This window comes from Carcharhinus amblyrhynchos, chromosome 18, assembly GCF_965287045.1.
Source record: "Carcharhinus amblyrhynchos chromosome 18, sCarAmb.v2.hapA, whole genome shotgun sequence".
Taxonomy (NCBI): Eukaryota; Metazoa; Chordata; class Chondrichthyes; order Carcharhiniformes; family Carcharhinidae; genus Carcharhinus; species Carcharhinus amblyrhynchos.
This window is the reverse complement of record NC_137341.1, coordinates 44,398,413-44,523,382: the sequence shown is the minus strand read 5'-3', so window position 1 is coordinate 44,523,382 and position 124,970 is coordinate 44,398,413. Positions and strand designations below refer to the sequence as shown.

General features: G+C 43.5%; 4 protein-coding genes across 4 annotated transcripts; 3 read left to right on the top strand and 1 right to left on the bottom strand.

The window, feature by feature from the left end:
* Positions 1-8,477: 8,477 nt before the first annotated feature.
* Positions 8,478-23,789, top strand: LOC145354698 (alpha-N-acetylgalactosaminidase-like). The gene is made up of 7 exons (XM_080206142.1): positions 8,478-8,644; positions 10,626-10,800; positions 13,625-13,802; positions 17,776-17,867; positions 19,778-19,939; positions 21,601-21,798; positions 23,520-23,789. Exons 1-7 carry the CDS (start codon positions 8,478-8,480, stop codon positions 23,787-23,789), a joined length of 1,242 nt encoding a protein of 413 aa, XP_080062268.1.
* Positions 23,790-34,899: 11,110 nt separating this feature from the next.
* Positions 34,900-67,852, top strand: LOC145354736 (structure-specific endonuclease subunit EME2-like). The gene is made up of 8 exons (XM_080206188.1): positions 34,900-35,299; positions 37,715-37,863; positions 40,100-40,192; positions 51,194-51,318; positions 55,194-55,311; positions 59,710-59,825; positions 61,576-61,765; positions 66,811-67,852. Exons 1-8 carry the CDS (start codon positions 34,900-34,902, stop codon positions 66,979-66,981), a joined length of 1,362 nt encoding a protein of 453 aa, XP_080062314.1. The 3' UTR covers positions 66,982-67,852.
* A 13,990-nt stretch (positions 67,853-81,842) lies between these two features.
* LOC145355083 (SPRY domain-containing SOCS box protein 3-like) lies at positions 81,843-104,407 on the bottom strand. Its single transcript, XM_080206929.1, has 7 exons — positions 104,346-104,407; positions 95,656-95,801; positions 92,128-92,302; positions 90,020-90,207; positions 87,578-87,680; positions 86,433-86,558; positions 81,843-83,006 (listed from the first exon to the last, which is right to left on the bottom strand). Exons 2-7 carry the CDS (start codon positions 95,785-95,787, stop codon positions 82,660-82,662), a joined length of 1,071 nt encoding a protein of 356 aa, XP_080063055.1. The 5' UTR covers positions 95,788-95,801; positions 104,346-104,407; the 3' UTR covers positions 81,843-82,659.
* Positions 104,408-104,755: 348 nt separating this feature from the next.
* Positions 104,756-119,740, top strand: nubp2 (nucleotide binding protein 2 (MinD homolog, E. coli)). The gene is made up of 7 exons (XM_080206141.1): positions 104,756-104,821; positions 110,812-110,924; positions 112,418-112,616; positions 114,653-114,807; positions 116,558-116,668; positions 117,449-117,518; positions 119,389-119,740. Exons 1-7 carry the CDS (start codon positions 104,788-104,790, stop codon positions 119,541-119,543), a joined length of 837 nt encoding a protein of 278 aa, XP_080062267.1. The 5' UTR covers positions 104,756-104,787; the 3' UTR covers positions 119,544-119,740.
* The last annotated feature ends 5,230 nt before the right edge of the window (positions 119,741-124,970 follow it).

Genomic DNA, 124,970 nt, shown 5'->3' with positions numbered 1-124,970 from the left:
AGCCTGACATCAGTGGTAGGGAAATTATTGGAGAGGATTCTTTGAGAAAGGATTTACTCGCACTTGGAAATAAGTGGATGCATTAGTGGGAGGCAACATGGTTTTGTGGAGGAGGGTGTCTCACTAACTTGATCGAGTTTTTCGAGGAAGTGATGAAGATGATTGATAAGGGTAGGGCAGTGGATGTTGCCTACATGGACTTCAGTAAGGCCTTTGACAAGGTCCCTCATGGCAGACTGGTACAGAGGGTGAAATTGCATGGGATCAGAGGTGAGCTGGCAAGATGGATATAGAACTGGCTTGGTCAAAGAAGACAGAGGGTAGCAGTGGAAGAGTATGTTTCTAAATGGACGGCTGCAACCGATGCTGTTCCTTAGGGATCAACGACAGGACCTTTGCTGTTTGTAATAAATGATTTGGGGAAAAATGTAACTCGTTTCATTAGTAAGTTTGCGAATGACACAAAGGTTAGTGGATTTGTGGATAGCGATGAGGATTGTCAAAGGATACAGCAGGATATTGATTGGTTGGACACGTGGGCGGAAAGATGGCAGATGGAGATTAATCCAGATAAACGTGAGGTAACGCACTCTGGAAGGTCTAATACAAATTGGAAATGTACAGCAAATGGCAGAACCCTTAAGAGTATTGATAAGTAGAGGGATCGGGGTGTATAGTACACAGGTCACTGAAAGTGCAATGCAGGTGGAGAAGGTAGTCAAGAAGGCAGACGGCATGCTTGCCTCCATTGGCCAGGGTATTGACTTTAAAAATTGGCAAGTCTTGTTGCAGCTTTATAGAACCTTAGCTAGACCACACTTGGAATATAGTGTTCAATTCTGTTTGCCACACTACTAGGAGGATGTGGAGGATTTGGAGAGGGTACAGAAAAGATTTATCAGGAAGGCACTATCTATGAAGAGAGGTTGGAGAAACCTTGTTTGTTTTCGCTGGAGCAATGGAGGTTGAGGGGCGACCTGATAGAAGTCTGCAAGATATGAGGGACATGGACAGAGTGGGTAGTCAGAAGCTTTTTCCCAGGGTGGAAGAGTCAATTGCTAGGGGGCACAGGTTTAAGGTGTGAGGGGCAAGGTTTAAAGGAGATATATGAGGCAAGTATTTTTATACAGAGGTGGCGGGCACCTGGAACTCACTGCCGGAGGAGGTAGTGGAAGTGGATATGATAGTGACATTTAAGGGGTGTCTGGACAAATACATGAATGGGATGGGAATGAAGGGATATGGTCCCCAGAAGGATGGGGGCTTGAGTTCAGATTGGCAGCATGGTTGGTACAGGCTTGGAGGGTTGAAAGGTATGTTCCTGTGTTGTAATTTGCTTTGGCACTCACCTGGGGAAGGAGCAGCACTCTGAAAGCTCGTGATTCTAAGTAAACCTGTTGGACTTTATCCTGGTGTTGAGAAACTTCTTACTGTGCCCACTCCAGTCCAACGCTGGCATCTCCACATCATAATTTTACTTTGTTCTTTGATTCTAAACTGCCCTTGGGCAACTAGGGATGGGCAATAAATGCTGTCCATGTCCCAAAAAGAATTGAAGACATCACACTCAAGATCACTCCAGGAATCCAGATATTACACTTTGTATAAACATCAACAAATTTCACTGAACAATTTATACAAAAGTCAAAAGAGAATAAACTCGAATACTTTGGTTTTTTTTAATAACCTTGCGATAATCTCAAGAGGTAGCTAAAATAACAAGAAGAGCAAAGCAATGCCAATGTGAAAAACTTTCCAACACTAACAGGCTTCTAATTAACCCCAACATTTATTTAAATCACTTCCCTAAGGGATGTGCCAGTGCAAAGGGATATCAATTTATAATAAATTAGCTGAACACAATTAAACACAATACAATCTCGTCCAAACAATGGCACCAAGGGAACTTCGACAAAAAACAAGTTTTAATGGGATTCATAAGGAGCTATCATCGCATATTAACAGCAGAAAAACAGGTCCACCCTGGTGTTCGTGGTCCACATGATCTTCCTCCCACTCTTCTTCATGTAACTTCATCAATATCCAATGTGCTCCTTTCGCCCTTGTGTGTTATCTGGCCCCCTCGTCAATGATCAATGTTGGCTCACAAAATAACTAATCTTGTGGCTATTTAAAAAAATTCTTTCATGGGGTTGGAGGAGGGGGAGGAACATTTATTGAGAATGGCAGTTTCATTTTATTTATTTTATATTTACCGCCCTTACTGTCCAAAAGTCATGCTGGTTAGGTGCATTGGCCACGCTAAATTCTCCCTCACTGTACCTGAACAGTGTGGCAGCTAGGGAATTTTCACAGTAACTTCACTGCAGTGTTAATGTAAGCCTACTTAGAATGGGCAGAAGCAGGCCATTTGGCCCATCAAGTTTGTACCGATTCTCTGACGGAGCATCTTACCCAGGCCCTATCCCCGTAACCCCACATATTTACCTCGCCAGTCCCCTTAACCTATACATCTTGGGACACTAAGGGGCAATTTAGCGTGGCCAATCCTTGTGGCTAATAAATAAACTCTTGCTTAGTTCTGACCTCCTTTGCTTGTGGCTACATCTGCTCTTTTGAACCATTTCATTGTTTTGAAGTTCTCCATCAAGTTGCCCATTTCAATTCTTCCTGATGGGGAGAACTTCCCAGTTCTGATACATTATAGTCAATCTTTCTTGTACGTTCTCCAGTGCCTTCTATATTCTTGGTATCTCGTATGGATATCAGACTTGTGCACATATTGGTTCAAGTGTGGTTCAAGCACGGCTGTTTTGTTATTTGTTTATGGGGAGGGTTCACCGCTGGCAAGGCTTGCATTTGTTGCCCATCCCTAATTGCCCTTGTAACCCGTGATTCTCTGATAGGCCAAATACCTTTTCACCCATCTATTGCTGAGATCACCTCTCATTCTTCTGAACTCCAAAGTGTGTAGACCTTATTGATTCAGCCCCTCATTGTAGGACAAGCCTCTTACCCCAGGGACCAAGCGTGTGAACTTTCATTGCACTGCCTCCAATACAAATATATCCCTACTTAAATACGGAGACCAAGCTTACAATTAGTATTCTGGATGTGGTCTCACCTCCCTGTACAATAGTAGCATGTCTTCCTTATTCTTGTACAGTCGTAGAGGTCTACAGCATGGAAACAGGCCTATCGGCAGCCCTTTTCATTTTTAGCGACTAAGCTAGTCTCAATTGCCTGTGTTTGGCCCATATTGAGGCCCATTATATCCCTCAATGAGCATCTTACTCATGTAACAGTCTAAATGCTTTTGAAAAGACAAAATTGTACCCCCCTCTACTACTACCTTTGGAAGCTTGTTCCAGACACTCACCACCCTCTGTGTGAAAATATTGCCCCTCTGGACCATTTTGTATCCCTCCCCTCTCACCTTAAAGCTATTGTACTCCAAATCCTTTAATTTCAAATAAAGACCAACATGTCATTTGCCTTCATAATTGCTTGCTGTACCTGCATACCAGCTTACCGAATTCCTCGAATGAGCACGGCCAAGAGTCTCTGAACATCAACATTTACAAGTTATATGCCCTTACAGAATACTTTCTTTTTCTATTCTTATGACCAATGTGAATATGTTCACACGTCCTCACGTTCTACTCCATCTGCCATCTTGTTGCCACCATAATCAAGGACCCCACGCACCCTGGACATTTTGGCTTCCACCTTCTTCCATCGGGAAAAAGATACGAAAGTCTGAGATCACGTAGCAACCAACTCAAGAACAGCTCCTTTCCTGCTGCCATCAGACTTTTGAATGGATCTCCCTCATATTAAGTTGATCTTTCTCTACACCCTACGTTCTGCACTCTCTCCTTTCCTTCTCTGTGAATGGTATGCTTTGTCTGTATAGTGCGCAAGAAACAATACTTTTCACAGTATACATGTGACAATAATAAATCAAATCAAAATCTTTCTGCGTTGATTTGCTGCAAATTGTTCCTTTAGTGACAGTACAAATGACTTAAATTCCAAACCCAATGCGTCTTTTGCCCAAGGAGGGAGAGACGGTGATGTAGCAGTAATTTCACTGGGCAAATTATCCAATGGCCTAGGCACTGTGTTCAAATCCAACACACGGCAGTTGGTGGAATTTGAATTCAATTGATAAATCTGGAATCTGGTGACCATGACAACCATCACTGATTGTTGTAAACACCCATGTGGCTCACTGATTCTGACCTGCATGTGACTCCAGACCCACAGCGATGTGGGTGACTTAACTGCCCTCAGTCCGAGGGCAAGCGGGGATGGGCAATGTCCTGTGAAAGAAGAAAGGAAAGACAAAGAACAACCTACAAAACCGGAAGACTGAATTAAAACAGAAATAATGCTGGAAGTACTCGGCAGCATCTGTGGAGCGGAGGGAGCATCACCACTCGAATTGACTCTTGTTTCTCTCCAGAGGAGAAGTGAATGCAGTCATTCCCCTATTTCGCCAATACAGATGGGAGCTGGTGTTAAGTGAGCAGCATCCTACCCTCCCCCTCCCCCTGCAATCCCACCACCCCCACCCCTGACATCACACAACATCACCAGGTGACCCCAGGTGAGTGTCACCAGTAGATACCGTTCACCAGATCATTCCCCTCCTCGCAAATTCACCAGGCCATGAATCACAGATTGTAATGAAGGAGGCGGGTTAAACATTTGGGCAGGATTATTACTGAGATCCATGTGTTTTAACAGCCAGTTCACTGCTGTTGTTTCTGTGCACCGAAGGGCAAAATGATTGTGATCCAGCCTGACTAGCGTCAACTCACCGTTCACAAATTGGACGGCTGATTTGGATGCAATATTTTGGATCTGGTGCAGGCTGTGTCTGCGATTCTACAAAGCATTAAAATTGTGAACGTGAATTTAAATGTTCTCCTTTTCTCCTGTCGCTAGGCAGAAGGTGAGATTTACCTTACACCAGGTAGTGGCAGGTAGGTGTTCATTTATTTTTTATTCATTCGTGAGTCATGGGCATTGTTGGCTGGCTAGCATTTATTGCCCATCCCTAGTTGCCCAAGGGCAGTTAAGAGTCAACCACATTGCCATGGCTCTGGAGTCACATGTAGGCCAGACCAAGTAAGGATGGCAGATTTCCTTCCCTAAAGGACATTAATGAACCAGATGTGTTTTCTGACAATTGACAATGGTTACACGGTCATCAGTAGATTCTTAATTCCGGATATTTTGAATTGAATTTAAATTCCACCATTTGCCGTGGTGGGATTCGAACCTGGGTCCCCAGACCATTAGCTGAGTTTCTGGATTCATAGTCCTGCGATAATACCACTAGGCCATCACCCTCTGATGTGAACTTATTCTGTAATATAACCAAAACATGTGTCTTGCGGGGTCTCTTTGGGAATGCGGAAATCTTTACCTGAGAATATTATTAGTGTAAACAAGTTTTGGTTCAGCCAATTTACAATCTGCCTAAAGAAGTAAACCAAAACCAAAACTGACATCAATTGAGCAGAAATATGTTTGCACAGTTTCTCAAATTGCAAAGAGGGAATACACAGGCAGGCAAAGCAATGCAGTTATTGTTTAAGCTTTGCCTTTATCATAAAGGAAATTAAATAAAATTTCCACTCATGATATCACAATGAGAAAGTGACATCATAAACAAGTTTCCTGCTGCTTTCTGAGTCCCTTCTTCAGGTTAAGCTAAAGTGAGTTGTATAAAGTTTCTGATAAATTTATTTATTAGCGTCACAAATAGGCTTATATTAACATTGCAATGAAGTTACCGTGAAAGCCCCCCAGTCGCCACACTCCGGCACCTGTTCAGGTACACTGAGAGAGAATTTAGCACAGCCAATGCACCTAACCAGCACGCCTTTTGGACGGTAGGAAGAAACTGGAGCACCCAGAGGAAATCCACGCAGATATGGAGAGAATGTGCAGACTCCACACAGACAATGACTCAATCAGGGAGCTCATACTCCAAGAGGTCCACCTCATGACACAGCACAGTGGTTAGCACTGTGGCATCGCAGCACCAGCAATTTGTGTTCAATTCCGGCCTCGGGTCACTGTCAGTGTGGAGTCTGCACGTTCTCCCCATCTCTGAGTGGGTTTCCTCTGGGTGTTCCAGTTTCTTCCCAAAGTTCAAAGATGTGCAGGTTAGGTGGATTGGCTATGTTAAATTGACCCTAGTGTCAGGGGAATCAGCAGGGTAAATATGTGGATTCACGGGAATAGGGCTTAGGTGGGACTATGATTGGTACAAACTCGATGGGTCGAATGGTCTCCTTATGCACTGTAGGGATTCTATGATACTATGGGCCTAGCTGAGGTCATTACACACACCAAAGGAACTGGATAAAGAAACTTGTTATATTTCTAACCTCTCCACGCAAAATATTGATACTGACAGATCTAGTTTCAAATAAAGAGGACATTACATAAGAACATAAGAAATAGGAGCAGGAGTAGGCCATCTAGCCCTTTGAGCCTGCCCCGCCATTCAATAAGATCATGGCTGATCTGTCGTGGCTCAGTTCCACATTCCCGCCCTCTCCCCATAACCCTTAATCCCCTCTCTTATCAAAAACCCATCAACCCGCGTCTTAAAAATATTTAGCGAGGCAGCCTCCACCATTTCAACGGGCAGAGGATTCCAGAGATTCACCACCCTTTGAGTGAAGAAGTTCCTTCTCAACTCCATTCTAAACCGCCCCCCCTTTATCTTGAGGCTGTGCCCCCTAGTCCTACTGTCCTTTCTGAGCGGGAAGAGTCTCTCCACCTCTATCCTATCCATCCCATTCATCATCTTATACGTCTCAATGAGATCTCCCCTCATTCTTCTAAACTCTAACAAGTACAAGCCTAGTTTATTCAGCCTCTCCTCATAGCTCAACCCCCTCAACTTCGGTATCAGCCTAGTAAACCTCCTCTGCACTCCCTCCAAGGCCAAAATATCCTTGCGTAAGTGCGGCGACCAAAACTGCACACAGTACTCCAGCTAATCACTTTGCAATCCAAGTGCAACCAAGTCTAAAACTAGTTTGGGGGTTAAATGGAGAAAATAGATTTTTTTACCTGGCCGGAGTGGGGGCTGGCTAAATTCTATATTTTTCCATGGCATGTGGGCATCACTAGGTAGGCCAGCATTTATTTCCCATCCCTGAAGGCATTCCACATTGCTCTGGAGTCACATGTAGGCCACACTGGGTAAGGGTGGCAGATTCTCTTCTGTAACGGGCATTGGTGAACCAGAGAGGTTGTTGCGACAATTGACCATGGCTTTCACAGTCACCAGTAGACTTTTAAATTCAGATTTTATATCGAGTTCCAATTTCACCATCAGCCATGGTGGAATTTGAATCAGAGCGTTCCCCTGGGTTGCTGGATTACAAGTCCAGCAACAATACCACTACACTACTGCCTCCCCTTGACTAATGTAAAGATTAAAAGAGCTTGGAGTCCATTCGCCCCCAGTTATCAGTTGAAATGAAGCCATCATAGTGCCACGCAAAGCATTTTGGTCAAGGCAAATGCTGCAGTCTACATTTTGGGTTGTAATCTCATGATAAATATTTCTTTGCTTGTTGCTTCTAAGGATTGTGATCAAATTGGACCAGAGCGCAAGCATCTCAGGAACTTGGACAGGGAACACGACGCTGGCTAGTTGGAGGTTTGTTGCACTCTTTGCCCATAGGTTAATCTCTGTAGTATTGTTAATACTATTATTGAAGCCTCAGGAAGGTTTCTAAGTGACCAACATTTGACCTAATCAGCCAGGAAATTTTGAATTGCGGTGAGGAATACAATATGTGCTCTGGTGTGCAGGAGACAAAAATAATCTCATTAAAGATTTTTACATCTCCTATAACTGGAGCAACTTGTTATTTGGTGGGATCGAGAAGGTGGGTAAGGATTCTGTGCTTTGAGGACATGTGAGTTTTTTTTGATAGACTTGGAAGGACATGAGAAACAATAAAAATCAAAAGACCTATGTTTAAAAGCCATGATGAGGAGATGCCAGCGTTGGACTGGGGTAGGCACAATAAGAAGTCTCACAACACCAGGTTAAAGTCCAGTAGGTTTATTTGGAATCACGAACTTTTGGAGCGCTGCGCCTTCAACAGGTGAGTGAAGGAAAGGAGAGGGTGAAGAATTAGACTCATCCGATGAAGGAGCAGAGCTCCAAAAGCTCATGATTCCAAATAAACCCGTTGGACTTTAACCTTGTGTTGTGAGATTTCTTATTGTAAATAAATGAAGAAGCATTGAAGAAAAATAGGCTAGATTTCAGGTTTGCACGAACCATTAGAAGTTTGGAGTACACCTTTAGTTATACATTTCAGAAAGTTGTTTGCAGTGACTTATCTAGACTTATGTTCTTTTCATAATCATAGGCTCAGATTTAATAACTAAGCCAATATAACTGTCTATTAAAGCATGCTAAAAGTGATGTGGCTAAAAAGTCATTTTCTTCCACAGCAAGTTTCTTAATGCATTGCAGAGCACTTTCTCTCTTCATAACCTTCCTACCCACTCTAGCTGGACCATGCCAGTCCCTGGATAATGGTTTGGCGAGAACTCCCCCAATGGGCTGGATAGCATGGGAACGTTTCAGATGTATCACAGACTGCAACCAGTACCCTGACAACTGCATTAGGTATGTATTTTACATATCACCTAGATATCAGTAAACTCTGTGACTTCTTTTGTTATCTTATTATTTTTTTCTAGTTTTTCTCCTATTTTAAGCCATTCCACCCTCCATCTAATCATTTGGATTATCCATTCACGAGTCGTAGGTGTTGCTGGCTGACCAGCACTTTTTTTGCCCATCTCTAGTTGTTTGAGGGAAGTTGAGAGTCAACCACATTGCTGTGGCTCTGAAGTCACATGTAGGCTAGACCAGGTAGGGACGGCAGATTTCCTTCCCTAAAGGACATTAGTGAACAAGATGGGTTTTTCCGACAATGGTTTCGTGGTCATCAGTAGATTCTTAATTCCAGATTTTTTTTACTGAATTCAAATTCCACCACCTGCCATGGCGGGATTCGAACCTGGGTCCCCCGACCGTTAGCTGAATTTCTGTGTTAATAGTCTAGCGATAATACCACTAGGCTATTGTCTCCCCGTATCACCAGTTCTCCAATTAACTTCTTCCTCTGTCTTGCTTCAGACTGTAAAAAGGGCTTTTAAAGCAAAAATAATCTTCTTCCCCTCATTCGGGGCAGAACTCTCCAGTCCTGTTCGCCACAGAAATTGTAGAGGGCGGGACGCGGCATTGTGGGGTCAACCCACAGCACGCGGACTGCAGCGATTCAAGAAGACAGCTCACCACCACCTTCTCAAGGGCAGCTAGGGGCGGGCAATAAATGCTAGCCAGCTATGTCCGACGCATGAATTTTAAAAAAATCATTTACACTACTGTTCTACAAATGTTGAACCATGTCCAGTTCCAACGCTCTCCAACTAACTTCCTGGTACATATGGTGGGTGGGATTTTATGAGGATGATTCTCAGTGTCCAGCCAGCATGGAAACGGGAAAGTTCCTGATTGTTTTTGTGGGCAGGTTTTCACACCCAATCTTATGCACTTAGTCATTGAAAAAATTATATAGACTGTTTCTGGTTGCTGCAGGCCACAGTAAGGAGTCTCACAGCACCAGGTTAAAGCCCAACAGGTTTATTTGGTAGTAAACACCACTAGCTTTCAGAACGCTGTTCCTTCGTCAGGTGAGTGGAGAGTTCTGATCACAAACAGGGCATATAAAGGCACACACAGTTTACAGAATACAGCATTCTATAAACCGTGTGTGCCTTTATATGCCCTGCTTGTGATCAAAACTCTCCACTCACCTGATGAAGGAACAGCGTTCCCAGAGCTAGTGGCGTTTATTGCTAAATAAACCTGTTGAACTTTACTCCCTCTTTTCTGCAGGGAGGCAACTCAATTCATATTTGGCCAGAATTCTCCAACCTCATCCTGGGATTCTCCAGTTCCGCTGCAGTGAATGGAGATTTGGCTGTGCGCTAAATTCTCTGTTTGCACTTGCAGTGGCAGTGGGACCTGAATGGTCAGAGAATTTGACCATCGTCTCAAATGAGTGGTACGATAGCAGAGTGTGGTTAGCTCACAGCGCCAGGGACCTGAGTTCGATTCCTGTCTGTGTGGAGTTTGCACCTTCTCCCCGTGTCTGCGTGGGTTTCCTTTGGGTACTCTGGTATCCTTCCACACTCCAAAGATGTGTGAGTTAGGTGCTTTGGCCGTGACAAATTGCCCCTTGGTGCCCTGGAATGCATAGATCAGTGGGGTAAATACGTGGGATTACGGGTATAGGGTCTGGGTGGGATTGTTGGTGCAGACTCGATGGGCCGAATGGCCTCCTTCTGCACAGTAGGGATTCTATGATACAGTATAAACCTGGAGAAGACCTCTACTTGAAATCTGGGCTAACGCAAGAGAATCCCTGAGACATTGTTTCATGTCATCAGCACACGCGCACTGGGATTTAGTTTATTAAGCAGCTTAGTAATGTTTCCTGATATTTGAGTACATAGTTAATAGTAAATAACTAAAAATGCCAACGGTAAATGAACCAATTTGATGGAGAAATCATCTTCTTGGCTTTTCACCGTGACAGCGAAGGCTTGTTTAGGGCAATGGCAGACAAGCTAGTAGAGGATGGTTGGAAGGATCTGGGATACCAGTATGTAAACATTGATGACTGTTGGTCAGCAATGATGAGAGACGCGAATGGGAAGATTCAACCAGACCCAGATCGATTCCCAAATGGCATTAAAGCACTGGCTGATTATGTGAGTAACACTTTCAAATTTCAGATGGACATCATTTGCACATGATAGGAATTATCACACAACCTGACAATTTCTATGACCTTGATACCTGATGTGACACGCACGCAGCATCGACTCAATGGATAGGTGGGCCAAATAACTGCAAGTTTAATGGGTTTGCAGCAACTGATTGCGTAATGCATTGAAATGGTGTTCACCAAGACCAGTGACCTGACAAATAGCTGAGAGGGCTGTTTCCATCTTGTTTATGGAGGGGCAAAAAAAGAGGAGAAATTTGAACCTGGGCCATTGGGAACTCTTGCCATGTCAGGAATTATTGTAACAAGGGGGGAAGTTTTCCTGAGCGGCAACTTCACAGAATCAGCAATTTTGTACAGTGCACGGGGAGGCCATTCAGCCCATCATGTCTATACTGGCTGTCCAAGTGAGCATGAAGGCTTAGTGCCATTCCCCTGCCTTTTCCCTATACCCCTGCACATTGTTTCTATTCAAATAATCATCTCATGCCCTCTTGAATGCCTCAATTGAACCTGCCTCCATCGCATTTCCAGTCAGTGCATTCCAGACCCAAATGTGTGAAAATGTTTTCTCTCATTTTACATTTTTTTTTGCAAATCGCTTTAAATCTGTGCCCTCTCATGCTTGATCCTTTCACGAGTGGGTATGGTTTCTCCCGATCTGCTTTGCCCAGTCCCCTCCTGATTTTGGACATCTCTATCAAATCTCCTCTTAGCCTTATCCTCTCAAAGGGGAACAGTCCTACCCTCTCCGATCTAACCTTATAACTGACCGTAACGGCTTAAATCAGGCAATTGTAGTGGGTCTGTTCGAATATGAACTCCCTGATTAAGGATCAAATTAATGGGCCAATCAGGGAGCCTCTTGCTTTGTACTTAACTAGGTGTGTCAGTTCCTCTGGAACACCGAGTGTAGACGGCTAACTAGTAGCACTACGTATGCTGCTGTCAGACTTGTGAATAAAGGGACTTTGGTGAAGGGACTTCTGCCTCAGAGGACTTATTACATTGCCATTCCTCTTTCCTGGAACCAATCTTGTAAATTTCATAGAATCATAGAATCCTACTGTGCACAAAGAGGCCATTTGGCCCACTGAGTTTGACAAGTCAATTGGCCCCAACCCCCATTTTGGGGATTTTAGTCAATTTCTTTCATTCAGGACCCAGTATCTTGTTCCTTTTAGACATTTGTAATTGTGATTTCAATATTGTAGTAGTATGGGGTCTTAGCAATACAACATAGTAAAGGCATTAAAATGCATGATAAACAGAAAACTGTTGTATTTCCATTACAGTCAATTGAAATCTATTAAAAGACAAAAATGTACTTTAATTGATAGAAATTTTGAGTATATCATGAATATAATTATGGGTATATGCCTCGATTTGTTTTTTTAAACATATTATTGTTGGGGTTAGTTTTAATTGGTTCAGATATTTCAGTCAGCGGTGAAGGAACACAGCTATCCCTGACTTGGAAAAATAAGTGCCCACAAATGTTTAACGGGCTTTAGAACATAGCTTTTCCCGATTCCAATGTTACTTGGTGCCACAAATAGCGGAGCTGTGGCATGGACAACAGGGAAGATTGCAGGCAGGCTGATGAACCAATCACATGGCAGAATTCTCACAGACAGCACAGTTGAAAGTAAAAAGCACAGAGTATAAATTAAATTGTCATCCTTGTACAGAAAGAGAGAGACAATAAAATGGAACATATACATGAGATTAAGAGAAAAGATGGAATATCATCAATTTTTTTAAAAAAGCATTTAAAAAATATCAGGCTACTTTTAATATTTTTCAAAGGGAATGGGACTCCACACTTACGAAATTTGTTTTCAGGGCCAGAGATGTTGATCAGGAGTAAGTGCATTGTTAGAAGCAGTTATTCCTGATTGAACCAGGCTCAAGATTTTCATTAGATTTTACAAGGAAATTAATGCCAACAAACTTGGGACTCAAAATCAAATCAGTGCTTCTGTGTCGATTGAATCTGTGAAGGCTGCAACAGCACACTCTGTGTGGGGATAGAATGTTAGTAACAACATTGTGTGGGTTTCCACATTTGCCCATATGTGGATTCCTGGAGCAGACAGCGGGTGATGGCTGTTTCGCTATGATTACAGCTTCAAATTCCAGCCATTTCTTCTGTTTTCCTTCTGACAGCATTGTAAGATGCTGAGATTTATCCATTCATTCCACAAGATATTTGAAACAAACATCATTGTGAACGTGTACTTATTTGGGAAACATTCAGGACGAAAATAAGGAGCCTGTTATAAAATTGAATTTGTTTGCCATAGTGAGAATGATTTTTAAACCTATATTGATAGGAGGTCACACGGCAGCACGGTGGTTACACCGCTGCCTCACAGCGCCAGGGACCTGGGTTCAATTCTGGCCTCGGGTCAGTGTGGAGTTCACACTTTCTCCCCATGTCTGTGTAGGATTCCTCTGGGTGCTCCGGTTTCCTCCAACAGTCCAAACATGTACAGGTTAGGTCGATTGGCAATGCTAAATTGGCCCTAACATCAGGGAGATTAGCAGGGTAAATTTGTGGGTTTGTGGGAGTAGGGCCAGGGTGGGATTCTGTTTGGGGTGGGCTCGATGCGCCGAATGTCCTCCTTTTACACTGTAGGGTTTCTATGGTTCTATATTATACTGCCACTGAAGTGGCGACTGAAGTATGTAGAAATCTTCTAACTATGAATATGCAAATGGGACTCTACACAGTGACGTGTTTACTCATGCTTTGTCTTGACAGTTCCAACTACTTACGTCTTGACCTGCATTGTTTATGCTAGGTTCATTCCAAAGGGCTGAAGCTGGGGATTTATGGGGACCTTGGTATTGCGACGTGTGGTGGGTTTCCCGGTACCACATTGGAGAATGTTGACACTGACGCCAAGACATTTGCAGAGTGGGAAATCGACATGTTGAAGTTTGATGGCTGCAATTCCAACTCCACTGAGAAAGCAATAGGTACACCCTCTCTCAAGATTGTGTAATAGTAACGCGGCACTTAATTGATCTTGTTGCACACATGGAAAACGCCCGGATAGAGACTATTGAATACAACATTTATCCTTGGGCATGAACAGAACTAATTAATTCACTGGTTCATTGTAGCATGGCGTGGTGCCTCCCAGCACCCGGGACTTGGGTTCGATTCCTGGCTTGGGTGACTGTCTGTGTGGAGTTTGCATGTTCTCCCCATGTCTGCGTGGGTTTCCTCCGGGTGCTCCAGTTTCCTCCCACAGTCTGAAAGACGTGCTGGTTAGGTGCATTGGCCATGCTAAATTTTCCCTCAGTGTACCCGAACAGGCATCGGAGTATGTCGACCAAGGGATTTTCACAGTAACTTCAGTGTTAATGTAAGCTTACTAAATGTAAGCTGACAAATAAATAAACTTTAAACTTTAAACTCAGGGACAGGAGTGAAGCTACTCCCCCATTCGATAAGATCATAGGAACATAGGCCAGGAGTAGTCCATTCAGCCCCTCCAGTCTTGGGGAGATGATGGTATGGTGGTATTATCACTAGACTATTAACCCAGAAAGTCAACTAATGTTCTGGAGACCCAGATTTGAATCCCGCCACAGCAGATGGTGGAATTTGAATTCAATAAAAATATCTGGAATTAAGAATCTACTGATTCCCATGAAACCATTGTCCATTGTTGGAAAAACCCATCTGGTTCCCTTTAGGGAACGAAATCTGCCGTCCTTACTTAGTCTGCCCTCTACATGTGACTCCAGAGCCACAGCAGTGTGGTTGACTCTCAACTGCACTTGGGCAACTAGGGATGGGCAATAAATGCAGGCCAGCCAGCCACGTCCATGTCCCACAAATGAATTCAAAATAAATCTTCACCATTTATCACTCACTGGGGTGGATTTAATGTCATTGGAAATCTATTGACCCTGGCGTTGAGCATTGGCTCGGTCAAAGAAGACAAAGAGTAGCATTGGAATGGTGCGTTTCTGAATGGAGAGCTGTTACAAGTGGCGTTCCTCAGGGATCAGTGCTGGGACATTTGCTGTTTGTAACATATATAAATGATTTGGAGGAAATATAACTGGATTGATTAGCAAGTTTGCGGACGACACAAAGGTTGGTGGATTTGTGGATAGCGATGAGAAACATCAGAGGATACAGTAGGATATAGATCAGTTGGAGACTTGGGCAGAGAGATGGCAGATGGAGCTTAATCCGGATAAATGTGAGGTAATGCATTTCGGAAGGTCTAATACAGATAGGAAATATACAGTAAATGGCAGAATCCTTAAGAGTACTGATAGGCAAAAGGATCTGGGTGTACAGGTACACAGGTCACTGAAAGTGGAAATGCAGGTGGAGAAGGTAGCTAAGAGGGCATACGGCATGCTTGCCTTCATCGGCTGAGGTATTGAGTTTAAAAATTGGCAAGTCATGTTGCAGCTTTATAGAACCTTAGTTAGGCCGCACTTGGAATTTAGTGTTCAGTTCTGGTTGCCACGCTACCAGAAGGATGTGGGGGCTTTGGAGAGGGTACAGAAAAGATTTACCAGGATGTTGCCTGGTATGGAGGGCATTAGCTATGAGGAGAGGTTGAAGAAACTTGGTTTGTTCTCACTGGAGCGACGGAGGTTGAGGGGTGACCTAATAGAAGTCTACAAGATTATGAGGGGCATGGACAAAGTGGATAGCCAGAAGCTTTTTCCCAGGGTGGAAGAGTTATTTACTAATGGGCACAGGTTTAAGGTGCGAGAGGCAAGCTTTAAAGGAGGTGTACGAGGTAGATTTTTTACACTGAGAGTAGGGGGTACCTGGAACTCGTTGCTGGGCAGAGATAGTGGAAGTGGATACAGTCGTAACTTTTAAGGGCACCTTGACATGTAAGTGTTTAGGATGAGGATAGAGGGATATGGTCCCGAGAAGGATAGGGGATTTTAGTTAGGTCGGGTAGCATGGTCAGTGCAGGCTTGGAGCGCCGAAGGGCCTTTTCCTGTGCTGTAATTTTCTTTGTTCTTTATTCTTTGTCATGAACTGAGCCCCTACAGCTCTTTGGAATAGAGAACTCCAAAGATTCACCACCTTCAGTCTATAGAAATCCCTCCTCATTTGATTCCTAAATCTCTTATTTGAAACTGTGACCCCTGGTTCTAGACTGCTCCCCCCAGCCAGGGAAAACATCCTTGCATCAACCTTGTCATACACTGTAAGAATCTTGTACACTTCATTTTCTTAAACTCCAGAGAATACTAATACATGGTTGATCTGATTGTGGTCTCAGTTCCATTTCCCTCTCTGTCTCCATAACCCTTAATTCCCTTGTTGACTAAAAATCCAGGATTTTAACAGTACAAATTTCATTCTCAAAGTTATAGAAAAAAAACACAATTTTCTAATTATCCTGTCAGTATAAATCAATATTCCAATTTATTATTGTATCAATTTTGTCTTATTTGGAACTTTTTTTAATTCATTCACGGGACATGGGCATCGATGCCTGGCCAGCATTTATTGCCCATCCCTAGTTGCCCGAGGGCAGTTGAGAGTCACCCACATTGCTGTGGCTCTGGAGTCACATGTAGGCCAGACCAGGTAAGGACAGCAGATTTCCTTCCCTGACGGATATTAGTGAACTAGACGGATTTTTCCAACAATTGATAATGGTTTCATGGTCATCAGTATGTTCTTAATTCTAGATTTTTTTTATCAAATTCAAATTTCACCATTTGCCTTGGTGGGATTTGAACCCAGGTCCCCAGAACATGAGCTGAATTTTTGGATTAATAGTCTAGCATTAACACTACTGGGCCACTGCCTAAAATTTGAATTCCTTTCTCTTTGAAGTTTCCCCACCTTCTGAAAACCAGTGTCATAGAGAATCCCCCCCAGCGATTCAGTGGTTTGAAAATGTAATTCGCATGGCGATGTGGACCAGCTCCCATTTCCGTGAAGGTAGTGGTGGTCAGACAGATCGTGGTGTTTGTTGGACCTGGAGGTTTAGCTTGTTAGACCCAGGGGAAATGTTCCAGCTTCTCCTGACCCACAAACTGTGCTATATCCAGCGCTTCTCCATGTTTTTTTTTACCTACTGGGTTTTCCAAGACCAAAGAAGCCCAAACAACAATAATGATAAGTAGAAACCTTATTAAAATGGAACCTCCTTAAGAATTTTCACTGACCAATGTGGATCCTGGGTTAACTGCCCCCTCTCATCCCCAATGAAATTGAAAGAACAAAGAATACAGAACAGTACAGCACAGGAACAGGCCGTTCGGCTTTCCGAGCTTGTGCTAATCATGTTGTCCTATCTTGACTAACCACCTGTATCCCTCTATTACCCATCTGTTCATTTGTCTATCCAGATAAGTCTTAACTGTTGGTAACGTGTCTGCCTCAACCATTAGGGTGGCACGCTGGCACAGTGGTTAGCACTGCTGCCTCACAGCACCAGTGACCGGGTTCAATTCTGGCCTTGGGTGACTGTCTATACGGAGATTGCACATTCTCCCTGTATCTGCATGGATGGTGCTCCAGTTTCCTCCCACAGCCCAAGGATGTGTGGGTTTGGTTGATTGGCCATGCTAAATTGCTCCTAGTATCAGAAGAATCAGTGGGATAAATATGTGGGATTGCGGGAATGGATGGTGCAGATTTGATGAGCTGAATTGCTTTCTCTGCATTGTAGGATTCTATGATTCTATTATCCATGCTAAATTGCCTCTTAGTGTCCAAAGATGTATGGGTTAGGTGGATTGGCAATGCCACATGTGTGGGGTTATGGGGATAGGGTGGGTAAGATGTTCTTTCAGAGATTTGGTGCAGATCGGCTAGACCAGATAGCCTCTTTCTGCAGTGCAGGGAGTCTATTATAATATGCCATTGAATGTTCCCTACCTGAAACCTGCTACACGTTGATTATCTTCCACTTGTCAGTTCTAATGTCAGTGTTCTGTTCCCTAGGCTATCCAAAGATGAGCCATGCTCTCAACGCCACAGGGAGGCCAATCATGTATTCTTGCAGCTGGCCAGCTTATGAAGGTCTACCACCCAAGGTGGGAAAAAGGAGCCTTTCGTTTCCATTTTAACAACATTAAGAATTCATTCTGTATTTGTGGCTGTGTGAGTGTAACGGTTCGGTGTTAATGATCCACTTTGCCGGTAGATTGGCAACACCCCAATGCAGCATAAATGGGTTACTGATGATAAAATTAAAACACAAAAATTCCACGTGTCGAAGGAGCCTGAAAACAGGAGAGTTTCAGACCCGTTTTATCGGCGAGAGAGAAAAATAATCAAAGCTTATGATGCTTAGAAAAAAAATGAGGCGAAGTGTGATTCTTGTCAGTAGGGAGTCTATGTGTGCCGGAAGGCTGGCTAGGGTGTGCAATTGCAATTTGCCCTGATCGTGCAGTGTTTTGTCACGCAGAACACACAGCACACTGGGAGAGTGCCACTCCCCCGTTCCCCCTGGACATCGCACCCCCTCCATTCCTATGATCACCACACTCGATCATGTCCAGCCCCCTCCCAGACAATCGCCAACCCGAGTTCCCCCAATCCCTGTCGATTGCCGGCCCTGTTCACCACCCCCCCCACTCCAGTCGATTGCTGCCCGGCGATCCCCAATGCAGAATGTGCAGCCCCCAGCACTGCCTCCACTTCAGGCGCTGCCCCTCCCCTTAGGCCCCTCCCTTGGCATTGCCTGATGGCTGGTGGGCACTGCCAGGTTACAAAACTGGCAGTGCCATGGTGCCTGGTTGATGGTGCCAGGTTCCCAGGATGGCATTGCTAGAGTGCCAAGCTGGCACGACCAAAAGGGCCCTATCCGCAATCAGGTTTGTTGTCTTCTTTGCTGATTTTCTTCTGTCTTCTGTTGGTATCTTTATGATTGAAATGAGGTTTCTTTTAAGACATGAATGTGGCTGTTACACCATTGGAAAAAGTTGCTATCTACATTTCTCTGTTAGGTTGTGAACTGTAGCAGAGGCCATTGCTGGCAGAGGCAGTTGTTATCTGGCAGCTTGCAGGTGGGATTTGTTGCTTATATTCCCCTGTTGGCATATCAAAACCATCACAATAGATTTAGTTTACAGGTTATCAAAACATCAAATTCAAATCTGATAGGCTGCTGCTATTCAAATGCTGATTTGAAATCTGTTGGTTAAAATTCAAGAACCACCTGTCATCCTGGCACCAATTACTGCCTAGCGTAGCGATATAATGTTTCATTCTGTGCTCTCTGTGTACTGCACACCTGCTTCTCTTTTAACTCTCTAAGCACAGCAAGAATACAAGCTTTTTTAGACAGACAGTGCAATGCTTTCTGCTCCCAGCAGTTTTACACTTATTTTATAATTTTATAAACACTAACTTCACAATACCACACTTAGAGAAGGAAAGGAGAGAGTGCAGAATGCAGTGTTACAGTCATAGCTAGGGTGTAGAGGAAGGTCAACTTAATGCGTGGTTGATCCATTCAAAGGTCTAATGGAAGCAGGGAAGAGGCTATTGGTACATGCCCTCAGCTGGTGTGTGTTTTACCATATTAAAAACACAATATAAATTCCATTATTATTAGAAGGCAAGTAGGGTAGCACTGCTGCCTCAAAGCTCCAGGGACCTGGGTTTGATTCCAGCTTGGGTCACTGTCTGTGTAGAGTTTACACATTCTCCCCGTGTCTGTATGGGTTTCCTCCGGGTGCTCTGGTTTCCTCCCACAGTCTAAAGATGTGCAGATTAGATGGATTGGCTATGCTAAATTGCCCTTCTGTGTCCCAGGGTGTGTAGGTTAGAAGGATTAGTGGGGTAAACATGTGGGGTTACGGGGATTGGTGGCATTGTTGTCAGTGCAGACTCGCTGGGTCGAATGGCCTCTTCTGCACTGCAGTGTTTCTATATTGAATTCCTTTGCCTTGCTACCCACCATTGTGCGAAAATAAAATTCTCCTCTACATTCCTTTAGGTGAATTACACGCTAGTTGGGGAATTTTGTAACCTTTGGAGAAATTATAAAGACGTTGATGATTCCTGGAGTACCGTGCTAACAATTATAAATTGGTTCGGAGACAACCAGAAGATGTTACAGCCGGCTGCAGGCCCAGGACACTGGAACGATCCAGATATGGTACAAGTTATGTTTATTCTGCAACAATTTGAACTTTGGTCAACTATAAAAACACACTCACTCCTCTCATTGTACCAAAGAAGAGAAATCGCAGCGCAGTATTGAGCAAGTGGGAAACTGGAGAGAGTTTGGGGATGTGTGCTCTGTGATGCATGTTTATAGCATGTTGGGTTTGGGATGCGGCCTGCACCTTTTGGAGTAGAGGTCAGTTGACCCCTGGACCATTAGCTCTGCACAATGTGAGACTCTGGTGCACAGTCTTAGACCTGAGTCTAACCCCCAGGATGTTGATAGGAGGAGGAATTCAGTGACGGTAACCCCCAGGATTTTGGTAGAGGGGAGGGAATTCAGCGATGGTAACCCACAAATTGTTGGCAGGAGGAGGGGGGGACAGAATTCAGTGACGGTAACCCCCAGGATGTTGAGGGAGGGGGGAGGAAATTCAGTGATGGTCACCCCAGGATGCTGAGAGTGCGGGGGAGGGAATTCAGTGACGGTAACACCCAGGATGTTGAGGGAGGGAATTCAGTGATGGTAACCCCACGATATTGAGGGTGGAGGGGAGGGAATTCAGTGATGATAACCCCCAGGATGTTGAGGGAGGGGGGGAGGGAATTCAGTGATGGTAACCCCCAGGATGCTGAGAGTGCGGGGGAGGGAATTCAGTGATGGTAACCCCCAGGATGTTGGCAGTGAGGGGGGAGGGAATTCAGTGACGGTAACCCCCAGGATGTTGAGGGAGGGGGGGAGGGAATTCAGTGACGGTAACCCCCAGGATGTTGAGGGAGGGGGGGAGGGAATTCAGTGACGGTAACCCCCAGGATGTTGAGGGAGGGGGGGAGGGAATTCAGTGATGGTCACCCCCAGGATGTCCGCAGGGGGAGGGAATTCAGTGACGGTAACCCCCAGGATGTCCGCAGGGGGAGGGAATTCAGTGATGGTAACCCCCAGGATGTCCGCAGGGGGAGGGAATTCAGTGATGGTAACCCCCAGGATGTTGATGGTGGTGGGATGCATGAATGAGTGCATACCTTCAACGAACAGCTCCCAGTTTTGAAATATTCAATGGGTAAAAGCAAATTACTGCGGATACTGGAATCTGAAACTAAAAGAGAAAACGCTGGAAAATCTCAGCAGGTCTGGCAGCATCTGTAAGGAGAGAAAAGGGCTGACATTTCGGGTCCAGATGACCCTTTGTCAAAGCTGGAGATGCTGAGATTTCCCAGCATTTCCCTTTTGGTTTGAAGTATTCACGGCTACCTTGTGATTCTTTGTGTCCCTTAGTCCATGGGGGCCTACATAATATGGTCAAAACCAAATTATTATAAATAACAAAGAACAACACAGCACGGGAAACAGGCCCTTCGGCCCAACGAGCCCGTGCCGCCATTTTAACATTGTGGGTGCCCTCCTCTACCTATGACCTTTGTCTACAACTATCGGGGAAGATTGAAGGGAGACTAATTTAGGGATAATTTGTTACACCAATCAGCCTAAGAGCATGTTTTTGGGGTGTGGGAGGAAACCCATGAAGAATATTAATGCAAACTTCCTATGCTTTGAGAAGAAAAATGTATTCCCATATGAATTCAAAAAGAAAAGATTTAGTGTCAGGAATTTCAAAGTCTCTAAATGGCCTTTTGCTGTGTTATTGTTTGCAGCTAATCGTTGGTGACTTTGGCCTGAATCATGACCAGTCCAAATCACAGTTAGCTCTCTGGGCAATGTTAGCAGCTCCTTTGTTCATGTCCAACGATCTTCGTACAATCTCTGACGAAGCCAAGACTCTTCTTCAGAACAAGTTGCTTATTCATATAGACCAGGACCATCTAGGGCTGCAGGGCGAAAGGATTGAGAAGGTATCCATGGTCATGTTTTAGTACACGTACTGAGTATCAGTGAGAAAAGGTGGTGGGGAAGTGAAAATTAAAGATACTCTTGTTTCCAGCCACCTTCTACAAATGGTTACCTGTCATTCCTCAATATCTTTGTTCCAGACTCTCATATCATGGGTGACACAATGGCTCAGCACTGCTGCCTCACAGCGCCAGGTACCTGGGTTTGATTCCAGCCTCAGGTCACTGTCTGTGTGGAATCTGCGTGCTCTCCCCGTGTCTGTGTGGGTTTCCTCCAGGTTCTCCAGTTTCCTCCCACAATCCCAGAGTTGTGCAAGTTGGGTGGCTCACCCCAGAGTAAATTTCCCCTTAGTGTCCCGAGATGTGTAGGCTATAATAAAATTCCTACAGCGCCGAAGCAGGCCATTCAGCCCATCAAGCCTGCAATAATTCTTCGAAAGAGTATCTTACCCCAGTCCCTATCCCCGTAACCCCACATATTTACCCCACTAATCCATCTAACCTAAACATCTTGGGACACCAAGGGGCAATTTTGCATGGCTGATCCACCTAACCTGCACATCTGAGGGCTCAGTGGGGTAGGTATGTGGAGTTACAGGCTCAGATGCTGTATTGGCCTGGGTAAGATATTCTGTTGGAGAATCAGTGCAGGCTCAGTGGGCCGAATTGTTTCCTTCTGCATTGTAGAGGTTCTATGATTTTACATATTACCAAGAATTCCGCAGATTCACTACCCTCTGTGAGAAGAAATTTCTCCTCATCTCTGTCTTAAATGGGTGATCCCTTACCCTGCTCCATTTTCCAGCCCATTCCCTATCTCTCTTAATTCCCTGAGAGATTCAAAATGCATCTTTCCCAGCCTCAAATGTGTTACATGATGGAATGAACATCTACAACGCAGTGGGATGGAGAACTGCAAAGATTGTCAGAAAGTACTTGTGGATGGCATGGTAGCACAGTGGTTAACACTGCTGCCTCACAGCGCCAGGGACCTGGGTTTGATTCCCAGCTTGGGTCACTGTCTGTGTGGAGTTTGCACATTCTCCCTGTGTCTGCATGAGGTTCCTCCGGGTACTCCAGTTTCCTCCCACCGTCGGAAAGATGTGCTGGTCAGATGCACTGGCCATGCTAAATTCTCCCTCAGTGTATCCAATCAGGCACCAGAGTGTGGCGACTCGGGGATTTTCACAGTAACTTCATTGCAGCGTTAGTGTAAGTCTGCTTGTGACACTCATAAATAAACTTTAAACTTAAAAACTTCAACTTGATGCCTCCTTTCCCAGGTTCGGTCGGCTAAAGCTGAGGCACAGTGTGACTCTAAAAAATATATTTATTAGTCGCAAGTAAGGCTTACATTAACACTGCAATAAAATGACTATGAAATTCGCCTAGTCAATACACTCTGGCACCTGTCTGGGTCAATCCAGACAGTGGGAGGAAACTGGAGCGCCCAAAGGAAACCCACACAGACACAGGGAGAAGGTGCAAACTCCACATAGAGAGTAACCCAAGCCAGGAATCAAACCCAGGTCCCTGACGTTGTGAGGCAGCAGTGCTAACCACTGTGCCACCATGCCAGCCATGAGTACTTTCTGGAGGCAAATACTTTCTGATAATCTTTGCAATTTGCAGAAGTGGGGTTGCCTGTTTTTATTTCCTTGATTTAGCCCCTGTATACGCTATTAAGGTGAAGGTTGACCTCTGTCCTTTACTCTTGTTTGTAGGATCGCGATTTCCAAATCTGGAAGAGGAACCTGACTGACGGACAGTTTGCCATCGCCTATCTCTGCACAGCTACTGATGGCAATGTTCGGACCTTCAAACTGAGCCTGCCTACTCTCTTTATTGTGGACTGCTCTCTTGGTTATTTCATCTATGATGTGTTTGGAATGAGGCTCATTAGGTCTCTTATTTCAAATGAGACCTACATTTTTCAAGTCAATCCAACAGGAGTTGCCCTTTTCTTTGTCCGACCAAAGTGCAAGTTTTTTTGATGTTAATATATTTATATGTCCGTTATAAATCTGAAGGAAAGCATTTGTTGTGTAGCTCAGTGAAACTCTTAAATATGTGATATGTTAGTGCTATAATGTTCATGAGTTCATAAGGTATAGGAGCAGAATTAGGCCATTCGGCCCATTGAGTTCATTCGATCATGGCTGATATGCTCCTCATCCCCATTTTCCTGCCTTCTCCCCTTAACCCTCCAACCCATTACCAATTAAAAATCTGTCTAACTCCTCCTTAAATTTACTCACTGTCCCAGCATCTTTGGGGTAGCGAATTCCACAGATTCACAACCCTTTGGGAGAAGTAGTTTCTCCTCAACTCTGTTTTAAATTTGCTACTCCTTACCCAAGACTCTCATCCTAGCATGCCCCAAAGGAGGAAACATCTGCTCCACATCTACTTTATCCATACCTTTTATCATCTTGTATACCTCAATTTGATCTCCCCTCATTCTTCTAAATTCCAGAGAGTATTGGCCTAAACTGTTCAATCTCTCTTTATGTAAGGTAATAATTCAATATTTAGAATACTCCACTATTTAGCACGTTTTGGACTTACAATGCAACATGATTCTCGAGCTTTCTTGTTTTCTGACTTTCTATAGCACAAATGTAGGAATGTCGGAGGAGGCCATTTGGCCCTTTGAGCTGGCTCCACCATACAGACTGTTCCTGCGTGATCATCTACCTCTTACGCCACTTTTCCCCACCACCCCCAGAAACCTTGACGTCATTAGCATCCAGGAATCCATCGGTTTCTCAACGACTGAGCCTTTGCGATAGCGGATGCCAAAGATTCGCCACCCTCTGAGTGAAGAAATAGGGTGAACTCTGAACGAACAAAGCATCCATTTGGGAGGGATGAAGTGGCAGCGAGTGTTGTGAAAGAAAAATGAAGCTCTGGAAAATGAAATAGGTGTATGTGCCCACTAGACGGCTAATAAATTTTGCTTGATAGGTTAGATTGGGCCCAAATGCTCACCAAACATCCAGTAAGTCTAGACTGAAAGATCCATGCTTATTGTATTTGTTCTGTTGAATCAACTTCCACAAAATCAGTAACTGGAGAAGATTTTGTTGAAGCCAGATACTATTTCATTGATATTTTACCGGAAGCGCCATTTTTGAAGACTCCATTTCCATTTCTGATCTCAACATTTGACAGATAAAAGATAGACTTACTTTACTTGCCACATCAGCTACCCTTCGGTTAATGAAAACATGAAACTGATGACAAAAGTAACGCAGAACCAAAAAATCCCGTTATATTCACTATGATTATCTAAAGAAAGGATTGGTGACAATTTGTTCCAAAATTGTGTTAGAGCAGAAACATGGGCAATATTTTAACTTGAAATTCTTAAGAATAATCGTAATGCTTCTTTAACTTTGACTGTACTTGCAAATGTTCGTTTTAAGCCACTTTTTGCACGTTTAATATTCTATTTGTTTTACTCCAGTTCCACACATTTATTACGAGTGACCGATAAAAGAACTTGCCAATGTTATTTTAGTTGCCAGGTGGTGACAATACATAACTTTGCTTGTTACATGTAGATTACACTGAATGGAATCATGTACATGTACAAGTCTCTTGTAAAGCCAAGCTATGAGAGATAAACATTTTCAAAGTTGATCCAAATTTGACTTGGATGTCGCCCGAAATTATCACGTTAAAATCAAACTGTTCCAAATACCTAAAAACCTAGAAATACCTAGAAATACCTAGAAATCTAGCATGAGGGGGCATGGCTTTAAATTAAGGGGTGGTAGTTATAGGACGGATGTCAGGGGTAGGTTCTTTATCCAGAGGGTGGTGAGGGATTGGAATGCCCTGCCTGCTGCAGTTGTAAATGCGCCTAGTTTGGGGGCGTTTAAGAGATCCGTGGATAGGTTTATGGACGAGAAGGGATTGGTTTAGGTTAGTGGGTCATTGTTTTGTAACTGGTCGGCGCAACATCGTGGGCCGAAGGGCCTGTTCTACGCTGTAATGTTCTATGTTCTATGTTCTAACACCTAAACATTTTTTGTCCTCTGTTTCCCTCCAAGCTTTAATCTCCAAGATCAAATGCCCAAAATACACAGAGGAATCATTGTTCTGAATTAACTGGGGTGACAAATCATGGAACTCTCTTCCTAACTGCACTGTAGGTGTATCCAAAGCAAAGAGACTATCACGGCCTAAGAAGATGGATCACTACCTGTCCAACTACCCTGACCCCAAGTACAGGGCCCAGCCCCTGAACCCGGACCCCAAGGACAGACCACAGGCCCTGTACCCTGACACCGAGTATAGACCCCAGTCCATGGATCACTACCACCTTCTTAAGGCTAGTTGGGAATAGGCAACAAATGCTGGTCTATTCAGTGATGCACATCCCTTGAATGAATTTAAGAAGTTAGTTATCAATTTTGCCTATCTTTAAAAATGTCTTTTTATTCCTTCATGGGGTGTGAGTGTCACTGGCTGCGTCAGCATTTACGAGTCAGCCACGTTGCTGTGGCTCTGGGGTCACATGTAGGCCAGACCAGGTAAGGACGGCAGATTTCCTTCCCAAAAGGACATTTGTAAACCAGGTGGGTTTTCCTGACAATCGATTCATGGTTATCATTACACTTTTAACTCTAGATTTTTATTGAATTCAAATTTCACCATCTGCCGTGGTGGGATTCGAACCCGACTCTCGAGATCGTTACCCTGGATATCTATGAATCCAGCACCAATACCACTACACCACATCCTTCCCACTGTTAGTAAGAATGCAACAAGTGTTCTTGAGTATTAGCCGTATTTTCTAAATGAATTCCATTGCACAACATGATGTGGAGATGTTGGCGTTGGACCAGGGTGGGCACAGTAAGAAGTCTCACAATACCAGGTTAAAGTCCAACAGGTTTATTTGGAATCACAAGCTTTTGGAGCACTGTTCTTTCGTCAGGTGAGTGGAGAGGTAAATTTCACAAACATGGCATATATAGACAAAGTCACAATTGCAAGATTCCAACCATTATCTTACGATTGTGTCTTTGCCTCTATATGCCGTTTTTGTGAAACCTACCTCTCCCCTCACTTGCTGAAGGAGCAGTGCTCCGAAAGCCCGTGATTCCAAATAAACCTGTTAGACTTTAACCTGATGTTGTGAGACTGTTTTTTGAGCAACAGTGTGGTAAGGATATGATGTTAATACCAGGTCAAGGCAGCTGTTGTGAGCTTTTATTGGGGATAATACATTCTGTCAATTTTATCAAATCCCTTCTGGGAGAGTCTAGGACCAGAGGGCAGAGTCTCAGAGTTAAGGGGCTGCCCATTTAAGATCAGTGCTCGAATTCCCTGGCCACCCTGTGGCATTTTTCCTGACAGTGCCAGTGACTTGGCTTTAGCTGGCAGTGGGTTCATTGTGGTTCCATTGCTGTCAATGGCATTTCCCATTGAATCCACCCCATGCCACTGGGAAATCTCGGAGTGCGCCGTTGATGGGAATATCTGAGTGGCACGAAGCGCCGAAAGATTGCACTCACACATGAGGAGGAATTTCTTCTCTCCGAGGATGGTGAATGGCAGAGCGGACTCGATGGGCCGAATGGCCTACTTTTGCTCATACTTTTTATGGTCTTATCCCCGTGATCTCCACCAGCCTTACAGCTTCCTGAGATTTCCGCACTCGGCTAATTGTGCCGGATGAAATATTCCAGATTTTTCATTTCTCCACTGACTGTGGCTGAGTCTTCAGCTGTCAAAGTCCCAGATGCTGGAATTCCATATCGTTCACCGGCATCCCCGCCTCTCTTTGCTCATAGAATCATAGAATCCATACAATGCAGAAAGAGGCCATTCGGCCCATCGAGCATGGACTGGCAGCAATCCGACCCAGGCCCTTACCTATTTACCCTGCTAGTCCCCCTGACACTAAGGAACAATTTAGCACGGCCAATCCACCTAACCAGCGCATCTTTCGGACTGTTGGAGGAAACTGGAGCACCCGCAGGAAACCCACGATGACACGGGGTGAATATGCAGACTCCGCACAGACAGTGACCCAAGGTTGAAATTGAACCCGGGTCCCTGGCGTTGTGAAGCAGCAGCGCTAACCACTGCGCCACTGTCTGCCCCAAAACCGACATCTGGACACTGGCGTACATGGAAGTAGCAAGACTGCATTTCCCTGACCAGGAACTGAACAGAGAAAAAAGAAAAAAGTACAATACAGGATGGGCCAGAACTTCGATTCTGGGGGACAGAGGGTTAATATCGATTGTGGAGCAGACAGGGTTAATATCAATACTGAGAGAGAGGGGGGTTAACATCGATTCTGCGGCAGAGAGGGTTAACATTGATTCTGGGGGAGAGAGGGTTAACATTGACTCTGGGGGAGAGAGGGTTAACATTGATTCTGGGGGAGAGAGAGGGTTAACATTGATTCTGGGGGAGAGAGGGTTAACATTGATTCTGGGGCAAAGAGGGTTAACATTGATTCTGGGACAGAGAGGGTTAACGTTGATTCTGGGGGAGAGAGAGGGTTAACATTGATTCTGGGGGAGAGAGGTTTAACATTGATTCTGGGGGAGAGAGAGGGTTAACATCGATTCTGGGGCAGAGAGGGTTAACATTGATTCTGGGGGAGAGAGGGTTAACATTGATTCTAGGGGAGAGAGGTTTAACATTGATTCTGGGGGAGAGAGAGGGTTAACATCGATTCTGGGGGAGAGAGGGTTAACATTGATTCTGGGGGAGAGAGGGTTAACATTGATTCTGGGGGAGAGAGGGTTAACATTGATTCTGGGGGAGAGAGATTTAACATTGATTCTGGGGGAGAGAGGTTTAACATTGATTCTGGGGGAGAGAGAGGGTTAACATCGATTCTGGGGCAGAGAGGGTTAACATTGATTCTGGGGGGGAGGGGATTAACATTGATTCTGGGGGAGAGAGGGTTAACATTGATTCTGGGGGAGAGAGGGCTAACATTGATTCTGGGGGAGAGAGGGTTAACATTGATTCTGGGGGAGAGAGGGCTAACATTGATTCTGGGGGAGAGAGGGTTAACATTGATTCTGGGGGAGAGAGGGTTAACATTGATTCTGGGGCAGAGAGGGTTAACATTGATTCTGGGGGAGAGAGGGTTAACATTGATTCTGGGGGAGAGAGAGGGTTAACATTGATTCTGGGGCAGAGAGAGGGTTAACATTGATTCTGGGGCAGAGAGAGGGTTAACATTGATTTTGGGGCAGAGAGAGGGTTAACATTGATTCTGGGGCAGAGAGAGGGTTAACATTGATTCTGGGGCAGAGAGAGGGTTAACATTGATTCTGGGGCAGAGAGAGGGTTAACATCGATTCTGGGGCAGAGAGGGTTAACATCGATTCTGGGGGAGAGAGAGGGTTAACATTGATTCTGGGGGGCAGAGAGGGTTAACATTGATTCTGGGGGAGAGAGGGTTAGCATTAATTCTGGGAGAGAGAGGGTTAACATTGATTCTGGGGCAGAGAGGGTTAACATTGATTCTGGGGCAGAGAGGGTTAACATTGATTCTGGGGCAGAGAGAGGGTTAATATTGATTCTGGGGGAGAGAGGGTTAACATTGATTCTGGGGGAGAGAGGGTTAACATTGATTCTGGGGGAGAGAGAGGGTTAACATTGATTCTGGGGCAGAGAGAGGGTTAACATTGATTCTGGGGCAGAGAGAGGGTTAACATTGATTCTGGGGCAGAGAGAGGGTTAACATTGATTCTGGGGCAGAGAGAGGGTTAACATTGATTCTGGGGCAGAGAGAGGGTTAACATTGATTCTGGGGCAGAGAGAGGGTTAACATTGATTCTGGGGCAGAGAGAGGGTTAACATTGATTCTGGGGCAGAGAGAGGGTTAACATTGATTGTGGGGCAGAGAGGGTTAACATCGATTCTGGGGCAGAGAGAGGGTTAACATTGATTCTGGGGGCAGAGAGGGTTAACATTGATTCTGGGGGAGAGAGGGTTAGCATTAATTCTGGGAGAGAGAGGGTTAACATTGATTCTGGGGGAGAGAGGGTTAGCATTAATTCTGGGAGAGAGAGGGTTAACATTGATTCTGGGGCAGAGAGGGTTAACATCGATTCTGGGGCAGAGAGAGGGTTAACATCGATTCTGGGGCAGAGAGAGGGTTAACATTGATTCTGGGGCAGAGAGGGTTAACATCGATTCTGGGGCAGAGAGAGGGTTAACATTGATTCTGGGGCAGAGAGGGTTAGCATTAATTCTGGGGCAGAGAGGGTTAACATTGATTCTGGGGCAGAGAGGGTTAACATTGATTCTGGGGCAGAGAGAGGGTTAACATTGATTCTGGGGCAGAGAGAGGGTTAACATTGATTCTGGGGCAGAGAGGGTTAACATCGATTCTGGGGCAGAGAGAGGGTTAACATTGATTCTGGGGCAGAGAGAGGGTTAACATTGATTCTGGGGCAGAGAGGGTTAACATCGATTCTGGGGCAGAGAGGGTTAGCACTAATTCTGGGGCAGAGAGGGTTAACATTGATTCTGGGGCAGAGAGGGTTAACATTGATTCTGGGGCAGAGAGAGGGTTAACATTGATTCTGGGGCAGAGAGAGGGTTAACATTGATTCTGGGGCAGAGAGGGTTAACATTGATTCTGGGGCAGAGAGAGGGTTAACATTGATTCTGGGGGAGAGAGGGTTAACATTGATTCTGGGGGAGAGAGGTTTAACATTGATTCTGGGGGAGAGAGGTTTAACATTGATTCTGGGGGAGAGAGAGGGTTAACATCGATTCTGGGGCAGAGAGGGTTAACATTGATTCTGGGGGAGAGAGGGCTAACATTGATTCTGGGGGAGAGAGGGCTAACATTGATTCTGGGGGAGAGAGGGTTAACATTGATTCTGGGGGAGAGGGTTAACATTGATTCTGGGGGAGAGATAGGGTTAACATTGATTCTGGGGCAGAGAGGGTTAACATTGATTCTGGGGCAGAGAGAGGGTTAACATCGATTCTGGGGGAGAGAGGGTTAACATTGATTCTGGGGGAGAGAGGGTTTACATTGATTCTGGGGCAGAGAGGGTTAACATTGATTCTGGGGCAGAGAGAGGGTTAACATCGATTCTGGGGGAGAGAGAGGGTTAACATCGATTCTGGGGGAGAGAGGGTTAACATTGATTCTGGGGCAGAGAGAGGGTTAACATTGATTCTGGGGATAAGAGGGTTAACATTGATTCTGGGGGAGAGAGGGTTAGAACATAGAACATAGAACATTACAGTGCAGAACAGGCCCTTCGGCCCACGATGTTGCGCCGACCAGCTTTTAAAAAAAACAACACTAACCCACTAATCTAAACCAATCCCATTTCGTCCATAAACCTATCCACAGATCTCTTAAACGCCCCCAAACTAGGCGCATTTACAACTGCAGCTGGCAGGGCATTCCAGTCCCTCACCACCCTCTGGGTAAAGAACCTACCCCTGACATCAGTCCTATAACTACCCCCCCTTAATTTAAAGCCGTGCCCCCTCGTGCTAGCTTTCTCCATCCTGGGAAAAAGGCTATCACTATCCACCCTGTCTAAACCTCTAATCATCTTATATGTTTCAATAAGGTCCCCTCTTAGCCGCCTTCTTTCCAGTGAAAACAACCCCAAATCTCTCAGTCTCTCCTCATAGGATCTCCCCTCCATACCAGGCAACATCCTGGTAAACCTCCTCTGCACCCTCTCCAAAGCCTCTACATCCTTCCTGTAATGTGGGGACCAGAACTGCACACAATACTCCAAGTGCAGCCGCACCAGAGTTGTGTACAGTTGCATCATGACGCTGCGACTCCTAAATTCAATCCCCCTACCAATAAACGCCAAGACACTGTATGCCTTCTTAACAACCTTATCTACTTGATTCCCAACTTTCAGGGATCTATGTACACATACACCTAGATCCCTCTGCTCCTCCACACTATTCAAAGTCCTCCCGTTAGCCCTATACTCAACACATCTGTTATTCCTACCGAAATGAATTACCTCACACTTCTCCACATTAAACTCCATCCGCCACCTCGCGGCCCAGCTCTGCAACCTTTCTAAGTCACCCTGCAAACTATGACACCCTTCCTCACAATCTACCACACCTCCGACTTTGGTGTCATCAGCAAACTTACTAATCCACCCAACTATACCCTCATCCAGATCATTAATAAAAATTACAAACAGCAGTGGCCCCAAAACAGATCCCTGAGGCACACCACTCGTAACCGAACTCCATGATGAATATTTACCATCAACCACCACCCTCTGTCTCCTATCTGCTAGCCAATTCCTGATCCAATTACCTAGATCACCCCCAATACCATACATCTGCATTTTCTGCAGAAGCCTACCATGGTGAACCTTATCAAACGCCTTACTAAAATCCATATACTGATTAACACTGATAACACTGATTCTGGGGGAGAGAGAGTTAACATCGATTCTGGGGCACAGAGAGGGTTAATATTGATTCTGGGGGAGAGAGGGTTAACATTGATTCTGGGGGAGAGAGAGGGTTAACATCGATTCTGGGGGAGAGAGGGTTAACATTGATTCTGGGGCAGAGAGGGTTAACATTGATTCTGGGGCAGAGAGAGGGTTAACATTGATTCTGGGGCAGAGAGAGGGTTAACATTGATTTTGGGGCAGAGAGAGGGTTAACATTGATTCTGGGGCAGAGAGAGGGTTAACATTGATTCTGGGGCAGAGAGAGGGTTAACATTGATTCTGGGGCAGAGAGAGGGTTAACCTTGATTCTGGGACAGAGAGAGGGTTAACATTGATTCTGGGGCAGAGAGGGTTAACATTGATTCTGGGGGCAGAGAGGGTTAACATTGATTCTGGGGGAGAGAGGGTTAGCATTAATTCTGGGAGAGAGAGGGTTAACATTGATTCTGGGGGAAAGAGGGTTAGCATTAATTCTGGGAGAGAGAGGGTTAACATTGATTCTGGGGCAGAGAGGGTTAACATTGATTCTGGGGCAGAGAGAGGGTTAACATTGATTCTGGGGCAGAGAGGGTTAACATTGATTCTGGGGCAGAGAGAGGGTTAACATTGATTCTGGGGCAGAGAGAGGGTTAACATTGATTCTGGGGCAGAGAGGGTTAACATTGATTCTGGGGCAGAGAGAGGGTTAACATTGATTCTGGGGCAGAGAGGGTTAACATCAATTCTGGGGTAGAGAGAGGGTTAACATTGATTCTGGGGGCAAGAGGGTTAGCATTAATTCTGGGAGAGGGTTAACATCGATTCTGGGGGAGAGAGGGTTAATATCGATTCTGAGTGGGGGGTTATAATTTGAGACAGTCTCAGCCTTTCCCCTCACTCTCCCACTCTCCAGTGAAGGGAGTGTCAGGGGGAGGGGAGGGCGTGCGCGGGGGAGAGGCTAGTTTGGCTGATGATTGGGTGTGAACTTGCTCAGATATCTGGTGGTTTTGTAGATGTTTTGGGATGGGGAGACTCCCTTTGTGTCTCTTGGGGGGGGGGGGATCCCCATGTGTCTGGAGGGGAGTGATCTCTGTGTGTCTGGGGGAGAGGGATGTCTGTTTGACTTGGGGGAGGGAGATGTCTCTGGGGAGGAGGCTGTCCATGTGTCAGGGGAGGGGGATGTCTGTGCATCTGTTGGAGAGGGGGCTGTCTGTGCATCTGTTGGGGAGGGGGCTGTCTGTGCGTCTGTTGGAGAGGGGGCTGTCTGTGCATCTGTTGGGGAGGGGGCTGTCTGTGCATCTGTTGGGGAGGGGGCTGTCTGTGTGTCTGTTGGGGAGGGGGCTGTCTGTGTGTCTGTTGGGGAGGGGGCTGTCTGTGTGTCTGTTGGGGAGGGGGCTGTCTGTGTGTCTGTTGGGGAGGGGGCTGTCTGTGTGTCTGTTGGGGAGGGGGCTGTCTGTGTGTCTGTTGGGGAGGGGGCTGTCTGTGTGTCGGAGGGAGAGGGCAGGGGGATGTCTGTTTGTCTTGGAGGGGGGGCGGCTGTCTATGTATCTGGGGAAGGCGGTGCCTACCTGTGTGTCTGGGGGAAGGGGGCAAGGGAGAGTCTGGGTTTCTGGGGGAAAGGGGGCTGTCTGGGGGGAGGGGGCTGTATGGTGGGGGAAGGAGAATGTCTGGGGGGGAGGGGGCTATCTGTGTGTTTGGGGGAGGAGGGGGATCTGGGAGGAGGGGGCTGCGTGGGGGGGGGTGGTAGGGGACTGTCTGTGTGTCAGGGGGCGGGGGGGTGTGTCTGTCTGTCTGAGGGGGGAGGGGGCGATCTGTGTGTCGGGGGGAGGGTGCTGTGCAGTGGGGGAGGGGAATATCTGGGGGGGAGAGGGGGCTGTGCGGTGGGGGGAGGGGAATGGCTGAGGGGAGGGGGCTGTCTGTGTGTTTGGGGGAGGAGGGGGCTCTGGGGAAGGAGGGGGCTGTCTGTGTGTTTGGGGGAGGAGGGGGCTCTGGTGGAGGAGGGGGCTGTCTGTGGGAGGAGGGGAATGTCTGGGGGGGGGTAGGGGGTAGGGGGCTATCTGTGTGTTTGGTGGAGGAGGGGGCTCTGGGGGAGGAGGAGGAGGGGGCTGTCTTGGGGGGGGAGGGGAGTGTCTGGGGGGGGGTAGGGGGCTATCTGTGTGTTTGGTGGAGGAGGGGGCTCCGGGGAAGGAGGAGGGGGCTGTCTGGGGGGGGGGGGGTGGAGGGGAATGTACGGGGGGGGAGGGGGCTGTCTGTATGTCCTGGGGGGGGGGAGGGGGCCTGTCTGGTGGAGGAGGGGGCTCTGGGGAAGGGGGCTGTCTGGGGTGAGGGTGGTGGGGGAGGGGAAGGGGGCCTGTCTGGGCATTTCATTGTGTGTGAATTTCACAGCAGCAAGAGGGACAGACACAACAACGGGAGCATTGGGCCAGCGAGCTGCTGGGCTGCTTTTGGGAGAGGGGATTTAACCAGGGGAGAGGTTTGGTTGGGCTGTTTTTAATTTTTTTTATTTTATATATATATTTTTTTGCAGCATCTTTTCTTGGGCTGGAGCTGTGTGGGGCCAGGCTGCCTGCTTGAGGTGGGGGGGGGGGGCAGAGAGAGTGGAGGGGGGGGGGTGGTTCGGGTCCAGACAGACAGACAGACAGACACAGACAGAGGGAGGCAGAGGCGGATCATGTACCCGGGGTTCGCCTCCTTCTGCTGGGGGCCCCTGGCCGCGCTGCAGAGGCCGCTGAGCGAGTGGGAGCTGTACCCCGGCGCCCCCGGGCCGGCGGCAGCCCCGGAGAGCGGCCCCGGGGAGGGGACATCGGGCGCCGGCAGCTGCGGCCGGAGCCGAGCCCCTCCGCCCGCTTACCCGGGGACGGCGGCCGGCTGCAGCCCCGGTCCCGGTCCCGGCCCCAGCCCGGAGGAGATGCGGGCGGCCAAGTGGGGCTCGGAGATCCTGCAGCGGGAGAGGGAGGCTGCCAGGGAGAGCGAGATGCTGGAGAAACACAACCGCAGGGCAGCCGATGCCGCTGTCAAATACATCCGTCCCGAGGAGTGTCTGAAATATATGAGAGTGTGTGTGGATCCAGGTGAGGCTACAGCAGCAACTGCCCCTCTCCAACACTGTGCCCATCATCATTTCACCTTTACAAAGATACTGGAATCTGAAACAGGGAATGCTGGAAAATCTCAGCAGGTCTGACAGCATCTGTGGAGAGAGAATAGAGCCAGTGAGTTGTGTCTAGATGACCCCTCATCAGGTTGTGTTCTTGCAAGAATAGAGCCAACCTCTTTGAGTCTAGATGACCCCTCATCAGGTTGTGTTCTTGCAAGAATAGAGCCAACCTCTTTGAGTCTAGATGACCCCTCATCAGATTGTGTTCTTGCAATGTTCCCGGGTTTCTTTTCTTACACGGTACGTGCAATATCAACTCTGATTTGACTTGTTATTGTCGCGTGTACTGGCGTACGCTGCAAAAGTATTCTCCCTCCCCGCAGCACTGCCAGGAGACATCAGCGGGGCTGGCTTAGTGGGCGGAACGGTGGTTTGCACTGCCCACCCCACCAGGGACCCAGGTTCGATCCCAGCCTTGGGTCACCGTCTGTGTGGAGTTAGTCCGTTCTATCTGTCTCTGCGTGGGTTTCCTCCGGGTGCTCTGATTTCCTCCCACGGTCCAAAAATGAGCAGGTTCGGTGGATTGGCCGTGCTAAGTTCTCCTCAATGTCCCAAGATGTGCAGGTTGGATGGATGAGTGTCATACAACTGTGTTTCAACATGTATCACTTGTTCCTTAATAAAGGAGGACAGAAAATGTTGGATAGTCTAAGCAGCAGAAACAGGTGGATTGTTCAGACTCGAAACGTTAACTCTTGTTTCTCTCTCTGCAGATGCTACCAGACCTGATCAAATCCAGCATTTGTTTCATTATATTTCAGATTTCCAGCAGTGTCTTACTTTTAATTGTAATCTGTGTTCCCCCAACCCCCTCCCCAGTTGCTGTGAAGTTGTAATCAGCATCCTCTCAAAATTATTCAAAATGCATCTGGGCAGAGGGATCTGGGTGTCTATGTTCATGAATCGCAGAAAGTGAGTATGCAGGTGCAGCATGTAATAAAAAAGGCAAATGGGATGTTGGCATTTATTGCAAAAGAATTGGAGTGTAAAAGTGTTGTTGCAATTGCATACGGTGTTGGTGAGATCACATCTGGAATATTGTGTACAGATTTTATTTGATTTATTATTGTCACATATATTACGATGCAGTGAGAAGTATTGTTTCTCACATGCTAAGCAGACAAAACATACCGCACGTAGGGAAGGAAAGGAGAGACTGCAGAATGTAGAGTTACAATCATAGTTAGAATGTAGAGACAGTTCAACTTAGTGGCAGCAGGGATGAAGCCGTTCTTGAGTCGGTTGGTACGTGATCACAGACTTTTGTATCTTTTTCCCCATGGAAGAAGGTGGAAGAGAGAATGTCTGGGGTGTGTTGGGTCCATGATTATGCTGGCTGCTCTTCCGAGGCAATGAACAGGAGATTGGTTTGAGTGATGGACTGAGCTTCATTTACGACACTTTGTAGTTACTTGCGGTCTTGGGCACAGCAGGAACCATGCCAAGCTACGATACAACCAGAAAGAGTGTTTTCTGTGGTGCACCTGTTGATGAGAGTTTAGCAGACGTGCCAAATTTCTGTACTCTTCTGAGAAAGTAGAGACGTTGATGGGCTTTCCTAACCATGGTGTTGGCACGGGGGGAGCAGGACAGGTCTCCTTATCTGAGGACGGATGTGGTGGCATTGGAGAAGGTTCACCGGATTGATTCCGGGAATGAACGGGTTGACACCTGAGGAGAGATTAAACAGTCTGGGCTTGTACTTGCTGGAGTTTAGAAGGCTCCGATTGAAGTATATAAAATTTTAAAAGGGTTTGATAAAGTAAATGTTTCCTCTTATGGGGCAATCTCGAACAAGAGGTCACAGGTATAGGTTGAGAGGCGGTAGGTTTAAAACTGAGATGAGGAGGAACTACTTCTCACAGAGGGTGGTGAATTTATGGAACTCGCTGCCCCATAGCGCGGTGGATTCTGAATCATTGAATGGTTTCAAGAAGGAGATAGATACATTTCTAATGAAAACAGTGAGAAGGGGATATGGGGAACAGGTGGGGTGGTGGATTTGAGACAGGAAGAGATCAGCCATAATCTGATTGAATGGCGGAGCAGGATCTAAGGGCTGAGTTTGTCAACTTCTGTTCCTTATTCCTATATTCCTCTCCCAGGGCTGAGCTAACTGGAGGGATATCATCCCTACAGCAGCACAGGATCGATGGATGTGGGAAATAGAGAGTGAGGACAAAGATAAACATGCTGGATATAAGTTAAAGGTTGCACTTGTTAATCATAAGTGATTGCGAAAGTACAAGTGAGTTTGCCTGACATTCCAACATGTTTGCCTTATAAATGTCAGCTGGTTTTTGTCTTATTCTCTCCCCCCTTATCCCAGCTATCCTGGAAGATACAGGTGGATACATCCTGCTTGATGTTCTGAATTCGTTGGGATCAGAATACAGTATCGAACCTCAGTCAGTCCCTTCCACCATCACCTGGAGAAGAGAATTTCCTGAAGTCATGCTTGCTGACTTGTCTGAAGAGGTGAGTCCAGAGCCGTGCTTGACCCTTCAACACCTCTCTTTCAGAAACATGTCCCAACTCCCAAGGGTGCCGCGGCTGTCACTTATGACTTGATTTAATTTGATTTGATTTATTATTGTCACATGTATTAGCGTACAGTGAAAAGTATTGTTTCTTGTGTGCTCTACAGACAGAGCATACTGTTCATAGAGAAGGAAACAAGACAGTGCAAAATGTAGTGTTACAGTCATAGCTAGGGTATAGAGAAAGATCAACTTAATGCAAGGTAGGTCCATTCAAATGTCTAAGGCAGCAGGGAAGAAGCTGTTCTTGAGTCGGTTGGTACGTGACCTCAGACTTTTCCCAACGGAAGAAGGTGGAAGAGAGAATGTCACTTTTGCTACACTGCGATAGCGGATGGGCACAGTAGCGCAGTGGTTAGCACTGCTGCCTCACAGCACCAGGACCCAGGTTTGATTCCAGCTTTGAGTGACTGTGTGGAGTCTGCATGTTCTCCCCAAGTCTGTGTGGGTCTCCTCTGGATGCTCCAGTTTCCTCCCACACTCCAAAGATGTACAGGTATAATAGGGTGACCTGAATTGCACACATTATTTCAAGTGTGGCCTTATCAATGTCTTGTACAACTTCAGCAAGACATCTCAACTCCTGTATTCAATGTTCTGACCAATGAAACCAAGCAAGCTGAATGCCTTTTTCACCACTTTGTCCACCTGTGACTCCATTTTCAAGGAGCTATGAACTTGTACCCCAAGATTTCTTTGTTCTGGAACTCTCCCCAACGCCCTACCATTAACTGAGACAGTCCTGCCCTGGTTCAATCTACCAAAATGCATCACCTCGCATTTATCTAAATTAAACTCCATCTGCCATTCGTCAGCCCACTGGCCCAACTGATTAAGATCCCATTACAATCTGAGATCCTTCACTGTCCACTATGCCAACAATCTTGGTGTCATCTGCATAGAGGTAGACTTTATCCATGTTTCTGAGACTATTAACTTTTTACATTATAAAGTGTAATTCTGAATGTTCCTTGGTTTAATTACTGAGTGATCCTGGGAAGATTTTCGTCCAAATTGGTATGTTGAAATAATAATGGATGTCTGGCTGAATTGTGCCAGGTATATAACAATAGACAGATTAATTAAAGAATGGATGTTTTTTGAAGGCTTTTAAAGAACAAAGAACAGCACAGCACAGGAAACAGGCCCTACAAGCCCGCACTGCCCATTTTAACACTCAGTGAGTGCCTTATTCAAGTCTTTCGTCGATCGTCGACGATTTTTGTCTACCTCTAGTGGAACTCCACAATACAGGGGGTGCAAATTTAGGGAATTATATGTACGCCAGATTAAGGGAGCTCCAATTCAGGGACAATTTATTGACACCAATCAACCTAAAAAGCACGTTTTTGGGATATGGGAGGAAGCACCCGGAGAAAACCCACGCAAGCACGGGGAGAATGTGCAAACTCCCACAGACATTGATCCAAGCCGGAGATCCGACCCGGGTCCCTGTAACTGTACAGCAGACAGTGATAGTCACTGAGCTGACATGTTGTCCGTCAATTGGTCCAGATTAAGCGTACACTAACGGACGTGAAGCACTAGGCAACACTGGGCCAGTTCCAATTCATGGTCCATGCAGCTCAGGTATATTATCACTACTTAGTTACAGATTGAATTCTCAGAAGCTGTTATCCCGGCTCCTGTACTTGCGAGCTTGAAGCACATCCACCACAGCTGATGAAACACTGAGGAAGGTTATAGGGGCGACATGGAGGCACAGTGATTAGCACTACTGCCTCACAGCGACAGGGACCCAGATTTGATTTCTGTGTGGAGTCTGCACATTCTCCCCGTGTCCTCTGGGTGCTCCCACAGTCCGAAAGATGTGCTGGTTAGGTACGTTGGCCGTGCTAAATTTTCCTTCAGTGAACCCAAACAGGCGCCGGGGAGTGGCAGCCAGGGGATTTTCACAGTAACTTCATTGCAGTGTTAATATACTTGTGACACTAACAAATCAATTTAAAGTAAAGTTTATTTATTAGTCACACATAGGCTTACATTAACACATGAAGTTACTGTGAAAAGCCCCCAATAAATAAACAAATACTAATAAATAAACTTTGAATATTTTGTCAGGGTCTGTCTATGAATCAGATAGAGGCATGTTTTCAAACACTAATTAAATTTGAATGGGTGCACATTTGGTAATAAGCGATTTTTGCTTTCAGATTAAAAATATGTACAAATCAAAGGAAGAAAATCAAGTTTTGGTACTGCTTTCACCAAATTGCTTTCTCAAGATGGTCTGGTCACATAAACAGGTAAAGATTAAAGTTCAGACATTTCAGCAAATGTGGTTTACTATGTGCACAAACTAAGATTAGGATTATACTCTGATCATTGTAGTATTTTCATTGGCTTTATTCAAAATGGAAAAACAACTACTGATGAGTCCAAGCTGTGTGTTACAAGCCAAGTAAATTCTAAAAAGATAATCAGCATTAATGTATTGTTCTGATAGTGAAGCGATGGCCTAGTGGTATTATTGCTAGACTATTTATTTCAGAAACTCAGCTAACGTTTTGGGGATCCAGATTTGGCAGACGGTGGAATTTGAATTCAATAAAAAAAAATCTGGAATTAAGAATCTACTGATGACCATGAATTGGGACCGTTGGTGGCACAGTGGTTAGCATTGCAGTCTCACAGTGCCAGGGACCCAGGTTCGATTCCTGGTTTGGGTCATTGTCAGGTTGGGATCTGCACATTCTCCCAGTGTCTGCATGGGTTTACTTTTGGGTGCTCCGGTTTCCTCCCACAGTCTGAAGATGTGCGGGTTAGGTAGATTGGCCGTACTAAATTAAATTGCCTCTTAGTGTTAGGGGGACTAGCTGGGTAAATGCGTGGGGTTACGGGGAGAGGGCCTGGGTGGGATTGTGGTCAGTGAAGACTCGATGAGCCAAGTGGCATTCTATGAAACCCATCTGGTTCACTAATGCCCTTCAGGAAAGGAAATCTGCCAACCTTACTTAGTATGACCGACATGCGACTCCAGAGCCACAGCAGTGTGGGTTGACTCTCAACTGCCCCTCTGAAATGGCCTAGCAGGCCATTTGGTTCAAGGGTGACCAGGGATGGGCAATAAATGCTGACCAGCCAGTGATTCCCATGTTCCATGAATGAATAAAAGAATGGCTATTGATAAAAGTCAATAGAAAGCACACAGATAAGATCTTTGACTAACAAGTAATCACACAGTGTATTGCACACAATGTCAGAGTGATGTTGGTGTGTGGGATGGAGGGATGTACCATGTGGGGCTTGATCTGGGTGTTTAAAATAGTTACTCTGAAGTTAGTTCTGAAGAAATGGTATTTGACTTGAAACATTAACCTTGTTTCTCTCTCCACAGATCCTGCCAGACCTGCTGAGTGTTTCCACTTTGTTTCTGTGTCAGTGGTCTGTCTCTGCTGTTTTTATCTCGTTTTCACGACTTGCCTCTTCTTTCTGCTTCCCCTTCTTCCCCCTTATTTTCTTTCAAATGGTGAGTGCTGCGCCATGCGGCAGAGTGTAATGGGGCCAAGAACCAGCAGTGATGCATTCGGAGCAGAGGTAGTCCCTTCCAATTCCCTCAGCAGTCCTCTACTTCCTCCTTCGCCCACCCGTACCCACTCCTACCACCCCCTTCCCTTTGAACTATTTGCTCAACTGGCTTATTCCCTCTTAGTTTGGATGTCACTCAATCTTTAAGTCTCCATCTGATCCCACATTCCCACTTGCTATTAAGTTTCTGATAACCTTAGATAGCCAACTGCTTAATATTGGCACATATTAATAACAGTGATTAAATTTTATGTAGCATAAGTTAGACTTGATACATTGCAGTATCTGACCAGCAGTTTACGAGATAGGACAGTTCCATTGCCCTATTATATCTTGGGAAAAAAACACAGAATGGTCTTTGTACTTTCACCCTTGGGGTGTCTCTTGAGTCCCTCAAAGCTTAACACATCTATAAATTTTGACACCCATCTCACACCCTTTTCTAGAATTCAAACTAGATTGTCAATACATCAGTCCTTATTGGCATATGATAAAATACAGGTCTGGTGACACAGTGGTTAGCACTGCTGCCTCATGGTGCCGGGTTCGATTCCCGACTTGGGTCACTGTCCGTGTGAAGTTTGCATTCTCCCCGTGTCTGCGTGGGTTTCCTCCAGGTGCTCCGATTTCCTCTCACAGTCTGAAAGATGTACCGGTTAGGTGCATCGACCCGAACAAGCGCCGGACTGTGTGGCGACTAGGGAAATTTCACAGTAACTTCATTGCGGTGTTAATGGAAGCCTTACTTGTGACTAATAAATAAAGTTGAAAACTTTTAAAATTAAAGAAATGCATTTTTTACAAGGCTACGCCCCTTTTTTTTTAAAAAAAAAGACTATTCAACTTTTAGCCAACTGGAAATTTTGCAATTTGAACGGAGACAGAGCAAAAGGCAAGGCTGCATTCCAAGGTGAAGGCGAGAAACAAACAAATCACCCTGAGGGGAATGTGAAGAGAGGGACATTTGCTATAAGCCAGACACCCATCAAAACTCTTAACTGTCTAAGGAGGAGACATTGGGTTGTGACTTCCTCGAGTGGTAACCAGTGGTAGATTGTCACTCTAACTACTTATCTGCACACGAAAGGCAAAGTGCCCATCCTTTCCAAGACAGGCCAGCTGAGGCTGAAGGAGCAAAGTGTTTCCCCCAGCTCCAGCAGTAAAGTGCAAAAGTAATGGAGTGAAGAAGGACAGCTCCCCTTTTTATGGCACTAGTTTGGACATCGAGGGAGTTTGGGTTGGAGGGCGTCGTTTGGGATGGAAGGGGGGGTGTACCTTGCGGGTCTTGGTCTGAGTTACTCTGAAGTTAGAAGTGTTTTTTTCCTTCTAATCCTTTCAGAGTAACTAAGAGTGTAAAACTGGCAGAATTGTCCAATGTTAGTCGTTTAAGTCGCTTTGTCGGGCAGTTCCCAGCCCAGTCCAGGGGACGTTAGCCCTTCTGGATGATTGTCAGTTAAACCCTTGCGTGGGAATTTCAAAGAGAGCTTATCCAGCACATTTGGGAATATCCCCCAAAATCACTGCTGGGGAGCCAGTAAATTAAGGGGTCTATTAAAATGCAAATGACTGGATATCGAAACGGCGACTGCTGTTTCATAAAGGTGATTAAACTTTATGTAGCATAAGTTAGACGTGATACATTGCAGTCTCTGACCAGCAATTTACAAGATAGGACAGTTCCATTACTCTATTATATCTTGGGTAAAAACCCACAGAATGGTCTTTGTACTTTGTGGAGCGTGGAAAACCTTGTGAAAATACACAGTAAATGAAGTATTTCAGAACAAGGCAGCCCTGCCACTTGAGAGAGATTGCAAGTGACAGAGGTGGTGTCAAGGCTTCAACAGAGTCCAAAGATATGTAGATTAGGTGGATTAGCCATGGTAAATGCGCGGGGCTACAGAATAGAGTGGAGGCAAGGGCCTGGGTGGGATGCTGTTTTGGAGAGTGTCGGTGCAGACTAAATGGGTCAAATGGCCTCTTTCTGCACTGTTGGTATTCTGTGATCAGAGGGAGGAGGCTGAACGCTGCTTTCTCTCCTTCTCTTGGAACAAGTGTGTTGCACGGTTCAAGAAACCAGCTTTACAAAAAACCAGCCAATGAAGCAAGATCTTGTAATAGTTGCAACATCTTCCACACGTGAACAAGAAACCAGCTTCACAATCTACACCTCAAAAACAATCAAAGGACATTTAACTGTATATTGTGCGTGCATACGTGTATGTATGCTTGTGTATGTATGTGCACATGTGTGTGTGTATGTGCATGCATACATATATGTATGCTTGTGTGTGTATGTGCACGTGAGTGTATGTATGTGCACATGTGCTTGTGTGCATCTGTGTGTTTGTGTGTGTACATGTGCGTGTGTGTGTGCGTGTGTGACACTTGACATTGTGTTTTTATTTTTCTCAGATTTAGGGACAAATAAAAATTTCTTCTTTTAACTCAAGAAAACCTTGTTTAATTGGCTTATTACTGCTCACAGCTTAAATAGTTAAATGCATTCCTATTTAGAAAAGACATATCTCCTTGAAAAACTAATCCTAAACATTTTGTCGAGACCAAGGTGGATGAGCAGAGCAGTGCCAGTTCACCCCATCTCATTTGGCCAGAACAAAATGTTTGGGATTGTTCCTATAGACTGATGAAAGAATTTGAGTGGAGAGAGTGAACGCTACCTTCAAAAGCAGTTCTAAAATTCCATAAAGGTTTCCTTAGATCTGTAATACCACAAAGCTAAAATGTCCATAGTCAGTGTTGATACTTCTGTAAAATAGGACGAGATAACTGGTAAGAAGTTCAAATGCCATCTTTGGAAAAATTAGAACTGTAGCTAGGCATTTAGAGGTGGTGGAATGGTGGCACAGTGGTTAGCACTGCTGCCTGACAGCGCCAGGGATCGGGGTCCAATTCCGGCCTGGAGTGACAGTCTATGTGGAGTTTGCACTTTGTCCCCGTGCCTGTGTGGGTTTCCTCCAGGTGCTCCGGTTTCCTCCCACAGTCCAAAGATGTGGGGTTAGGTAGATTGGTCATGCTAAATTGCCCCTTAGTATCAGTGGAATTAGTAGAGTAATGTGGATAGGGCCTGGGTGGGGATTGTTGTTGGTGTAGGCACAATGGGCCAAATGGCCTCCTTCTCCATTGTAGGGATTCTCTGATTCTGCCCAAATGCCAGAAAATATCTAGAGGCAGCAACTGGGGACATCAAAACAGATAAATTAACGGCAGTGAAATTAAGATTGAACATTAGAAATTGGAACTGGAATCTGAGGAAAGGGAGAGAGAGAGAGAGAGACAGGAACAGGGAATTACAAAAAAATTCCAGAAGAGGAAGTATAAATTAAAACAGTGATTGGAGAAGGAAGGATCCCACTGTGTTCACTGAAGACCCTCGAGTGAGGGAACCACCCCCTTGCTCAGATTTGAGGGCTGAGTTATTCAAGATTGCCCATTTAATTCCTGAGTTTGGTCTTTATCTCATAGAATCCTACAGTGCACAAGGAGGCCATTTGGCCCTCAAGTTTGCACTGACCAAAATCTCACCCATGGCCTATCCCCCTCACCCCACTGGACTCGAAATGTTAGCTCTTTTCTCTCCTTTCAGATGCTGCCAGACCTGCTGAGATTTTCCAGCACTTTCTCTTTTGCTTTCAGATTTCAGCATCCGCAGTAATTTGCTTTTAACTACCTGAAGCTCTCTCTATAAAAGCAACAAGTAACACTTTATTGACCAAACTAACAGTGAACAGATTAACTAAACTATTAATAAACCAAATAAAACAAGATTCTAATGGAATGCTGTTTAGATAAATCCAATTCCCACTTAATTAACCAAAAAAAATCTTTAGTCACTCTCAAAATTTCAATCAGGTTTGTCATCTTCTGTCTTCTTTGCTGATTTCTTCTGTCTTTACTATCGACATGAGGCTTTCTTTTAAGACATAAGTGTGGCTGTTAGGCTGGCAGACAGTGATTTCTGGCTATGTCGCTCTCTATCTCGCACTGTGTGCTGTGGCAGAGGCAGTTGCTGTCTGAATCTTGGCTGGGAACTGGCTGTTATACCCCTGACAGCATACCAACATCCCCACAATGGGATTGGTTTACAGATTACCAAAACATCAAATTCAAATCCGATAGGCTGCTGTTATTCAAATGCCGAGTTTAAATTCCACAACCTATTATCTTGGCAACGTTACTGCCTGAACGCGCGATACAATGTTTCACTCTGTGCTCTCTGTGTACTGTATTTGCACCCGCATCTCTTTTAACCCTCTAAGCATAGCAAAAAAAAATTACCGATTTTAACAGACGTGTATTTTTACAATTCTGTACAAGTTTTCTTATAATTTTAGAAATGCTAAATCCTAACATTTTACTCAACTTTGCAGTAGCCCGAGCTGGACAGCACCTCAATGATCTGCAATGACCACTTACAAGTTAATGTAGTTACCAAGGTTGACTTCTAACTGATATCCTGCCTGGATGACAGTATAGATAGAACACAGCCCAGATTACAAAGAAGGAATTAGTCACAGGATACTGGCAGGCTCCTTTGACCACCTGAATGGAGGAAATCTCCGCCTTTGTGATTGGTTACATCAATATAGTGTCTTGCCATTTGGCCCCTAACCAGCTTTCAAAGCTGGAAAACCAGGTAACGGAGGCTTATCTAATTGTGTAATGTATCTCAAAGACCTCCAAGGTGCAGTGACGCCTTGGAAACTTACTTAGAGCCACTGGAACTCTCTTCCAGATATTATAGTCAGCTCACTTGTCAACCTTGCGAAGAGCTTGTTCGCCAACGCTCTGGTGATCTACCAACGACAGGTGGTGGATTAAGGACAAGTACTGCCCTGAGCTGTAAATGTACAAGCAGTAATGGTTTCCCATTCCCACAACATGGGAATGTTTAGCTTCTACCGCAAGTTCATCCTGAACTTCAGCACTGTTAGCTGCTCTGCTAACATGGCCAAAGAACACACTTATCAACTCAACAGACTGATCAAGACCTTTGATCTGGACCTTCAGAGCACCCTCCGTGCTCTCACTCCACGTACTCCCCGCGTTTGAGATCTCTACTGCCTCCCGAAGATACACAAGGCCAACACACCCGGCTGTCCCATTGTATCGGGCAATGGGACCCTGTGTGAGAACCTCTCCAGTTATGTCAAGGGCATCCTGAAACCCATTGTTCAAAGAATCCCCAGCTTTTGTCGCAACACTACAGACTTCCTACAGAAACTCAGCACACATGGAACAGTTGAACCAGGAGCACTCCTCGTCACAATAGATGTCTCGGCGCTCTACACCAGCATCCCCCACATTGGTGGCATTGCTGCAACTGCCTCAGTACTCAATGCTGACAAATGCCAATCTCCAGTTGCAATTTTACAACTCATCCGCTTCATCCTGGACCACAATGTCTTCACCTTCAACAACCAGTTCTTCATCCAGACACACGGAACAGCCATGGGGACCAAATCGCACCTCAATATGCCAACATCTTCATGCATAGGTTTGAACAAGGCCTCTTCACCGCACAGGACCTTCAACCGATGCTATACACTAGATACATCAATGACATTTTCTTCCTTTGGACTCATGGTGAACAATCACTGAAGCAACTATATGATGGTATCAACAAGTTCCACCCCACCATCAGACTCACCGTGGACTACTGTCCGGAATCGGTTGCATTCTTGGACACACGCACCTCCATCAAGGACGGTCACCTCAGCACCTCACTGAAAATCTCACGATACTCCACTTCTCCAGCTTCCACTTGAAACACGTTAAAGAAGCCATCCCCGGTGGACAAGCCCTCCGTATACACAGGATCTGCTCAGATGAAGAGGATCCCTCAGTGTACCCGAACAGATGCCGGAGTGTGGTGGCTAAGGGATTTTCACAGTAACTTCATCGCAGTGTTAATGTAATCCTACTTGTGGCACTAATAAATACACTTTAAATACTCGAGATATATGTCCGAAATGGGTAGAGGGAGACCACCGTATATCTTGGCCACAATCTTTTGACCTTTACGGAGAAACTCAATGTTAGATTTGGAGTTTATTTCTCCAGCTGTATCACCTAATAATCACCCACATTGCAGAGAAAACTAATGTAATTGCCAATATCCTGTCCATAACTTAAAGAGACCCAGTTAGAACTGAGACCAACATTTGGAGAGTGAACAGATGTGAAAGTGTTATTTTGTGCTTTTATACCCAGAAATGAAATATGGGTGTAAATCTCATTTTTTTTGGTAAGTGTCCCAAGGAAATGCCCTTTATTTTTGAAAATGTGACTTTTCAACTGATTGGAAATTTTGTAAGTTTGACCGACACAGAGAAAACTGCTTAACAGAGCCAGGCTACATTCTAAAACTACCCTCAGGGAGTGTGAAAGGAGAGACAAATGGATGCCACAGGCAGACACACTAAAACCTCACGGAAATACACAATGGGTGAAGTATTTCAAGGCAAGGTTGTCTGGCCACTGGAGAGTTTGCAAGTGAAACAGGCAGTGTGAAAAAGTCTTCAGCGGAGGAAGAAGGCTGAAGACTGTTCTCTTTCCGTCACTCTCTTTTGGAACAACCGTGTCACCCGGTTGAGAGAAGCCAACTCTACCAGAAACCCACCAATGAACCAAGATCTTGTAAAAGTTGCAACATCTTCTACACCTAACCGCATCTAAGAAACCAGCTAACCCAAACCAACCACAGAGACTAATCTATGTCTCAAGGACAACCAAAGGACAATTAACCATACATTCTTTTACTTTATTCATTGGACTCGTATCTCCTTATTTCTGATTGCTGTGTGTGTAGGTATGTATGAGTTTGTGTGCCTGAATGATTGCATGAATGCTTGTTGTCCCATTATTCTTCTTGGATTAAGACCTAATAAATTTACTCTGACTTGTTTGATTGGCTCTTATTTGCTCACAGCTTAAACAGCTAACTACATTGGGATTTGGAAAAGGCATATCTTCACCGGAAAACAACCTTAAAAACCTTTATGACCAACCATGGATGTTGAACAGAACAGAGTCAGTTCGCCTCTTCTGACTTCGTCACAGGATCTCGCACACAAGCCTAATGCTAACCCTAATCCCCTAACCTTAACCATAACCTTAACCCCCTAACCCTAATCCCCTAACCCTAACCATAACCCTAACCCCTTCACCCTAACCACCTAACATTAACCCTAACCCTAACTACCTAACCCTAACACTAACCCTCACCGTTTTTGCTCAGGTTTTGATGTTTCGAGCAGTTGTTTATTTTGACTATTGGGGTTGTTAATGGCTGCAGCTTTGGGGATACAAGAGGGCATTTATTTTGGGTTAACAATGTGAAATCCTTCACAACTAATAATAGTAACTTGTCCAAAGTTTCAGTCAAGAAACTTACTTCCCCCTTCTTATCATTGTATTCAAATGTAGCTATGGCCAGTCCTGGTCCGTCTCATGTTCTTGTTAGTGGTTAATGTCCAACTTTTGCTAAACTCAGTTGGTGATGTCACTATGTTACTCTCTTCTGGTTTGTTTTATTGTGTTCTGAAAGTCGCTTAAGGTGAGACATGGACCATGAATTCATAAACAGTGCAATTAAAGCTGTATTGACCTGATGCATTAGCATTGTATATATACACGTACTTCAAAACCAACTAATCCTCCGATAGAATCACAAGTGCCTTTTGGCCCATGGAGTCTGCACCGATATACGAGAAACACCTGATCTCCCATCTAATCACATCTGCCAGCACTTGGCCTGTAACCTTGTATGTTACGATAAGCCAAGTGCTCATCCAGGTATTTTTTAAAGGATGTGAGGCAACTTGTCCCTACCACACTACACCCTAGCTATGAGTGTAACACTACATTCTGCATGCCCTCATTTCTTTCTCTGTGAACGGCATGCTTTGTCTGTATAGCATGCAAGAAACAACACTTTTCACTGTGTACTAATACATGTGACAATAATAAATCAAATCAAATCAAAATCACCCTCCCAGGCAGACTGTCACCATCCTCTGGGTAAATTTCCTCACATCCCCCCTCAACCTCCTGCCCCTCACCTTGAACCTGTATCCCCTCATGACTGACCCTTCAGCTAAAGGAAACAGTTGCTCCTTATCCACTCTGTCCATACTCCTCAAAACCTTATATACCTCGATCAGGTTGCCCCCCTCAGTCTCCTCTGCTCCAAGGAAAACAACCCAAGCCTACCCAACCTCTCTTCATAACTTTAATGTTCCATCCCAAGCAGAATCCTGGTGAATCCCCTCTTGGATACTTTGGGTATCTCACACCACTCAAGGCAGGCAGTGAAAGGCTGGTAGGCCTCGCAGCAAGTTTCTATCCTTCAACTTTACCTTCCTATTGCTTTGCCTCAAAGACCCTTCAAAGTTCAACTTCTGTTTGTCCCCATTCTAAACTTATTTACAAAACAAACTGGCTGTTCTCTTTCTTTCCCTCACCCATGGTTGCTAGAAGTTACAAATCACTTAGTTAGAAGCCATTAGAATTGGCCTCTTCTAACTGATAACTAGTAGCTAGCAAAGAGAACTAGCTGGCTACAAATTTTGGTCATGAAATGTTTCAGTTCTTGAGGAAAAAGGTTGGATTAAAAAAATTTTCAGAAAGCATCAACAGGATTTATAGAAATCTGGGGGGCCAGATTGCACAAAGTGCCAAAAACGATTTCTATTATCAGTGCGGCAGCACGGTGGCACAGTGGTTAGCACTGCTGCCTCATAGTGCCAGTGTTCCATTCCTGGCTTGGGTCACTGTTTGTGTGGAGTCTGCGCATTCTCCCCGTGTCTGTGTGGGTTTCCTCCAGGTGCTCTGGTTTCCCCCACAGTCCGAAAGACGTGCTGGTTAGATGCATTGGCCATGCTAAATTCTCCCTCAGTGTACCCGAACAGGCGCCGGAGTGTGACAACTAGGGGATTTTCACAGTAACTTCATTGCAATGTTAATGTAAGCCTACTTGTGACACTAATAAATCAACTTCAATTGAGCAATTTGAATTTATAATTGGTAAAAGACACATAAATCTGCTTTATGCATGCAGAAGTGTCAGAATTCTACCACCACGGAATCAGAGCAGGTGAGGAGCGGACCTCGGGCTGGAATTTCCAGTCTTGCTCGAGCAAACCTGTAAAATCCTGCCCATGGACTCTGAAATGGTAGTTTAAAAGAAATATTTGTTGTGAAAAAGTTGATAGCCAAAAGGCTATTCCTTTAGTAACTTGAAAAGGTGGTACAGTAGCACAGTGGTTAGCACTGCTGCCTCCCAGTGCTAGGGACCCGAGTTTGATTCCCGGCTTGGGTCACTGTCTGTGTGCAGTTTGTACATTCTTCCTGTGTCTGCATGGGTTTCCTCCAGGTGCTTTTGATTCCTCCCACAGTCCAAAGATGTGCGGGTTAGGCGGATTGGCCATGCTAAATTGACCCTTAGTATCAGGGGGATTAGTTAGGGTAAATGCATGGGGTCGTGGGGATAGGGCCTGGATGGGGTTGTGGTTGGTACAGACTTGATGGGCAGAATGGTCTCCTTCTGCACTGTAGGGATTCTATGACTATTATCCAATAGGCTATACCTTTGGTAACTTGAAAAGGTTAAAATAAAATACCACCAGACTACTATTTGTTCAAAACCTTTCAGTTTACACCAGTTTAAAGCAATGTCTTTTTGTTTTCTTTGTCAGAAAATGAAGGGCATTTTCACAGAGAATATTTGTGAGACATTTGATAGCTTTATAATGAGAATCCTGGATAAGCAACTTCATAGAGCAGCTACGCTGGCTGTCATTGGACTGGACACTTACACAAGGTAAATGTGAAGAAAGCAGGTGGCTTCATTTGCCCATTTGTTGCCAAATTCTAGTCACCATGTTCCAAAATTAACAACTGAAACAGAATAAACATCCATTGGCAGAAATTTTGAAAGCCGCTTTGTTGTGACTGGTACACCTTCCACTTCCCTGACTTCTGGCTGACTTGTGTTCCACAATGTGGTCAAGGACCCTAACCCATCACTCACGATCTTTGTGTGTTAGAATTTACAAACAATGGAGATTTTCTGGTTTTCTGCAGGATCATAGAGCTTTACAGCATGGAAACAGGCCCAATTTGTCCATGCCACCCCTATTTTTTACCACTAAGCCAGAGCCAATTGCCCGCTTTTGGCCCATATCCCTCTATATACCCATCTTACCCATGTCTAAATTCTTTTTAAAAGACAACATTGTACCTGCCTCTGCTATTACCTCTGGCAGCTCGTTCCAGACACTCACTACCCTTTGCGTGAAAAAATTGCTCCTCTGAGCTCTTTTGTATCTCTCCCCTCTCACCTTAAACCTGTGCCCTCTAGTTTTAGTCTCCCCTATCTTTGGGAAAAGATGTTGACTATCTAGTTGATCTATGCCAGTGAGGAATGATTGAAATACATTATATCCCCACTCCCTGACATTGCTTGCCCCTTTCTGAATGGCTTTTTGACAATCATATCGCAGAAACAAGGACTTTCCTGCTCTGTCAGGTACAATGATACCACATGGTACAACTCCCCACTGAAACATGAAGGGAAGGATCTGCTGTCCCTTACTTTCCTTGGATTAGATAGTTTCCCCTTCACAAGTTGATGTAGACACAAAACATAAAAGAAATAATAGCACGGAGTGGCATAGTGGTTCGCACTGCTGCCTCACAGTGCCAGGGACCTGGGTTCGATTCCCGGCTTGGGTCACTTTCTGTGCGAAGTTTGTACATTCTCCCCATGCCTGTGTGGGTTGCTTCCAGGTGATCCGGTTTCCTTCCAAAAGATGTGCGGGTTAGGTTGATTGGCCATTCTAACTCACCCCGTAGGGTCAGAACGTAAGAATGTAAGAAATAGGAGCTGGAGTAGACCATCTAGCCCTTCGAACCTGTCCCGCCATTCGACAAGATCATGGCTGATCTGAAGTGGATCAGTTCCACTTTCCCGCTTTCTCCCCATAACCCTTAATTCAGCTAGGGTAAACGCATGGGGTTACGGGGATAGGGCATGGGTGGGATTGTGCTCGGTGCAGACTCGATGGGCTGAATGGCCTCTTCCTGCACTGTAGGGATTCTATGATTCCAAAAAGTAATCAAACAGAAACACAAACCACCACAACTTCATTAACAAGCCCGAGCAAAGCTTTCTGATCGAGACCAAGAGACTAAAGCAGCTTCCCCGAGAAGCAAGGCCATTTTTGTACACAAGTAGAGCAGACTAACACCAATGATTAGGAGAAAGATTTCAATGAAATGCTGCAAGGGGAAAGATGATTAAAATAAAAGGAAGCAGAGGGGGAAGGTTAACAAATGGCAATTTCTATATTGTAATAACACTGAACTTGCCTACTGTCAATTTCTAACTCCAATGGGACCAACCTTTCTCCTCCATTGCGTGGAATTATAAATTCAATGTCATCCAATCAATGTTGGCACCAGAGTTCTATTAAGAGGACAAAGAACAACGAAAAGTATAGCACAGGATCAGTCCCTCCAAGTCCATGCCAATCTTGATGCCCGAACTAAACTAAGAAACCTCCTGCCCTTGCTCGGTCCGTATCCCTCTATTCCCTCCCTGTTCACGTATCCATCCAGATGCCTCTTAAATGTTGCTAATGTGCCTTCTCCCATTGCCTCCTCTGGCAGCGCATTCCAGGCACCCACCACTCTCTGCATGAAAAACTTCTCCTGCACATCTCCCTTAAACTTTCCCCCTCTCACCTTGAACCTGTGCCCCCGTGTAATTGACACTTCCACCCCGGGAAAAAGCCTCTGACGATCCACCCTGTCCACGTTTCTCATAATTTTGTAGACCTCATGTCAGCTTCCTTCATACATCAGGGCTGTCTTGGTTATGAATGGTTCATTAAGCTTCCAACATTTCATACACATGATCAAAATTAAGTAGATATTATTTAATATCTGTCTGTATGGAATTGCACGTTATCCCTGTCTCCCTGTGGATTTGCTCTGATTTCTTCTCACACTCCAAAGCTATGTAGGTCAGATGGATTGGCCATGCTAAATTGCCCCTTAGTGTCCCAAAATGTATAGGTTAGTGGATTAGCCATGGTAAATGCCTGGGATTATGGGGTTAGCACAGTAAGAAGTCTCACAACATCAGGTTAAAGTCCAACAGGTTTATTTGATAACAAATGCCACGAGCTTTTGGAGTGCTGCTCCTTCATCAGGTGAGGGAGGGCATTCTTACAAAGAGTCAGTGCAGACTCGATAGGCTGAATGGCCTCTTTCTGCACTGTAGGGATTCTATGGTTCTAATATTGTATGCAGTTATACATTTGATTTATAAATGAGAACTTTGCCATCACAAAAAGTGTTGGGTAACAGTCCACATGCACAAAATGTGCAGAAAACTTTCATGAAAGGTGCAAGTAGACCACAGAAAAGACTAGATATCTATGTTTTAATGATCATGCAACAGAATCCCATTCTTTCCTCCAAATGCAAGTAAGTCCTAAAGACCAGGAAAGTCCAAGTTTCATGTTATATTTGGTGTGGAGTGAAGGCAGCATATGTAGGTCCAGTACTTTCAGTAGGGGATGGATTTGAGATTCCTGCTCCTGGTTCCAACTTAAACTCCTGGATAGCATTACATCAGGAGATTGACTCAGGCACAGTTGTGATAAGCTTCACAATTAGATAGTCTGCCCATATCATACAGAGAATCATACTGAGACGGAGGGCAACTTGGTTTTTAGCACAAGTAAGCAACTTAATAACTAGTCTCAAACAGAAAAATGCTAGAAAATCTCAGCAGGTCTGACAGCATCTGTGGGGAGAGAATAGAATCAAGGCTGCAAGTCTAGATGACCCTTCGTCACAGGGGATCTTATTGAAGCTTACAGGATATTGTGAGGCCTGAATAGAATGGATGTGGAGAGGATGTTTCCACTAGTAGGAAAAACTAGAACCAGAGAGGCACAACCTCAGACTAAAGGGATGATCATTTAAAACAGAGAAGAGGAGGAATTTCTTCAGCCAGAGAGTGGTGAATCTGTGGAAATCTTTGCCACGGAAGGCTGTGGAGGCCAGGTCATTGAGTGTCTTCAAGACAGAGATAGGTAGTTCTTGATTAATAAGGGGATCAGAGGTTATGGAAAAAGGCAGGAGGATGGGGATGAGAAAAAAATCAGCCATGATGGAATGGCAGAGCAGACTCAATGGGCCGAGTGGCCTAACTCTGCTCCTGTGTTTTATGGTCTTATAGCTTATATATGACCTTATAGCTCCAGCACTCATGTCTACACAGACTCAGTTTCTCTTGACAATGCTCGGCTTTGATGAAGGGTCATCCAGACTTGAAACGTTGGCTCTATTCTCTCCCCGCACACGCTGTCAGATCTGCTGAGATTTTCCAGCATTTTCTGTTTTTGTTTCAGATTCCAGCATCTGCAGTATTTTGCTTTTATCTTAACAACTAGTCTTCTGTTTTGGAAAGTACATGTTCAGGACTAAAGCGGTCACCTCTGAGGAAATCCCTTTCTATAGAAAATCCCATCTCTGCTATGTTTTGAAGGCTGATTTTATTTCAGAACTCTTTGTGTTAATGTGTTGCTGGAACTACAACTGGTACATGTTCATTTAGGAGTGTATGAAAGCAGAATCTCAATGCCTCCCAACAAACAGTAACTGCTTTCTTCGATTATTTAGGGAAAAGGGACTTTACAGTCCCGTGAAACGGCCAAAGAATTCCGAAAGTAACAGAGTTGAAGATTCGGAATCCTGGGTCAGCCGGGAGCTTGGATTAACCTGTGCGGATTTGGACGAGGTCTGTATGTGCATCTTTACATCATTGATTTGATTTATTATTATCACGTGTATTGGGATTCAGTGAAACATATTGTTCATAGAATACATAGGGGTGAAGGAAAGGAGAGGGTGCAGAATGTAGTGTTACAATCGTAGCCAGGGTGTAGAGAAAGGTCAGCTTAATGCGAGGTAGGTCCATTCAAAAGTCTGATGGCAGCAGGGAAGAAACTGTTCTTGAATCGGTTGGTACGTGATCTCAGACTTTTGTATCTTTTCTTCGACGGAAGAAGGTGGAAGTGAGCATGAGGTCCTTGATTATGCTGGCTGCTTTCCCGAGGCAGTGGGCAGTGTAGACAGAGTCAAAGAACAGGAGGCTAGTTTGCGTGATGGACTGGGCTACCTTCACAACCTTTTGTAGTTTATTGCGGTCTTGGGCAGAGCAGGAGCCATACCAAGCTGTGATACATCTGGAAAGGAAGCTTGCTAAGGTGCATCTGTAAAAATTGGTAAGAGTCGGAGCAGAAATGTCAAATTTCCTGATCTGATAATGTTCGCCCAATATCGAATGAGACTTCCCCGTGGTACATAGGAACAGAGAAGATAGGAGCAGGATGAGGCCATTTGGCCCTTCGAACCTGCTCCGCCATTCATTACGATCATGGCTCCAACTCAATAGCCGAATGTTGCTTTTTCCTATAACCTTTAATCCCATTCGCCCCAAGTGCTCTATCTAGCCACCTCTTGAATACATTCAATAATACTGAGGAAGAAAGCTGTAGGAAGAAATCAGTGGACTGGTCAGATGGGCAGCTGACCACTAAACTAAATTCAGATCAAGGGATGTAGTGACAGCTAATGAATTTGGTGAGGATAAGCAATAAAATATACAATATAAATGGTCGGATATTGAAAATGTGCCTGGCATCCATGCCCACAGATACTGGAAGGCAGTAAGACAGGGAAAGTAATTAGGGAAAGGCATATGGGATACTTTTCTTTGCCAGGTGAGGCAGAGTACAAGAGCAGAGAACTTATGCTCGAACTGTATAAAACACTAGTTTAGTGCACTGTGTACAGTTCTGATTTTCACATTACGGGAAGGATATGATCCTCTCAAGAGGACAATCAAAAGTTTGCCACTGTGGGCGACACAGTGGCACAGTGGTTAGCATTGCTGTCTCACAGCACCAGAGACCTGGGTTCAATTCCAGCCTTGGGTCACTGTCTGTGTGGAGTGTGCATGTTCTCCCCATGTCTGTGTAGGTTTCCTCCGGGTGCTCTGGTTTCTTCCCATACTCCAAAGATGTGTAGGTTAGGTGGATTGGCCATGCTAAATTGCCCCCTGGTATCCTAGATGTGTAGGTTGGGGGGATTAGTGGGCAAATATGTGGGGTTAAGGGGATAGGGCCTGGGTAAGTTTTTTTTAAAAAGTGCCCCAGTTTCCTCTGATTAACAGTCCAAAGGTGGGCAGGTTAGGTGGAGTGGCCATAATAAATTGCTCCTTGGTGTCCAAAGATCAGTAGGTAGGGAGATCAATAGGGTAAATATGTGGGATACAGACTGGTGGGAATGCTGTCTTGGAGAGATGGTGTACATTTGATGGGCTGAATGGCCTCCATTTGTACTGTAAGGATTCAATGATTTGTGGAATAAAACCAGAGTCTTGAATGAAATCATTTTTTCACATCAGTTCTTGTTATTTACAATTAAACTACTTGCTTTCCTCAGACTATTTATTCTCCAGGTTTTAAACACTCAAACGCAGCCTCACGTTGAATAGATTCCGTCTCGTTCTTTGAAAGACGATGCAGATTGTACCCTTCTGTACAAAAGAGGACAGCACGGTGGCACAATGGTGAGCACTGCTGCCTCACAGCACCAGGGGCTGGCTTTGATTCCTGGGTTGGGTCACTATCTGTGTGGAGTTTGCACGTTCTCTCCGTATCTGCATGGGTTTCCTCTGAGTGCTCTGGTTTCCTCCCACAGTCTGAAAGACGTGCTGGTTAGGCCTTTGACCCAAACAGACACCAGAATGTGGCAACTAGGGGAATTTCACAGTAACTTCAATGCAGTGTTAATGTTAGCCTTCCTTGTGACTAATAAATAAACTTTACTTCAAACTTTAAAAGTTCAAATTGAAACTCCGTGTGTATAACACACTCTACTGTACTGCAACAATCATAGGTTTAAGATGGTAAATGGAAATAACTGATTTTTAAACAAACTAATCTAATTACAACTGCTTTCTAAAAGGTGGGAGTGCAAGATAGAAATATCTTCTGTGTAGGTAAGTAGTTTAAAAGAAGTGTCCACATTATTTGGTTTGATATGATTTATTATTGTCACATGTATTAGCATACAGTGAACAGTATTGTTTCTTGCATGCTGTACAGACAAAGCATACCGTTCATAGAGAAGGAAAAGGGAGGGTGCAGAATGTAGTGTTACAGTCATGGCTAAGGTGTAGAGAAAGATCAGCTTAATGTGAGGTAGGTCCATTCAAAAATCTGATGGTAGCAGGGAAGAAGCTGTTCTTGACTCAGTTGGTACATGATCTCAGACTTTTGTATCTTTTACAATGTTATTTTACAATTACAATGTCGATTTTCAAGCCCAGTCACTACAAAAAAAGCAATATAGTTGATTTCTAAGATTTTCTAAATTGCTGCGACAGGCAACTCGATTGTATCAAACTTCTGCCAGCGGTTCTTGAACAGCCGTCACCTTCTCAGGCCAACCAGGGATGGATAATTTCTGGTGTACCAGGTACAGTAAGATCAAAATCAGCACTCAAGGGGCGACTCCCAGTGCTTTTTCCCCTCTTGTTTATGCTCCATTATCACTGATGCTCCATAAGGGAATCTTTGTCTGACAGTGTTACACTGAAGGAAGGAATTTACACAAATTACATAAGAACATAAGAAATAGGAGCAGGAGTAGGCCATCTAGCCCTTCGAGCCTGCCCCGCCATTCAATAAGATCATGGCTGATCTGTCGTGGCTCAGTTCCACATTCCCGCCCTCTCCCCATAACCCTTAACCCCCTCTCTTATCAAAAACCCATCAACCCGCGTCTTAAAAATATTTAGCGAGGCAGCCTCCACCACTTCAACGGGCAGAGAATTCCAGAGATTCACCACCCTTTGAGTGAAGAAGTTCCTCCTCAACTCCGTTCTAAACTGCCCCCCCTTTATCTTGAGGCTGTGCCCCCTAGTCCTACTGTCCTTTCTGAGCGGGAAGAGTCTCTCCACCTCTATCCTATCCATCCCATTCATCATCTTATATGTCTCAATGAGATCTCCCCTCATTCTTCTGAACTCTAACGAGTACAAGCCTACAGTACAGTACAAACAAGTACAAATTCTACAGCAACCCTGAACCCCGGCTTTGTTCCTTTCCCCAAGTAAACCCGGGCTTAATCAGTTAATTTCTTCAGTTGGTCAGGAAGGAATTTTTCAGCATCAATCAAGTAACACAATCAAGTAAATGACATCTAGTCAAATTAATCCATATTCCTAGCGTGACCCCATACTTGAAGGAGACTTGGGCTATAACAGCAGCACCAATTTTCAAGCCCATCTCTGACCCACACACCCTTTAACCATGGCTTCCCACTTGCAAATAGGGGAATCACCAACTTCAGATTGCCATAGTATTCATGTATCGAATTTAAAGCCAGCTGAAACACCATTAAGTCTGACATGGTGAGTATTCACTCAAGAACAGCTCAAGACTTCTTGAGACTCAAGAACAGCTTCTTCCCTGCTGCCATCAGACTTTTGAATGGGCCTACCTCTCATTAAGTTGAACTTTCTCTACACTGTTTTACATTAATGTGTGGGAGATGAGTATCGCTGGCTAGGCCAGCATTTATTGCCCATCCCTAGTTGAGAAGGTGGTAGTGAGCTGCCTTCTTGAATCGCTGCAGTCCATGTGCTGTGGGTTGACCCACAATGCCGTTAGGGATGGAATTCCAGGATTTTGACCCAGCGACTGCGAAGGAATGGCGATACATTTCCAAGTCAGGATGGTGGGTGGCTTGGAGGGGACGTTAGCAATGACTATAACACTGCATTCTGCACCTTCTCCTTTCCTGCTCTATGTATGGTATGCGTTGTCTATATAGTGTGCAAGAAACAATTGCATACTACTACATGTGACAACAATAAATCAAATCAAATCAAAACCACAATAACAAATTGCTTTAATTTTGTCTAACCATTGCTGGTTGGCACAAACAGCTAATAAATTGGAAGTATTGAAGACAATTATTGCTTTGCTCCATTTGAAATAAAAATCGTACCATAATATTTTTGTGTGTTTCAGGTGAAGGAAAGTAAATTGGCAGCAGTGACCTGTCTATCTTATTTTGACCTGGCTCTTGTCTAACTTGTCCTGTGCTTCTGTTTTGTGTTCAGGTGCAGGTGGCCCTACAGTTGCAGACACACACAACCGTTTGGTTTTTAGATGACTGGCAACAGTTTGCTGACCACGTTGCAACCCTTACAAAGGCAATAGCTCGATGCCCTTTCAAGTGAGTTAAACTTTACTCGTTAGTACAGATATTCACCCACGCCAGAGAAGTAGAGGAGCTGTTTTTTATTAGAAACAGCTGCTTGGAAGAACATGAATTTCTCTCTGTCGGGTACAAAATAAAGCCTAACTTTCATTTTATGGAGAATTACTGGTACAACTCATTTGGGGTCATGAGGTCTTTTGTGTTCATAATGACATATAATTTGACCCAAGTGTGCAGGACAGATGTCATTACAGTAGGGTCAAGATCAGCACTAAAGGGGTGACTTCCAATGCTTTTTCTACTCTTGTTTTATGCTCCATTAAAGCTGGTGTTCCACAAAGAAATCATTGTCCGACAGTATTCCATGGAGGAAAGATCAAATTCTTAAGCAACCCAAAACCCTGGCTTGGTTAACTTACCCACATTAGAAGTCTCACGACACCAGGTTAAATTGGGATCATGAGCTTTTGGAGTGTTGGTCCTTCATCAAGCGAGTGAGGTCAGTTTTTGGAGCAGTGCTCTGAAAACTTGTGATTCCAAATAAATCTGTTGGACTTTAACCTGGTGTTGTGAGACTTCATACTGTGCCCACCCCTGTCCAACACTGGCACCTCCATCTCATGATTACCCTGGCTTATTCAGTTAAATTCTTCAATCGATCAAGAAGTAATATTTAACCATTGGTCAACAGTTACCAAGCAATACAATTAATTAAATGACATCTAATATCGGGTCAGATTTCCCAGTCCTTTATGTGGTCACCAGGTTGGCGTGAGCCACAATATTTACACTAGGTGGCCTATTTTCAATTCTGCCAATCTGCTGCTCAGGTTAAAAAATGACTAAGTGCTTTTCAGGTTCATTCCGTGCTGCATTAACCTTAAAAGAAATCAATACCGAATGCAAATGACCATAATGGCAGCACAGTGGTTAGCACTGCTGCCTCACAATGCCAGGGACTTGGGTTCGATTCCCAGCTTGGGTCACTGTCTGTGTGGAGTTTGCGCATTCTCCCTGTCACTGCGTGGATTTCCTCTGAGTGCTCCGGTTTCCTCCTGCAGTCCAAAAACTCGTGCTGGTTAGATGCATTGACCATACTAAATTCTTCCTCAGTGTACCCAAACGGGAATGTGGCAACTAGGGGGTTATCACAGTAACTTCATCGCAGTTACGTTAATGTAAGCCTACTTGCGACACTAATAAATAAACTTTACTTGAAGAGAAATGTGTTCTCAGAAAGAATTGAATCTTTTGGGCGGCACTGGATAAAAGCAAGTTACCACGGATGCTGGAATCTAAAGGCTAAAGAGAAAACACTGGAAAATCTTGGCAGGTTTGGCAGCATCTGTAAGGAGAGAAAAGAGCTGACCTTTCAAGTCCTGATGGCCCTTTGTCGAAGCACTGCTGGTTAGCACTGCTGCCTCTCAGCACCAGGGACCCGGATTCAATTCTGGCCTCGGGTCACTGTCTGTGCGGAGTCTGCACCTTCTCCCCGTGTCTGCGTGGGCTTCCTCCAGTTGCCTCCCACACTCCAAAAGATGAGCAGGTTAGGTGGATTGACCATGCTAAATTGACCCTAGGGTCAGGTGGATTAGCTAGGATAAATGTATGGGGTTACGGGAATAGGGCCTGGATGGGATTGTGGTCGGTGCAGGCTCGGTGGGCCGAACAGACTCCTTCTGCGCTGTAGGGATTCTATGTTCTATGAAAAACCAAACAGCAACTGCTTTTGACAAGAAACTCTTGTGAAAATAATTTTGTTTAGAAAGCAGACAGAGAAAATGACCTTCTCCTTCTGCCCTGATGGGACGTGGTCCACTGGTGTGAAAGTGGATAAGGATGGAAAGGGCCTCCTGAAATTATGGAAAAAACAGCTTCAGCAGCTCAACAGGATCACCCAGCCAGTGGCAATGGCTATAGCACAAGCCTATCCTACACCAAAGCTGCTCTTACGGGTAATGGCAGCTAGACCATATCTGCCATTTCTTTTTCTCATTGTTCATATCTCTGCTAATATCTTCCTCTTTCTTCCCATCCACACTAATTTTACATTCTTCATCTGGACAAGGTTCTAAATTACAGTGAAACCTCAATTATCTGCAAAAGGTTCTAGAGAATTGGCTCCAATTCCTGGTGGTAAACCAAACTTGTGTTTTGAAATAAATGTCACCCTCAACGTTGGTTTGCAGGTGCAGCAGGTAAGTAAGAAGGCAAATGGAATTTTGTCCTTCATTGCTAGAGGGATGGAGTTTAAAAACAGGAAGGTTATGTTGCAGCTGTATATACGATGCTGGTGAGGCTACACTTGGAGTACTGTGTACCGTTTGGGGACCTTATTGAAACATATAAGATGATTAGAGGTTTAGATAGGGTGGACAGTGATAGCCTTTTTCCTCGGATGGAGAAAGCTAGCACGAGGGGGCATGGCTTTAAATTAAGGGGTGGTAGATATAGGACGGATGTCAGAGGTAGGTTCTTTACCCAGAGGGTGGTGAGGGATTGGAATGCCCTGCCTGCTGCAGTTGTAGATGCACCTAGTTTGGGGGCGTTTAAGAGATCCGTGGATAGGTTTATGGATAGAAAGGGATTGGTTTAGGTTAGAGGGTCATTGCTTTTTTAATTGGTCGGCGCAACATCGTGGGCCGAAGGGCCTGTTCTGCGCTGTAATGTTCTATGTTCTGGTCTCTATACTTGAGAAAGGATATACTGGCACTTAGACGAGATGCACTAAGTTGATTCCAGAGTTGAAAGGGTTGGCTTATGAGGAGAGATTGAGTAGACTGGGCTATACTCATTGGAATTCAGAAGAATGAGGGGAAATCTTATAGAAACATGTGAGATTATGAAGGGAATGGATAAGATAGAAACAGGGAAGTTGTTTCTACTGGGAGGTGAAACTAGAACTAGGGGGCATGGCCTCAAAATAAGGGGAAGCAGATTTAGGACTGAGTAGAGGAGGAACTTCTTCACACAAAGGGTTGTGAATCTGTGGGATTCCCTGCCCAGTGAAGCAGTTAAGGCGCATTGAATGTTTTTAAGATTAGGATAAATAAATTTTCGAACAGTAAAGGAATTAAGGGCTATGGTAAGTGGAGCTGAGTCCACAAAAAGATCAGCCATGATCTTATTGAACGGTGGAGCAGGCTCGAGGGGCCAGATGGCCTACTCCTACTCCTAGTTCTTATGTTCTTGCATTCTCACATCTTGGTTCTTTGATCGGGCCAGGTAAGTATCTGATGGATAACTATCCAAGCTGCTCTTAACTTTTAGCTTTAAGCCAAGAAATCGTGAGTTTGTCAGCCGCAAGCAGTTTCTCCAAGAATATACAATTCAATGAAAGGAAAATCTTTGGTCTGACCTACAAATGCCAGAAAATAGATCAGGTAATCAAAAGGAAATCGGAGCAGGAATAGGCCATTCAGGTCTTTGAGCCTGCTCTGTCATTGGCTGATCCATCAATCAGTATAGGGGGGGTGTGGGGTTGGAGGTGGGGGGCGGGGGGGGGGAGCGAGAAGGGGGTGGGCAGGGGGGGCCTGGGAGGGGAGGCAAGGGGACTCCATGTTTGAAGTTTAATTATTCAATTATTCCAATTGATAGCAATAGATTGCCATGATTGATCAACTCACTTGTTGTTGGGGCAAACTGAATGGAACTTGGGAATTTCTATATGAATGTGTTCCTGTGACTCCTCCATTTTGATGGATAATTGAGGTTCTACTGTCTTTTCATTGCAAGCCAGTACATACTGGTAAAAATGCTTCCAAAATGGGTTCATTTTGAAATATACAATTTAATAAATATCCCCACTTTCATCAAGTTGTAACAAGAATGACAGGACAAGTCAATAGCAAGGACGAGTCACTAGAAAATAAAAGAACCATTTCGCTCTAAGGCCAAGGGGGAGGCAGTGGCTTAGTGGTGTTGTGGCCGCACTAGTAATCCAGAGACCCAACAGAATGCTCCAGGGACCTGGGTTCGAATCCCACCACAGCAGATGGTGAAATTTGAATTTAGTAAAAACCTGGGACTAAAAATCTAATGATGACCATGAAACCATTGTTGATTGTCATAAAAACCCAGCTGGTTCACTAATGCCCTTTAGGGAAGGAAATCTGCTGTCGTTACCTGGTCTGGCCTACATGTGACTCCAGAGCCACAGCAATGTGGTGGACTCTTAAATGGTTGCAGGGAGGGGCAATAAATGCTGGCCAGCTAGTGACTTCCATATCCCAGGAATGAATAAAGAAAAAACAGAAACACGGGGTATTGCAGCACAGCCATTGAGCTCTCAGAGATGCCCAAGACCCATTTCCCAGACCAAATTTTATCTTGCCTTTTGCAAATATTTATTTACTTCCCTTTTAAATAGATTGTGCTTCCCTTAGCATTTCTGGCAGGGCATTCCGTGTCTAACAACTTGCTACATTAAAAAAAAATTCTAACCTTTTCCTTCTGGTGATCATAAATTTATGCTTCACGGTTAAAGCTACCCCCCCCCCCAACTCTACATGATCAAAATTCTTGATCATTCCAACAAAAAAAGCTCTTCTGTTTGTACAATGCAGGGAGAGAAGCACTCCCAACGCCAAATACAGTTGCACCATCAAGTTACATTGTCATCTAATTCCCTGTAAGCCAACTTAAAAGTTACCGACATGGACAATAACTAAGCCTTCATTTTTTTTTCGTGTGGATGGCACGCTGGCACAATGGTTAGCTCTGCTGCCTCACAGCTCTAGGAACATCTATGTGTGTGTGTGTGTGTGTGTGTGTGTGTCGTTTGCACATCCCCTTTGTGTCTGTGTGGGTTTCCTCCAAGTGCCCCGGTTTCCTCCCACAGTCCAAAGATGTGTGGGTTAGGTGGATTGGCCATGTCAAATTGCCCCTTACTATCTGGAGGATTAGCAAGATAAACATGTGGGGTTACAGAGACACTGCGCCCAATAGCAGAATCCAGAATTTTAATGATATAGGGAAGAGTGATCCTCATTCCACTAATGGACATGGTCTAGATGCATTCTGTATCTTTGCTATTTTGTCTTCAATAAGGCTTCATCTCAACTGTCTCCACTTTTCCTCCTTTACCATTGCGTTCATGCATTAGCAGCCTTGTATGTTCCTGCTCTATAGTTTTGTACTTGGCCTTAATTACCTTGTTATGTGATTGAAATGTCATGCATCGTTTGTAATTTCTTTATTGCTCTGTCCACTAAAGTTCTTGGGCACTCTGAAGTTTGGGAATATGTTTAATTTGCGTTATGAATGTAATTTAAATTTCCCATCACCTGCCCATTGTTTCATCCACCCACTGATTGAGTTTTCTTTCTGTCATGTGCTTTTATCTTTCGATTGATTTTGATCCTCACCAATAGTTATGAAATCTCATTTTCTATGGTCACTGGCTCTTTGTGCCAGAGGGGAGCATCAGTCATTAACACTGCTGCCTCACAGTGCCAGGGACCCAGCTTCGATCACTGTCTGTGCAGAGTCTGCACATTCCCCCCATGTCTGGGTGGGTTTCCTCCAAGTGCTCTGGTTTCCTCCAACAGTCTGAAAGACATGCAGGTTAGGTGCATTGGCCATGCTAAATTCTCCTTTATTGCCCCCAAACAGGCTCCGGAATGTAGCAACTAGGAGATTTTCACAGTAACTTCATTGCACTGTTAATGTAAGCCTACTTGTGGCACTAACAAATAAATAAACTATAAAATTCATTACATTCTTGGCTCATTTCAAGTTTTAGAATTAAATCCAATGCTGCCTTAAGCATACTGAAAGCATACCTGTTGAGAAAGCCACTTTGAAATTATTGCAGAAACCCTATCACTTCTGAGCACTTAAAGAAACATAGATGATAGAAGGAGGCCATTTGGCCCTTTGAGCCTGTTCCGCCATTCATCATGATCATGGTTGGTCATCCAACTCAATAGCCTAATCCTACTTTCTCCACATAACCTTTGATCCTGTTTGCCCCAGATGCTGTATCTAACCACCCCTTGAATACATTCAATGTTTTGGCATCAACTACTTCCTGTGGTAATGAGTTCCACAGGCTCACAAGTCTTTGGGTGAAGAAATGTCTCCTCATCTCCATCTTAAATGGTCTAACCTGAATCCTCAGACTGTGACCCCTGGTTCTGGACTCCCCCACCATCAGGAACATCCTCCCTGCATCTACCCTGTCTAGTCCTGTTAGAATTTTATAAGTCTCTATGGAGATCCCCGCCTCATTGGTCTGAACTCCAGCGAAAACAATCCTAACCTAGTCATGCTATAACCTAACATATTCATCTTACCCCTGTAAAACAATATAATTATAATGACTCTATACTGGAAGCCTGAAATCAAAAACAAAGTGCTGGAATAATCAGCATGTCAGATAGCACGTGTGACGAGAGAGAGAGAAACTGTACGTTTTTTAGATCGCGATGACCCTTTTCTGTTTTCCTTTCCACATCTAAATTCGCCTCACAATTCTTGTCTCCTTTCCCACTATTACCAATGGGGCAACAGTTCCTACATGGGACAGTAGGGTGACACATTGATTAGCATTGATGCCTCACAGCTCCAGGGACGTGGGTTCGATTCCCGGCTTGGGTCATATTCTGCACGTTCTCCCCGTGCCTGCGTGGGTTTCCTCCAGGTGCTCCCGTTTCTTCCCACAGTCTGAAAGACGTGCTGGTTAGGTGCACTGGCCATTGTAAATTCTCCCTCCATGTACCTAAACAGGCACCAGAGTGTGGCGACTAAGGGATTTTCACAGTAACTTCATTCCAGTGTGAATGTAAGCCTGCTTGTGGCACTAATAAATAAACTTTATCTACTAAACTTTATATTCCTTAACTTCAGTTTTTAATACCATCCCCTTTTCCATTTCAATGCGCCATTAATTCTGATTTGCAGCCATTCTTGAATGTTTACAGTTTTATGCATGTAAAATGGTGCGTCTTAAAAAAACGGATTCATTCATGCTTATACCTTAACATTATGCATTTGAAAGGCTTACAGACAATGCAACACAGAGTGGGAGAAGCAGAATCTTCTATCAGAGGTTAAAGTGTACGCTGCAGGAAAACGTGTGGATAGGCGAGTTGGACCGGACATTTCACGCAGGTTGTATATTTTCATGACTTCAGAAAATTCTGACATAGTTTTGGACAAAAGTGGTTGAATACATAGATCAATGGACTTACACATTTAACCATTCCGCCTTTACGAACGGTACACTTTCTAAAATAGGAAAAAGGTTAGCTGCAGTGGGATATGATTTGTACGTGTTACTCGATGATAACTTATGTTACTCGGTTTAGAGTTAGACATATTGTTAGTAGCACTTGAAACCTTTTGTACTGTGTAAAATTTAAACTAGTTGATTTTATTAACCCATTGCTACCTTTTAACTTTCGTTGCCAAGAATGGATAAGCAAATGATTGGTGAGCAGGATGGCAAACAATAACATCCTCCATTCTGCACATTCTATGCTGTACAACACAGCACGACTGCACCAATCTGCCTATCACCATAGGTACACAATTAACACAGCAGAACAGCGTACATCGAATTTTCTCATTACATTCTGTTCCAACTACAATATTTTTTGAAAATCGTGCAAGACCCATTGGAAAGGAGGAGCGAATCTAAAATTAGTTGGTCTCATTTTTTTTTAAAAAATCACCGAGAGTCACAATATTTGCTCACGTTGCCACAGTTGGGCCTGTGCTTGAAGGGCAAGTTCACAGGACAGAGAAATAGAGGAGCAGACAGACTAGGATGCACAGTGGCAAGCAAAGCAACACAGGTTCCGATGAGTCAAGGACAATATTTCAAGCAGCAAATGGAAACAGTGTGTGTAATTTTAACCTAGCCTGCCAGGCAAGCTAGACACAGTAAGAAGTCTCACAACACCAGGTTAAAGTCCAACCAATGTATTTGATAGCAAACTCACAAGCTTTCGGGGTTTGCCCCTTCGTCAGGTGAATGGAGAGTTCTGGCCTCAGACAGAGCATATAAAGCACAGACAGTTTACAGATTACTGATTAGAATGCGAATCTTTACAACTAACCTGCTATTCAAGTCCTAAAGGTGCAGACAATGCAAGTGGAAAGAGTATTATGCATAGGTTAAAGAGATGTGTATTGTCTCCAGACAGTACAGTAAGTGAGGTTTTGCAAACCCAGGCAAGTCACGGGGGTTACAGATTGTGTGACATGAACCCAAGATCCCGGTTGAGACTGTCCTCATGTGTGCGGAACTTGGCTATCAGTCTCTGCTCAGCGACTCTGCGCTGTCGTGTGTCATGAAGGCCACCTTGAAGAATGCTTACCCGAAGGTCAGAGGCTGAATGCCCGTGACCACTGAAGTGTTCGCCAACAGGAAGAGAACAGTCTTGCCTGGTGATTGTCGAGCGACGTTCATTCATCTGTTGTCATAGCCTCTGCATGGTCTCCCCAGCGTACCATGCTTCGGGACATCCTTTCCTGCAGTGTATTAGGTAGACAATGTTGGCCGAGTTGCAAGACTATGTATCGTGTACCTGGTGGATGGTGTTCTCACGTGTGATGATGTCATCCATGTCGATGATCCAGCATGTCTTGCAGAGGTTGCTGTGGAAGGGTTGTGCGGTGTTGTGGTCACTGTTCTCCTGAAGGCTGGGTAGTTTGCTGTGGACAATGGTCTGTTTGAGGTTGTGCGGTTGTTTGAAGGCAAGAAGTGGGGGTGTGGGGATGGCCCTGGTGAGATGTTCGTCTTCATCAAGCTAGACACCAGGGAAACGAGGCCTCACTTTCAAGTGCACTCAAGTGAAGGGTGGGAGGAGAATGGCTTAAAACAAGGTGCCACCACAAGCGGGGCAGCATGGTAGCACAGCTGCCTCACAAAGCAGTGAGCCGCGTTTGATTCCAGCCTTGGGTTATCTTTGCAAAGTCTGCACGCTCTCCCCGTGTTGGCGTAGGTTTCCGCCGGGTGCGCCAGTTTCCTTCCGCAGTCTGAAAGACATGCTGGTTAGGTGCATTGGCTATGCTAAATTCTCCCTCTCAGTGAACCCGAACAGGCGCCGGAGTGTGGCGACTAGGGGATTTTCACAGTAACTTCATTGCAGTGTTAATGTAAGCCTACGTGTGACACTAATAAATAAACTTCTCAAACTTTACTTGACTTGGGAACTGGGATGAAGATGAAGCATAGTCACAGACAGCTTCATTCCCTCCACCTTCCCAAGTGTCCCCCCCCCATTAAATTAACCAGAGCTTCTATCTTACAAATTTCCTTGATCCATATAGTGCTAATTATTCCAGCACAGATAGGATAACAAGGGGAAGGAGGAAACTTTCAGCATGGACAAGTGATCTTTCTTGTTCAGTGTGTTTCCAGCCCAAATGAGAAATGAGGTGGAGTTACATTTGGTTTGGAGGATTGAAAATACTGGTCACTTTTAGGTTTAAGACATTTATGGAAAAGCAACCAGGAACCATCAACAAAAAGGGTGAAGAAAGTCAACTGTAAGAATGGGTTGGAGAGAAAGTAAATGAGACTTCATTGTTAGTTGGACTGGGGTAAGAGGGAGGGAAACAGATACGGTAGCTAAAGACAAAAACAGAAAGATGCTGGAAAATCTCAGCAGGTCTGACAGCTTCTGTGGAGAGAGTATAGAGCCAACATTGAGTCGAGATGACCCTTTGTCAGAGTTTTGAGGGTGTGCATTGAGTTGAGATGACCCAGAGGGTCGTCTAGAATCAATGTTAACTCTATTCTCTCTCCACAGATGCTGTCAGACCTGCTGAGATTTTCCAGCATCTTTCTGTTTTTGTTTCAGATTCCTGCATGTGCAGTGTCTTACGTTCATCGGTAGCTAAAGATATGGTTTCAATTCATAGTCATGCTTCCCTTATCGGGGGGATTTCAAGAGGGCCATTTTAAAAATTATACCCTCTCACCCTGAGCAAACGTAACTAGTATTAACAAAACTTTTGGCGCATGAACTGCATTACTCTGCTGTTTGATTTGTGCACTCTTTACCAGCATGGATTGAACATTACACCCTCCTGCTGGAAATTTAACGCACTTCAGCTGATCTGGCTATTCCTTTTCAAGTCTGTTCCAGTATTCAGAAATGTGAGGTTATGCACTTCGGTAGGAAGAATAGAGGCGTTGACTATTTTCTAAGTGGGAAGAAAATTCATAGAACCTTGCAGCTCAGTACAGGCCTTCCGGCCCTCGATGTTGCACCGACCTGTGAAACCAACCTAAAGCCCTAATTCAGAAATCGGAAGTGCAAAGGAACTTAGGACTCCGAGTTCAGGGTTCACTTAAGGCGCACTTGTAGATTGAGTTGATAGTTAGGAAAGGAAATGCGACGTTAGTATTCATTTCAAGAGGACTAGAATACAAAAGCAGGGATGCGCTGCTGAGGCTTTATCAGGCTGTGCTCAGACCACATTTGGAGTATTGCAAGCAATTTTGGGCCTCATATCTAAGGACGTCCGGGCCTGAGAGAGGGTCCAGAGGAAGTTCAAGAGAACGATCCTGGGAATAAAAAGCTTGACGTATGACAAGCGTTTGAGGACTCTGGGTTTGTATGTAGAAGGATGGGGGGTGGAGGGAGGGGTCTCATTGAAACTTCTAGAATACTGATAGGCCTAGATTGCGTGGACCTGGAGAACATGTTGCCATTAGTAGGAGAGACTAGGATCCAAGGGCACAGCCTCAGTAAAGGGGGTGACCCTTTAGAACTGAGATGAGGAGGAATTTCTTCAGCCAGAGGGTGGTGAATCTATGAAACTCATTGTCAAGGGAGCCTGTGGAGGCCAGGTCATTGAGTAGACAGCAATAGATTCTTGATTGTGAGGAGATCAAAGGTTACAGGGAAAATGTGGGAGAATGGAGCTGAGAAATCAGCTATGAACAAATGGCGGAGCAGACTCGGTGGGCCAAATGCTGCTCCTATATCTTATGGTCTTATCTCAAGCAATCCCACCTATCTGTCACTTCAATAACCAGAAACATTCCAATGCTCTTAAAAAAAACAGGAAAACCAAATGTCCCACTACAACAGCAACTTAAATCTTCAAAAGCTTACACAAGCATTCAATAAAATCATCCATACAGCACTCTTCATTTGTTTAAAGTTTTTATTTATTAGTGTCACAAGCAGGCTCACATTAACACTGCAATGAAGTTACTGTGAAAATCCCCCAGTCGCCATACTCCGGCACCTGTTTGGGTACACTGAGGGAGAATTTAGCACAGCCAATGCACTTAACCAGCACGTCTTTCGGACTGTGGGAGGAAACCCTCACAGATATGGGGAGAACATGCAGACCTGCACAGATGGTGACCCAAGCCAGGAATCGAACTCAGCTCTCTGGTACTGAGAGGCAGCAGTGCCAACTACAGTGCGCTACCACGGGCAAGATTCCAGCTACCTCGTGTACAGATTAGTCAATCATACACATCTGGAACCTCCTCCAAACTTGATATTGGGGCAACCACAAAAATGGATCTACATCTCACTACTCTATAGGGTGATGTATCAAAGCTCATCAGCTTGCTGTTAATAAATAAAAGCCCAAAGCATGACTTTTTACAAAAATGACCTCACCTTTACCACGGGTGGCACGGTTGCACAGTGGTTAGCACTGCTACCTCATAGCACCAGGGATGTGGGTTCAATTCTGGCCTCAGGTCACTGCCAGTGTGGAGTTTGCACGTTCTCCCCATATCTGCATGGGTTTCCTCTGGGTGCTCCAGTTACCTCCCATAGTCCAAAGACGTGCAGGTTAAGTTGATTGGCTATGCAAAATTGACCCTAATGTAAGGGGAATTAGCAGGGTAAACATGTGGGCTTACCTTGTGGGATTGTATGAACTCAATGAGCCAAATGGCTTCCTTTTGTATTGTAGAGATTCCATGAATTCTAAAAACATGTAGGAAGCTATTGGATGACATTTGCCACATTTTGACTTTGGAGCATTTCATTAAAACTCAATATGAATTTATTGTTGCCATCCTGCAAATTGCCACAAGAGGGAAGCTACAAACCTCATTCAGCACAGGCAGTGAAAGATGCAGAAGGATTTTACTGCTGAAACTTCCTATGTTCAAATCAGATATCTATTGAACCCGGATAGAAGTAGTAGGCAATATGAGAGAGAGTGCTCATCACTACCCTACTCCAGTTAAAAAGATAGAGCACTTAAATCCATCATGTAAATTGTATAACATGAAAAACACTTTCAACTAAGCATTGCTGTTGGAAATTCTGAAAGATCAATTGGCCAAAACCAATTTAAGAACACTTCTGCAGCACTAATTAGAATTCTAAGCTTGAAGGCAGGCTAACTGGATGAAGCATCTCAGTTGATGTGCAAAGTGTTTAAGCTTTGTATATTAAGTTTTAAGAGTTGAGAGCATTGTTAAGAACCCCACTGATATTAGGTGTGAGGATATCTCAAAACCCAGATGGGTAATTTGGAACTCTGGCTCAATTGTTTATTGTGGCACAGTAGCACAGTAGTTAGCACTGCTACTTCACAGCTCCAGGGTCCTGGGTTTGATTCCCAGCTCGGGTCACTGTCTGTGTGGAGTTTGCATATTCTCCTCATGTCTGTGTGGGTTTCCTCCCACAGTCCAAAGATGTGCAGGTTAGGTTGATTGGCTATGCTAAGAAATTGCCCCTTAGTGTCCAGGGATGTGTAGGTTAGAGGGATTAGTGGGTATAATATGTGGGGATATGGGGGTAGGGCCTGGGTGGGATTGTGTTCAGTGCAGACTCGAAGGGCCTGTTTCTGCACTGTAGGGTTCTATGATTTTGCGGTGTGGTATAATGTGAGGAAAGATATGCACACTAGTGAGGAAAGGTTCAGTCTTGAGATCATTCAAACAAAATAATGTTTATTAAATTATGAAACAGCAATTCAACAATACCAGAGAAAACTACAATAATGACTACGCACAATATACTTGATGTAACCTCGCTCTAGATCTAAGATCAGAATACCATATCCAAATCAATATCCCACTAGTTCTAACACTGAGTCAAATCCAGCAATAGTTACTGCACATTACTTGCATCTTTATTTAGCAAAACTCTTCTTCAGGTTCAACGTAGGATCTGAGGTTTCAAATAATAACTTTCAGCACAGAAGTTTGCTTTCGGGAAAACTCTTAGTTCCAGCTGGGTGCGGCTGCAATCTTGGTTGCCCCTGCAATACAAGACTAACTCTGCTACTGATATATGGCTTACCCCTTTTGGTCTTGCCCTCCCTAAACAATTAGTCTTAGAAGTCATGCTTTTAGCCTGCCAAGTGCAATATGCATTCTTACTTCTCTGCTTGAACTCCTACCCGCTGCATCTTTATCTCCTGCAATTTGATGCCCCATTGTTCTCCAACTCACTTCAGTAAATATCTGTTCACCGTGCTATGCTAATCTGCAAGTCAAAAGCCCTGATTGCAACTGAACCCTCATCAGTTCCTTTTTATCTGACTCTTTCATCTTCGTTTTAGCTAATCTTCTTGACAGCACATGTGGAATGCTAGTATGCAACATGTAAATACAGGAGAAATATGGGAAGAGTTGGAATGACTCACCAGCTACACCAGATTAACTTCAATTTGAACATTTAGCTAGGAGCTACATTGAAGTTTTCAGTCTAACTTGGTCGAAGGCTGAGCTTCATCTTCAAGTCAGCGAAATGTATCTTTAAAGTATGAAGAGCAACTTATTTAATACGTACATGAATGCAAATACCGTAATCCATCTTCCTTGATCTACAAAGACCGTAGCACAAAGCAACCACTTTGATAAAGCCATCATCTGACAATAAAAATGGTAAATATAACTCCTGCAAAATGTTGTTACTGTACTCCACTGCAGAAATATCCTTACAAAAAAGTGGACTGTTTTATGGACTTCAGGAAATTCATAACATGGACAAATTAGCATGGGGATTTTCACAGTAACTTCATTGCAGTGTTAATGTAAGCCTACATGTGACATTAATAAATAAACTAAAAAAAATACTTTTGGAGTCTGGTTGGTTCAAATTAGCTGCTGTGCCCATCATTGCTTTCAGATTTATAAACTAAGCAATTTAAATCAGAATATTTACAGTGGTTAGCACTGCGGCCTGACAGCTCCATGACCTAGGTTTAATTCCAGCCTCAGGTCTGTGTGGCGGTTGCACATTCTTCCCGTGTCTACATGGGTTTCCTCCAGGTGCTCCGGTTTCTCCCACAGTCCGAAAGATGTGCTGGTTAGGTGCATTGGCTATGCTAAGTTCTTCCTCAGCGTACCCAAACAGGCGCAGGAGTGTGGCAACTAGGGGATTTTCATAATAACTTCATTGCAATGTTAATAGCAGCCTACTTGTGTCTAATAAATAAACCTTAACGTGACCCAGTTGAATGGACGTTGTCCAAGACTTGTTCAGAACATTAGCTACATCAACACTTTACAGATTTTAAAATTGACCCAATTACTCTGGAATGCCAAAGACTACTAATTGACCCAGATGAAAAGTTTTCTTGCAGATAACACCTCAGTGAAAAGCTAATATAAGGAAAGAGATTATAGGAAGAATCCAAGTTTTATTCAAGAAAGGCAATCAACAGGAACTGTATTTTTTCATGATAGAGACTACTTGCAGTCCTAGGCAAAAAATTATTCCTAACAATTTAAATAAATTTTAAAACAATTTCAATAAAGCTCAAGTGAAGAACTGTTCATGATCTAGAACACACTGGATGAGAGAGTGGTAGAATGGGCTGCACAGTGGCAGCAGTTAGCACTGTTGCCTCAGTGCCAGGGACTTGCGTTTGACTCCTGGCTTGGGTCACTGTCTGTGGGGTTTGCACATTCGCCCTGTGTCCTCTGTGTGGGTTTCCCTCCAGCTTCCTCCCATAGTCTGAATGATGTGCTGGTTAGGTGCATTGACCCGAATTTCACAGTAACTTCATTGTAGTGTTAAGCCTTACTTGTGACACACAAACTTTATTACTCAATTTTGGCTTTCAGAAGGGAAGGCAATGGCCTAGGGTATGATCACTAGAGTACTATTCCAAAAACTCAGCTAATGTTCTGAGTTCAAATCCACCACGGCAAATGGTGGAATTTGAATTCAGTGATATACCTGGAATTAAGAATCCACTGATGACCATGAAGCCATTGTCAGAAAAAGCCATCTGGTTCACTAGTGCCCTTTAGGGAAGGAAATCTGCTGTCCATAGAGGGCTGGGGAGGCCAGGTCAATGAGTGTCTTTAAGACAATGATAGATAGGCTCTTGATTCATAAGATGATCAAGGTTTATGGGGCGAAGGCAGGAGAATGGGGATGAGAATCATATCAGCCATGATTGAATGGCAGAGCAGGCTTGAAGGGCTGAGTGGCCTAATTTTGTTCCCATATCTTATGGTCTTACCTACATGTAACTCCAGAGCCACAGCAGTGTGGTTGACTCTCAACTGCCCTCTGAATAAGGGCAACAGGGGATGGGCAATAAATGCTGGTCAGTATGTCTGATGAATGATTTAAAAAAAGGAACTTTACCAGCACTTAAAAGGGAAAACGAAAACTGCAGAGTCACAGGGGAAGGACAAGCTAAATTACTCACGCAGAGGCAGTCAACTGACTCAATCCTTCTGTGCTGTAAAACATTGTGATTTCAGTTAAAACATGGAACAAGAAAAAGGGAAATAGCCAGAAACTCCAATAAGCACTAATGTTACTGGTGCAAACAATCCTTGACAGGTAGGTAAAGAGGTTTTCAGACACTTCTGCACCACAGAAAAAAAATCAAAACACCGTGACTTGCTGCATAAAGCACAATAATAGTGGAGATTCCACTTTTACTCCTGGTAAGCAGAAAGCAGTCAACCATTTAACTCCAATCAATGGCCATCTGTTTTTCAGTTCCACAGAACAGTGGAAGAATGATTTGGTGGAACAGTGTTTAAGAAACAAAGGGTCAGTTGACTGGAGTGCTGTGTTCTGAGACACAATTTTCTGACTTTCTCCAGCCTGAAGGGTCCTTTCAAATTATTTATTGTCCTTCACACAATTAACTCCAACCTAAACTGACAAGAGTGTGTAGATGAATTGTCCAAGATTTAAGTAACCGTTGGCCTTACCAAAACAGGATATAGTACATAAAACCCTAATTAAATCTGCTAATGTTAAATGACTAACATTGAGTACATTAAGTTGTGATACTGTATTTGCTTGTTATATGCCACATGCATCAGTTAATCAATTTAGTTAATAGCCTTTAACACTTTGTATGCATAACAATGGAGTGTGTATTAAGACTAAATGCAATCTAATTTAGAATAGTCATGATGCAGTGTATCTTGGTTGTGTCTTTTATTTCGCAACACAGGAAATAGGAACCTGCCCACTTAAAAAAAGGATTTGTAGGCAAGTTTTATATATTAGTACCAAGAGAAGTTAGTTGAAGTCTGAGGTAGTGATTATGGAGTAATACAAAAAAAGGGAAATTATTTTCCTGCTAATCACAGCACTTAGAGACAAACAATTACACAGATGTTTGTCTCTTTAATCAAAGACTATTTTGATGAGCTTGCATCAGACAAAGACATGGTTGTACGTGGTGGGGGAGGTGGGGGGAAAATCAGGATATTGAAGTTGATGATCAGCCATGATCAAAATGAATGGCCTATTTCTGCTTCTAATTTCTTTGATAATTGGCATGCTCATTTGATGAAGGAAGATTTCAGATGAAGTGAAAATTCAGCTGCCATTTAGGCCCCAATTATGGTTACAGTAAGAGATCTCACACACTAGGTTAACGTCCAACTGGATTATTTGGAATCACAAGCTTTGAGAGGGCTGCTCCTTCATCCAATGATGAATTCTGATTCATCTAGTCCCCTGATTCACCCCAGTCCTCCACTTCCTGATTGTAGCATTGTTGCTAACCACACCACACAAAGGTCAACAATTCAGATCCAGGTGATCTTTGGTGCGGATTTCCCCCTTTCCTTGCATTGGTTTAAATCTGGCACTCAAGTCCTGACGACTTTCAGTAGTAGTGAGACCATCAGCTGCCAATCACAATGGAAAGAAATAGTACCTGTCCCCCACTGCAGCCCCCTCTTCAGCGTCGACCATGAACTTGCTGCACATAATAAAATCCCAGCTGTACTTCATAGAGCAAGACCAAGAGTGTAAACAAGCCAAGCTTGTCAGTTCTGGAATTTCTAATAGATTGGCGCCTGTGGCACACTCATCAGTTTTCAGGAGTAATGATAGTGAATGCTGACTAGTTCACTGTCATTACTACCACAAAACCAGGAGTCCGGAGTATTTAATATTACATGTTAGGCTGCAAGTTGAAGCCAGTGGAAAGAATTTAAAGTAAAGCACAAATAAGGGGAGTGTAACCACTTCAGGCAAACAGAAGGGATGGAAAATATGCACGAGGAGCAAGATCTGTTAAAGGTGTCATGATCAAAATGTTTAGATATGGTTATTGACACCAACAATAAATCCTTCTGAAAGCAGATAATGGTTGCCTTGTTGTGTTGACTACAATGCTTGTATACTATCCCTGTAATCCTGGAACATGAAATGCTGTTTGTAGTGTCCAAATTGATAATTGTATTGTTGTACTAATGGATGTAGTCAAATAAAACTTAGTGTGTAGAAGTATCAATTCAAGTGCCAAGTGTTTGCACTGCCACACAACGCCACCATTGCAAAGAAAGGACTTCAGAATTATTATCACAGCTCACCAGGCAAAATATTGCAAATACTCAAAAAATGCTGCAAAATCTCAGCAGGTCTGACAGCATCTGTGGAAAGAGAATAGAGCCAATGTTTTAAGTCTAGATGACCCCTTGTAAGAGCTGAATGAATCAAGTATGATAAAATTTGACTACTTGCAAATTTACACTACATTTATTAATTCAGTAAAAACATGTGCACAAGAGGGAATTTTATATCAGAAGGTAATTTTACATCAAACGAGCATGTTGTTATCTGGAAGTGACAGAGCCCTCCTCCTGTGAGGCAGTTACATTTTGCCACCCTTTACACAAGGTCAAATTCTTCCTGCTGGTAAAGAATGCAATGGGCTGCTCCTGGTTTCTAAATGGTTACCCACAAGGAGGCTTACAAAACAAACATTGCTGCTTAAGTGCATTGTGATACCAACTTCACTCCCTGGGGGCCCAACGTAGTGGATATTAACTGCTTTCTTCCTTCGGCGAAGCTCCTCACCAAATTTTCTGAATCGCCTGCGAATGGCTTTTTTTTCCCTGACCTGCACCATAACCTCTGGTGTGCTCCCACGGATGTATTCATCGCCCCCCCGCAACTTATTTACATTCTGTCGCTGGGGCAACATTATCTAAAGACAAAATCGCCAGTTTCCACGTGGTCACTAACAACACCTAGTTCTGTCTCTTGAAGCTCCTGGTGTCTGGTGTGCTTTCCTGACACTCAATATTGGAAGTCGTCATTTCCTTGATACTTCATTGTTCCCTGCCACTGTGGTAACTGTCCCGAGGTTGAGCCAGACTGTTGACAACCTTGGTGGAAGTGTTAGACCAGGATGAGCTTCCAACTATGTATGCACAGCATTAAGCACCCGTCCATTCCAATCCCATTTCCCAGCACTTGATCCATAGCATTATGCGCTATGGTATTTCAACTGCTCGTCTAAGTGCTTCTTTTATGGTGCGAGGTTCCCCCCCACCACCCTTTTAAGCAGTGATTTGCAGATTCCCATCCCCCTCTGCGTGAAAAAGCTTTTCCTCAAGACGTATAACCCTTTTGCCCCTTAATTTAAATCTGTGGCCCCTGGTTATTGACCCCTCTGCTAAGGGGAAAAAGTTTCTTCCTATCCACCCTAGGCCCCTTGTAGTTGTATACACCTCAATCAGGGTTCCCCCCAGCCTTCTCTGCTCCAAGGAAAACAGCCCCAGCCTAACTAGCTTCTCTCGATAACAGGAATGCTTCAGCCTAGGCAACATCCTGGTGAATCTCCCATGCACCCTCTCTAGTGCAATCACTTCCTTCCTATAGTACGGCGACCAAATCAAAAAAGCCCTGAAAACAAGGTAAAATACCTTCCTTGTCCAAAATCAAGCAGTGACACCAGCCAGACTACCATTTATACTTTACTTTTTAAAATTTAAAATGACAGAATACTTGGCAGAGTGCAAGGCACTTGTGAAAAAATATCAGTTTTGGTGAATTTTGAAAGTTCCATTCAATGGAATCAAAAATGCACATTACTGACATTCTGAAAGGTAAAAATATTTCTAAGAGGGAAACACAAAAAGCTATATATCTTCCTTAAACACCCGTACAAGGTTAGATCAGCCATGGTATCTGTGAACTGGGTACTGACCAAACAAAGCATCAAACTTGCACAATGCTCTTTCTAGAGATCAGTGGGGGAAAAAATGCAGCGAAGGAGCCAGGCCGTCCTGGGTTTCAATAGAGATCATCTGATAGGAAAGTGATCCAACTCTGAACAATTGCACATATGGGCGGCACAGTGGTTAGCACTGCTGCCTCACAGCTCAGGGACCTGGGTTCAATTCCTGGCTTGTGTCACCGACTGTATGGAGTCTATACGTTCTACCCGTGTCTGCGTGCGTTTCCTCCAGATGCTCCAGTTTCCTCCCACAGTCTGAAAGATGTGCTGGTTAGGTGCACTGACCCGAACAGGTGCCAGAGTGTGGCGACTAGGGGAATTTCACAGGTTTACATTAACACTGCAATGAAGTTACTATTTGTGACTAATAATAAAATAACAAAAGTTTGCTGCTTTTAGAACTGAGCCACAACAGATCAGCCATGATCTTATTGAATGGCGGGGCAGGCTCGAAGGGCTAGATGGCCTACTCCTGCTCCTATTTCTTATGTTCTTATTATTCTTCCTTAACTGTACAGAACTTCATGTCTTCTATAAAAACCTATCTGGAATTTACCCACCAAACTGAAGTGCAAGGTTTCTGGTTTTTAAATGATTTAAAACAGGGACATGGCACAGTAAAATATTAGATATGTTTACATATTGATGTAACAAGGACTGCAATGATTTTTTTTTACTATATGGATATTCAATTTATCTGTAAAATTCCCCAGAGTATAAGCTGCTACTGCACAATTGTGGAAATACATATATACAAGTGTTACAAAAATATTTTTAAGTGCTACCATTACATATGTAACTATCTGCCTCCAGTTAGGTATCTGTTGGCTCTGTTCTCTCCCCACAGATGCTGAGATTTTCCAACATCTTCTGTTTTTGCTTCAGATTTCAGCATCCACAGTATTTTGCTTCTATTTGGTGTAAATGACAACTGTCCTATTCATTAATAATGGTTACTGTGTCTCCCAATACAACCATCTCTTGCATCATTACTGCCAGCTAAATTTTTTTCTCAGCATTGGTTTTATGGAGTTAGTCTTCCAGATCAGTTAATTTCATGTCTGGCTTTTTTTTCCCCTCTCTTGTGGTTTAACAAGTTCAATGCATTCAGCACTTCCCAGCTGACCTTGGATTTTCTTTTCCTCTTCTTGCACCTAGCATCCTCAGGGTACGATATTTACCCAAGATCGAATGTGTTATATAGTCCCAGTGTCCATTTTTGAAACATTTTAAATTAAGAGTTAAGAAACATGACTGTAAGGGTGTGTTTTTTTTTAAGTCATCCGCTCCACACAAGCCATCTTCTGCCAGAAAGGCAAAACGCACTGCTACCGACAGGAGATAAACGTTCCTAGTTTGTGCTTCTGTTGCAGAACTTCACACCAAGAGTTCATTCTAAAAGTGGATCAATTGTTTATTCTGCCTGTTTTTTAAATTATAATAGAAAATGGGGATAAGTGCAAATTGGGTGTTAAATTCCAGGCCAGACAAGGCAATCTGACCCTCGTACCATATCACTGACAATGTCAAATGGCGCTGAAGTCAGGGCCATGGCACAATGCAGGATTTGGATAAACCAACACTGGAGAGAACTACAAGTTGTCAGTGATAGGGGTACTATAAAGGTGCAAGCTAACATTAAAAAAGCTCAAAACACTTCCAAGAGGCCATGGGAAACTTTATGCATTCCTTAAAAATACATATGCCAAATGTGAACTGTAGATGCCAAATAATTGCCATGCAACTTACAACACCCAAAATAAAAAATAAAACCAGCTTTGGTGGTTCTGTAATTTCAATATTATGAACCCAAAGACTTAAACTACTTAATCTGAACAGAACATAGATTGCAAGACTCAAAAGGCTAATAGCTACATGGGCGGCATGGTGGCAGAATGGTTAGCACTGCTGCCTCAGCGCCAGGGACAGAGGTTTGATTTCAGTCTCAGGTCACTGTGTGTGTGGAGTTTGTACTTTGTCCCCGTGACTGCATGGGTTTCCTCCGAGTGCTCCAGTTTCCTCCCAGAGTCCAAAGATGTGCGGGTTAGGTAGATTGGCCATGCTAAAATTGACGCAAGTGTCAGGGGGATCAGCACAGTAAGCGTACAGGGATAGGGCCTGGGTACTATTGTGGTCAGTGCAGACTCGATGATCCGAATGGCCTATACTGTAGGGATTCTATGATTCTAAACTGTGATTGTAAAATGGTTAAGCCTCACTCTTGTGGTTCTTAGCCGAATAATTTGGAGATCTGGTGTTCTCTCAGAAAATGTTCAAGTTCTGCCTAGCTGCAACTATAGAATAGTGTATTTATTTACTGGCCTGAGCAAAGACAAATACTGTACACCAAGAGCAGGTTTGCAAACTAAAAATGTCAACAGCTGTTGGCCATAACAAAAATTCAGCAGAATGAAATACCCTCAAGTATTGCAACTCTATCCCATTTGCTATTACATGAAAGAGCTGGAGAATTGGAAACAAAACCTCAAATGAAATCCATCAACATTGGGTCAAAGCTGGTTATTGAATGCAACTTATGACAGAAATATGGTATTCTGTTATACGCCACATGTAGGTAAACACAGTTAGTCAATTTGATTTTTTTTGAAGTTACCAAACATTAAGGCTGACCTTGGCACAAATTTTATTTACTGCACCCTCACCCAACTTTACAAAAAGTATCCTGACCCAGTGAAGGATTTTATCCTCCCAGAACAAGATTTGGCAGAGCTTTCCCTGTCGTTCATCCAAAAAAGAATATAAAATACAAGTGTAACGCTTAATCATCAATACTAGCAAGGTATAACATAAAGCAACCATCTTGTCCTTACCCAGAAGGCACATATACACACTTACTCGGTTGTTCACTATACAGTTATGTGGAACAGGAATCTTTTCTTCTTCCCCAGTATCAACGCAAGACCAGAATGGCCAACTTTAGCATCCTACTTTCACCCAGTTTGGAGCTAATGTAGCTTAGACAAGGAATCAGAAAAGGACTTCCCTGGTTTGGATGGCTCGACCATCTGCAAATATTGATGAAGCTTTCTTGAGAGGTGGGGGAAAAAGAAAAGAATCAGGAGGTAAATATTTTAAACAAGCTGAATATTTAATTTTTCTTTAAGAGGTGAAAGCACTAAATGACCTACAAAAAAAAAAGCCAAAAAGTAGATTGAAAAGAATTCTCGACGTATGTAGGTACTTTATTCAAAAGGGTGGCTTCGGCCAGCATTCAGCACTTCTCGTCAATCCCAGTTCACAAGTGAACAATCCCCAGTAGTTTTGAGAGAGGAGCTAGAAGCATTAAAAATGAAGCTGGGAGCTTTGATCATCCTGTATTTGGCTCATCATATAGCAGTATTGGTCCATGTCCATACTTTAGTATTGCAGCTGTGGCAGTTAGAATTATAGTCACGATTTAAAAAGAGAAATCAAACCAGAATGAGTGTTAAGTCCGCCGACACCTCTTGCGTTGGCAAGCTTCAGCGTCCACTGAGGAACTATCAGAATCACTGCCTGATGAGCTGCATGCCACCTCTTTGCCACTGCCTTCGTGATTCATAGAGAGGACCCATCCCAATCGGTTGCGGAGCATCCGTTTCAGGCCCGGCGGCAGGGGAAGAACCTCCAATTTGTCATTGTGTTCAGGTAACAGCTGTCGGAGCCGTAGGCAGCAGAGGTACTGGAGTGAGGTTGGGGAGAAACAAGACCTAATCACTTTCATACTGCTCCTCGCTGCAGTTGAGCAAACCATCGGGAAGAATTTCTTGTTTTGAAGCTTGGTAGCTGCAACTCCTTGTAAAGAGAAAAAAACACTCATCATTGCCAGCTGAACACACATCATTACTGTCATTTCACAATACAGCTATTTTCAACTATTGCAAATATTATGATCACAGCTGACGTTACTTGCTGAGCAAGGCAAACCCCAGAGGAAAACTTGGCTTACTGATCATAATCCTTTTTGTTGGTATTCTGAAAATGAGGGGAAAAAAATCCATTGATCCTAGGAGCATTGGATTCCTCTAACACTTCTGGACTTTTTGAAAAAAAAGAAAACCTGGACACAAGCTGCACAATTAAATCAGTCTTACAAACCTCCCAAAAAACTTATGTCATCACAACAGATAAGTAAACACCTTCTTGGTCAAACTCCCTTATAGATTTTTAGCTCAAAATCTGATATTATTGAAGGCAAAACTGCTGTCACATTAGTAAAAAGTATGTCAAGTAGTTTTTGGAAATCCAAGAAAATTCAGGAGCAAAACCGGTTTCTGGATCTCTATTTCAGATTTCACTCAACACAGCTGTTCCAGGGTCTTCCCCATAGAACCAATACAACATCATTCCTTACAATATCCCCTTTCATTTAATCTTCAGATTATCCTCATTATCTTTGAAATTGAGCTTTTCCAAAAATATAAAAACCGTTCAGGTGTTCCTATTGCCTCCTCTTTCAGCAGAAGTAAAATTTAATATCCTTCCCTTGTTTAAGTCCCTTACTCTCTTTGAAATATAAGAGTTGAAAAGCAAGTCCTTAACTGTCTCCAAATGCAAATTTTTAACCTAACCTATTTACTTATAAATCCACTTTACAAATATATGTCCCTACCACCTTTAATCTCCAACTCTCCCAGACAAGCTGTCTCTATTAATTTTTCCCCAGCTTAATTCAATCATATACACACAAGACACATGGTCGCTCTTACAGAACAGAATGTTCCCCAATAATATCTGGAGTAATACTAATGCTGGAGTCCATTATAAAAGATTTAACAGAACACTTGGAAAACAGTGGCAGGATTGGACAGAGTCAGCATACATTTACAAAAGAAAATCAGGTTTGCCAAATCGGCTGGAATTCTTCAAAGATGTAAGTCATTACATTGATGGTGGGGTGGGGTGGGGGCAAAGTTTATTTATTACTGCCGTAAGTAGGCCTACATTATCACTGTAATAAAGTTACTGTGAAAATCCTCTAGTCATCACACTCCGGCACCTTTTCGGGTACATCGAGGGAGAATTTTAGCATGGCCAATTCACCTAACCAGCATGTCTTGGATTGTGGGAGGAAACCAGAACACCCAGAGGAAACGCATGCACATACGGGGAGAATGCGCAGAATCCACATGGATTTAATCAGGAATCAAACCTGGGTCCCTGGTGCTATGAGGCAGCAGTGCTAGCCACTGTGCCACCAGTGGATGTGGCTTATTTGGAGTTTCAAAAGGCTTTGACATACTCCCACAAGTGTAAAATTAAAACACATGGGACTGGGATAGTGCATTGAGATGGATAGAAAACTGGTTGGTAGACAGGAAACAAAAAAACAGGTTGTTGCCGAAATGGCAGACAGTAAATAGCAGGTAGCGCAGGGATCAGGGCTAAGACGCTAGCCACATACAATATATATTGATGAGCGAACAAATGCATGGCAGTTACAAAATAATGTGGATAAATGTGAATTTATCCATTTTGGTCACAAAAGCAAGGCGGCAGATCAATATCTGAATGGCTATGACTTGAGGGAGGGGAGTGTACAATGAGACCTGGGTGTTCTTGTACACTAGCTTCTGACAGCAGGTATATAGATGCAACAGAAAGGCAAATGGTATGCTGGCCTTCAGAGCGAGAGGATTTGAGTACAGGGGAAATTTGTTCACCTGGAGAGTGGTGAGCTTTTGGAAGTCTCCACCACAGAAAGCAGTTGAGATCATTACGTTGTATGTTTTCAAGATGGTGTTGAGAGTTTTTGGTGTGAAGAAAATCAAATGTAGTGGGGTAGGGGAGAAGGAGCAGGAGCAGCTTACTGAGTTGGATGATCAGCTCCGATCACAATGAATGGCGGAACAGGCTCAAAGGGCCAAACTGCCAACTGCTACTTTTATATGTTTCGATATAAATTCAAACTGCTGCTTAAATATAATAATTTGGTTTTGCCAGAAAGAAACAAGCTCTTAAAAATTCATGGTATATATGGTCGATAATTTTAGATTTTTCTCCTAAAAAGCAAAGTCATACTTCGGTAACCCATATAATTTCTGCTTTCAAAGGATCATTGGTAACAGAATAGAATCAAAAACTAAGTTGGAAAATATTTCACTGTCAAATCTTTTAATTTACAAGACAATCTTAAGCAAGGGTAAACATTAATGCCATCAATTTAATATTGTCATTTGTATAAAAAATGGTAAGACACTGAATTCTATGGAGAATAAATTACACTGTACAGAAGGTCTACAGATTCAAGTAGCTTACATCAGCAGTGATGCTGATACTTTATGCAATTTTCATATATATTTGACTTTTAAATTCAAAGCAGCTCTGCATTGATGCAGCAAGATTACAACCGCAAGAGTATTTAAATTAAGTCACTGAGTTGGACAATCAGTCATGATCGTAATGAATGGCGGAGCAAGTTCGAAGGGACAAATGGCCTCCTCTTGCTCTATGTAGATGCCAATTTAATAGAAAGTCCTGGTGGTCATTGGAAATGCATACCACTTGGATTTGACATTTGTGGAATCCTATTTTTTTTACATTTACAGAATATTGCTTGAGCCTGTTTGCAGCTTAGGTTTAAAAATTAAACCCCTCAAACATTTTAAATATCTTGCAATTAGGACAGCATACCAATGATCCTTTGAAAGCAGAAATTATATGGGTTACTGAAGTATGACTTTGCTTTTTAGGAGAAAATTCTAAAATTATCGACCATATATACCGTGAATTTTTAAGGCTTGTTTCTTTCTGGCAAAACCAAATTATTATACTTAAGCAGCAGTTTGAATTTATATCAAAAATTAAATATGCATAATTTTAAAGGAAAGTTTTATTGTAGCTCAGTTTGCAACAGAAGGGTCTGTGTGGAATTTGCACGGTCTCCCCATGTCTGTGAGATTTCCTCCGGGTACTCCAGTTTCTTCCCACAGTCCAAAGATGTACGGGTTAGGTTGACTGACCATGATAAATTGTCCCTTAACATCAGGGGGATTAGGAGAGTAAATATGTGGGGTTATGAGGACAGGACCTGGGTGGGGATTTTTGTCAGTGCAGGCTCAATGGGCTGAATATCTTCCTTCTACACTGTAGGGACTTTACGAATATCCAAGCTCTTGGTGATCAACAGGCAATGAAAACTAAGCAGTCAACTATATTAAACATTTTAATTCAGGAGCACTGGGCAAGATAAAATTCCCACTACATAAAACTAAGCCATACCTATGCATTTCCTATTTTTGAAAAACGTCAGGGTACCATGCCAGGTATCCAAGTGAACACCTATGATGGAGCCTTGTCCAAATCTTGTTGAGAAGTGAATCTTGGCACCTTTGTGATGTAATACACCTACAACAAAATTAATTATAGATTTTTAAAAAAGTTTAACACTAGACAACTGCAACACTAGTACATGAGACAGGTTATTTTGTAGACATGCAAAGAAAGTAACTTTGGTATTTAGAATGTAACAAACTGATGGAAATTAAAAGGTTTGAAAGCTTGGTTTCAAAGTTCCTGGCCAAGTCCAAAATGTACAAGTTCCAAGTATCTTTTTGCACATGGATCTTTTAAAAATTACACTAATAGAAATCAGGGTACAACAAAACATTTTTGCACAGGAGTCAATCCTGTTTGCACAGAATTCCACATGCTAACAGGCAACACTATTTGCTCAATTTGTCCCAGCTTTGCAGCTTGCATTTCTCCATTTCCAGGCATTATCTCATTCAAGTTCAGATTCAGGTGCTCATCAAAAAATAATAATTCAAAGCATTGGTAAAACAGCTCTCCAAGTCTTGCAGTTCAATCAATGCTCTGCAGTATGGAAAAGTTCATTCAACGTGTGGGCAGCACAGTGGTTAGCACTGTTGCCGTACAGCACCTGGTACTTGGGTTCAATTCCAGCCTTGGGTCACCGTTTGGAGTTTGCACATTCTCCTCATACTGCATGGGTTTCCTCCGGGTGTTCTGGTTTCCTTCCAAAGATGTGCGGCTTAGGTTGATTGGCCATGCTAAATTGACCCTAGTGTCGGGGCAATTAGCAGGGTAAATGTGTGAGGTTACAGGAATAGGGCCTGGGTGAGATTGTCATCAGTGCAGAGCTGATCTGCCAAATGGCCTCCTTCTGCACTGTAGGGATTTTATGATTTTATGAATAGCTTGTCTGAAGTGGGATGGAGAAAGCTATCATGGATTGAAGAGAATGACCATATATACATAGTATAAACAATGCTTGTAGATAGAGTTGAGGATACCATACAAATCACACTAATTTAAAAAGAGGGCTGATATTCTCCCATTTAAAATATGGTCAAACAGCAGGAGGACAAAGTACCCTATTTTTAACGATGTCACAAGAGCAGTACCTGTATAGGAGAGACCCCAACTATTTTCATCCTTTCCCAGTAAGCTGCAAAAGGTATGACGAAATTTGTCCAGTTTGACATCAGTTGTTCCTATTCCTACCATCTAAACAGTGCACAGAAATAAAAGACAGGACCAGTCAAATACATCAAGTTACAAAAAGATAAAGAATTTGGTCAGTATGGTTAATGATACCATGGATGTGATTTAAAAAAGTTGTAAACGAGTTTTTCCCCTTCTTGCAAATCTGTATAAAAATCACTAAACCAGACAAATTATAAAGTCACAATGCTTGGACTAAGAACATCAGGTTGTACAAGGCTGGACAATCTTCAATTGTTATGAAGACTTTGTTTAAGCTCAAAAAAGATCTTAAACCAGCCATTTAGTAATTAAACCTGATCACCAGCCTTCTGCATGGTTGAAACTTCAACACTGAACAGATTCAGTTCATAAATTTAACCAGTCACGGCTTGGGATATTTCAATAACGTGGATGGACCTTCAGAACCTGGGACCAAACGGGTGGATTATTTTGTTTGACCAAAGCTGTATCGCTGTGTAGCTAAAGATAGACAGTGGTTAGCACTTCTGCCTCATAGCGCCAGGGACCTGGGTTCAATTCTTGGCTTGGGTCACTGTCTGTGCAAAGTCTGTGTGTTCTCCCCCAAGTCTGTGTGGGTTTCTCCCACAGCCCAAAAGATGTGCTGGTTAGGTGCACTGGCCATGCTGAATTCTCATTTGGTGTCGCTGAACAGGCGCCAGAATGTGACGTCTAGGGGATTTTTACAGTAACTTCATTGCAGTGTTAATGTAAGCCTACCTGTGACACTAACAAAATAAACTTTAAACGTTTAAAGAATTCAGTCTCCATTTTGACTAGTCTGAACAAATGTTAACTTATAAGCCATTTTGTAGTTTTTCAGTATAACAGGTTTGCTGTATAACACAAACCACAACATTTAAAAAAATTGAGCAATCATTTCAAATCAAGCAAAAAGCATCAATGTCTGTTGCACTCAGTATAGTGAGTGCAAATCGGAAAAGCTCATCAGCTGTTGTAAATTCCTTCAGGATTTGGCACTGTGGTTCAGTGGGCAACACATTCTCACCTGTAAGACCTCAGATGTCATGGGTTCAAGTCCCACAACAAGCACTTGAGCATATAATCCTTGGGTGACACTTACAGCACAGTACTGAGGGAGTGCTGGAGGTGATGTTTCTTGGTGCAATGTTAAATCAAAGCTGTTTGCCCTCTCAGACTAATCTAACACAGTTATTAAACTGTCACCATTTACGAGTGTTATGCACCATATATTTTAGGCAGAAGACATCCAGTGAATAGCAAATTCCCTTGTATACTTATTACCTCTGACAAAAAACAAACAGGTTGGCAGTTACAACTTACACTACCCAGCATCGACTGCATGAACATGCTTAAGAAATAAACAACATTGCCTTATGGTACACTCACATACTTAATCCCCTCTTATGTGCTGCTGGGTTCAATCATAAGATTCACTAGTCTTGTTCAACAGACTAGCACTCTTCCTTTAAGCTAACTCATTAATAGGTGGGGACTGTAATTCTCTTTTTAAAAAAATTCATTCATTTGCTGACTTCATAAGAGAAAAAAGAAAGAACCAGCACAGCCCAAAGCATGTAAAGAAAAGCCAGAGTTAACTTTTTTTTGGTCATACTGCAATTAGAATTTTTAAAGATCATCCCATTTTGGCTCTTCGGGGGATAGTGGAGAACAGGACAGACAGATGACACAGAAGGTGCTAATCAAAATATTAACATAGTTCCTGCTGGAACTTTCCTGTGTTAAAGGATGGATAACTGCAATAAGCACTTGCCTAAAACACCATCTGATAAGTATTTAGTTCAAAAATATATCAAGATATAGCAAGAAAAAATATCAACATTAGGGGTTAAAGTGAGCATGCATAAACACAAGACATAATGAAAATAAACTAAACATGTACAAAACTGGTTAGCAAGTCCTTGATCCCAGCTTCAATCATAAACAGCAACATTTAATGTTACACAGTTTCTTTAAAAAAAAAATCACACTTTTCCAGAAAGAACCCTTACGTGATAAAAGCTTACTGCACCAAGGACCTGGGTTCAATTCTGGCCTCGGGTCAGTCTGTGCACAGTCTGCACATTCTCCCAGTATCTGCGTTGATTTCCTCTGGATACTCCCCTCATGCTCCAAAGATGTGCAGGTTAGATGGACTGGCCATGCTAAATTGCCTCTTAGTGTCCCCAAGGTGTGTAGGTTAGGAGATCAGCAGGCTAAATACGTGGGTTTGAGTCTGGGTGGGATGCTTTGTCGAAGAGTTGGTACAGACTTGATGGGCTGAATGGCTTCCTTCAGCACTGTAGGGACTCTATAACGTAATATCGTGTCTGCATCTTAGAAAGGTTTACTGTACTTACCATGTCTGTGCCGTATACAGGGGATGTCATTTTTATTTCCCAGAAATGTTGACCTTCACTCATTTCTTTGTCCCCACGAATGGCTGCTGTTCCACAACTGTAATCCATGTGGAAATTCACTTCTCTGTTCTCGCAGCTCAGCAATGTAGCTGAGGACTTGGTAGAATCGTCCCACATCCATTCAAAATCTGCAGGAAAGAGTCTTTAGTGAGCTACCCCTACCACTAATGGTCATGTTTTACTCATTTACTCATTACAGGAACATCAAGAGTAGCTGACATAATGTGCAATAAACTGAAGCACTGTCCAAGCAAGTTTGTAAAGGCATACAAGGACATTTAGGGCAGAGCAGGAAAGGCACAATTTCTCAAATTAGCATTCAAGTTATTAGAATATTTCCCATAATCATGTTTGGAATTTTGAAAAACTGCAATGGGTCTTGCCCCAACTCTTAAATTCTTTGAGTAAACCTTGACTTTGCAGCATGGACACTGAGTAAAGACAGAGCACAACTTTTCCTGTACATCCCATGACAGCTGAAGAAAAAAGGCTACGGGTCTATGCTCATACACTATAATAGGGACATTCAGTGGCTAGCACTGCTGCCTCACTGCACCAGGGACCCAGATTCGATTCCCGGCTTGGTCACTGACAGAGTCTGCACGTTCTCCCAGTGACTGTGTGGGTTTCCTCAGTGTTCCGGTTTCCTTCCACAGTCCGAAAGGTGAGCTGGTTAGGTGCATTGGCCGTACTAAATTCTCCCTCAGTGTATCCAAACAGGCGCCGGAGCAAGGCAACTAGGGGATTTTCACAGTAGCTTCATTGCAGTTTTAATGTAACTCTAGTTGTAAAAGTAATAAATTAAAAAAACAAGAAACATGGGAGCAATTGAAATAAAAACTAAAGTGTTGGAAAAACTCAGGTCTGGCATCATCTGTGGGACAAAAACAGAGTTAATCTCAAGTCCTCTTTGCGAATGATTCGAATTCAGTTCCGATTTCTACCATTATGGTCATTAGAAGTGAGGAATTGGATTCCATCCTGAAAACCAGTCATTCATTGTCACAAAAAGCTGGCATGCAACTTCAGTCGATAATAGGGAAGGAATGGAATGTTGGCCTTTATTTCAAGGGAATGGAGTATAAAAATAGGAAAGTCTTACTAAAACTATACAAGGTACTAGTTAGACCACAGCTGGAATACTGAACAGTTTTGGTCCCCTTATCCAAGGAGATATATATTGGCATAGGAGGCAGTCCAGAGAAGGTTCATGGAGGGATTTTCCTATGAGGACAGGTTGAGCCTGTACTTACTAGAAGTTTAGGAAAATAAGAGGTGACCTTATTGAGACATAGCATTTACTGTCAAACCTCCTGAGAATCCCAAGAGGTTGTTTCTCCTTGTGGGAGAGTCTAGGGCCAGAGGGCAGAATCTCAGTATGTGGGTCACTCATGAAGACAGATGAGGAGGGATTTCTTCTGAGGTCAGTGAATCTGTGGAATTCTTTACTGTAGAGGGATTTAGAGGTTGGTGTCTTCTAGGCAGAGATAGACAGATTTTTAAAATTAGTAAAGGAATCAAGAGTTATGGCGATGGGGCAGAAAAATGGAGTTGAAGATTATATCAGTCATGATCTCATAGAATGGCACAGTGGACTCGATGGGCTGCTCCTACATCGGCTGGTTTCCATTTGGTCCACTTGAGGGCAGATCCAGTAGTTTAAAGTCAAAATGACAATATCAGAGATTCCTTAATTGGCAGAGTACACCATGCTGAAAATCAACTGCTGCAATGTACTGCAACTTCATTTTGACCAAGCTGATTACTGCGCCTCAATTGATACTAAATAAGATGTGGTTTCCACTGGTGCAACAATCTCATGCCAAAATAGGTACCACAAATTTATTCACTTGCCACAGGTCTGCTGATAGCTGATTTCTTAAAACCTCCGAAATGTAGAATGAAGAATTAATGCTATAATTCTGAAAAGCACAAGGATTAAACATTCCACAAGATCCTTTTACACTTCCAATGCACTTATGAACTGCTATAAACCTGGGTGGTACCTAATCCCTTGAAAGTAAAGGCAATTTTGAATTCAGTCTTACATTCATCCTCCTCTCCACAGTGACAGTCCTTCATGCGATGAAAGCTGCGCATACTACCACAATATCGGGTGTCACTTTGGCTTACACAGTCACAGTAAGACTCTCCGGTCACAGGTAATGCTGTTGGGATTGATGGCGGCAAGTGGAATTCTGGCTCAGAATCGGAGTCGCTGTGCTTTGAAGGGATGAAACAAAAGCCACGTTAAAACAAAATTCCAAAATGATCTCCTAGTTTTGTTATTGCACTATAAACAAATTTTCCAGCACAATTCCTCATTTTACTCCACCAAGATTTAAAAATCAATGACAAGGGTTGCAAAATCAGATGAAATTGAAATCTGACCCATATTTGATTCCCCCCACTCATTAATGTTTCAATCCAATAACTGGTGAGGTCTGTAAATAAGCAGCAAAACCAAGATCAGCCAAAAAAAGATTTTTCAAAACAGATACTTGTGAATGCTTCTAGAAACAAGGCTCTGCAAGTAAAACTAGCTAAACTAGTTCAACCACTGCTACAAAAGGAGCAATAGCTTTCACCTTTTTGCAGGAATGTTTCATAGAATCGGACAGTGCAGAAGGCGGCCATTCAGTCCATCGGGTCTACACCGACCACAACTTCACCCAGGTCCTACCCCCATGCACTTACCCTATCAAGTCCCCTGACACTAAGTGGCAATTTAGCATGGCCAATCCACATAAACCTTTGGACCGTGGGAGGAAATCAGAGCCTTCGGAGGAAACTCATTCAAACACAGGGACAGCGTGCAAATTCTGCATAGTGACCCAAGCCGGGAATTGAACCCGGATCCCTGGCACTGAGACAAAGCAGTGCTAATCACTGTGCCACCCATTTAGTCAGCCCTCATCCATCAATGGCAAATAAATATGGTCTAGCCTCAGCCAACCCGAGTTTTTCTCTTTTATATAATCTATAATGACAGAAGAGGAAAAGTTTGGCATAATAATTACTGTTAACGTCACACCACTGTCACAGTGGACAACTACTGTACTTCAGTAATGCCCAACACAATAGGATCAAATTGAGACTTGCCAACAATCAATACATGAAAAATTTATCAATAGATAAATAAAATACAACAGCTGCTAGAGATCTGAAGTAAACATAGGAATGATGGGAATATGCACGTCACTTATCAGAAGAGAGAAAACCATTAAGCGCTTCACGATGATCTTTCAGCAGCTTGGATTCTGGTGAAGAGTTTTCAGCCCATAAGAAATAAGAACGGGAGTAGACCGTTCGGCCTCTTGAGCCTGCTTCGCCACTCAAAACCCAAATAAATTAATCAGACACTATTTCCCCTCCATGAAGCCACACTGACTTTGCTTGATTAGATTATGATTTTAATGCGGAATTCCAAACTCAAATATTAATTCTGTTCCTTTCCAAAGATGCTGCCTGGCCCAAGTATTTGCAGCATTTTGTTTAACTTTGCAATAGGTTGTTTTAGTGGTATGTTTCTGAGAGCCCCAATTTCATTAAACACTTCAGAACCCAGAACATCACAATGATCACTCATTTCTTGTCAAACAAGCACTGTTATACTATTTTCTTGATTCAGTTGAAACTAAGTTACAATTCAAGTCTGAGCTAGATACTGCCCTATAATTCGTCATCAAGTCAAACGTACTTTTAAGCAGTCCAGTTCTAAATACAAGATGTGGAACACATCCAGGCTTGAGTAGCAAATAACATGCCACACCAGTGCCAATGACCATTTTCAACGAGAGAAGATAGCAATCACCACTTGGCATTTAATGGCATTACCACTGATTCTCCCACTGACACCCTCAGGGTTACCACTGACTAGAAACTGAAATGGATTGTCCATAATAAGTAAATCTTCGGCTACAAGAGCAGGTGGAAGCTAGAAATCCTGTGGTGTATAACACACTTTCTGACTCTCCCGAAGCCTGTCCACCATATACAAGGCACAAGTCAGGAGTGTGATGGGACACTTCGCTTGCCTGGATGAGTACAATACTCAAGAAGCTTGACACCATCCAGCACAAAGCAACTCGCATAATTGGCTGGCACCCATCCACCACCTTCAACCTCACTCCCTTTACAACTGACTTCAGTGGCAGCAGCATGTACTATCTACAAGAGGCACTGCACCAACTCACCAAGACTCCTCAGGCAGCATCTGCTAGATCCATGGACACTACCACTGCCATCTAGGGGGACCAGGGCAGCACACCATCAGGTTTCCCTCCAAGCTACCCACCATCCTGAGGTACTATTACTAGACCATTACTCGAGATTTCTGATGCTTGGGGGCCATCAAAAAGAGATGGTAGCCCAGCGTTAATGTCACTGGGCTAATATTCCAGAGTACATGGTCCTGTTCTGGGGACCGATTTGAATCCCACCACAGCAGATGGTGACATTTGAATCTGGAATTGGAAGTCTAATGATGACCATCATTGATTGTTGTAAAACCCATCTGGTTCACTAGAAATTCAATTGTGCTTCAGTATGAAAACTTTAATCTCTGCCTTTAACATCCAAGTCTCTCTTTGTAGCTTTTTCCTGGAGATTTTTCCTCTGCACCTCTGTATCTAGAGCTTGTTTTCAGATCAGAATGCTTCACCACATTTTTCCCTCAGTCTTCCGGCATTTTAGTTTTTCCTCTACATTTTCTGTCAGGCTTTTGATTTTTCCAAAAGCTGCAGCCATGTGTTAAGGAGCTTACTTCTGGAATACTAATAATGAATTCCTGATTGCTGTTTATTCTGCCTTTTTACTGTATCTTACCCACTCTGTGATCTTGCTCGGTTTTATGACTATGTTCATTTGGGTTTATGTTTTTCTTCTTCTTAATGTCAGCCTTTGTTATCTCGCAAAATCAATTGACTCTGCAGTTTCTTTTTTTTTCATGCTTTCGGCATCGATCCTTTACTGCCACCATGTTGTAGAGTGTTGGTTACAATTTGGCAGGTCTGAACAAGTCTTTGCTGTCATACATAGGCCAGCAATCAAAGATATAGCAAAGAGTACAAGTTAGGAACTGTCTGTGCTGTCCAACAGTGAGTATGGATCAAGTGCTCTCTTACATCACAGGGGGTGTCTGATTTGCGCCAGACCTTTATACTATAATCAGGAAAGTTTTTTTTATTATTTTGAAGCTATAAGAATTTAAAGTTACTCAACTGTTGAAAGCAGCAAAGTGTTCAGTTAAAATAACTGCAGTTTGGAATCAAGCCTATTTACCCATACACGTTGCCCATTGGGTAATTCTCTAACGTATGTTCATCCTATGCAATTTGAGTCCATCCCAAGAAGAGGAAAAGCAGTGAATATTGTAAGAAGCAATTCCATTGATCAGGGAACGGAAGAGCACAGGGCAGAGACAAGCACATTTGAGTCTGATTCCTGTCAGCACTGTTAACACAGCTGGAAAAAAAGGGAAACGCAATCTGAGGGAAGAAAGTATACAATTCATTTATAGAGTACTCAGTCTGTAAAAACGTTAGCAATGAAATATTTTGTGTCATATTATCTACCTGACCATCCGAATCATAGCCAGCAGCTGGGCCTACTGATCCGTCAGGCATTACTACAGTCACAGCTTCAGCGTCTCGAATACCACTGTACACATACCGCCAGGCACGATTATTTCTGGTACGACGAGACATGGTACTCCTAAAACCTGTAACATAGGAACATTTGTACTATATTAGCAACAGGTTGGACTGTTTTTTCTCAAATAACCATTTTTTAAAAAGGGACTGATAAATAAATCTATCTTCTTAGACAGTAACCACTTCCCAAATAAGCCATCATGACAAGAATCTATTGTACACACCAGGCACACTTAAAAAGCAGCAAGTGATGGACAGAGGTAAGCAATCCTACAGCCAACAGACCAGATCCAAGCTCTGCAATCCTTCCACATAGTTAATTGTTGTCCATCGCTATTCGTGACTAACTGAAGGACGAAATGTCACAAATATCTTGATCTCAACGATGGAGGAGCCCAGCACGTCACTGCAAAAGATGAGGCTGAAGCATTTGCAACCATCTTTAGTCAAAAGTGGATGAGCCATCGCAGGTAGTAAGGGCGTAGAATGCCCTGCCTGCAGCAGTTGTGGACTCGCCAACTTTAAGGGTGTTCAAATGGTCAGTGGATAGGCATATGGATAACACTGGAATAGTTTAAGTTAGAGGGTCATTAGACTGGTCGGCGCAACAGAGGGCTGAAGGGCCTGTACTGCGCTGTAATGTTCTATGACTCTTCCCAAGGTCCCCAGCATCACAAGATGCCAGTCTTCTGCCAATTCAATTCATTCCACATGATAATCACAAACAGCTGAAGGCACTATATACTGTGAATGCTATGCACCATGACAATATTCTGACAATAATACTGAAGACTTGCACAGAGGCCCAAAAGCTCGTGGCTTTTGCTACCCAATAAACCTGTTGGGCTTTAACCTGGTGTTGAGAGACTTCTTACTGGGTGTACTCACAACACACGGACTGCAGTGATTCAAAAGGCAGTTCATTACCACTATATTTTCAAGAGCATTGAGGGAATGCTGGCCTAGCCAGCAATGTCACAAACTTGCTGTTGCAAAAATGGCAACTGATATATATGTAGCACCCTGGGGTCACATTCTACCATTTTTAATCCTGACCCTCATCTGTCTATTGCAAGGACAAGGTCTATTGTAATATCAAGGTCCGAGAGTTCAATACATTCATCGGTTGGGGCTTGCTTTGGAATACTATGGTTATTTTCTTTTTGCATTGCTTAATATTGACAATCTTGAGGCAACAGGGCTGGTACGGTGGCACAGTGGTTAGCACTGCTGCATCACAGTGCCAGGGACCTGGGTTCGATTCCTGGCTTGGGTCACTGTGTGGAGTTTGCACGTTCTCGCTGTGTCTGCATGGGTTTTCTCCAGGTGCTCTGGTTTCCTCCCACAGTTCGAAAGACGTATTGGTTAGGCACATTGGCCACGCTAAATTCTCCCTCAGTGAATCAGAACAGGTGCTGGAGTGTGATGCCTAGGGGATTTTCACAGTAACTTCATTGCAGCGTTAATGTAAGCTTACTCGTGACACTAATAAATAAACTTTAAAACTTTAAGTGAAAGATGTTCCTTTGTGCAGCAAGCAAATAGACTGTTCACAGAAAGGGCATAATTATCTCTAATCCACAATACAGAATTGTGGCCGATGATGCATGCCCAGTGGTTGAAGAGAGCAAGCCTTAATTTTCATATTAAAGTCTTGCATTCTGAAAAGATTTTTCTAGTGCTGAAAATGAAAGCCAGTCATGGTTATTGACATGATGATTGCATCTTCCTTTATCACATTCTTGTCTGATAAATGAGAACTGTGTTGTTCTCAGCGTTACTGACGAAGGGACAAACCCCGAAAGCTTGAGTTTACTATCAAATAAATCGGTTGGACTTAAACCTGGTGTTGTCAGACTTTTTACTGTGTTTACCCCAGTCCAACGCCAGCATATCCACATCTCAGCAATACTGACAGTGATATGCATTGTTGATCTCTGACTCTTTCACAGGCTTAAAATGTTGATACACTGGCTGCAGTAGGGTGCAGTCATTGCACGTTGTGGAAATTAAGTGAAAGGATGAAAGAAAGACTGTTGTCTCAGAGTTACTGATCAGATGTGCAATGCCAAACTTGAAAACAAGCGGGTGCACAGTAGACCAAGTGATTACTAGTCACAAAGTCATGAGACTTTAAATCCTTTGCTTAATGTGCAAATATCATATCAGACTTTACCAACTAGGGTGACAAAGTAAAAGGTTGGCAAATACTAACACCAGATCTTCATGGTGACCTCTCCTGACAAGAAAAAATATCTAATTCACTAAAATGAAGATGTAAAACACACTGCATAGGCCAAAGGCAAGCAAAAATATATCCCCATGCAACACGGTCAGAAGATGCTTTTGTGTCCTACACAACTCAATTCCAGAAGTGTCAGATTATAAAATGTTGTATTGTATTGAGAATTTAGAATCAATACTAAAAGTAGCCCATATTACCAGTCCCGCAGAGCCACCTTCCAAATATATCATGGGATTAAAATTAAAAGTTACACTGAAACCCTCAAAGCCTAGAAACACTGCCTTTCAGTCCCCTTTGAAAGAAAAAAGGGAGAAGAGTATATGCAACAAACACAGAAAATGCAAAGTATCAGCGGGTCTGACAGCAATTGTGGAGAGAGAACAGAGCAAATGTTTCGAGTCTGGATGACCCTCCGTCAGGGCCATTACCCATCTGAGAAATTACATCCCAACTTGTTTCAGTAAACTGTCTTTAATATGGAATGAAAACCATAAGGAGTTGGATTGTAGTCAGTACACATCTCTTAAAAAAAGGTGCCGAACCAATTGTCTTACTACTTGAGTAAACAAATAAAAGAATTTACTGAATATCGGTGTTTAAAATGCACAAGATGGTTATGGTAGAGAAAATAACATATGGAATTAAGGTAGGTTTACTGCAACAGAGATGGTTTGGCTGGGGCGGGGGGGGGGGGGTGCGTGGTGTCATGATTAACTGACATGCTGAAGTGTGTTGGAATCAATAAAATACACGAAACGTAGACATGGTTGCAATTCAGGAAACAAAGCAGCAGCCAAATTGCATACAGCAAACGCTCCCAAACAACACTACTCCAATGATCAGATCATTTGGTTTAGTCAGGTTAAACAGGGATAAATATTGGCCAGGACAGTGGGACAACCCTGCTTAGCAAAAGAATTAATGGAAACTAGACCACAAGTTCATAAAACATAAGAGCAGAATTAGGCCATTCAGTCCGAGTGTGCTCCGCCATTCGATCTTGGCTGATATGCTCCTCATCCCCATTTTCCTAAATCTGTCTAACTCCTCCTTAAATTTACTCACTGTCCCAGCATCCATTGCTCTTTGGGGTAGTGAATGCCACAGATTTACAATCCTTTGTGAAAAATAGTTTCTCCCCAACTCTGTTTTAAATTTGCTGTCCCTTATCCTAAGACCTCTTGTCCTAGGATGCCCCACTAGCAGAAGCATTCGCTTCATGTCTACTTTATCCAAACCTGTCATCTTCTTGTATACCTCAATTTGATCTCTCATTCTTTTAAATTCCAGAAAGTATAAGCCTTTCAACCTCTCTTCATACAACAAACCCCTCGCTTCTGGAATCAATTTGATAGCCATAATTGATTTGCAAGGTCAATTGTCTGTCTTATGGTTTTATAAAGCAGGAGAATGGTGATGAGAAAAATATCAGCCATGACTAATTGGTGGAGCGGACTCGATGGGCCAAGTGGCCTAATTCTGCTCCTATGTCTTATGGTCCAAGTTGTATTTTAAAAAGATTGAGAAACATGCAGCTAAGGTAGAACAACTTTAAGCTTAGGAAAGGAAGCTACTTAAAATATAAAAGCATTAAAATTGAACTAAGTATTACTCAGAACAAGGAGACCAAGTAAAGAAAAATGTTAATTGAATGTTCGTTAATAACGTGGGGGAGGAAAGGCTAATTTGTAAGGGATTAAAAGGAAATGCCAGTTAACAATTATGCTGCGCAATCTTCCTAAATTTACTAATTAAATCAGTTTTAATGAGAACATTTTAATACAAAAGCTGCAAATCACATTCTGTTCTCCACATTACCATATTTCGATATTCACTGTAGTAATTCCCTGCGGGTAGCCTCGAGGCCTCATCTGTTCTAATGGGCTGCTTTTTTTCTAGTCTGCTGAATTTTCAACTTTAAACTGCAGCTGAATTGATGAAACCTCAAAGCTTCATTCAATTTTTTTCATCATCCCAGAATCAAGTAGCTATTTGTTTGCATTTATTAGTTTTTGTGGATTCTCTGGAGTATATCCAGTAAATCTCTAAAGTAGAGGACACTGCAGCCATTGGACAGTCAGCTGATAAAATATCCTGATAATACAGGAGTGCCTCAACAAGCCATTAGCCAACTGTCCTGTGGTCAGGCTTAGGATTCCAGAGTGGAAATCTAGTCATTTGTATACAATTTGAACCCTTACACTTTAAATCTTCATTTATGAAACCATACAGCAATCTGAGTCGGGGAGTAACCCCTCAATTTTACTGGGAATTTTATTCTGCCAGTCTGGATTGGGCTTGGATCCAGGTTTGGAAGTGTCTCACTCAGTCCCAATAATTTTCACTAATTAAAGCAACCAGCCACAAAGACTAAGGCGGCAACAAGAGAGGAAAACCAGCAGTCCAATAACTCACCTGCAACCCCAAATATAGGTCAAGTATTCTTTATCCAAAGCCTCTGGGATGATTCTGTTCAGGTATTTTTGATTTTTGGCAGTGAAAGCTACCACATGTACAGTAGGTCTACTTACATTACAATAGCCCAAGCTAGCTATAGGCTACAAATTCCAAGTTGTTTCTCAATATGTCAACTCTAACACACGCTACTTCTTAACTGTTAACACTCATTTTTGCCTGTAATGTTAACATACAAAAATAGTTCTTGGATATGTTTGGTTTTCTGATTTATGGGTGAAGGATATTTAACTGCCTTTTCACATAGCCAATTTTGTTAACGTAACCATCAACAAGATGGCATGGTTAATTTTAATCTCCGAGGGACAAGAGAAGAAAAAGATTTCGGACATGATGCCAAAGAATGACTCATTGCATAATGGGATTTTGTATTTGGGGACATGCCATTAAAAATCTTAGGTTATGTGCAAGTAGTCAGGCAAAAAGAAATGAGTAAACACATTCTAACATTTTTAAAAACACCTTGGAATTAAGGCAAAGGCCTATTTCATGATAGTTAATGATTTATACAGGAAGAAACAAAAAAAGAGAGCCTTTATTCTTCTGAATGTCAGTAAGTATAGCCCCAGTCTACTCGGTCTCTCCTCACAAGCCAACGCTCTCAAAATTTTAAGACATTAAGATGCTCAACAATCATTAGCATTTCCCACAAATGAATATGCATTGAGCTGGATTTATAATTTTATCAATTATTGCTTAGACTGGTTCACAGAATGGAGGCAAACAGCCTACTGTCACAATTCAATCACATTAGCCTCAAGGAGGTTTGTTTCAGGGTTCCTACTCTTTCAGAGACACGGAAACAATGGCTTGATAACATCAAGCATAATAAAAGATTAAACAGTGGAAGAAATGTTTTTCACAAAAAGTGAGCTGAGAAGTTATTTGGGTTCAGTATTTAATAGACTGCAAGAGTTCAAAAGCTTGGTGAAACATAGCCAAGGGGACAGAAGAGTCCAGACACAGGTGGCCAGGTTTGCCAGGTAAACATTTAGTGCACGTAAAGCAACATCACTTGCCTTGTAGTGCACAAAATAAAAGTGGCAAAACACAGAATATCCACATTAACTCAGGCGCTGGTTTGATACAGGCTTTATGATGGTGCAAACAAATTTAAAAAGGTATGCGCGTGAAAGCATGGCATCTCTGTGAGAAGTTCTCAGTCGGGGCAGGAAGAAGCTTTGTGAGGACAACTAAATCAAGGCAACAACAGAAGCCAGCAGAATAACAATCAACCCATTTGTCAGACTGGTATGGAAATTTGGGAGAGAAGATAATAAATCGCAAACAAATAGAATCCTTAACTCAGCTTGCATTCCTCCATGGATTTTAAAATGACGTTAAAAGGCACTGGAGGGGGTGCCGAGGAGATTCACTAGGTTGATTCTGGAGTTGAGAGCGTTGGCTTGTGAGGAGAGACCGAGTAGACTGGGGCTATACTTACTGACATTCCGAAGAATAAAGGGAGATATTATAGAAACATAAGATAATACATTAGATAAAAGCAAGGAAGTTGTTTCCACTGGTGGGTGAAACTAGAACTAGGTGCGTGGCCTCAAAATAAGGGGAAGCAGATTTAGGATTGAGTTGAGGAGGAACTTCTTCACACAAAGGGCTGTGAATCTGTGGAATTCCCTACCCAGTGAAGCAGTTGAGGCTACCTCACTGAATGTTTTTAAGGCAAGGATAGATAAATTTTTGAACAGTAAAGGAATTAAGTGTTATGGTGAGCAGGTGGGGAGGTGGAGCTGAGTCCATGAAAAGATCAGCCATGATCTTATTGAATGGCAGAGCAGGCTCAAGGGCTAGATGGCCCACCCCTGCTCTTCGTTCTTATGTTCTTAAAGCAAACTGTATATATTCACCAAGGTCACTGCAGAGTTCAAGAGCTACAGTTATGAAGAGATTGAAGATTCTGGAACTATTTTCAACGTAGCAGAAGAGATTTTTTAAAAACAGGTTTTGATGGCAAGGTTGGTGGCAGGAGAATAATAATTTCTTTTCATTATGCACATTTTATCTTGGGGCAATTAAACAAAGGCATAGTGTTTTGCAAGTAGTAGTATCAGAGGCAGAAATCGCTATCTTTTAAGAGAAGACAAAGATGCTGAAAATAAGGGCAGTGACAATACTGCAGCATTAACTTTACTCTGACAATGACAACAGTCATTTTTTCAGCTGAAAGCTTCTATTACATGTGCATTATCAATTAGATTTTGCATGCGGTTTTTAAAAACATGGATATGCAATATTAAGTTATCTATTTGTTGCCAGGCAAAGATTGCACGAAGGAAGCACTCAAGTGTACTGATCACCATTGGCAAAAACATAAATAATCAACACATTTATGATTTCACTACAATGAAGAGTGAAATTCTTTCTGCATTCCATCTTCGGCAAACAGTCAGGGCCTGAGGGAAAACAAACTGATCAGTTTTGACAGTCTGTCATATCCAGATTCCACTGTACAGTATACAACACAGGAATAGCTGATATTAACTATCAGCATAACATTTTGCAGTTCCGATACAGAAACTCCACTAGAAAATAAATACTCTCAAATCTTCAAAGAAGCACCCTTTTTTAGTCGGCATTCATTCCATGGAAACTGCCACTTTTTGATCCCCAGGATCACTTTATAGAAGCCCAAAAAGATATATATATATATGAGACATACTGGCTGTCAAGCATACAAAGTAATTGGCATTTTCAGAAATTTAAAATTTGGATCAGCCCCTCACCAAAACCAAACCTTAAAAAAAAAGAGTAAAATTTCAAAACGTAACAATCCTAAAGTAGGATTCAAATCAAATCCCAACGATCTAACACCATCACAAGCACCCTGATCACACCTCAAGCTTTTGATCTCAAAGGCACATTCTTCAATGTGCTCCTGTTTGTCCTATACCACGGCAATCTTTTGTTCAAGTTTAGATCCTAATCAATCCCGTTCACCACACTCCCTCCCCACAAAATACTCACACTTGGAATTTTAAAAGAAAAAGGTGATTGGATTCTAAAAGAAACTGCATTCTTCTCATTCGGAGGAGAAACAGACCTGCATTTTATTGGAAGCAGCGTCAGGATCATGAGTGAGAGGTAGGCAGGTTCATCATCAGAGGATGGTGTGGAGGGATGGGGGCACAAAACACACAACTTGGCCCACCTGAACTGACAGCAAGATTAAAAAAAGCTGACAGCTCAGACTCACCCAAGATACCAATATGACCAGCCAGATCACGCATGCAGCCCATTAACAAACGTGTATAAAAAGCTGCACGGGTATGAACTGTGTGCATTTGCATGTCTTTTGTGTGTGTGTGCATATACACACACACACATATACATATATGAACGTATATACACTTATTCGCATATATAACAAATAAAAAAGACTACGTTAAAGGAATGGGGCCAGGGAATTACGAGTTAAGGCGTCACGCAGATAATCAATGTGCAATAACTCGCCGAAAAATTTAAAGCCACAACAAAAACCACTTCGTAATAAAAGGGATTTGCCTTTTATTTATTTGCATTGCACAGATGTATATCAGCCTCCCCCCTCCCACCCTCTATATGTATTAAATTTACAGTGTGCGAAGGTGAAGCCATTGACAACCATTCAGACCGACTGGGCTGAGGGTTTTACTCTAAGTGCTTCTGCCCCTCCACCACGGACAAAGTGCTGCACAAAGCGGGGGGGCTGTCACTCGAGCCCCCAGTCCCGCAGGCCTCAGGCTCCACACCCTCCCACCACCTCACACACATAAAAAATCACAGAAAAATAAAGCCTCCCCCGTCCATATAATGTACCCGCTGCGGCACCATCCAAAAACCGAGACAGGAAGAAGGGATTTAAAAAAAAAGCTGTTTATTTTCAACGGTCACCCACCTTGGTTAACTCCCTCTCCCGGTCTTCCTGCCCGCCCTCAACTAGTGCCCGCTCAATCTACGCCGCCCACCACTGGCTTCTATATATAGACTAGATGCTCAACCAAACTTGAATCTTCTCCCCGCCCCCTCAGTCTCCGCCCCCGCCTCATTCGCCCATCCGACTCCAACGCCCTTCGCGATCTGTCCGCTGATTGAACAATAGGCACGTCAATCAAAGCGCCGCCGGTGGCCCCGCCTTCTCACGCAGTGCTTGTCGTCAGGTTGAGGGGGGGGATGGTGCTCCGCGCCTGCGCAGCTCTGCTGCGATCGGCGTGAAGTGGATCAAGTTGCGTGGGTGTGGCGTACGTGCCAGAGTGTGGCGTGCGTGCGTACGTGGCCCGGGGCGGGGGGGGCGGGGACGGCCGACGGTCTTTTGGGTGGGTCGACCGGCGCGGCCGCGCATGCGCAAGAAAGCGGACAACATGGCGGCAGAAGGTACAAGCTTTTTGGTGTTGGGGTTGAGTGCGGCGTGTCGGAGCGAGGAGATGGTTTACGGTTCGGTGTGGTGCTGCCATGGGGGTTGGAAGTCACTGACACGGACAGTGAGGAGATATCAGGATTGAACTGGGTCATCCTGTCAAAGATGTGCGGGTTAGGAGGGTTGGCCATGCCAAATTGACCCTTAGTGTCAGAGGGACTAGTCGAGCAAACAGGCGGGGATGGGGCCTTTAAATCGGGACATATGTACAGAAGACTCCATTAGACTTTTGAATGGACCTACCTCAACACTAAGTTGATTTTTCTCTATGCCTTAACTATGACTGTAACGCTACATTCTGCACCCTTTCCTTTCCTTCTCTATGAACGGTATGCTTTATCTGTATAATGCGCAATAAGCAATACTTTTCACAGTACACTGATACAGAAAGAATTGCCGAGAAAGTTGAAATGGAGTACACGTTTTGCTGCCTGCGACAGTAAGGCATTCCAGCACCAGTTTATTTATTAGTGTCCAAGTTGGCTTATGTCAATCCTGCAAGAAGTTACTGTGAAAATCCCCTCGCTGCCACGCTCTAGCAGTTGTTCAGGTGTGCTGAGGGAGAATTTAGCATGGCCAGTGCCAGTACGGGGAAGGAAACCAGAGCACCCAGACGAAACCCACATAGGCTTAAGGAAAACGTGCAGACTCTGCATAGACAGTGACCCAAGCTGAGAGTCAAACCTGGGTCTGTGGTACCGAGAGACAGCAGTGCTAACCACTGTGACTGTGGGGGATTATTGTTGGTGTGGGCTGTAAGGCTGAATGGCCTCCTTCATGGAACTTTTAGCAGGGCTGTGCTTCAGACATGTCTTTGTGTGGTTCTCAGTTCATGGAATGGTCTTTTTAAAAAAAAATAATTTTAATTGTTTAGTTTGTGTTGTTTACCATGATCTAATTAATAAAAGTCATGCCCTGGCCTCCCCACCCCAATGTTACATTGGACATAAGTCAATGTAAACAGCCTGAGGCAAACACCATGCCGAATTCTCAAGTTTCTTATTTAAACTGTACGTAGAAGCCAGCAACATTTATCTCCCAAAGTCGGAGAGTCAGTGCAGACTCGATAGGCCAAACGCATTCCTTCTGCACTGCAGGGATTTGAGAGTTCTCTTTTTGGGAGACAAATAAGAAACTTGAGGATTCAGTATGCCCAAAAATTGTTCAAATTTGGGTTACTCTCATTTCTGGAATTCCCAGCCCATGGTGCTTGTTTTGGGCTGTTTACATTGACTTATGTAACATGGGGTGGGGAGGCCAGGGTGTGACTTATATTAATTAGGTCAGGATATTCTGGAATCTTTGATATGAATGTTAACTTTATCAACATCAGACTTGCACTCATTTACTGTTTTTACAAGAGCTGCTTTACTGTCTGGAGGGCTGGCACTTTGATTTCAAAGCCTGCCATTGGAACTCAGTTCTGCTCCAGGTCTGGTAACTTTTACTGTGAAAATCCCCTCATTGCCACACTCTGGCAGTTGTTCAGGTATGCTGAGGGAGAATTTAGCATGGCCAGTGCCAGTACAGGGGAGGAAACCAGAGCACCCAGAGGAAACCCACATAGGCTTAAGGAGAACGTGCAGACTCTGCATAGACAATGACCCAAGCTGAGAATCAAACCTGGGTCTGTGGTACTGAGAGATAGCAGTGCTAACCACTGTGACCACGAAGATCAGTGTTAACCACTGTACCACGAAGATGAGTGGAAAAGCAAATTGCGTGGAAGGCGCGGAAAGTCTGCAGAGAGATCTGGATAGGCTGTGAGTGGGCGAGGACCTGGCAGATGGAGTATAATGTTAGCAAATGTGAGGATATCCACTTTGGTAGAAATAATAGGAGGGATTATTATTTAAAAGGCAAAAAGCTGCAGCATGCTATGGTGCAGAGGGACCTGGGGGTCCTTGTGCATGAATTGCAAAAACCCATTCTGCAGGTGCAGCAGGTGATCAAGAAGGCGAATGGAATGCTAGTCTTTATAGCGAGGGGGATAGAACATAAAAGCAGGGAAGTCTTGCTGCAACTATACAGGGTACTGGTGAGGCCGCAACTGGAGTACTGTGTGCAGTTTTGGTCTCTGCATTTGTGGAAGGATATATTGGCCTTGGAGGGAGTGCTGATACCGGAGATGAGGGGGTTAGCCTATGAAGAGAGACTAAATAGACTGGGTCTGTATTCGTTGAGAGTTTAGAAGGCTGAGGGGGAATCTTATAGAGACATACAAGATAATGAAGGGGATAGATAGGGTAGAGGTGGAGAGGTTCTTCCCGCTTAGAAAGGATAGCAGAACTAGAGGGCACAGCCTCAAAATAAGGGGGGGGGGGGGGGGTGGGGCAGTTTAGATCGGAGTTGAGGAGGAACTTCTTCACTCAAAGGGTGGTGAGTCTCTGGAATTCTCTGCCCATTGAAGTGGTGGAGGCTACCTCGCTGAATATATTTAAGTCACGGGTAGATAGATTTCTGATAGGCAAGGGAATTAAGGGTTATGGGGAGAAAGCGGAAAAGTGGAACTGATCCACTTCAGATCAGCCATGATCTTGAATGGCGGGGCAGGCTTGAAGGGCTAGATGGCCTACTCCTGCCCCTGTTTCTTATGTTCTTATGTTTTGTCTGGGACCAACAGTTTCTGGTTTAATTTCATACCCAGTAAGAGGTCTGACAACATCAGGTTTAAGTCCAACCAATTTATTTGATAGTAACCTCACAAGCTTTCGGGATTTGCCCCTTCGTCAGGTGAATGGAGAGTTCTGGCCTTAGAGCATATAACAGCACAGACAGTTTACAGATTACTGATTAGAATGTGAGTCTTTACACCTAACCTGCTATTCAAGTCTTAAAGATGCCGACAATGTGAGTGGAAGGAGCACTAGGCATAGTTTAAAGAGATGTGTATTATCTTCAGACAGTACAGTGAGTGAGGTTTTGCAAACCCAGGCAAATCATGGGGGTTACAGGTAGTGTGACATGAACCCAAGATCCCGGTTGAGACTGTCCTCGTGTGCGGAACTTGGCTATCAATCTCTGCTCAGCGACTTTTCGCTGTCGTGTGTCGTGAAGGCCGCCTTGGAGAACGCTTAACCGAAGGTCAGAGGCCGAATGCCCATGACTGCTGAAGTGTTCGCCAACAGGAAGGGAACAGTCCTGTCTGGTGATTGTCAAGTGATGTCCATTCATCCGTTGCCGTAGCGTCTGCGTGGTTGTACCCTGCATATTTATTCCCCTTTCCTGGTTTTCTGATGGTGGCTTTCTCCATTCACTTCATTATTTATTGGTTATTTTGTTCCTGGCCTTTTCATTGTCTGAGATGCTTTTGTAGTAACTGATCTGTACCAGCTAACCTAATAATCTTGCAGGTTATTCGATCTTTTCTTTTTAGGATTGATGTTTTTATTATATAGTTTTCTTTCTCACCCGTCTATTCTTTCTCCTCTGGTAAGGATCTTGCTTATCTTTTTGTTTGAAGGTCTGGGGAAGGATGTGCATTTGAAAGGGAGCTTCCCTTTTCAGAGATGCTTACAGGGACATAGAGTTTGGGGAAACAATAAGACCCTTTGGTCTATTGAGTCTGTGCCAGCCATCAAACACTGTCTATTTTAATTCCATTATCCAGCAGTTGGTTTGTAGCCTTAAACCAAATAATAGACCAGCAATTGTGTAGTTTACTCAGTCAAGTATTGCCACCTACTGGAGAGGAGTGGATTTTTAAAAAGTGGGTGAAGAAAGATGATTGTAAATGAAAATTTTTTACAATTTAAAGCTGCACTGTTGTAGTTAAAAGACACCAAGAAGTGATAGGTCTTTAATTCTGCTTGGGAAGGGGGAAAGCCAAGATATATTTGATCCTCAGCAGGTCAGGCAGCATCAGTAGAGTTTTTAAAGCTTATTTATTAGTGTCACATTAACACTGCCTAGCTACCACATTCCGATGCCAGTTGTTTAGTAAACTGAAGGAAAGTTTAGCATGGTCAATGCACCTAACCAGCCCGTCTTTGGGACTGTGGGAGGAAACTTGAGCACCCGGAGGAAACCCATGCAGACACGGGGAGAATGTGCAGACTCCTCACTGACAGTGACCCAAGCCGGGAATTGAACCCAGGTCCCTAGTGCTGTGAGGCCGCAGTGCTAACTGCTGTGCAGCCGTCGGAGAGAAACAGATTTCAGGTTGATGGCCTGATTGTTTTGTGTGCAGAAGTGTTGTACAGTGCTGGATTGTGTAACACAAGAAATTTCCAGGTTTGGTACTGTAGAAGGGGTAGAGTGCTTCAGTTAGTTCTTGTGACTGTTTTGTTGAAGTCTGCCGAGATGCCAACTTCTGTTAGCTTGTGATGGAGTACCAGAGCAGAATATCAAATTTGGCTGTAATATAATCCAAAGGCAAATAGCACTATGTGTCTTGTAGCTTATTTTAAAAAAAAACCCACTTGAATGACAAGTTTGCCTTTAGTCAATATGGGTAACCATCTTCAAGAAATTAAGGGATAAGGTGGAAAAATAAATGTCTGAAAAGGTGTAAAGGGTGTTGTGTCCATCCTGACTGTCTGCCGCTCTACTGCAGTTATGTTTGCGACCAGTTGTCCCTGGAGAGGGAGCGTGCAGTTGACGCCTTCTGTACCCGTTGGGCACAGCAGGGGCTGGGATGCATTATAGATCTCATTATAAATCTCTATGATTTAATGTTTTAAGTTTCCTTTGTACTTTGGTTTTGTTCGGACTGCTCCCCCTCCTTTTGGGGAGCTGCCTCTTTTACTTTGTCCCTTAGTTAATTTGAGTTGGTTTATTTCTTTGCTATGAAAGAGAAGGGGGTGTTTATTATATGTGAACTTGTTGAATAACATTACTTCCACATCAACTGTATCCCTCTTTTTCAATCTCCTGTTGGCTTGTTTTAAAACAAATGTGCTGTGAAGACAGACATTAAGTTTAAAATATTTGTATGAAATCCTCAGATTTAAAGACTTAGTAAAGTGACACAAGTTTTTGCCAGGGGAGGGAGATCTCTTGGTTGAATGTAGCATTTAAAAAGGTAAAGTTTATTTATTAGTCACAAGTAAGGCTTACATTAACACTGCAATGAAGTTACTGTGAAATTCCCCTTGTTGCCACAGTCTGGCACCTGTTCGGGTCAATGCATCTAACCAGTACATCTGTGGGAGGAAACCAGAGCACCTGGCAGAAACCCACACAGACACGGAAGAGCACATACAGGCAGTGATCCATAAGAACATAAGAAATAGGAGCAGGAGTAGGCCATCCAGCCCTTCGAGCCTGCCCCGCCATTCAGTAAGATCATGGCTGATCTGTCGCTGCTCAGTTCCACTTTCCCGCCCTCTCCCCATAACCCTTAATCCCCTCTCGTATCAAAAACCCATCAACCCGCGTCTTAAAAATATTTAGCGAGGCAGCCTCCACCACTTCAACGGGCAGAGAATTCCAGAGATTCACCACCCTTTGAGTGAAGAAGTTCCTCCTCAACTCCGTTCTAAACCGCCCCCCTTTTATCTTGAGGCTGTGCCCCCTAGTCCTATTGTCTTTTTTGAGCGGGAAGAGTCTTTCCACCTCTATCCTATCCATCCCATTCATCATCTTATACGTCTCAATGAGATCTCCTCTCATTCTTCTAAACTCTAACGAGTACAAGCCCAGTTTATTCAGCCTCTCCTCGTAGCTCAACCCCCTCAACTCCGGTATCAGCCTAGTAAACCTCCTCTGCAATCCCTCCAAGGCCAAAATATCAAGCTGGGAATCGAACCCGGGTCCCTGGCACTGTGAAGCAGCGGTGCTAACCGCTGTGCTATTGTGGAAGGAAAATGAAAACTTGGTAGTTTTGCAGTTGTCTGATTAAGAAGCTGAATGTTTTGAAATCACTGGAATTAGTTTACACTAATTGTATTCAGTTTAAGTTGCTGAAATGTACATCGTTTTAATAATGTACCTTTTTTTAACAAAGATAACCTAGCCGCTGTTGACCACATCCTGCTGGTTCTCTCTGGCAAAGGAGGAGTTGGGAAAAGTACCATAACAACAGAGATTGCCCTTGCACTGAGAAATGCAGGGAAAAAGGTAAGGTGAAATAAATGTAGAAAAGGTGGTGAATTCTCTACTGATGCTCAGCGAAAATGACTGTATCTTTGTGTGAAGGATATTGACTTTTTTTAAAAAGTTCATTTTCTGTCACATGTTGCTATCTCAGTGATGAGTCCATTAAGGGTGTAACATGTGAGCAGAAAAGAAAAAGTTATGAAAAACCTGCTGATGGTGACAAAAGAAATGTAAATCTAGAAGTTTTAACTACATTTAAGAATCTAACTCTTAATGCCCATACAAGTGTTGACTGTGCACCAAAGGTATAATTCTACCATTCGGCATTGGATGAAGTTGACAATTTGGGTGCTAGATGTGCTCAAAACTGCACTGCCTTCCTAAATTTGAGTCTTCATTTGGGCTCAGTTTTCACTTGCATATTTGCATGTCACAGAACATCAAATCATAAATCACTGAACGTAACATGGCCAGTGAACAATTGTATTACTTTTATTTTATTATGTAAAATTAGGGTAAGTTTTTCACTTAGAGGGTGGTGAGTGAGTGGAATCGACTGCCGTTGGTGTTGGTAGAGGTGAACTCACTGGGGTCTTTTAAAAGACTTCTGGATGAGTATATGGTATCTAATGGCATTGGAAGTTACAGATAATTCTGTGGCTTGGTAGGTAAAGATGTGATCGGTGCAACTTGTGGGCCGAAGGGCCTGTTTGTGGTGTAGTGTTCTATGTAAAAATAGCTTGACATATTTAAGCGTGGTGACCTAGGGCAGTTATTAATACAGCTGAAAATACATTTTATTAGGCAAAGTAAACCTGATGAAAAGGTGTTGAGCCCACTACCTGATTTTAAATAACTGAAAACCTTAAAGAAAAAGCTACAAAGCCATTTAGTAGTTTCATTGGGATATAACAGGCTAGCTTTTAAACTGTCTGTGTCTCCACATTGACTGTGTCCCCGCACAGACAGCCACCCAAGCCTGGAATCGAGTCCAGGTATCGAGCGAGGCAGCAGTGCTAATCACTATGCCACCATGCTCTATCTCATCAGAAGGGAGAAAAGTGGATGTGCTAAACAAAAATATTGAATACTTTAAAACGCTTAAATACGTATACTAAAAAATATTCAGATGGTCAAGTTCTTTTCTGCTTTTACCAAATGCTTAGCCAATTCCCTTTTCAACTTAGTGTTTTTGTTTCATAAGCTATTCATCATTAAACATTTCATGTTCTGATGACGTTGTGTAAAGAATTCTCGCTTCCCTCTATTTATGATGTATTTGAATCTGATTTATATTGGTAACCGTTATTCAGTTTTATACTCTGAAATTCCTGCATAATTTTGAAAACCTCCGTTTGATCTCCACCCCTCCCCCCCTCCCCCTTATTTAACCTCTTCCTATAAGAAAGTAAAGTCTTTCATTACTATATAGTTTTGCTAGCATTCTAGTCAATCTCTACTTTCAGACCTTTTCAGTTGCTTGTTTAATTGATTCCTAAATTGTCTCACTTCAGGTTGGAATTCTGGACGTTGATCTGTGTGGTCCCAGCATCCCTCGGATGCTGAATGTTCTGAACAGTGCTGTACATCAATGCGATGCTGGCTGGGTACCAGTTTATGTAGACAAAGATAAAATGATGTGTTTGATGTCAATAGGCTTTCTCCTGGATACCCCAGATGATGCTGTGATATGGAGAGGGCCGAAGAAAACAGGTGAGGCCATATTACTTTAACACACTGGGCAGAATTCTCCAGCCTCCCAGCTGTGTGTTTCCTGCTGGCAGGAGGTTTTAAGTATTTATTCGTATTGCAAGTAGGCTTACGTTAACACTGCAATGAAGTTACTGTGAAAATCCCCTTGTCGCCACACTCCGATGCCTGTTCGGGTACACTGAGGGAGAATTTAGCATGGCCAATGCACCTAACCACTGTGGGAGGAAACCCACGCAGACACAGGGAGAACGTTCAGACTTTGCACAGACAGTGTCCCAAGCCAGGAATCGAATCCAGGTCCCTGGCGCTGTGTGGTAGCAGTGCTAACCACTGTGCCACCGTGCTGCCTTGTTGGCGCATTGTTTGCTAATGGCAGGGTTCGCTGATACCACCGCTGTCAATGGGATTTCCCATTGACGTCACCCCACACCGGCGGGAAAGCCACGAGCGGGGGTGTGCTGCCAGCGGGACTGACAGATCCCCCCCGTGTGAATGGCTGGAGAATTCTAGTCTTTGTGTTGGGTCCATCAGCAATTACAAAATCTCTTACTGTTTAGAACATTCCTTCGGCATGTTAGTGACTTTTCCAAACAGTGCTCAGGTTATAGCAGACAATTAATTTTGATGAGGAATTTCTATGTTTTGCTATGCAGTGTTAAATATAAAATAATTGATTGTAATAAAGTTCAAACAAGGGAATTGTGTTTTTGGTGCAGATGCTTCTCTGAAGCCGAAAGCTTTAATTGAGATTAATATTTCTAAAGGAGCATAATTCATCCTGAAAGTGGGCAGTAGGAATGTTACACTTGAACCATTGCACTTGGGAGCGTTGAATTCTTTAAAAAATTATTGGAAAGGCAGCCATTTGATCATTTTTTTCTGACCTGCAGCTAAAAGTTTACAAATAGTTGTCAATCTGTAAATTTGAACATCAATTACTCCCTGACTAATTTTATGTCATGTGCAGATTGAAATTAGATTTCATCTTTAAGGCTTAGATGCAGTTTAACATAAGTTCAACTCAGCAGTGGAAGGATGCGTTCTGTGTTACTAGTGTACCACGGCTGTCACAAAAATTCCCTTTCCTCCAACCTCTTGTGAGCAATGCAGGAGAATATTTGCTCCAGATAATGAAATTCCACATGCATCCTATCCACTTCCTGATGTTACTCAAATGGGAGAGTTGTGTGGCATCCAAGGAACTGGTGTAATGGATAATTGCAGTGACTTGCATTGTCTTGTTAGTTGCCAGTAGATCACCCGTGGAATCTCAAGGCTCTTGCGCCTATGTAGACTGCTTGCTAACTTCCAGAGGCAAGAGGGTGTGATTGCAGTTTAACACAGGGTTCCATTGGCAGCTTCTGTAATAAATAAATGTGGACGCAGAAATACAAAGACAATGGCACTGAAATGTTAAAAATAGAATGTGTGACTAAAATGAAAGCTGAATTGTGCACCCTTGTCAATGACTGTCAGGAAAGGACCAAGTAGTCTATGAGGACTGTCCTGTTCTGAAAATGTGTGGAGCACACATTTCTTGCCCAGCTAGCGACCGTGTAATCTAGGACTGACATGAAAACCATCCAACCCTTTAACCCTATTTTACCTGGAGGTTGCTCTTGGTTTTGAATGCTTGTATGCACTGGGTGGGAGATTGATATCTAATTAAAACCACAGCTGTGACTTCAACTTCAGTTGTAAGTAGGAAAATTGGTTGGTTTGGGTTTTTTTAGATAGTCCATTTAATGTACAGCTTTCAATTCAACCTATGAAAAACTCAGAGAAAGAGGGTGTATTTTCATAGACTTGTACAAAGTAGACCTTGTGTACCTGAAGTAGGTACAATTGAGTGACCTGTAACTCTGGAATTTTGGCCTGCAGCTCCAACACGGAGGCACGAGAGTGCTGATATCCTTTTTAAACTTAGCACTTAAGTTGAACTGAGACACAATAATTATCCTCTGAATTTACGATATAGCCAATTTTTCTTGTGTTTGTTTTCGACTTTTAAAAACCTTTCTCTCCTCCCTCCTTAGCTCTTATCAAGCAGTTTCTTTCTGACGTTGTCTGGGGAGAGCTGGACTACCTCATTGTAGACACGCCACCCGGGACCTCTGATGAACACATCTCGGTGGTAGAGTGCCTTCGTCGCTATAAACCCGACGGAGCTGTGTTGGTTACAACACCTCAGGTGCGTTTAGTGAGGAGTTTTTTTTAAACTTGGTTTGCTTGTACCAGATCAGTAGACGCTGGTGCGGGTACAGGGATGTTGTGTACGTCGACTTTCCAGCGTCGATGAAATGAGAAAGCTGAATTTGACTTAGATCAGCTGAAGAAGAAACAACACTCCTAAAGCTTGTGCTACCAAATAAACTCGTTGGACTTTAACCTGGTGTGCTGAGACGTCTCACTGTGCTCACCCCAGTCCAATGCCGGCATCGCCACGTTTTGATTTAGATAGCAGGTATTTTTGTGTTCCCACCATATGATAATTAAAACATTAATTCTGCTTCTCTCTCCATAGAAACTGCCAGACCGGCAGAGTGTTTCCAGCATTTTTATTCTCTGTTCCAGCATGTGTTAGGATTACCCTCTATTGTCGGTAGTGGGTATTGCAAAAACTACACTGAACAAAGAAAAGAACAAAGAACAGGCCCTTTGATCCTCCAAGCCTGTGCCGATCATGATTCCCACCTAAATTAAAACCTTTTGCACTTACGGAATCCACATTCTTCCATTCCCATCCTGTTCATGTACTCATCTAGCTGCCCCTTAAATACCACAATCGTACCACTTCCCACCACCTCCCGAGGCAGCATGTTCCAGTGATTCACCTCCCTCGGTGTAAAAAAAACTTGCCTTGCACATCTCCTCTAAACTTTTCCCCACACACCTTAAACCTATGTCCTGTAGGAGTAGAAAGCAGAGGTAGACATTCCCCTTTGTAAAGAATGGGCAGGTTTCAGTGAACGGAGGGGGGAGGGGTATGCAGGTCATGCTACCAAACAAATCTTTACACTCGGAACATCATGGAGCAGAGCCCGGAATCATAAGAACATAAGAAATAGGAGCAGGAGTAGGCCATCTAGCCCTTCGAGCCTGCCCCGCCATTCAATAAGATCATGGCTGATCTGATGTGGCTCAGTTCCACTTAAATCTCGTGTCGGCAATGCTAAATACAACTTAATATAAATACATATTTTGCATTACCACCTCATTTTGGTTCTTCACCTGAAGGACAATTCCTCTCATTTCTTTCTTTGATACAAATTTCCTTGTTTTTTAACCATAGTCGGGAACAGGCCCTTCCGCCCTTCAAGTGCTTTTCTGCGATTTCTTCTCCGCTTCAAATATGCCATTTTTACACTCCTCATCTTCAGTTCAGATCATGCTGTAATTCATTCACTCAGTCTCAGCTATCTTAAAGTGCTGATTTTTGTCGCTGTTTTTGACATAGATTCCTGACAGTGCAGAAGGAGACCATTCGGTCCATTGAGTTTGCACCAGTCATAATCCCAACCAAGCCCTATTCCCATCACCCCACACGTTTACCCTGTAAACCTCCCCTGACAGGGTCAATTTAGCCTGGCAAATCAACCTAACCCACACATCTTTGGATGTTGGAGAATTGTCCTCCAACAGTCTTGGGAAATTTATTAACTGAAGTTTGGCATCATCTGATCACTGTTATTTTTATAAAATCTCTGTGCTAAAATGTTGTGCTTGACAAAGTATTCTTAAAACATGTCTATTGAAAGCTCCTGGATTATGATCCACAACTTCTTGCCCTTGATCGTTCTTCACATGTGACCATTGACTATGAACGTTCACTAGTTTTATTTTGAAAGTATGGTTTCAAAATATTGAAAAATGTTGTATCACTCACCATTCTCAGTCTTCTGGGTGAATATGGTTTCAAAATCTTTTGGTTTTATCAACAGGCAGTGTCTATAGGAGACGTAAGGAGAGAATTGACGTTCTGCAAGAAGACTGGGTTACCAGTGGTGGGAATAATTGAAAACATGAGTGGTTTTGTTTGCCCCAACTGTTCAGTAAGTATTGAAAACTTCTTGAATTATGTTAATTGTGGGTTTATTAGACCACTGAGAACAAGTGAAGAAACTTCCATGCAAGTTGAAACGTTGTTGATATTAATATTTCTTGCAAGCATCTGTTGAACAGAAGATTGCGGTATTTCACAGTACAGAAGGAGGCTGTTGTGTCTGTCAAGCCTATGTTATCTCTCCCTGTAACCCCGCATATCAACCTGCTGACCCCCCATCTAAACTACACCTCATGGGACACAGTGGGATAATTCATGGCCAATCGACCTAACCTGCACCTGTTTGGACTGTGGGAGGAAACCGGAGCTCTGGAGAAAACCCACGCAGACATGGGGAGAATGTGCAAACTCCATACAGACAGTGACCAGAGGCTGGAATCGAACCCGGGTTCCTGGTGCTGTGAGGCAGCAATGATAATCACTGTGCCACCCCATCTTGTTAATTTTAACTGCAGGTACAATTCTAGCTTCACAATTTTTTGTGAGTAACTAGTGAGTTACAGAAAAACAATCTTTGATCTTTTGATTGGTTTGTGTCTTTTAAACCATGGTATTGTGGGTGATCTGAAACTAAAAACAATCCACCCATGTTGGATTTCCATTTGAAGGACAAGAGGTGAAATGATAATTGATGTGCTGTTACAGAGAGCGTACCTCTGCTTAAAAAATGTCTCATTAAACTTATCTTGATACAAGTTCAAGACTGTTCTCTTCGCAAGAAATGCAATGATGCTGGATCAAATTTTAACTTGGTTAAATTGCTTTTCAGGAATGCACAAATGTGTTCTCCAGCGGAGGGGGAGAAGCACTCGCTGAACAATCTAAAGTTCCATTTTTAGGTAGGCTTCTTAAAGTGAACCTTATGAAGTCACAAGTCACTTGAGAGTTTTGAAGTTTGATCTTGGTCAATCACCTTGGCAATGCTTATCGTAGAATCCCTACAGTGCATTCGGCCCATCGAGTCTGCACTGACTCTTACGCAGATTTACCCCATAACTGCACCGATTTACCCCACTAATCCCCCTAACCTATCCATCTGGGGACACTAAGGGGCAATTTAGCATGGCAAATCCACCATACACCTTTGGACTGTTGGGAAGAAACTGGAACACCTGGAAGAAACCCATACAGACATGGGGAGAAGATGCAAACTTCATCCACATAGTCTGTCACTGGAATTGAACCCAGATCCCTGGTGCTATGAAGCAGCAGTGCTAACCGCTGAGCCACTGTGTTGCCCTATGTAATAAAATGAATTCTTTATGAACTATAGCCTGCAAAAATGCATTTTAATGATCAATACATTGGATGATTTCTGTTCATTTCAAGGAAAAGTAGTTAAATGTATAATTTGAGGCTGTATTTCATTTTGTGTGTGTGCAGTGCTGCACGTATTCAAAGACTCCTAACTTCTCAGGAATTTTATATTTGGCATATCGGCAGGATATGGACCGTGCTGAAGATTCTTCCCTAGTGAATGTGTGCATGAACTTCAAGTCATGAACATGGCCGCAGCTTAAGGACCTCCTTCTGACCCATCCAGATAAAAACTTACAGTCATGAATTAGGGAGCTCATCTAAATAAAAACTTTTGTAATTTACCCCTCCCCTCTAATTACAGCATTCAACTATTTCTTAAATCAAAGGACAAAGAGAACAAAGAACATTACAGCATGGGACAGGCCCTTTGGCTCTCTGACCCTCCGCCATTCATGATGCCTGCCTAAGCTAAAAGCTTATACGCTTACGGAGGCCGTATCCTTCCATTCCCATGCTATTCACGTAGTTGTCTAGATGCCTCTTAATTGCGCTATCATACCTGCTCCCACTATCTCCCGGGGTAGCGTGTTCCAGACATTCACCACCCTCTGTATAAAAAAAAACTTGCCTCGCACATCTGCTCTAAACTTTTCCCCACACACCTTAAACCTATTTCCCTAGTCCTTGACTTTTCTACCCTAGTCACCAATTCAAGGTTTTCCAGCTCCAAGCATTATTGTACTATTGGAAGGCCGTTCTGAATGTTAATCTGCTTTGATGTGCTGACCTTTGATACGAGCTGTGAATTCGTGTTTAGCCTTGCAGATGGATGGAAAGCATTTAACAGAAACAGTCATGTCAGCAAAATCATAATGTGGGAAAGTCGTACTTGGCTGCATGAAGGGAAAGATTTTTTTATTGTGAGCAGCTGCATGGAGGATCATAATCTTTTTAAAACAAAAACATTCCTCCTTAGCAATATTGATAATTACACTTTTTAAAAAAAATCTCTTTACGTGTCTCTTTATTGTTTTCAATTTGACATTCCCACTTGGAACAATGAATTTCAGATGGAGTGAAAAGAAAAGTGTGTAGAGTAGTTTATATTATGTTTGGATATTCACCTTTGGGTATTTATATAAATTTGTTTTCTTTTTGAAACTAATTCAAATTGTGTTTGAATGTATTGTGCTGTAGCTTATACTCTGGACTTGAAATTATAATATGCATAAGGTGCAAATGTGTGAATTATTTTCCCTTGCATTGGAGAAGGGGATACAAGTTCAAATATTATTTCACATTGTGATTTAAATGCCATAGGAATTTTTTTTCCCTGTAGCTATTTGTAATGGCTTGCTTTAGCTGAGATTTTACTGTGCCGTAGGCTAAATTGCTTTGTTTTCCTGTTAGTTCTTGAAGTATCATTGTTTACATTTTCTCTTCACTCAGGGCGGGTCCCTCTCGATCCTCAGCTGTCGAGCAGTCTGGAAGAAGGTCGAAATTTCATCCAAGCCTTTCCAAAGAGTGCAACCTTTGATGCCATTAGTAACATAGTGGGGAAGATTTTGAGTAAAGACAGTGAATCCTCTGCACTTCAATCATGAGACCAATCCTCATACCCACGTTGAACTGCTTGGGTTGGGGGGATTGCGGATCGGAGGCATAAAGCACTCTTGAGACGCAAGAAAGCACCAATCATTGTTTCTTCCAGAAATGGCAACACTTGAATACTGGACCATTAATGCCTTTTGTTCTACCTACTGAAACGTGCAATTAAAAAAATAAACTATTTGTACTCAAATTTTCATTTTTCGTGAATGTGCTAGAACACCAACAACAAAGTACGCTTAAAATGAAGAGTATTTGCATGCTAGACATTCTGTTCTAGGTGTTAATTTGTCTGAGCCAGTTACAGCCACGCAGCACTAAAAGCGGCTGATTCAGGAGGTGAAAGCTAAACTAAAAAAACTACTGCAGATGCTGGAATCTGAAACAAAAACAGAAAATGCTGGAAAATGTCAGCAGGTCTGTCAGCATCTGCTGAGAGAAAATAGAGCCAACATTTCAAGTCAGGATGATGGAGATGAGGAGACATTTCTTCACCCAAAAAGTGGTGAGCATGTGGAATTCATTACTGCAGGAAGCACTTGACGCCAAAACATTGAATTATTCAAGAGGCGGCTGGATATCACTCTTGAGGTGAACAGGATCAAAGGTAACAGGGAGAAAGCAGGATTAGGCTATTGAGTTGGACAATCAGCCATGATTGTGAAGAATACCAGAGCAGGCTCGAAGGGCCTCCTCCTGCTTCTATCTATGACTTCTCCCTTAGTCTGCTGTTAGACCCGCTGAGATTTCCTGATTTAGGAGGTTGCTCTTGCTAGTGAGTTGGAATAATTTGCAGAGCAATGCTCCATCCAGCAGCCTGAGCCTGTCCAATTACAGAGTTTGAATGACTAAGCTGTTGGGATTGAAAATACAGCCTTCTGTTTAGGAATGGGCTAGAGATAGATGTAATAGTGCAGTCGTTTTTCCACTGAAACTTGTGTGGGAACAGTTTGTGGTCTGGTTGACTGCCTTGTGTGTTTCTGCTCATCAAGAATGAAGCTGGGGTATTCACTTTTGATGAGGATTATCATGTTATGTGTGTGGACTTTAATATTTATTACAATAATTAGGAAAAAAACCCAAAGTGATTTGCCTCTGGAATGGATCCCTAAAATTATTTATATTCAGAAGAAACAATAGAATCATGCACTAAAGAGATTTGTTTAAATTTAAGCAATGTCAAAATGGTCTGGTGCGCACACCTTTTTTTCTTTTGTTCTTTCATAAGAACATAAAAACATAAGAAAAAGGAGCAGGAGTAGGCCATCTAGCCCTTCGAGCCTACCCCGCCATTCAATAAGATCATGGCTGATCTGTCGTGGCTCAGTTCCACTTTCCCGCCCTCTCCCCATAACCCTTAATTCCCTCTCTTATCAAAAACCCATCAACCCGCGTCTTAAAAATATTTAGCGAGGCAGCCTCCACCACTTCAACGGGCAGAGAATTCCAGAGATTCACCACCCTTTGAGTGAAGAAGTTCCTCCTCAACTCCGTTCTAAACTGCCCCCCCCCTTTATCTTGAGGCTGTGCCCCCTAGTCCTACTGTCTTTTTTGAGCGGGAAGAGTCTCTCCACCTCTATCCTATCCATCCCATTTATCATCTTATACGTCTCAATGAGATCTCCCCTCATTCTTCTAAACTCTAACGAGTACAAGCCTAGTTTATTCAGCCTATCCTCATAGCTCAACCCCCTCAACTCCGGTATCAGCCTAGTAAACCTCCTCTGCACTCCCTCCAAGGCCAAAATATCTTTGCGCAGGTGCGGCGCCCAAAACTGCACACAGTACTCCAGCTGCGGCCTCACCAATGCCCTATACAGCTGCAGCAAGACCTCCCTACTTTTATATTCAATCCCCCTCGCTATGAAGGCCATGGGATATTCATGGGATATTGGCATCACTGGCAAGGCCAGCATTTATTGCCCATCCCTAATTGCCACTTCAGAGGGCGCATTGTTACAGATATGGATTTATGTAGGCCAGACCAGGTAAGGATGGTGGATCTCCTTCCCTAAAGGATGGCACAGTGGTTAGCACTACTCCATCAAGTTCCAGGGATTTGATTCCCAGCTGAGGTCACTCTGTGTGGAGTCTGCACGTTCTGTGTCTGCATGAGGTTCCTCCAGATGCTCCAGTTTCCTCCCACAGTCTAAAAGACGCGCTGGTTAGGTATATTGGATCTATCTTGGATCTGGTGCTATGTAATGAAGCAGGTAGAATTAGGGACCTTGTGGTGAAGGATCCTCTTGGGGAGAGTGATCATTGTATGGTGGAGTTTCTGGTGCAGATGGAGGAGGAGAAAGTGGGTTCCCGGACACGCGTCCTTTGTTTGAATAGAGGGGAATACGGTAGGATGAGAGAAGAATTGGCGAATGTGGACTGGGAGAGCGCGTTGGAGGGAGGGTCTGTTGAGGAGCAGCGGAGGATCTTTAAGGAGATCTTTCTTGGTGCTCAACGGAAATTTATTCCAATGGTCAAAAAGGACCGTAGGAGGAGAGGTAATAAGCCGTGGATAACGAAGGGGGTGAAGGAAAGTGTTAAACTAAAAGCGGAGGAATTTAGAGTAGCTAAGAGTAGTGGGCGAAAAGAGGATTGGGAGAGGTTTAAATGTCAACAAAGATTGACAAAGAAGTTGATAAGGAAGGGTAGGAGAAACTATGAAGCTGGGCTAGCGCTTAATATAAAAAAGGATAGCAAGAGTTTTTACAAATATGTAAAAAGGAAGAGGCTGGCTAGGGTGAATGTTGGTCCTTTAGAGGATGAGAAAGGGGACCTAGTGGTAGGGGATGGGGATATGGCTAAGGTATTGAATAACTTTTTTGTTTCTGTCTTCACGGAGGAGGACGTGAATAATTTGCCGGGTGTTAGCGATGGAAAGGTGGTAGGACTGGAGGGTCTTAATGACATTACTGTTACTAGAAAGGCGGTGCTCGACAGACTGGAGGGGCTGATTGTGGACAAGTCCCCAGGACCGGATGGAATGCATCCGAGGGTTCTGAAAGAAATGGCGGAGGTGATAGTGAATGCCTTGGTGGTTATTTTCCAAACGTCGCTGGATTCCGGGGAAGTGCTGGATGATTGGAAAATGGCTAATGTTACGCCGTTGTTTAAGAAAGGTGCCAGGCAAAAGGCAGGGAATTATAGGCCGGTTAGTTAAAATGTGGTAGGTAAAATGTTAGAATCTGTCATTAAGGAGGAAATTGCGAGGCATCTTGAAGGGAATTGCTTGATAGAGCCGACGCAGCACGGTTTCATTAAAGGGAAGTCGTGTCTGACAAATTTACTGGAGTTCTATGAGGATGTGTCTAGGGTGGTGGATAGAGGAGAGCCGGTGGATGTGGTCTTTCTAGATTTTCAGAAGGCGTTTGACAAAGTATCTCACAAGAGGTTATTGCAGAAGGTCGAGGGACATGGAGTTGGGGGTAGGGTGTTAGCGTGGATAGAGGATTGGTTGTCAAATAGGAGGCAGAGAGTGGGGGTCAACGGGTGCTATTCGGATTGGCGGATGGTGACTAGTGGAGTGCCCCAGGGGTCGGTGCTGGGGCCTCAGCTTTTTACCATTTATATAGATGATCTGGAGGAGGGAACCGAGTGTAGAGTGTCGAAATTTGCTGATGACACCAAGATTGGGGGAACGGCAAATTGTGCAGAGGGTGTGGAGAGTCTGCAGAAGGATCTAGATAGGCTGGGCGAATGGGCCAGGAAATGGCAAATGGAATTTAATGTTGGCAAGTGCGAGGTGGTCCACTTTGGTAGGAAGAATGGTAGGAAGGACTATTACTTACGGGGCGAAAAACTGCAGCAGGCGACGGTGCAGAGGGACCTTGGGGTCCTTGTGCATGAGTCGCAAAAACCCAGCTTGCAGGTGCAGCAGGTGGTCAGGAAGGCGAATGGGATGCTGGCCTTCATAGCGAGGGGGATTGAATATAAAAGTAGGGAGGTCTTGCTGCAGCTGTATAGGGCATTGGTGAGGCCGCAGCTGGAGTACTGTGTGCATTTTTGGGCGCCGCACCTGCGCAAAGATATTTTGGCCTTGGAGGGAGTGCAGAGGAGGTTTACGAGGCTGATACCGGAGTTGAGGGGGTTGAGCTATGAGGAGAGGCTGAATAAACTGGGCTTGTACTCGTTAGAGTTTAGAAGAATGAGAGGAGATCTCATTGAGACGTATAAGATGATGAATGGGATGGATAGGATAGAGGTGGAAAGACTCTTCCCGCTCAAAAAAGACAATAGGACTAGGGGGCACAGCCTCAAGATAAAAGGGGGGGCGGTTTAGAACGGAGTTGAGGAGGAACTTCTTCACTCAAAGGGTGGTGAATCTCTGGAATTCTCTGCCCGTTGAAGTGGTGGAGGCTGCCTCGCTAAATATTTTTCAGACGCGGGTTGATGGGTTTTTGATAAGAGAGGGGATTAAGGGTTATGGGGAGAGGGCGGGAAAGTGGAACTGAGCCACGACAGATCAGCCATGATCTTATTGAATGGCGGGGCAGGCTCGAAGGGCTGGATGGCCTACTCCTGCTCCTATTTCTTATATTGGCCAGTGTACCCGAGCTGATGCCAGTGTGGCGACTAGGGGATTTTCACAGTAAGTTCATTGCAGCATTAATGTAAGCCTACTTGTGACATTAATAAATAAACTTTAAAACTTTGAACTGTAGTGAATCAGATGGGTTTTTACACCAATTGATGACATTCATTATCAAAATTACTGATGAGTTTTATATTTCAGATTTTTATTAAATAATTGAAATTCCAACAGTTGCTACGGTAAGCTTGAATCCCTGTCTTCAGAGCATTAGGCACTTGTGACATAACCACTAAACCACCATATCAACCATGTTGACTGAGCACTATATTGTACAATGACCAAGATTACATAATAATCTGAGTTAGCCTCATGATAAGGTGATTGGAAAATGGTTAGCTCAGTACCACAAACATTTGTGCTGAATAACTGATTAGTAATCTGAAATTTGAATTGTAGTTATGACAAGATTGCATTTGGGTTTTCATCCGGAGGCATTTTCTGTTATTCTAGCTTGAGAGATTTCAGAATGACTGGATTTATAATTACGGCAATGAATAGGCGAACATTCTTAACCTCAGGCTGATGCTGTAAATTTCCATCCTTGATTTCTGTTGTGCAAGATGCAATGAGAATACCTGAATGATTTGTGCTGTGACTGTTCTGAAACATGTTAGTTTTCAATGACCTGCATACTTTATGATGTTTTGTTCTTAAGTAAAGCATTCTTCCAACAGGAATGGGTAAATGGTGATTCTCTTCCTATGAATTAAGTTAAGTGTCATGTTTTGGAGGAAGTGATTTTCTAATCCAGTAAGGATAAGTCCTCAGCAAGTTGGTGGCATAGTGGTTAGCACTGCTGCCTCACAGTGCCAGGGACCTGGGTTCGATTCCCTGC

What these genes read in the sequence shown, in the direction of transcription:
- LOC145354736 (XM_080206188.1), top strand. Translation starts at nt 34,900, where the DNA reads ATGTACCCGGGGTTCGCCTCCTTCTGCTGGGGGCCCCTGGCCGCGCTG. An exon ending in ATAGCTCGATGCCCTTTCAA is followed by an intron (nt 59,826 to 61,575) that starts GTGAGTTAAACT and finishes AATTTTGTTTAG; the next exon opens with AAAGCAGACAGAGAAAATGA. An exon ending in CACCAAAGCTGCTCTTACGG is followed by an intron (nt 61,766 to 66,810) that starts GTAATGGCAGCT and finishes TGCATTTGAAAG; the next exon opens with GCTTACAGACAATGCAACAC.
- LOC145355083 (XM_080206929.1), bottom strand. Translation starts at nt 95,787, where the DNA reads ATGTCTCGTCGTACCAGAAATAATCGTGCCTGGCGGTATGTGTACAGT. An exon ending in CTGTATACGGCACAGACATG is followed by an intron (nt 87,681 to 90,019) that starts GTAAGTACAGTA and finishes TGCACTGTTTAG; the next exon opens with ATGGTAGGAATAGGAACAAC. An exon ending in TTGGGGTCTCTCCTATACAG is followed by an intron (nt 86,559 to 87,577) that starts GTACTGCTCTTG and finishes ATTTTGTTGTAG; the next exon opens with GTGTATTACATCACAAAGGT.
- nubp2 (XM_080206141.1), top strand. Translation starts at nt 104,788, where the DNA reads ATGCGCAAGAAAGCGGACAACATGGCGGCAGAAG. An exon ending in TTGTTTGCCCCAACTGTTCA is followed by an intron (nt 116,669 to 117,448) that starts GTAAGTATTGAA and finishes ATTGCTTTTCAG; the next exon opens with GAATGCACAAATGTGTTCTC. An exon ending in ATCTAAAGTTCCATTTTTAG is followed by an intron (nt 117,519 to 119,388) that starts GTAGGCTTCTTA and finishes CTCTTCACTCAG; the next exon opens with GGCGGGTCCCTCTCGATCCT.
- LOC145354698 (XM_080206142.1), top strand. Translation starts at nt 8,478, where the DNA reads ATGCATTGCAGAGCACTTTCTCTCTTCATAACCTTCCTACCCACTCTA. An exon ending in TACCCTGACAACTGCATTAG is followed by an intron (nt 8,645 to 10,625) that starts GTATGTATTTTA and finishes TCACCGTGACAG; the next exon opens with CGAAGGCTTGTTTAGGGCAA. An exon ending in AGGGCGAAAGGATTGAGAAG is followed by an intron (nt 21,799 to 23,519) that starts GTATCCATGGTC and finishes TCTTGTTTGTAG; the next exon opens with GATCGCGATTTCCAAATCTG.